Raw genomic sequence first — 144,179 nt, 5'->3', positions numbered from 1 at the left:
TACGAGACAAATGAAATGCTATTACCTACTTAGTTTTTAATTAAGGTTGACATTCCATCGAAACTAAGTGTACGTCCTAATGTACTTTTATATCGATAACCCAAGTTTTGATTTGCATCAATATTGAGACGACCGGTCTGGCCTGGTGGGTAGTGACCTTGCTAGTGAAGCCGATGGTCCTGGGTTCAAATCGCGAAAAGGGCATTTATTTGTGTGATAAACACAAATATTTGTTTCTGAGTCATGGGTGCTTTCTATGTATATAAAGTATGTATTTATCTATACAAGTATTATATCATCGCCTAGCACCCATGGCGCAAGCTTTGCTTGGTTTGGGGCTAGGTTGAGACAGATGTCTTAGATGTCCCCTAATATTTATTTATATTTGGAATGAAATGGGATAAAGGCAGTTATTTGGATATTTTTGAAGCGAATTAAAAAGTGGGAGTCATGTATCAAAACTTCAAAGAGTTTATGAATGTACATACTGATTCGAAAAAAAAAATACAGATTTCGTGCCTCACACGACTATCGAGCACATTGGAAATGAATCTACGGAATTCGAAAAAATATTGTGGCTGAGCGACGAGAAAGTCTGGATAAGGAAAAAGTTACAAAATAAAACTACAACTTTGAATGATAATTATTTTATTCTTAGATTAACACAAGTATCCTGGACATAACGCATGTGAACAAACATATTGTAAAATTTCCACACGCGTATCGAAGTTTGTACAATTGTCGCCGTGGCGCATAAGTGTACATATTTCATTTTTCGATTAATAAGCAGGATATATTAATGTTCAAAGTACAAGAAAATTATTACACGGCAAATCCGTAGTCAACTCGAGAAGTGGTAGCCACATCGCCGTTATCGTCATTCGAGTCTTGATCGGCAGCGGCCCATTTGCTGCAAGATATGAAATTTTCTTGACAGCAGTTTGACGTGACGAGAGATGACCATAACAGCGCGTGCCTATGTTGCACCAAACCTGAGTTCCGCTAGGTACAACCAGGGTTAAGCATCAGCTCTATCTTGGGTACTACTCTCCTAAGTGCTCATCAAGACGAGTCGGATGACCAAAACAGCGTGTGCCTATGTTGCAACAAACCTGAGTTCCTTTAGGTACAGCCAGGGTTCAGCATCAGCTCTATCTTGAGTACTACTCTCCTAAGTGCTCATCGAGACGAGTCCGATGACCAAAACAGCGAGTGCTTATGTTGTATTAAACCCGAGCTCCACTAGGTACTGCCAGGGTTCAGCATCAGCTATCTGCTAGCAACCGCCAGCAACATGCTGAGGTGAGACCATTTCGTGGCACTTTCTCTTCTTTATGTTTCTGTGTATAAGTTTTTATTTTGTGTTTGTGCTCACGAATAAAATTATTTCTATTTCGATTTCTATCTCAACTTCTACCTCTACCTCTACCTCTACCTCTACCTCTACCTCTACCTTTACCTCTACCTCTACCTCTACCTCTACCTCTACCTCTACCTCTACCTCTATCTCTATTTCTATTTCCACCAGCACAAGAATGCATAGATTGTCGAATAGTGAACACGTTATCTACGCCCGTCTCAAACAGGATAGATAGAGTTAGACCAAGAAAAATCTGCAGCGATTTTGATAGCCCACGCAGTGCAAGTGTTATTCTGCCGTCATAATCCCGATAATTCACAACAAACACCGATAACGAACTCTGCGAAACATGAAGTCATAAATGTCATGTGAAAAATGTCGTTCTGACTTTTTGACTATTTAAGGTTAGGCTACAGGGCAAACCCTTAACCCGATCGTCTTTGTTTTAGGCTCAAATTGTAGCTGACTAAATTGTAAAGCGTCGTTTTTCTCAAATTTTTGATATCATTCTTCGTTTCCAAATTATCGAGCACCAAAATCAAAAATTCGGAAAAAATTGAATTTTATTTTCACTATTTCGACCATAACTTTTTTCGTTTTTGACTTTCTCGAATAATTTTTTGTGCACCTTACAGCTCTTGTGATTATGCGTCTTTTGAGTCTTTTTTTTTTAATATCATATCTTCACAACTTTCCGAGATATATGGGGATCGCACTTTTTCGTGAAATCGAACCCTACACTGGAGCGAACGAAAAGACATTTCCAATGTCAAAACTGTTAAGTTTATAATAATACGTATTTTAATCACTGACACAAGTTGTGACTTCGCGTCAGTAAATGCGACACTATGAATTGAAAGAAAATATTGCTTGCTGATTTTTGTTTTCAAGGAAAAATAAGAGTCGATATGTTGGCCGATATGTGCCCCATGAGTCGAACCGGGGATCCGGCAGACCTTGTCGGCGATGGCGGGATAACTTAGACTCCTTCTTGAGAGACTGGACAGATGCAGCTCAAAATCGGGAAGAATGGAAGAACCTCTTCTTAAGGGGAGGCCTTTGCCCAGCAGTGGGACACAATAGGCTCGCAATAATAAATAATGTTGGTCCTATGAAGCTGTGTTTATTAGGGCTTAAACTATAACTACCCTAATTTTACGGTCATATCAAAAATACATGCTCATCCTTAATTTCTATCGAAGGCAGGTTTTAGGGCACGTCAGGACGCTGGGTATGGTACAACTGCACTCACACTTTTCGGTTTTTATCGTCTCTCCAGGAATACAACCAGTTGCACGGTCTGTAAAGTAAACAACAGCTTAACAAATTACTTTACATTTGAAGAACATTTTGAAAACTTATCCAACGACTTCTCACCTCATAGGATTGAAGTGAAAGAAATCGACTCCATTCTACTTGAATAGGTAAAATAAGTGTTCCGTGAACAAAGTTTTGTACGGAACACTAAAAATGCCCTCAGTTTGAACGGAAACTATTTTTAGGGAAAACGCTTTTCACTTAAATTACTTCACAGTACATCTGGTGCTCTATTACGACACCCTGTGCTATAATAAGCACATTACGTAACTGCGTCAAAAAAAATAAAAAGCCACATTTACTGTAAAACTTTGTACGAAACACGTACGAGTAGGTTACTCGTATTTGCAACGAGTAGCGAATTTTAAAACACGACCTAAGGGAGTGTTTTAAATCGACACGAGTTGCGAATTTAGGTACTTTTTTTGCAATTGCATCTTAAATAACTATTTTACGACGGAAAAAATAACGATACGTACCGCGTAATTTCTTGAATGCCAGCCTTTCGGCCGGATTGCTTAAGAATGGTACCACTAACGTTCCAGGGCACAGAACTCTGTACAACCGTGTAAATTTGGTCTGTAGCAATAGCAAATGTTGCAGCCGATCTTGACGTATGTTCCTTCTACACATGTTGGTCCCAAAACATCGCTCGGTACTGCACCTGGAAGCCACAATTTAGTAGTAGTAGTAGTAAAATACTTTATTGTACAAAAAGAAACATAAAACATGAAAGAACACACATCATTAGTACAAAGGCGAACTTATCCCTTTTTTTTTTAATTTAGTAATTTGAGCTACATTTTAATTTTTTTACTAAGCTATAATACTGTATCCCACTGCTGGGCAAAGTTTTATTCTTCTGACCAATTTCACATTACCATCATCATTCGTCCCATCAGCAGAGTCATTATCTTCATCATAATTTACGCCTTCAGCTTCAATTATATCTGCATTTACTGCGTCATTTGTCATCGCATCGTCATTTGCTAAATCTCCGCCAGCATCGTCTGCGACCCCTGCGTCATCATCGACTCCTTCATCAGCGTCATCATTGATTGCATCGTCATATTCGTCACTCCTTACAAAGTCTAATGAGAAGACCAGAACTAGTAGCTGAAATAAGTTTATTAAATTAGTGTTTTCCTATCGGTTATTATCGGCTTATACACGTCGATATATCTGGGGAGACCCTTACTTACGAAAATATCAAATTTTCCGAAATGCATGTTTATCAAAAACCTCAATTTACAACGGAAACCCTTGCAGCCTTATTAAATCAATTTAAATGGCATTAACGTCTTAATTCTAGCGAATCAATTAATTTTCCTTATAATTTCTTAATTAAAATCAGGTTTGCCTTTAGACTCGCACGTACGTGAAAAATTTGTTCAGCTGTAAGAGTTGCGATCATCGTCATTTGTCTGTCCGTAGTGAGCAATTGACTAGACTGTTTTCAGAAGCACTGGATCCAGGTTCATGTTAGAGCGCCTATCCGTCTAAATTGTAATTGTAATTTCATTTCCGTGAACAAACAAATGTCTCCGAAACAAATGCCGATGTCATGGGTTTTTTTAATTTCCTTGTCGTTCCGTGTCACGTTAGAAAGGAGAAGACACATTCAATTAAGTATTATATTAGTATACTCTGTGAAGCCCTTTCCGTCAGTAGAAAAGAGCGGAAATTTAATAAATGTAAGCGCGAAGTGTCATCGTCCCATGGAAAATTAGAATTACGCGAATTTATCTACTGACAACTTGTTTGTTACCTACCTATTGCTTTTATGTGAAATGTAAAAAAATATCTGCACAAGGTTGACGAAATACAAATGTTTTAACAGTTTTGAATAATTACGGTTATAGTTCCACTAGACTTATATTGACCGGGACATGAACCGTGATCACGGTTCATGTCCCGGTCAATATAAGTCTAGTGGAACTAACCTTGAATTATTCAAAACTGTTTACCTTTTGTATTGTTTTCGAGCTCCCGATATTTCGACGCAGTTACATGCATCTTGTTCACGGGTACCTAACTTAAGATATATCGGGAGCTCGAGAACAATAAAAAAGGTAATCACGGTTTATATCCCGGTCGATATGTCTTCAAAGATTTTAGTTCCATTGAAAAGATCCATCCTTTTAATTACCATTTACATACGTAACGTCTGTAACTTTGCCCAAATAAAATGCAAAATGCAAGGTCATTGGCCCCACAACGCAGCAATTTCGAAGCGACGTCTCGTGGCTTGACCGAGCAACTGAAGAATTCCCCAGGAGCTCGGAATTCGCTCATTCAGACCGAATTACACGAACACGAACAAGTAGGTAGGTACAACTTATTTTTGCAGTAAGGACACTATACCGTATAATATTTAAGAAAAAAAAACCGACTTCTATGGGGCCCGGTGAAAGATTTTATGGTAGATGGTGCACTATGTAGAAAAGGAGGTAAAACCAGTACTTTCTAGTAGCATTTCGTTTCCGTAAGGGTCGTAGTTCTAGCCTAACCTAACCCACTTCTCTGATAGCAGTTCGGTTCTGTGAGGATCGCAGTTCGAACCTAATCAAACCCACTTTTCTAGTAGCATTTCGTTTCTGTAAGACTCTCAGTTCTAACCAAACCTAACCCACTTTTGTTCGGTTCTGTGAGGATCGCAGTTCAAACCTAACCTAACCCACTTAACGGCGCATGTGGTGCAGTGTAAGGGAGTTTGAGCGGGAGGGGTTTGGCATCATCATACCCACATTTTATGGTAGGTAATCATAGTGGTTTATTTAGTTTAGATATCATAGTGGTTTTCCGGGTCAAGGTCCGGGTCTGAGTCCGGGTCCGAGTCCCGGTCCGAGTCCGGGTCCGGGTCCGAGTCCGAGTCCGGGTCCGGGTCCGAGTCCGGGTCCGAGTCCGGGTCCGAGTCCGGGTCCGGGTCCGAGTCCGGGTCCGAGTCCGAGTCCGAGTCCGGGTCCGAGTCCGGGTCCGAGTCCGAGTCCGAGTCCGGGTCCGAACCGGATCCGGGTATGAGTCCGGGTCCCAGTCCAAGTCAAAATCGAAATTCGAAATCACCAACATGTACTATGCGTCGTTGAAGAGTTCTGTTCTGATCATCATCAGCAGTTCCACTTCATCAAATGCGACAGTTTTTAATGTAAATGCTTGATTTTATGATGAAAATACAAAAAATTCTATACGTATGCCTTTAAGATTTGAGGAGTTCCCTCGATTCCTTATGGATCCCATTATCAGAACTCGAGCTTGACAGAAATGTGGCTTAAAAACTAAACTTGCTTAACAAATATAACGAAGAGGACAAATCGCCAAACGTGAACTATGCGTCGTTGAAGAGTTCCGTTCTGATCATCATCAGCAGTTCCACTTCATCAAATGTCACGTTTTTGAATGTATATGCTTGATTTGTTGATAAAAACACAAAAATCACTATATGTATGCCTTTAAGATTTGAGGAGTTCCGTCGATTCCTCATAGATCCCATCATCAGAACTGGATTTTGACAAAAACGGGACCAATCTGTATGCATATACATACAATCAAAAAAATAATTTTCAAAATCGGTCCAGTAATGACGGAGATATGGAGTAACAAACATAAAAAATAAAAAAAATAAAAATAAAAAACATACAACCGAATTGATAACCTCCTCCTTTGGGATTTGGAAGTCGGTTAAAAATGAAAAAGCTCAATTTATGTTTCATATTTTGTAAGAATACCAATAAAATACTTGCAAAAACTTTAACTGACGTAATAATTTTGAGTTCATTTTACGTAACAAAACTGCCCTCATCCTTCCTTCATTCCTCATTTAATTTTTCTTCTTTCATTTATCGACTTTATCGTGCAGTTGTTACGATAAACAAAACATCGGTTTTGTTATACAGTGAGTATTTTGATCATTAAAATATTATCTGTTGTGTCGAAGAAAAGCTCAACTGACGAGTTGACTGTTAATATTGATATGAGCCATAATTACTTATTACAACTTCTTTGCGAATGGTCTCAGTGGAACTATAATAATTCTACTTCATTATAACATTGTGTAACGTAGACATTTTCTTGGATTTTAAATTAATATTTTTGGGTTGAATTCTTTTTCTTCTTTCAACGTTTTTAACAATATCCCAAACTAACTCGATTGATTGCACTTCTTTGCATAATCTGTTGCATTCAGATGCACCGTTTGATGCTTATCTGTTGTCGGGGTTGTCATATAAGTAAAAATAATTAAAACTTGAGATATTTATGTTGTCACTCCAGGAAAACTTTATATGATTTAGGTATGACTTTTTTTTAGATAAAAAACAATATTTGATGTAAAACAAAACATAGAAATTACAGACTGACAAAGTGGCTCTGAAATGAAACATTATTAGATTTAATGATAAAATATATTTCTTAGGCTCAAGAGTGAGTTGTTAAGTTAATCAGTTCAGAAATTTCGAAGGATTTGTGTCTTCAGGGATTGGCACCCTACTTTTGTTTTTTTGCCTTTTGTTCTCAACATATGAGGAGGTCATTCTGAGGTGACATGCACTTTTGATGTGTGGACCCCTCCGGGGACGCACGCTCGCATGAGCCCTATTTTGTGATAAGACCACACATTCCACATGGTGGTCAAAATGGTGGAAGCAGTTCGAGTCCTTCGGTGTGTTCCACTGAGTAAGTATAAATGGAATTTAGTTGTGATCAATTCCAAAATGGCGCGAAACATTGTGGGTTTGTTCTTAACCAAGTTTTGGTTCTTTACAGAGTTGACTCCTGCTCGAGGGAAGGGAGCGCTCCGCCAGAAGTCCTAACAGCTTCCAGTGCGGTGAGCTAAATTTCCAATTGTTTCATTTCTTCTCTAGCGGCCATAAAGGGCATCGGCTAATATATCCTTTTCTCACTTTGCAGGAGCCGGGATGTTTCTAGATGTTTCTAGAAGCTTTTGATGTTTCTAGAAGTTTCAAGATGTTTCGAATTTGAAGTTTTAAAATGATGCTGTGGGATCTGTCCCACGTCATCTGCACTGGCCGGCTCCAACCAGGTTAGCAGTCAGCTTCCCGGGGATAGGCGAGGTCACTCCCCGCCGCTCCAGGTCCGGTAGCAGTTTTTGAGGTCGGTCCGATGCATCTTTAATTTTTAAATTGCGTCTGCGCTCGGCTACAAATTTAAAATGTGACTTAGAGCAATAGTTATTTTAATTTAAAGTTTTGAAAGTTCTGGTGCATAAAACTTAGGTATTTCGAAATTTAGTCTTTAGTAATTAATTAATTGGTGTAAACCTTATAACATGAACGTGTGAAGCGACCCAGCTATACCACTGAGCTTTTACATAATAATATTAGGTTAATAAAGTTTGTTAGATATCAATTTGTTTAATTGTTTCTCCTCCTAGCTTTCCTACAGCAAGGTTTCCATTTAGTTTATTTTATTTTATTTTGATTTCAATTTATTTTGTTAACATGGCTGTTTCCATTTTAGACAAGCCGGAGCTTTTCAATCATTTATTTTACCCCCTTTCAAAACACCCGTGTTAAAATGGCGCCCAAGAATTTTCAGGTTTCTAAATAATTACTTGCTGCAGGAAAAGTCTAGACTTATTTTCATGCACCAGAAAATAATTTTGTTTAACTCACCTTTTGTAGAGTATTTTGTTACATTTCAAAGATTTTTTGGGTATTGCATACCGTAATTTGGGCATTTGCTCACATTTATGCTGTTTTCTGCACATTTACATGTAATTATTTTCGAAAATCATAGAATTTTGTATGATACATTTAGAGGTTATGAAATTTTGCTGACTTGACAGATGTCAATAACACGTGTTGCATTTTTAGTAAATTTGGATACTATTTTGAAGTTTTGACACTAGAATTTCGTTTGGTTTCACTTTTAACATTTAAATTTCAATGAAAAAATAAGAATTTTGTATTTTGTAACATAAGATAGGAGAACACAATTTTGCCACTTGTGATCACTTGTAGTAATCTATATTTAGTCCAGAATTTCATATTTAGGAGGAAAATATGTGAATTTTAGTAGAATGTTGTTTTGTGATTTTTATAGATTTGATGGAACTGCACTTTCATAAATGTTTTATAGTGAATTATGTAAATTTTTATGTTTTAACAGTTAAGCCGGAAGGCATAATAATTTCACCACCTTTCAAGTTTGTTAAAGAAAACAATAGTTATCTTAACATTATTTTATTTTATTTTCTTACACTGCACAGTTTTTGTAAACATGAAGCACCAGAAATTTCAATGCAGTAGCATATTTAGTTTATTAAAGTTGAAACGCAACACTCAATTTCACAGCTTATGGATAGGTACATTTATTTAGGGTGGTCAAGCCAATCTGGAGATCATCCTAGGTCCAAGGAGCTGTGGAAGCGATGTCGGCATTTTGTTTTTCAGAAATCTCCGCATAGCCGCAGGGGAAACAGTTTAGTATGGAAGTCTGGTCTGGCAGTAGTGTCCGGCGAGATGCTTGTGGTGTTTCATGATCATTTAACTTCTTAAAGGAAGATATTCTTCTTCGGCGTGTTAGCGCTTATAGTTCCAGAAAAATGGACATGATTTCATTTTCAAATTTAGAAATTCCTGTGATCCGGCTGTCCAGTTGTAGAAATGGCTGGATGCTTTTATTTTTGTAGTGGTAATATCCAAATTCAGCACGGTTTTGATGTAATCTGTAACAAGTTCACTTCAATTTTGAGGTATGCAATACAAATTTTTGGTTAGTTTAGTTTATTTAACTTTGAAATGACATTTAGCGTTGATTTTGAAGGGAGAGGGATAATCGTGTGAAATAAGATGATTCCTGATCTCATGATTTAGTGTTTTACCTGTATTTTTGGTAGTTTTCAGTTAACTCTGTGTAGTTTTGAGTCGCTGATTTAGCGTATTTAATATTTACAGTAATTCGAGTTTTTAACGGTACTTCACACAACGTAAGTCTTGTGTTTCATATTAGATGGTAATTTTCCAAATTATAATGGTATTTGCAACCAAAGTTTTGTTCTTTGTAGTTTAAAGTGCAAAGTAAGGTTAAGCCATGAAATTGTTTTTTTTTGACACAGAGTAAGGGTGCGTTCGGAAACGCGTAAACTTTAGTAGTGTTTTCTTTAATTCGTAACGAGATCAGCGTTTATAAAAACGCTCGTTTTTGGAAAATCATTTTGTAATTTGTTTAAATATTGATATTTATTTAGTTAAATACAATATAGTATTTTTGGTTTAAACGTTACGAGATTTGGTTTTTTAGTACTCAAATTTAATGAGATATATTAATTTGAAGTAGTTTTTTTTATTTAGACCTTATTTCGCCAAGAATACAGTTTGTAATCTCGGTTTGAGAATTGGCGGGAATTTCGAATAAGGCTGGCATGTTTAGGATTTTGACACAAGTTTTGGTAGGTTTTCAAGAAGGTGGTATTTTCCAAGGCCTCGCCTACACGAGAACGTTTTGCTTCACGGTTGTCTCGTATGGAGTGTTGGGTATTATGGTAAAATATCCAATCACGACTTTATGCACGGTACGTGGTGAACAGCACTGACTGTATTCACTACTAATTTTGTTGCGGAGATGGAAGAACAGGATTTGTAATGCGTGAAGTATGGTAGGGGCGACAGATGAGATATGAACGGTATGGTGAAGTGCGTGATGTATAGATGGGGCGAAACAACTTGCTCACTTTTTAAGGTCAGAGCGAATCCTTAACATAGCCAAAGGTTTGGATTTCGGTAGTAGGTTTCGAGTGCTTACCACACTCGAGCACGGTTTTGTGCAATTTTGCGTATTTGTGGCTACGCATTTGGTCGGTATGGGGTTCATACCCAGCAGTTACCATTTTTGAGGGGCTGTTTTAAATTGGGTTCTTGCTTTTTTGGACATATCGACCGCGGTACCCCTTTTGGTTTGGTACCTTTTGTTTATCGTGTTGACGATCCAATGAGCCATTTTTGAAGGCATTGGAACGGCACTCGGTGTCTCCGCCATTTCTTTTTCATGCCTGCTACCGCGATGCAACTTAGCCAAATGGTTGAAATTTTTTCGATTTAGTATGGTTTTAGAGTTTAGGGTAGTTATCCTTGGACGCACGACCCCTCGTCTTGTACCAGTCGTCGTGCCGCCAAGGACGACAAACCACTCACCTGCTATATACCTCGTTTTTGTTTAGGTATACCATTTTTTTTGTTTTGGTTTTTGATTCCGGAGAGTTGGGGGGACAGGTGTGCCTCACCAACTCAAAGGGCCGTTTTGGATTTTTTGGGTTTAATTTGATGATTGTTGTCTACCTGAAGGGTTGGGACAGGCCTTAGTGTCCTCAACCGGTAGGGTTACAAAAAAAGGTTTTCGTTGAAGGCTTATAGTTAGGGGACTATTATGGGTCTCATTTTCGCCCGGTCTAGCTGAGTTTTATTTTAGGAATGCTGAACATCGGTCCTGGCGGTTGGTTTTTGGCTTTCTCAGCACAACAAGCTTTTGTCGCGTTGTACTGAGAAGGCCAACGGTTTGTTTACGGGTTGGAAGGATAGACTGAGGTTTTTTTTCTATGTGCAGCGCAGTTGGCCGCATAGTTTTTTTTCACCTTCCGTGGTACTGACGTGGGTTCGAGATTATTATTTAGATTTTTTTTTGTTCGGTCAGAACAGCAGTATTTTTAAATTGTTTAACGTTAGTATGATTTTACTTTTAGATTTTTTGGGGGTTAGTTAGAGCATTTTTGGTATGTTTTGAATCTCGAAGTTGCGTCAGAATTTTTGTTTAGATTCTAGGTTTTCTAGATCAGTTTGAATAGGTTAGTTTTCTTGCCTTCACTTTGTTTTAAATTTTGTTTTAGGATGAAAGTCGCTGAGGACAGCGAGCGGTTCACCTACGTTGAACCTTAAAATCGGGGAGGGGGGTATTGTAACGTAGACATTTTCTTGGATTTTAAATTAATATTTTTGGGTTGAATTCTTTTTCTTCTTTCAACGTTTTTAACAATATCCCAAACTAACTCGATTGATTGCACTTCTTTGCATAATCTGTTGCATTCAGATGCACCGTTTGATGCTTATCTGTTGTCGGGGTTGTCATATAAGTAAAAATAATTAAAACTTGAGATATTTATGTTGTCACTCCAGGAAAACTTTATATGATTTAGGTATGACTTTTTTTTAGATAAAAAACAATATTTGATGTAAAACAAAACATAGAAATTACAGACTGACAAAGTGGCTCTGAAATGAAACATTATTAGATTTAATGATAAAATATATTTCTTAGGCTCAAGAGTGAGTTGTTAAGTTAATCAGTTCAGAAATTTCGAAGGATTTGTGTCTTCAGGGATTGGCACCCTACTTTTGTTTTTTTGCCTTTTGTTCTCAACATATGAGGAGGTCATTCTGAGGTGACATGCACTTTTGATGTGTGGACCCCTCCGGGGACGCACGCTCGCATGAGCCCTATTTTGTGATAAGACCACACATTCCACATGGTGGTCAAAATGGTGGAAGCAGTTCGAGTCCTTCGGTGTGTTCCACTGAGTAAGTATAAATGGAATTTAGTTGTGATCAATTCCAAAATGGCGCGAAACATTGTGGGTTTGTTCTTAACCAAGTTTTGGTTCTTTACAGAGTTGACTCCTGCTCGAGGGAAGGGAGCGCTCCGCCAGAAGTCCTAACAGCTTCCAGTGCGGTGAGCTAAATTTCCAATTGTTTCATTTCTTCTCTAGCGGCCATAAAGGGCATCGGCTAATATATCCTTTTCTCACTTTGCAGGAGCCGGGATGTTTCTAGATGTTTCTAGAAGCTTTTGATGTTTCTAGAAGTTTCAAGATGTTTCGAATTTGAAGTTTTAAAATGATGCTGTGGGATCTGTCCCACGTCATCTGCACTGGCCGGCTCCAACCAGGTTAGCAGTCAGCTTCCCGGGGATAGGCGAGGTCACTCCCCGCCGCTCCAGGTCCGGTAGCAGTTTTTGAGGTCGGTCCGATGCATCTTTAATTTTTAAATTGCGTCTGCGCTCGGCTACAAATTTAAAATGTGACTTAGAGCAATAGTTATTTTAATTTAAAGTTTTGAAAGTTCTGGTGCATAAAACTTAGGTATTTCGAAATTTAGTCTTTAGTAATTAATTAATTGGTGTAAACCTTATAACATGAACCTGTGAAGCGACCCAGCTATACCACTGAGCTTTTACATAATAATATTAGGTTAATAAAGTTTGTTAGATATCAATTTGTTTAATTGTTTCTCCTCCTAGCTTTCCTACAGCAAGGTTTCCATTTAGTTTATTTTATTTTATTTTGATTTCAATTTATTTTGTTAACATGGCTGTTTCCATTTTAGACAAGCCGGAGCTTTTCAATCATTTATTTTACCCCCTTTCAAAACACCCGTGTTACAATTGTTACAATGTACATTTTTGTACGAGCATAGAGAAAAAAATACATAGAGTGCTCACTCCATACATCAGTTTTAGTACCAAAACGACTATTATTTTCGTAGTCGACCTCTGGCGTCGAGTAGCGGAATTATCTGTAAGTACCTACTGTTACTTGACAATAGATATTCCGATGACCGAAAAGTCTAACCATTTTAGCTAATATTATAACAGGATTCACCGGGACTTTATTATCAACTCCTTCTACTTTTAATTTTAGTTGTAGATTGTTGTCCGACACAATTTTCGTTGAGTCGCGACACTAGAGAATTTTAGTATCAAGTCCTCCTCCTCCTTAGTCGTACACTCTTGTCAGAGTGGTCGTGGTTATGGGTTGTCCTTTTCTATGTTTATTGTGGCTGTTGCGATCGACACATTTTATTCACGGAAATCCGTCCCTTTTCGAGTGAATGGCGTCAGTTTTCCCTCACCATTCGCGGAAGCCTGGTATCGTACATTCGAGAATGCAAAATCAGCCGGAATTTGGTAATGAATGGGGAACAGAACGCTTGCAAAGTGTATTCCTATTCCAATTTCGTACAAAACAATGTGTCGTCGAAGGCATAGCTAACGATTCAAGGTCAACCCGGGTAATGCGTATTTTGTGGTAAACGCGTCTTTTGAAGATATCTTCCAAACCAACATACAGGTTGTTTCCTGTAACAGGAGCAATAAATTAAACTAAAGGCTGTACTCCTCAAACTGACCAACATTTGTTCAGCAACTTTTAAAAATGATGGATCCTTTAGACTTCCTCTTTTTCATACAAAATATTGCCTTCCAATGTGGTGTACGGTGAGTAGGCACATGCCGTGGTGAGTATTAATTAGGGTCAACACGTCATGTGACATTTAAGGTGACATTTAATAAATAGAAAATATATTTAATAAAATAAACAATAATTCTAATTACATTTTCATAATGGTCACCTAAATGCCACTCACGTAGGCCACTAGTATATAAGCACCAATTTACTCAATAAAGATGTTCAGTATCCAGCAGACTTTCTAGTATTCATTACACCCGAACGCCCCACATTACAATGGGTCCTGACATCAGTGTGTTTGACGTTACTTGTCACGCTTTTAACATAACAAAATTTGCAATATAGTAGTATACCCTATAATGGACGTGGAACCAGTAATGGGACAAAAAAACATAATTCCTCTAAAATAAGTATCAAAAAGTAGTTTATAAAGACTGGCTGTATATTATCATAAATAAGAGTCTTAGAGCTGTTTCAGTTTGAAGTTTCATTAAATTTGGTTGTTTTTTAAGAAATTGGCGTCAAACCAAAAGTTGTCGTGTCACTGAAAAAAAATACCACTACGAATTCTTAACAACTTCGCTAAGAGAGGTGAGTTAATTTATTAAATTTTAATTAATTGATACCTGATGAAAACTAGAATGTGTTTTGTTAATTGCATTTACCATGAGATAAGATGTACAACACACTATGTTGCGACTCCACAGATGTAAAAAAATAGTGGTATTTGGCCCAATCCCATTATAGGAGCTGTAAAACTGCCTACCTCCTATGATGGGACAATTGACAGAATGATGCTTGCCATGCCAGAATTTCATGTTTAAACAATACAGAAGTAAAATGTAGTTACGAAATATGTCAATCAGGAGGTATTTTCGGACTTCGGATAAATTAATATCGTTTTTCCAAACTTTTATTTAACTTGCCCTGTTAGTTAGTGTGGGTCCAATCTTGGTAGCTGAATTTGAGCCACTTTTCGATTTCCGATTCAGTTGAAATTTTGTGTAAGTACTTTATTAAGTATGCAAATCGGATGATAATGCAATATTATGATAACATGGACCTGATCTGATGATGGAGACAGGAGGTGGCCATGGGAACTTTATCGCAATAAACCCTAACTAATTGTGTTTGGGTATATTAGAATTGTCTCGATGGATCTAATACAATAATAATTGGCTGTGGAAAGAAAAATACATTCAGCGATAAAAGCTTATACCAAAAATTTATTTTTTTGCCGTAACTTATTCCCCATTTCAATATTTTATACTGATAGAGCAATGTCCATTATAGGGGGCCCATTACTGGATCCACGTCCATTACCGGGGGCCCATTACTGGAGCGTTTGGTGTCCATGACTGGAGAAAAAAAGCATAGTTTTAATTTGTTAAATATGTGGAAACTATATAATTGCAGTATCTTTGATACAACACGCCTAAAACATGAAAGACGAATAGGACTTTAATCTTTTAACACGCTAAGCGGTATACCATTTACATGTATAAGGGAAATATCATAAATACTCCAAATTTCCTCTTAAATGTCCCATGACTGGTGCTGTTACTATACATTGCGTCTTAGAATAAACTTTAAAGTGTAATAAAAATCAAACCATGAGTTATTTTCAAAAGTTGCTGAACAAATGTTGGTCAGTTTGAGGAGTACAGCCTACAGTTTAATTTATTGCTCCTGTTACAGAAAACACACTGTAACTATTAATTTCATTTCATTCATTTCATTTCATTTATTCATAAACAATAATACAATTGTGTCTAAATGTTACATTATTATCTAAATAAGTCATGCCTATTTACAATTTACAAATATTCATTTACAATTTGAACTATTATTACTATTATATTATTTTATTATAACTATTATAGCCGTCTACACTAATGTGAAAGAAGGCTAACAAAGAGAGTGTGTAAGGGAGAAGTGGAAGTTGGAGTTGGATGGGGTAGACCTCGGCGGACTTTCTCTGATCAGATTGGGGAGATCCTGAAGAAAGGCCAAGTCAAGTCCACCCTAAACCGGCGGGCGTGTTGCCCTCGTAAGCCGAATAGCGGCATCTCAAAAACAAATGAAGTTGAAAATTCAATTTTCAGATAAAGAACGTAAGGTATATGTTTGTATTAAATTTTTATTTGAGATACCGCTAATTGGCTTAGCAGGGCAATAGTGAAGGAAGCGAAAGAGGTATGCCAGGATCGTAGCAGGTGGAAATCCGTGATCCCTGCCTACCCCTCCGGATAATAGGCGTGATTATATGTACCTATGTATGTATGTACACTAAAAGTTTAGTGACCACTCGAACAGGGAGGGTTGAAATAGTTCTAAAATGTTCTATTTAAAAGAAACGTTTAAAAAAAGACGCATTTATCCCGGTTTTCCCTAACAATTATTTGTCACGATTTTAATCTCATTTCTATACAACCTTGAATATCACTCACGCTGATTTGTGCATGCGAAATGAGAAAGTTATGTCCTATCCCCAAGACGATCAAAAGGTACGCGCCAAGAAACCCAATTTACCCAAAAGAAATCTCCAAATATGTAAATTTAACCGCACGTGGTGATTTATGAAAGAAATGTGGAGTTTCAACTGATATTTTATCGTAAGCGGCTTGAGATTATGAAAAAATCAAAAAAGTTTTGGCCCGTGTAGTTGTCAAGTTAAATAAAACTTTTCTGCCCCAGGCTTGCCTTCCTGTTTCCTTATTTGAATAGGTTACTGAAGAGTAAAACGTCGTACAGATTTCTGCGCTGGCCGCGTAGCCAAGATGCCGATCGCTTACGCTCCGTAGCGATCGAAACGCAACTGTCACTGTCGCACTAATATGGAAGTGTGATAGAGAGACATAATGGTTTTCGTTGTCGAAGCGATAGCGATTGTAACCTTGGCTAGGCCGGCTGTTTCTTATAAAATACAATAAGTAAAACTAAACCTAACTAAAAAATTAATCTTCAAAGACTAGGCCCCTCAGCAAGGTGCCCATCGTGCAGGCAGCATTCCCGCGCTGTATAGCGATGGCAATCCTTTGCGCGAGAAAGCTGCCTGCACGAGAGTCCCCTCTTGCCTCCCTTAACCGCTTACCAAGCTCCTTAAGGACCCCCGCGCTCCTCTACCCCACGGCCCGAGTGTGTCGACGCCAAAAGCTGAAGAGCATATACTTTTGGGTAACATAAAAAGTTGTTATGTAGTTGTGACGGAATAGGTTCCACAGCACGCTCAGGCACTGGTCCCACCGCGAGCTAGTAAGCTATGAGCTATCGGCTATAAACACGAACAAAAGATAAGCACTCCCGTGTAAATAAAAGAGACACGGCGATATTTATAGCTCACCGCTGGGCGAGTAACTGTAAATATCGCCGTGTCTCTTTTATTTACACGGGAGTGCTTATCTTTTGTTCGCGTTTATAGCCGATAGCTCATAGCTTACTAGCTCGCGGTGAGACCAGTGCCATAGGGACGCAGCTCTCACGGGACTGAACTGAACAGTTATGAACGCTGAAGAAAACCAAAATACCAAAAATAACTAAATTCGAAAATTGTCTACTTATCTGCGTGTCTGGCACTTGAATAGGTAATATAACTAATATATAAGTGATAAGATTGGACAATTAGAAATACATATTCCTCGCGCCAAGAACCTGGGGTCCGCTTGGCAACTAATCCCAAGGCTATCCAAAATTATTACCCTAGTGCGAGCTACTACGCGCTACGGCAATAAACTACCGACTGAAATTAATTTGTTATGATCCAGAAAATTATTCATCATTGTCATCATCATTATCAGCTAGAGGACATCCACTGCTCGACATAGGCCTCCCCCAAAGAGTGCCACAATGACCGGTCTTGCGCCACCCGCACCCGACCTTCGTCCTTTACCACGCCCTACTATGGCCATCGGTGCAATGTGCCCCGCCCACTGCCACTTAAGTTTAGCAATTCGGAGGGCTACATCGGATACTTTGATTCTGGTGCGGATGGCCTTATTTCTGATGCGATCACGCAGAGAGACTCCCAGCATAGCTCTCTCCATTGCCCTTTGGATGACTTTCGAGTCTTCTTATGAGGCACACAGTAAGGTAGAAAATTATTAAGCAAATTAAAATGGTGACGTTAGACCTACCTTATAGGTATGACACATGTTAGCTTATTTTACTCATTACAGAAACAAGTACATAGTTAAATTTTATCGGTATATTTCGCATTACATTGTTTCGGGAATAGATAGATAGTTGTTCCTTAAATATGGATTTACGTTTATATTCCTCCGTCCAAAATGTGAAATATTTACAGACATAATGTCCTACGTTTAGCACCAAAATAAAGACACTTCTGCAAAAAGGTAAATCGTGAAAAATTACGACATTGTACAAACCCGCTGAGACATTATGAAACGTAACTTACGCTTAGAACTTACGTAACCAAGAATACGAAATGTGCTGTCTAAAAAGCCAATTTCAATGCTAATTCTAGCATGTTATTTATTCATACAGTTGTGCCTTTTACCAAGATGATTATCCTTACATTGCGTAGGCAATTTATCTACTTTCAGGGCAATTACAGACTTGAGTGATACACGTGGACTTTGAATATATTAGGGCAAACATATTGATAATAGGCAATGATCTTCGCCCGTTTAAGCAACGTCTAGCGGTCTATCTTCTTCTACTTCTTTATATTTAAGAGCCGTGCTCTTGTCGGTGGAGCAATCTCCAACTCATCCGGTCCTCTGCCAACTCCTTAAGGTTCAGTTGTTCGGAACTGTCAAAATTTTGTTCTTACTGACAGGCCGATACCTTTCGACGGAATGTTAGTCAGTGGGTTCCTTTAACCTTCTGGTATGACACGAGTATGGTATGACATGCGTCCAAAGTTAAAACACCCGTTTTTGTTTTGAGTTCATAGATCGACGAATCCAGCAACATAAAAACTAGTTTGATGTAGTCGAAAAGTAGGGGAGACCGAGATGAGTTGTGACAGAGGAGAGTTGTGACGTAGTCGATCTTTTGGAATCTATTAACTAAAAACTAATAGGTCGCAATAGCGCGCGTTTGTTAGTTCAAGTTACGAGCTAGCAAACGCACACTGTTGCGAGCTTGCTAACAGTTATTAGATTCCAAAAAATCGACAATCTCACAACTCTCCTCTGTCACAAGTCACCTCGGTCTCTCCCACTTTAATACAAAATAAAGTCCGTAGCGGCCCCATTTTTCAAATACCTGTCGTTAAATTTAAAATAATCACGATTATTTAGCAGTGGCGCTAGTGTGCACGTTGATGGGCTCTTAAGTCCACTACCAGGTGGCTTGGGTTCGACGACGGTGCCACCCTTCCACACATCGATTGAAACCGCTTTTCTACCCTACGTAATAGTATGTATTATACTACCCCTTTGCCTATATATTATGATTTTTTATTACTATATTAAATGGTGTGATTTCTTCATTCAAAATGTTTTTAAAAGAAAATTCTACCAGTCGACATGAGTTAACTCAAAATTTGCATTAACTTAGTTTGCCACTCTTGTCGATTAAATTCAACTTTCCCGTCAGTTTTTGAAGAATAAAGAGAGCGTTTGCAATGAAAATAATGGAGATTCTGATGACAACACAACCATATTAATCAAGTTTAAATCCGCCCACGCCAAAGAAGCTTGTTTTTCGTAAATCTGCCATAACTCTTTTAAATTAAAAGAAATCACACCAAAAATCCTGTTTTTATGCGGAAGTTTAATACCGGATGATTGATGTAGGCAAGATTTTGGTCCGGATAATCGTGTTTTGTCATTTTTTATGTAAAATGACCCTTTTTAATTGGCGGTGTATTGTTTAAATTTTCTATTTGAAGCAGGACTAACCAATAGTTACTTGAGATAAGCAGATTTCGTACATTTTCCAGCATTTTTGGTGCAGCGGAGTGGTGTTAACGGAATTGGTATAGATAATTTCAACTGAAATGGTAAATTAAGGTTAATATTAACGTAATTGACGCTAATTAATCATTAGGATTGAAATTATTTATACAAATTCCGTTAACACCACTCCGCTGCACCAAAAATGCCGGAAAACGTACGATCATTGGTGATAAGTTAGTTATTCTGAAATTCTATTAACGAAGCGCAAAGTCCCACTTTCGAGTCCCGGTAAGGTTATTTATCACTATTACGTGTGAACAAGTACCTGCCCAAGTAACATTTTAGTCCTATAATTTTAGTTTTTATCGCTAAAAGCTTGTATAGACGTCGTATTAAGGTTTCAGAGGTGACCACCTGTCGTATAAAAGCGTTTGGCAACACCTTTTTGCTCTATAGGCTTATACAGCTAATATATTATATAAGCAATTGATGTAAAGGTTTACTTCACCATTTTATAGAGCCGTTATAGGCGTGTACTATAATAGCTTCAAATATAACCACTATAGAGCAATATTACTGTATAATAGTATTTGGAATCACTTTTATGCAAATAATTTGCGCTATTAAGGTTCTCTGCAAGCAACTATAGTTTTAGTGTTTTAACAGTGACAAAAACCCAACTATACAACGATTTTACGATATAGTGGCTTTAGATATCACTGCTATAGTACATAATACTTTAGTAGTTTGCGCTATTAAGGTTCCCTGGAAGCCGCTATAGTTTTGTGTTTTAACAGTGACAAAAACCCAACTATACAACGATTTTAGGATATAGAGGCTTTAGAGATCACTGCTATAGTACATAATACTTTAGTAGTTTGCGCTATTAAGGTTCTCTGGAAGCCGCTATAGTTTTGTGTTTTAACAGTGACAAAAACCCAATTATACAACGATTTTAGGATATAGTGGCTTTAGATATCACTGCTATAGTACATAATTCTTTAGTAGTTTACGCTATTGAGGTTCCCTGGAAGCCGCTATAGTTACGTGTCTTAACAGTGACAAAAACCCAAGTATACAACGATTTTACGATATAGTGGCTTTAGAGATCACTGCTATAGTACACAATACTTTAGTAGTTTGCGCTATTAAGGTTCCCTGAAAGCCGCTACCCAACAAACAAAAATTCCGCTTCTAGTGGCTTATATTGCCAAAAATAATATTCTTATATGAGCCATATTATCGCTAATAAGGGTGCATTTGGGCACAAATTATAAGGACAATTACCTTATATCCCCCTTGTATTTGCTTTATTGTGAGCTTTCTTATTCTTGTACGTGCTTTATTATGACACGCAACAAGAAAGTCAAACTTATAATGGCAAAGAAAGTGCTCTTAAAATGATAATATACTTATAAGAATCATATTGAAAACATTAATAAGGGCAATAGCCCTTATACACGTTTTGTTAACGTCAGATATAAGGGAGTAAAACTGATAACGGCTAAACAGAGGCTATTAAAAAGTCTTTGGGATTTATAACTGTGCGTTTATGACTCTGCAAAAAGTGTTTTTTCTTAGTGATTTACTTTTTTGTAACAGTTTGACAAAAAGTAAACATGTGTCCTCCATTTTACTGAAAAGAAAACGGTAAGTTATTGAATTTTTATGTATAGATTACTCGAATATTTGCTTTTACTATGAAAACTGTGTGGGAATTTAATTTCATGGTAAAATGTGGTATGCAGTGTGTTGTGTTATCAACGCGCCCTTGTATTTCAGCGGATTTGTGCTAAAAATGCGGATAATTATTGTGTCATGTTTTGAGCAAGGCCATTATAAGAGCAAAAGGAATTAGCACATCGTCTACAAATACTCTATGAGAGTTAACACTTTATAATAGCAACAGGTGTTGCTTATGATTCGCCATTTTACATATAGTTAGGGTTCCTTTCTCACAAGTGAAATCCCGTGCCTATCTATGTACTCATATAAATTTTGCTTGTCTGCAGATTATACAATGGAATTCGCGGATGTTGACAAATTTTTAAAATACAACGATCTCGATTTACATAACAAGAGATGGCCTTGGAACTGGACACATTTTATACTAAAAAATAAATGTTATAATTGTCGACATCCGACTCATCCAAATTTACCTTTACACTTTGTGATTGGTCGTGAATACATAAAAGTTTTGAAACAATTAACTTTCATTTTCTGCCAAAATTGTAAAGAGTATTTGATTTACGACCACTTTATTGGAGATGAATGCGAATATTGTAATCCATAATTAAAATAGTTACAATATTTCAAAATTAAAAACTATCAATAGGAAGAGTAGGTAAGTAAATTGAATATTTCTATAAGTTTACGTACTTGCCTAATAGGTTAAGTTTACATATTTAATTACACAAACGGGTCTACCGCGATATAATTTCATTGTTTTACCTTTAATTCCGACTCAACTCAGCAACTGCAACTCAGCAGCTGGTGCAACTCAGCTGAAACGTCGGAATTAAAGGTAAAAACAATGAAATTATATCGCGGTAGACCCGTTTGTGTAATTAAATATGTGTACAAAACGCGAGAGTTTAAAGTGTTAGGTTAAGTTTAGTAGCTTTGTACTATGCGCAAAAGCATGGTATAATAATATACTCCGCCTGGTACTCCATTCCCGTCTTTTCTAGGTCACCTAACTGACACGGGCCTACGTCATCACGCGACAGCGCTATATGATAATATGCGATAGCGCTATATATAGCGGCCATGTTGTTGTGACGTAGGCCCGTGTCACTCTGGGAATGGAAGACCATGTTTTATTAGACTATGCGCAAAAGCACTTGAGATATATCGGTCTCCCTCCCACAACTACGGTACGAAATCAGTCATTCCACGCTACGCTACTTGCGCCTGCGATATTATAAGTAGGTATTTATACGATGCCACGTTGACGTTGGCGGTTGTGGCGCGTGTTCAGTGTCGTTCGCGAGCTCGAGCCAGACGGGCGTACACGAATGCGTAAGTGTCTCTTCAACGTGAGCTAAACGGGTATTTTTTGCAGCAGCTTATTTATCTGATTATAGTTCGTTTTTTTAGCATGAGAAAGAACTTGAAAGAAGGTAAGCGATCTTGACATGTCTATTAATTGAAAAACGCTTTTTAGAAATCAGTAACTATTACTTATGAAAGCAGAAGAATATAAATGATCGTATTAGATTCATAATTGTTACATATTTGCCGTAACTTATTTTTAAAATGTGTTTTTCAATTAAAAGACACATAAAGATTGTTTACCTTATTTCTAATGCTAAAAAAAACGAACTATAGGAAGTACAACGAATATTGCCCAATAATAAATATAAGGTTATGGTACTTTAGGTACCTAAAGAAATTATATACTTAGTAGTTACTTTATTTTAAATTAAATTTTTTTAAGTTTTAATTTGTTTTTCTTTTCAGATTTATCAATAATGCCATACAAAATTGTAAAAACTTATGAAAAGGGGGTCACACAACTAACAGCCGTACCAAGTACTTGGGAAGAAGATGGCGTCCTACGATGGCCTAGATATAACGAAAATAAATTAAGAAGAATTGAAGGTTCGCTTCCTGATAACAGCTGGCGAAAAATAAATTGCCAAGTGAAGAGATCCAATCTAATTACTTTTCTTAAAGCGGAACAGGAAGTAGACAAAATGTGTAAATACTCTGAAACAGAAACAGACGCTGATGAGCAAGATTTAAATTATGTGACAGACAATAGAGATATAACGTTCGAGGAAATTGTTCGAGATTGCATTGAGGTAAGTAACCTTCAGTAAACCTTCCACTGAAAAACGTAGGTAGCTACAGTCGGCCGACTGTAGCTACCTATTATGAGGCCTAATAAGTAGCTGAACGCCTAAGTACCTTGGTAGTTTAATGGTTATCGCACACCAATCACCCGGCAAGGGATCAGCACCATTTCGCTTCACCACTCGCCGTCAGCATAGCTCTGGTGGAAAGACACCCTAAGTGTGCGTTGCAGTATGGAGTTTCATACAAATAATACTGAACGGCTCGAGGTGGCGGTGCGAGGGCGATTACTGGGGGCTGATTTCTGTTTGACATTTCATGTGGCAAGAGCCGGGCGCACGCATGTCACGACACGTTTTAAGCAGGCCACTGACGAGCCTTCCAAATGGACGCCGTTACAATGGATTCATCCAAATGGACGGCATCCTAATATTAAACATTGTACGTTTTTGACATTCACGGACCGATTTTGGATTGCAGCCACGCTATTTGGACTGTTGGAAGGCTCGTCAGTGGCCACCTTTACTATTTAAGTCAGTGACGCGCTAGGTGTTTGCCACACGAAATGTCAAACAGAAATCAGGCCCCTGTGCGACACAGTACAAAATTTCCTTGTGAGGCCAACCGTACATATCATATTAACCACGATCAGGTTTGCATTGTCTGCTGGCCCTGTCTCGCATAGGTACTTTTGTTATAAAAAAATAAATGAATCATTTATTCAGATGAACTTCTTCTGCCAAATTGCAGGGCAGTGTGTTGGCAGAAGGAACTCCCTTAAAACATAGATGGGTAGACTTAGCTAATTGCCTAATTAATTGTTGACTTAAGTACATCTTATTGCTTATGCTGGTAACTTTAACTTAATTCTTAATCATTCTTAATCAAAAGGTACCACGTTGTTGCTTATGGATTCCGAGATATCAATGATTTTGTAAATCAAGTCGAAATTGACGAAATATTGTTTTGTTCAGAAACAGTCTCTACCGCTATCTCCTTAACTTTGCACTAGAACTTTTTAGAATTATTTTTTCGTGTCTTTTAACCCCCAATGCGTGTCTTTACACCCCTTTGTTGTATCTAATCACCCCCTATGGCGTAACTGTTCACCCCATATGCGTGTCCACTGACCCCTTTATCACGTAAATTTGCTTGTTATTGGTTTATTGCAAAGAAATGCTTTATTATAGAGAAAATTTGTGATATTATTTATTATTTCGGTACTACAGATACTATATTATCAGGTTAGCTAACTTTTACTTAGTTAATGTCAAAACATTTACCGCTAGAACAAAGTTCAGACAGGCTTCATTTCTTACCTCGGCGAGACCTTACTTTAGAGTCAAAAAAAATCTAACTTTTAGGCAGTTTGATTAAGTTCTTTTGGTATCAATGTAGAGAATAAATAGTCTACTTTATACGCATTCCAAAAAATCTAATTTTAGAGATGTACGTTTTTAAATATAACAACTTAAAAGAAAAAGTTCAAAATTTCTCTATTCACCCCGCGATTTCTGTTCACCCCGTTTTACGGTACCTAAATAATAAATAATATCACTAATTTTCTCTATAAAGAAGCATTTTTTGCAAAAAACTAATAACTACCAATTTTACGTGATAAAGGGGTCAGTGGACACGCATTTCAAAAGTAGGTATTTACTGAAATGTAAATACCCATTTATTTTTACCGATCTTAATTATTAAATTTTCTCCCTCAACTTACACTTTATTATTGAATTTAATAATGTTTTCGAAGAGGTTTCATGGAAATCGGTTTACTACTTGGAACCAGATTCTGAGTTTTTTACGTCTAACAACTTGAATTTCGAAATAAACATGTACATAAATGGGTATCGATAACAGGATAAAATCTATTTATTTGTTCAGTAAATATACTGGAAGCGAAGACATTTTTGAAATGAAAACTTCTTTAGCGGCGCTGAGCACTTTTTGTGATGGGGAAAAAATGTTGAACTCGTAACAGGTGTCACGTGACCGTAAGACGTAACCCTCTCTTTCTACCGCGCGGCGAAAATGTATGCCTGAGCCTGCTGTTTCGTTTAGGCGGCGCAGGGGGCTTGCGTGACGTCACGTGTGACGGACACTGTTACAATGTCATTGTGTTTTTCTTTTTCGTTTAAATGCCATCTAGTGAGTTTCCCTCAAACTGGTATTAATATAACTCTAGTACACGCAGTGATGTGCTTAGGGGTTTCAAGTAATACGACGAAATAACGCTAGATGGCGTTAACCTCAATTATACATAGTGCTGCAGACATTTTGCACTAGATGGCGCTGTTATTAATATTTTGAGTTATAATGTCGTTGAGTTTTCACTTCTGACGGCACTCCTGGAGTGCAATCCGTTGTTTTTTTTATTATATGTATATGTACTATTGTTATATTTATGTCATTGCATAATTCAGACAGACGGACGGAAAGGTTGTTTTTTGTACCGATTTTGATAATTCCTTCACATATCTTATACCACAGTAGTATGCGGCGCTCCCAAATGATTTATCACAACCATGTGATTGCTTTCAATTGCAATTTTTAATACAATTTTTAATTCGTTTGTTTGTATTTTCCTTGCAGCGCGATAGTATTTCTCCAGGAGCATTGACTAACATAGTCGAAGCATCATCATCAGAGAGGCAAGAAAATGATGTACTATGTCAAATTGATGAAACAAGCCCTTTAGAAAACGCACCAATAGAAATTCATATTGATTCCAACGTTCAACAAAATGTGTCTCAGCCTGACAAAGCAAGAAACTTAGGAAACTCACTAATATTAATTCAACCTCAAGCTACCAATACTGATTCCAATGCTCAGCAGAATACGACTACCGAAGTACAAATTGATAACGCCTCTTTAACTTTGATGGTTCTGGGAAAGATAGAAACTTTGCAAGAAAATTACAAAACTCTCAACGAGAAAGTAACAGAAAATATCAAAGCCCAACAAGATGACAGAAAATTTATAAGTGAAAGCATACAGTCCATTATGGTCGCTATATCCAATATTAGCGTTCAGTTTGAACATGTAATGAAACAGTTTAGCAGTGCAGAAAATAAAAAGCAAAAAGTAACCATACAGAATATTGCAAGTGAAAACGATCTTAACAATTTTGAAAAAGAGTTGGAAAATCCGGATACAGAAGTAGAATGGAAGAAAAAGTTTTTGATTATTTGCGGGAAAGGAAAAGGTCGGGGGATAAATAACGCATATGCATTGTCTGATTCAATGTTCACTAGAAGCTTTTTAAACCAGTGCAGCTGGGCTGGAGGATCTCGAACGCCTGAACAAAAGATTTGCTTCAAAAGCCACACTAAAATCATAAATTTCTTTTTTGATATTGTTCATGAGTCAGATAGTTCATTTACCGTAATAGAATGCCACCAATTCTTCAAAACCATTCTGAAAAACTCACGCTCACGCAAAGAAAGCAAACAAGAAAGAACATCTAGAACAAAGAATCGACCAAAAATAAAAGCAAACCGCAAGAACTTGTGTAACCGAAAACAGACATATTTACCCATTACCGGAACATCTGCACAAGAGAATCGCTCAGAGGCCTCTTCACCAGTTGCTGGTACGTCTGCCTCTGGTCCAAAAAACTGCTCAGAGGTATCAGTTATTGGAAAGTCTGTCCTAGAAAACAACGACCAGATGTCATCTGCATCTGTCGCAAAAATACATACTGAGATTACTGAGTCACTTGAAACATCTGTTTAAAAAACTGTTTATTTCCGAGACAACACTCGTGGGCAATGTTAATGATGTTCGTTAGTTTTCATTAGTTTAACAATACAATTAAATTACTCTAGCAGCCGTATTCGAACAATGAAATACGTCAAATACTAGATATTGAGTCGATATGGATTGGATATGTCAGTGTCAAACAAGTGTCAAAATTGACTTTTCTTCAAACAAAAACGTCACTTTTGACACTTGTTTGATACTGACATTTCCAGTCCATATCGTTTCTATATCTAGTATTTGACGTATCTCATTGTTCAAATACGGCTGTAGGACTTTGTCACAAACAAAACCAAGCTGAAGAAAAACCTGTAAAATAATTATACGACAATCTTGCTGATTTGGTTTGGTTTAGAAATTTTCGTTATGTTTCACACAATTAGATAATATTTTGCTCCATTTTGGTGGATAAACACTGTCATTGTATCTGATTGTTTTGTTATAATGAATGTGAATAAAAGTCTTTAAAAGTCTAACCCAAAACTAGAATTAATAAAGACTTACGGTAAATTTGTTAATCTTCTTTGCTACTTACATAATTAATGAAGACCTTCACGTTATATTTTTGTTCAATATGTAGATTACTTTTATTTGTAATCCTAGGGATGGCTTTGTTTTGTTATATTTTGATTTTTATATGCTCATCGATAGTTACGGGTAATAAAGCCACGATCGCAAAGTAATCCTATTGATGGCTCTATTCAACCATCGACATATTTTAGCTTGAAATCAGGGATATAATTTTGTTTGTATGTTCGAATAGTTCTTCTTAGTTATTTAATATGACTGATTAATGATTATGGCTGTACTAAATAGGGGAAAACGGGTAGGTATGGTTGTCACAATGGCCTAAATAGAAAATCTACAGGATTAAAATGCGCTAAGTTGAAAAATGTGACAACCATACGCGGTCGCCCCTACTTAGAATCAAGAAGGATGTTACGTACATTTAATAGCTTGCTAAGATACTAGTTGTACTTAAAGAGATTTAAAGAGTGTTTGTCTTTGTAGATCAAGTCAAGGACCAGCTGCTGACGTTAACATTTCTCTGTCAACCCACCGCGTACGGTTTACAGGTGTAGGTAGTAGTTTGATCGCAACCTTTCATATCCTATGGGGAATTACCTATAGCAAGACTGATTATTCATAGAATGGTATCACTACAATAACTAAATAGATCATTGGTGACTTCAAAATCTACAGATATTGAAACCTGAAAATAGTTTATTTAATATCTTATAAACTTCCCAATAAGTCCAATCACCTCTTATACTGTGTGGAGTAACTAATATCGTAGACTGAGAGAGCACAAATCAGCAAAGGGCCTTCTACTTATGAACACAGAAGCTACCTTCCTTTTGTTTATGATGGTTGATTATGTTCCTATTAATATATAAGTAAGCCTATATTCGAATTAAGTACAATAGTATTAATTAGAATATCGGTCCGATTCGAACTTTAAGATACGTCAATTAATAGATCTAGAAACGATATGGATTTGATATGTCAGTGTCAAATGTGACGTTTCTTCAAACAAAAACGTCACTTTTGACACTGACACATCTAATCCATATCATTTCTAGATCTATTAATTGACGTATCTTAAACTTCGAATCGTCAGTATGTTGTTAAATATATCAACATGCGAAGTTACCACTGTTATATTATTAGATTGTCATTAAAAAGACTGATTGTGATGATAAAAAGATGGCTGTAATTAAAATACGTGATTTTCAAATAAGTTGTTTTATTTTACAAAGTATGTATTAATGGTATGAAATACAAAATTGAATTATATTCTACATTAACCAATTTACATTTAATGTCAGCACATGCAAACACATGTATATTTTTTGAAGTACTAGCAGTGTAATTTTCACATTTATAAATATTAATTAATGAAGATTTTAAGGGATAGTCAAAAGCGTCAATTAAATTATCTATGCGGTATCCTTCTAGTCTTATATCTTCATTAAAACGTATTGCTTTTATTTCAATAACTTTTTCGTCCGTCGTTAAAAACCATTTATCGTGTTTTTGGGATGATAAAATAAAAGATTCAAAATGTAGTATTAATATATGTCCATTTCTGCTGTTGCATTGTTTTGCAAAAGGATACTTCAATTCGTTATTAGTGTAAGTGGCCATTTCGACTTCATTTCTTTCATGCAACCTTCTAGCTACTTGTGTCAATGGCTTATTTCCCTGTCTCAACATATGTTTGATAATTTGGAGTTTATTCTCAAAAGGGTATGCATTAAAACTTTGTAAAGTGCCAAATTTTCGAACCTCATCAACGAGATGTGATAAATTATGCACATTACTTGTAATGTAATCTTTTCCATAAAATTGTGCAAATTTTTTCACAAATGAATTTAATAACGCCTGTGCTAGACGTAAAAACTTAAAATGATTTTCATTTGAACAAATTGTGATGGCACAGAATAAGCAAATGAAATGTTTGTATGCGTCAGAATCTAAAACATGCTTCAGTACTACTAAACTCAGGTATAATAAAAAAGTCCGGTATTCGGAACCTTTCCAATGCGATAAAACATCAATAGTCCGGACAGATCTGTGTATTTCTTTGGGTAACTTAATCGTTACCAAAAATTCATTTACTTTTTCAATATCGCGATGGCACCATTTAGTACGTTTGTTAATAAAATTTCCATCTCGCCATCCCATTAATAGACGCTTCATAACTCCGAGGTCTATGAGATGAAGTGAATCACCAACTGGAAAATTTTCAATCATATCGATTTTTAATTCAATTAGAGGTGAATCAACTTTATGATGTAGTCCATACTTCTTGTTGCGAAAGTCATCATCGTTTCTTTTTGGACAATCTATCTGCGGGAATATCACTGTATGTGACAAATGTGAATAATCACCAACCACAGTGCATTTTAAACATCCGTGCTTACTATTGAAATTAGAAACACCTGCAAAAATAAACATATTTTTTATCAATAAATAACTCATAATCATTACCTTAATTTATTATATGTATGTAAAATGTATTTAGGTAGGTATAAAAGACGCTGCAGCATCAACACTGCGTGGCGAACATAATGCCTTAAGGCATTATCTACCAGTTAGCCATTGGGTCAAAAAGAGAAATTTGATTGATTCCTTTATTCGGTTAAGGACAGATTCTGGTTTGGGCAGATTCTGGTAACGGCAGATTCTTTTTATGGCAGATTCGTGTTTGGGCAGAAATACAATCATCGAAAAAAGTGTCTAGAACCCTAACTTTTTACAGGACTGCCCAAAAAAAGGAGTGTATTGTTATTTCATGTGTATAGTGAGCTTACCATGAGTTGTATTCGATTATGACTCTGGCAATCGAAAGTATGCTCGTCTTGCTCCCACCAGTGTGCCAAAGTAGTGGTAGGAGCGAGACGGACATATTTTCGATTGCCAGAGTCGCAATCGAATACAAGTCATGGTAAGCACACATAGGTATAAATAAATCAGCGAGAGCTCGGAATCGAGATTTTTTTTTAATGGAAAAAAATTGTATGTTAAGACCTTATATTTACATATAACATATAACCGTTTACATACAATTGGTGCAACTTATGAATAAATCGTACGTCTACATAAATATAAGAAAGAAAATAACAACAGATCCTGGTTAGAGCATAAATGCTGTTCACTGGCGAAAGAGTGGACTGTAAAAAATGGGACGATAGGGGAATACTTTAGGGCCGGTTGAGCAAGAAAGTTGTTGTATGCCAAATTAACTTATGGAATTAAATTTAAGTGCGAGATAGTGTGAGACGAAGTTACCTTTGCAATCCGGTGGTTGTGGGTTGAACCGTTGGTTTCTGTTGTGGACTGCTGGTGGTGGTCCGGGCTGCCCTTGTCGCAAGCTAGAGGTAAGCTCAGAACCGTTACCTTCAGTCGGCCAACTTAGACCTAGGTTTTTCCACTGCACAGATGGGCACGGCGTCCTTCGGCTACACAGCACTGATTTTAAATAGTCTAGAGATTGGCAGTAGTGCTTTTAACAAAATTGCGAGAACATTAACGAGAATAGCGAGATGTGATGTGCACTGGTAGTAGTTCTATGACATACTGGCTCTGACAGCTCATGACAGAGCAAGATTTAAATTCGAACCGTGACTTTGGTGTTGCCACAGTATTTACAAAAAAATATTCCTAAAAATACAAAGCCAAAGCTGAACAAATGCAATACAGAAAAAAGAAAATACAACAGTTACTTTGTGTCACTCCTTCAGTAGCTTTATTTCATATGTACTTAGATAGGTACTTGTTTGTCTATTATTTATTTTTAAATATTTTTAAGGTTGAAAGTTTTTTTAAGCCTCTCAATGGTGTGATATCATTAGCTTCAACATTTGTTATTATTTCATTAATTAAAACGTTTTTTTCTATTAATTTCTTCAATCTTTTTTGACCGCAGCTCAATTTTGAAGTAAATTCAGTCTGTATTATTTTTTTATTCTGAATTGCATAATGTGATTGTTCTGATCGACTATTAAAGTTTTTGGTCGCGACTGCCCAATTTCTGCCCAAACACGAATCTGCCATAAAAAGAATCTGCCGTTACCAGAATCTGCCCAAACCAGAATCTGTCCTTAACCGAATAAAGGGATTGATTCAGGGCATAGTCTAATGAAAATGAATGGGACTGTACAAAACAAAACTATTATATTAAGAGATAAAAAAAATTCTTGTTCATTATTGTCAAAAAAAGTAACACGAAATAACTAATACTGACACACATATATGTATTTACCTATATATACAATATGGTAATTCTTTGTGAAATAACTCGTATGAGAATATATACTTATAATATAAATAATAGTGCACACCTAGTAAATAATACTACGAAACCGATTTTAAGGTAGGTACTATTCCACGTTATATACACTACAGCTATCGATACATCACCTTTTATAAAAGCCCTCGCAGGAGAATCGCATATAAATGCTCTTATACTAACTTCAATCGTCTTTAGCTCTCCTGTCAAAGTGGTAATTGTGAAGCCATTCTCAATTTGTTTCATTTCATTTACGAAAGGTTTTAAATATAAGTTTAAATCGGAAGGTTTTGATTTCCCTTCATATATTCCCACTACGATGGGTGATATGTGTTTTATTTCAGTTATGTTGCACAGTATTGGCCAGAGTTGATGATTCGAGCTTTTGTATATCGGTAAACCATCGATATTTAAATTCAAAGTTATTTTATTGGGCACTTCATGATTTTGTAAAGTTTTTTGTAATTGTGTAAGTAATCCATTATGCCAGTAATGACCAGTACCAATTTCTGTAATGCATATTACTACTTTATTTGTTTTGAGCAATGTACGCGCATCCAATGGCATATTATGAGGCATTACATTATGCATTATATTTAATAAGTTATTTAAAGCGATATGTGAAATATTATATTTCACTGCCCAGTCTCTGATATCACTACGAATATCAATCTTCTTCAATTCTTCATTTAAAGATATATCTGTATCACTGTCACTGCCGCTACAAATATAGTCGTCTACACTGCTTTCCTCATGTTCCATAAAAATTTCCTCTACGGAACCACTGGCTGATAATTTGGTATCAGATTGTTCATTTCGTAGCATTACAGAAGTAGAAGTAGTAGGTGTAATGCTTAAGACCATATTTTCGTAAACCTTTTTTACTTTTCTCCTATAACCACCACTCCTCTTGAACTTTTTCCAGTCTTTTGAATTCATTTTCACACTCACTTTAAAAACTTCGTAATAGATTCACATATGCTGCACTCTCAAAATGGCGAATCTAGTTATGTAAAACCTTTTAATACAACACTTTAGAGAATAATCCCTTTATAATTATTGTATAAGTGAATATCGAATGCTTTTATTCTTGTAAGTACCATATAAAATGCTATAATTTGTTTGTTGGATAGACATCTAATAACATGCTCCTATGAGTCAAAAAGCATCATAGTTATCTTGTGCATTACTTGTATAAAAATAATTGGCCACCATTTGGCCACATTAAAAGCCTTTACACTGCTTTGAAAATTATACAACTAAAACGCAATGTAACCAGCCTCTATAAGAATAAAACATTTTGAACCCTTATTGTAGCCATATTAACCTGATTTATTAACGTCTACATGGCCAAATTATAAGAATAAAGGTAATATTAGCCAACTCTTCTTATAATGAGCCCCTATAAGAACAAAACATTTTGAACCCTTATTGTAGTCATATAAATTGGATTTATTAACGTGTACAAGGCCAAATTATAAGAATAAAGGTAATATAAGCCAAATCTTCTTATAATGAGCCGTTAAAAGGTACCTTGACATAATGAATGCTATTTTAAAACAACTATGAGTGTTTAGCCCTTATAGATTTAATTTTATAAGGATATTTTGTTTGTTGGGTATAGTTTTGTGTTTTTACAGTGACAAAAACCCAACTATACAACGATTTTAGGATATAGTGGCTTTAGAGATTACTGCTATAGTACATAATACTTTAGTAGTTTGCGCTGTTAAGGTTCCCTGCTAGCCTCTATAGTTTTGTCTTTTAACAGTGACAAAACCCCAAATATACAACGATTTCAGGATATAGTGGCTTTAGAGATCACTGCTATGGTACATAATACTTTAGTAGTCCTATGAACACTATTATAGAACTGTTTTGCTCTATAGTAGCGTTTTTGGGACATATTTATAGCGTTAAAAAGCGCTTTAGTAGTTTTTAAATCCCTATTATATCTCATCGCTGTAAACGTCACAATGACTATTTTATATCACAAAACTGTTGTATAGTGGTTTTGTTTTTTTCTTTTAAAAGACAACAGCGTTATGGTTGAGTTTTTATGTCTTTTATAAACCGAGTTAGATTCATAAAGGTAGAAAACGACTACTTGTAAATGATAAATTTGATCTGTAATGGCTACTTATATCTTGCTTATATAAGTTCAGGCCTAAGCCACATAATGTGGTTCCGTACAAAATATTTTAATATTAATGAATTGATAAAAAAGACCCCAGTGATATTAGTGATTTTAGTTCAGATTTATCATCAATGATTTAATATAAGCATAAAATCGTGGCGGTTTAGATATTTATCGACATCCATTATTAGCACATTTTTTTTACCAATGACACTGAAAAAGAAAACAACAGTAATTAACTACATCTAAATTTAAAAAAATCATATGTCTTTCTAAAGAGTTTGTAGGTGTAACTGGGTCACAGCAAAATTCTTTTGGAACCCTAATTTTAATCATGATGGCGGTGAATGTTTCGTCGTAAGTTCTATAGTTAGGTTTAAAGATCTTTATTTCTCATAAGAATACATAATATTCACTTACACGAGAATTTCTTACTTTTTTTTTCATGCAAAATACATATTTTTCGGTGAGCGCACACTTAACTTATAACCACTTAATACTGTAGGTACTACATATTATGACTTAAAACAAAAATTTACAAATTAAACTAAATACACTTTTTTTTTTTGTCGGGTAAATCAATACTTATTAACAAAACATGCACTGGAATGCGAGCGCAGTTGCTACGGCCCGGACCGGCTGGCCCGTAGTAACAGAGATAAGACAAGGATACGTAGTCACTTACACAGATATAAAGAGCGTGGAGGTGACAAAGCGCTTCTTCTAGTTTAATGTAGTGTTGGTGTGTTTCGATAGATGTAATAATTTATTTATATTATATTTTTGGTTTTATTAAGTTATTAATTTAACAGAATAATTAAATGTAATAAGTATATGTATGTTATATTATATAGGTAGCTATAGTATTTGCAAATTAATATTAAAATTAATGAGGGGGCCTATTTATTAGTAATATAATGTTTCAGCAACCTTTTAAATGTGATAAAGGACTTGGCGTCTTTTATATCTTTTGGCAATTTATTATATAAATTAGCACCTTCATAGAGTATAGTTTTCCTGCCATAATTTGTACGTGGTGCACGAAGGATCAAATCATTAGCATTTCTTAGTTTTATTCTTTGTACTTCATGTTTTTTGGTAAAAGATATTTTTATATGTAGGTCTCTCTGTATAATTTTGCGTATTAGCATACAAGTATAATAAGTGTATGATTGGTGTATATTCATGATTTTAGTTTTTTTGTAAATTAAATCTGTCGGTGTTAAACGATCGAAATGAAATAATACTTTAATTAATTTGTTTTGTGCTCTTTGTATTGTATTTATTTGGGTTGCTACCGCTGTACCCCATATCTCGATTAGATAATCGATATGTGGCTTTACAATAGAATTATAAATCATGTAACGTGCTTGGTTTGGGAGACATTTCGCTATACCCCGCAGTGCTCCAGTAAGGGAGGTAATCTTAGTCTTAATAGTTAGCCTATAAAAGCGTCGGATTTACTTCTTGGCTCCATAGTAGTAACTATGGTGAATATCATAATATTTTATTAAATTATTTTATTAAAAACATAAATAAATCGAGGGGGCATTTAAAATTCCTCATTAACCTTATACTATTCTAACGGTAAAACTTCCGTCCCATATACTTTTTGCACTAAGGACCGAATTATTCGACATCTAAATGACGCATATTAATATAAGGTCCTTATTTATCACCATATAACTTAGTATCGTTTTTGTGAAGTAAACACACAACAAAATCACTAACAATAGTTAATGGAAAACTTGGTAGCAAATTGCGTTGTAAAGTAACTATGAATTCTGCAATAGTATAAAAAAGCACTATAACAGAATTTCAAATACTACTATAGTATAAAACAAGCACTATAATGGAATCTCTAATGCTACTATAGTATAAATTAACACTATAATGGCGTTACTGACAACAAATTAGCACAAGACTCATCATTACATCACTTTTATAGACCTAAAACGTCTCGACTGACACTGCTACAGGTCTACTATATCACTGAATGGCACATAAGATGCGCCATTTCGGCTTTATACAACCTTCTTAGGTCTTTTATAGGACCTTAGCTGGTATTTGGGAAACGTTCTATCGACCACTATAGGACCACAAATTGTTACTTGGGTGGCCAGTTATTGCCGGTTCCGTATGAATATAAAACCCTATTCAGTCAATCTAAAATTATAAAACTTTATACAAAAAAAAAACCGACTTCAAAAAGGATGAAATAAAATATTATCCTTTTTAAGTCTATGCGTTACCAACTGATATGTTTGAAGTCGGTGCCAAGCCAAGTAGTAACAATACCCGTCAAAAATGAGAGGAGGAGGCTCCTTCTATGAAATGGAAGTCGGTTAAAAATTATACACTTCACGACACGACACGGGTCCCTTTGTTTCACATAAAGTTTTAAGTCACATTGATCTATCTATGGACTTTTGTTGCTAGACACGCTTTTGTGAGACTTCGAGACACGCTTGCTAGTCTGATAGATATTTCTCTTTAACATTGCGGCAATTTTCCACTTAAATGCAAATAGCAAAATCTATTATAAGTTTGCTTATCGGCGTTCGACAGGCTTCGGAAGTTTTTCTTCGTAAGTAGGTAAATACTTAGTTGCAAGATTCCAGAAAACTTTTTTCAGCAAGAAAATTCGCTACGAAGTTATTTTAATCGATGTATAATATTTTTTGCATTTCAACTTGAATAACTGTCAATGGTATTTTAAAGGAATAATCATAATAATACAATATTAAAACTAAAATTACAATAAAACTAGAAATAAAATACAAATTCAAACTATAAAATATACTGTTGCGTTATATTAATATTATTGAATAAAAAAAAATACGACTCTTATTACGTGCTTATTCCTAACGTTTTTTCTTATTATATGGTTTTACAAAACTTTGCCCATTGCATATATTATATACCTGTAAGACTAGCGATTTTAAATAAAACGGTACATTATTATGGCGAGTAGTTGTTATAAGGAAGTGTTATTTATCCGTCATATTAAAAGAGTAAAAATAACATAATTATTTACTAAGCTCATACCTCAACTCAGGAGGTATCGAATTATGCCTACCTACCTTAATAATCCACTGTTAATAGGTTTTACAAGAGCCTTTAATGTTCTTAAAATATTAACGAGTATAACGTAATACGAGTAATATAACGAGTTATTCCGCGAATTATTTTTAACAAAGCGCTTTAATTAATGTAGGACAAACATCAAGATTCCAAATTAATGGAGACGGAAGAAGACGTGCTTCAATTAACTGGAAGCGGTATTCTAATTATTATTTTTAAAGGGCCCACAGATTACCAGAACCACTCCATGAATGGACAAGAAGGGCTACAGTACGGGAAGAATGGCGACGGATTGTGAGGCTTGCCACCGGTCCTGACATATTATGACGACCACAAACACTCTGACAAGAGTGGGAAGACAAAGAAGAAGATTACCAGTTCGCCGAACGATATCAGCCTGTCAGTTGTTCGGAGCTGTCAAATTTTGCGATTAACTAACAGGGGCCAAATTCGACATGTGCAACTGTCAGATTTCGCATCCACGTCAAATCAACAGATGATTTTATTCCATACTGAGTGTTGATTCCATCAACGATGGATAATATCATTTGGTACAACCAACCAATTTTGACATTGTACGTATTCGAGAACTTATGATTTTTCCCAGATCAACGGGATATCAACACGATACGTCAAACGTCGCTTGCCGAATAGGGGTCCTGGCTGATATCGCCAACTGGTAATCAGTGGGCCCCTTATGATTTTGATATTGATATGATATAATTGTATCAATCAAAATTTTCAAGTAGGTACCTACTTATTATATCCAATTATTTGTATATTATATCCAAATTATTTTCTTAAAAATATATACGGTATTAAAAACGTCAAGTTTCTTCTTTATGTAATTGGGAACGCTTAAAATTTGAAATATATCGACTAAAAATACTATCAAGTAAGATTTATTTAGATGGAAGAAAGGAAAATAAAAGATATTATTTATGATAAGAGGGATGTATTTAAACAGACATTTAGCACTAACACTTTTCAATACCTATCTCTTTAAGAACTAGATGTGTTTAAGTAATACAAGTTTAATGTATAATCACGAAATACCTATTCCAGCTGGTCAAGTAAAATGTTTTTAATTGTATGTTACAGTCATTATTTTAACCTAGGTAGCTCTAGGTACATATTTTTGGATCTGGCTTTTAGAAGGCAATTTTAGAACAAAACAATACAAAAATGAATGAATGAAGAACTACCCAAAAGATAAATATACCTAATAAAAGGCTAATCAATACCTGTTTTCTCATCAACCACGGGTTTATTGCAGTTATGATTTGTTTTGAAAGCTTTTTTTTGTCACCAGCTGAATATATTACGTCCATTGCCGCATTCACTTCAAATTTCTCACTTTACTCAAACTTATTTATTACTTTTAGGGGTATAAGGTCCAGCATTCGTTTCCATCAATTCTCCTATTAATAAATTCTGCATTTCATTCCTAATTATCAACTTCCTTAATGGATCTAAGCGTCTCAAGTATGGTACTAAAGATAACGCAAAATGCATGTCATCATCTACTTCTCGAGTTGATCTTGCAGTGTGAGAGCCTTCACTTTGCAACTGCCTTTGGTAATATGTCCTTATTCTCCTTTGGCATAATCTTTTCCTAGGAACTTCATTTGTCTCCGTCGTCACTAAATTTGAATCAGAAGTGTCTTCTTGGACTTCTAAGGCTAACAAAGGATCTAAGAAGCGATCCCCTTCAATATCTCTTTCAATATCTTCATCTAAATCTGGATCTCTTTTTATTATGATGCTGTAATCAGATTCTCTTTCTCCATTGAAATCATTCACATAACCGTCTTGGCTGTCTTCAAGTCTGTTATCATCGGAAGGATTCCAATAGATATTGTCTTTAAGGAATGTAAGTAACTCGTAATATGCCCACTTCCCGTTGTACTTATCTATTGTTGGGATTCCGTCTTCCCCTATCGGATTCTTTTTTACTTCTCTTGAGAATTGGTCTCGTAGGTTCCTCCATTTCATCTTTATTTGGTCCTCTGAAACAATAAGAAATGGTTATAAATAAGTTTTTGGCATACATTAGATTTTTGGTACAAGCTTTTATCGCTAACTGTACTTTTCTTTCCACAGGCAACTAATACTCATCGAGGCAATTCTAAAAACCCCAAACATAATTAGGTTTCGTTGTTTTATCACAGAGTTCCTATGGCCACCTCCGATCTCCATCATCAGATCAGCTCGATGACACCATAATATTGCATTGTCACCCGACTTACATATGTATGCAAAATTTCAGCTCAATCGGAAACCGGGAAGTGGATCAAATTTAGCTTGCAAGATTTGATTACAGACAATGGTCAGGTGAAACAGGGTGAAACTAAATAAAAGCTTGTAAAATACAAATAAACTTTGCACGTTTAGGTACTATCAGTATAAATCAGCAAACATCGGTATATTATGGGAAGTAAAGTATATGGGGAAAGCATCGATTAACTATTGCGTTTATTGATACACGAATTACCTATCTGTGATTTGTCTATTTATTTGTGTTCCTAATTATTTACACACAATTTTCTTGGTTATGGTAAATCCATTACTGTATGATGTATGATATCTGTGTTTGGCGCATTAATAATATTTTGTTCTGCGAAATCCATCTGATATTTATTTTGCATACAACGTGTGACTGAAATACTTTATACAGAATCTAGGGTGGACTTAGGTACACGGTTAGGTTAGACTAACCATACCTACACCATAAAATCTATATATATAAACGTGAAAGACCTGACTGACTGACTGACTGACTGACTTAAATCAACGCACAGCCCAAACCGCTGGGACTAGAAAGTCCAAATTTGGCAACTAGATTCCTTATAAGGTCTAGGGGTCCACTAAGAAAGTATTTTTCAAAATTCATCCCCTAAGGGGGTTAAAAAGGGGATGAAAGTTTGTATGGGGTTAAAGTTTTCTTTTAAGCTAGGAATTTGAATCTTCGTAAAAAGATATATTATTAAAATACAAGAAAACTAATTTCAGCGTTTTTGAAAATTCATCCCCTAAGGTGGTGAAAAAGGGGTTGAAAGTTTGTATGGATATCAAAATTTTTTTCGAGTGGTGGACTTGAATCTTTGTATTTAGGTATATTATTAGAAGACAGGAAAAGTAATTTCAGCGTTTTGTAAAATTCATCCCCTAACAGGGTTAAAAAGGGGTTGAAAATTTTAATCCATTACAAATGCTTTGAAACTTCTTAGAAAGGCATAATAGCCGATTACAAAAAAGTTATTGCAACGTTTTTGGAAATTCAACCCCTAAGGCGGTTAAAAAGGGGATGAAAGTTCGTCTGAGGGTGCAAATTTTATTTTAAGCTAGGAACTTGAAACTTTGTAAAACGGTTTCAAATTCAAATACAAGAAAACTTATTTCAGCGTTTTAGAAAATTCATCCCCCAAGGTGGTGAAAAAGGAGTTGAAAGTTTGTATGGATATCAAAAAAATTTTCGAGCGCGGAACTTGAATCTTTGTATTTGGAGATATTATTAGAAAACAATAAAAGTAATTTCAGTGTTTTGTAAAATTCATTCCCTAACAGGGTTAAAAAGGGGATGAAAGTTTGTATGGGGTTTAAGTTTTCTTTTGAGCTAGGAATTTGAAACTTTGTTAAAAGATATATCATTAAATCCAAGAAAATTAATTTCAGCGTTTTTGAAAATTCATCCTCTAAGGTGGTGAAAAAGGGGTTGAAAGTTTGTATGGATATCAGAATTTTTTTCGAGTGGTGGACTTGAATCTTTGTATTTAGGTATATTATTAGAAGACAGGAAAAGTAATTTCAGCGTTTTGTAAAATTCATCCCCTAACAGGGTTAAAAAGGGGTTGAAAATTTTAATCCATTACAAATGCTTTGAAACTTCTTAGAAAGGCATAATAGCCGATTACAAAAAAAGTTATTGCAACGTTTTTGGAAATTCAACCCCTAAGGCGGTTAAAAAGGGGATGAAAGTTCTTCTGAGGGTGCAAATTTTATTTTAAGCTAGGAACTTGAAACTTTGTAAAACGGTTTCAAATTCAAATACAAGAAAACTTATTTCAGCGTTTTAGAAAATTCATCCCCCAAGGTGGTGAAAAAGGAGTTGAAAGTTTGTATGGATATCAAAAAATTTTTCGAGCGCGAAACTTGAATCTTTGTATTTGGAGATATTATTAGAAAACAATAAAAGTAATTTCAGTGTTTTGTAAAATTCATTCCCTAACAGGGTTAAAAAGGGGATGAAAGTTTGTATGGGGTTTAAGTTTTCTTTTGAGCTAGGAATTTGAAACTTTGTTAAAAGATATATCATTAAATACAAGAAAATTAATTTCAGCGTTTTTGAAAATTCATCCTCTAAGGTGGTGAAAAAGGGGTTGAAAGTTTGTATGGATATCAAACATTTTTTCGAGTGTGGGACTTGAATCTTTGTATTTAGGGATATTATTAGAAGACAGGAAAAGTAATTTCAGCGTTTTGTAAAATTCATCCTCTAACAAGGTTAAAAAGGGGTTGAAAGTTTGATTCCAATACAAATGGTTTTGAAACTTCTTAGAAAGACATAATAGCCGATTACAAAAAAAAAATATTGCAACGTTTTTGGAAATTAAACCCCTAAGGGGGTTAAAAAGGGGATGAAAGTTCGTCTGAGGGTGGAAATTTTATTTTAAGCAAGGAACTTGAAATTTTGTAAAAACTTTTTAAATTAAAATACAAGAAAACTAATTTCAGCGTTTTTGAAAATTCATCCCCTAAGGTGGTGAAAAAGGCGTTGGAAGTTTGTATAGATATCAAACATTTTTTCGAGCGCGGGACTTGAATCTTTCTATTTGGGGATACTATTAAAAGACAATAAAAGTAATTTCAGCGTTTTGTAAAATTAATCCAACAGGGTTAAAATGGGTTTCAAAGTTTGAATCCATTACAAATGCTTTGAAACTTCTTAGAAAGACATAATAGCCGATTACATAAAAAAAGTAAATGCAACGTTTTTGGAAATTCAACCCTTAAGGGGCTTAAAAGGGGATGAAAGTTCGTCTTGGGGTGTAAATTTAATTTTAAGCTAGGAACTTGAACTATTTGCAAAAAAAGGTATTAAATTAAAAAACATAAAAAACTAATTCAAGCATTTTTGAAAATCATCCCCCAAGGTGGTGAGAAAGGGGTTGAAAGTTTGTATGAAGATCAGATATTTTGTGCGTGCGGAACTTGAATCATTGTATAAGGGCATAGGCACCTATTATGAGAATACAAGAAAAGTAATTTCAGCAACCAACATCAAAATTCACTTGACTTAAAACTTCATACAACTTGCTAAAAAAGAAAGTACTTAATTTCCACATTGCTTGGATATGAAAATTATAGTACTAAAGATGTAAAATGTTGAAGATAAGATTCCACGCGGACGAAGTCGCGGGCAACAGCTAGTGTTATATATATAGCATCTCTGAGAGTCTGTGAGCAAGAAAATAAGATTATAATTCCAATATATAATAGTACCTAATGGATAATATCGTTACATTTGACAAACACGATAATACACATTCACATTACTGTGACTAATATTATAACATTCGATAAATTGACGTGATTGGCTTCTAATGGCTTTCGGGGTGCCGATTACTAGATAATTATAATTGATTAATTTATGTAGATACTTAATGCCTCGTTAGGCTAAGTTATGCGCAAGGAATCCTTGATTACCTATAGGCACTAAGCATTAATAATTAAATTTATAAATGTGCCACAACATAGGAGACACATTACGTTGAGATAATATGTATTTATGGCTTCAGTATTTAACACTTCAATATTTTTATAAGTAGTAGTAGTAGTAGTAGTAGTTATACTCTGAATTTCAAATATTACCTATCGTTTTTGTCATTCTTGAACGAACGACCTAGAAAAGTATGTCATTCAACAGCGACGTCAGAAGTTTAAAGAGCAGTAAAAAAAACTGTCAATAAAGTTGCATAACAGCACATTCTGTCGTCACTCAGTATTCTTATGACACCAGTCACCGTAGAAACCGGCCAAGTGCGAGTCGGACTCCCGCACGAAGGGTTCCGTACCATTACGCATAAAATGGCAAAAAAAATCACGTTTGCTGTATGGGAGCCCCACTTAAATATTTATTATATTCTGGTTTTAGTATTTGTTGTTATAGCAGCAACAGAAATACATCATCAGTGAAAATTTCAACTGCCTAGCTATCATGGATCCTGAGGTACAGCCTGGTGACAGACAGACGGACAGACGGTCCCGTTTTTACTATTTAGGTAATACGGAACCCTAAAAGCTTAAATCGCGATGGGTACCTTATGATTTCATGCAAAAACTCTGACCCAATATCACCATCCAAAAAGGGCTAATTCCCCCAAGGGAATGAACTGTGTGCGTTTCAGGTTCATTCCATCCTAATTAAAATGTGTTCACGTCATCAGAAGAGTTACAACACCAATTACCAACAAAATAAAAACTTTCAGTTCGCCACTCGTATTTTTATACCGAATTTTGTCTTCCACTCTTTCACCATTACTGAAGATCTACCCAGAATAGACTGCCTACTTTATTTCGTGGTAAACAACATTTTATATTATTCACTAGGCAATAAATATCCCCAGGAAAACTAAACGTACAGTCGCCATCAGATATGTCGGAGCGGCCAAGGTGCTCACAAATATCTGATCACGCCTCTATTGTCAGGGCGTTAGAGCGCGTGTTCAGATATTGTGAACACCTTGGCCGCTCCGATATATCTGATGGCGACTGCATCTAGTACCTAATTAGGATGTCTGTAAACGAATTGATAGCTCCATTATAAGATCTAGTGTGTAAAGCTCACATTATAATGTGTTACTTAGCTACAAATTATTGTTAAGTATAAGTAAACATCAATAATTGCGGATAAATCAACGCTCCATAAGTATCCGCCATCCTGAAATTCTTTATTGGTATTTTTATTAAAGAATTGTACTTTTGACGTGTAGTCGGAACTCGGATTCGTTACTTATGGTGCAGACTGTACATAAATATATACATAGTATTTTTTCATTTGGATTTATTATGTAAAGTGTCGCTAAGTTAGTTTATGAGGCTAAAACAGTATGGATAGGCGAGTGTGTCTATGAATACAAATCAAGTTTCTATAGTGTGAACGTTTCCTAATCGAAAGTAACGTTCGTAAAATGTAAACACTGGTTTGATATCAATAATAGACGTTCTTTATTGTTAAAATATTACTTTTGGCGTTAGAAAATAAGAATTAAGACGAAATCATAATAAAAACACGACAACATCGCCGAAACAAAGCTAAATAAATGCGCCTACAAAAATATATTAGCAATACGTCAGAGTCAAGGAATGCTCATCACATTGCGTTGGCGTTGCTTATGCGTCACTTCATTTCATCGAATAATTTATTTTAATAACTCGTTGCACACAAAATTAACCGTCAGCATATTACATTTCTATAAACTAACAAACAATACGATGTTTTAAAGAATATTGAACGGTAAAAACGTAAAACAATTTCACTTAAACAGTGTTAACATGACTTGCGAACACATTCAAAATTCAACCTTACCGCATTGCATTAAGATATAAAATGTTACAGTTAATAAAATGAAATATAACCTTACTCACTGTTTTTGCCAATAACTGCAGCAACTTCATCCCAAACTCTGTCGATCACTGCTCGATTTTTGTGCAATTCATGTTTCTTATCCCACAGGATTGGCCGAGTTTTGACTTCCCGAATAAGCGAATCGACGACATGTTTTGCTTCCATCGCCATGACTGATAGGAGCGACAGGCGGGGCGCGACTAGCGACGCGACGTTGCGGCTTGCGGCGCGGCGCCAACGAGGGGCGACTGCGAGACTGCGACGTTGCCGTTGTGCTACAAGGTCGGTCGATAAGTCGCGTTGCTATGTCGGGTCGCGCGTCGCGCTTTCTTTTTGAGGTTGCGTGTTGCCATGGTAAGCAAAAAATGCTAAGCAGGTGAGGTGTTCAAAATGATGTAAGCGGAACTTTATAGTTCATTGAGTTGTTGTGATAGCCTTGGAATAGTAGTTTGTGTTACAAGGGATCAAAATGATATATTTCATTGAATGAAGCGATGGATTCTACAATATTCACTACGTTCGGGATTCTAAAGTAGAATCCTGAGCGTAATGAGGGATTCAAGAGTGTTAACGCTCAAGACGAAATAATTTTGATACCGTGTGACACGACTGCTTTTCACATCAACTATGAGGAAAATAAAAAATCTTAGTGTCGACACAACCTGATGAACAGATTATTTAAGCTAAAAAAATAATTTACAAAAAAATGTTAAAATAGTGTGCTTGAACAGAAAAGGTGTCACTTTGATCCCTCCTAGCAGGGAGGTAAAGTGCCACTTTGATCCCTCCTAGCAGGGAAGAAAAAGCTCTTTTCCGAATAGATGGTGTGAAAAATTAATACGGCGTTCGAGTAATGACCCAAAACCGCAACTAATGTGCCGCGTAATGGTAGAAATCAACCCTGATACCTTCAATCTCGTTACTAACACGGAATTCATCAACTAGGTACCCTATGTTAAGGGGTCATCCATTAATTACGTCACACGTTTAGGGGGAGGGAGGGGGTCAAGAAAATGTGACATATTGTGACATGGGGGAGGGGGGAGGCACAAACTTTGTGACGTCACTTTAACTTCATCACTAACCGAAATTTTTTTTAAATTATTTTATTCGCTGTACATTTAAATAACAAGTTTGTAAAACGATAATCGTTTTTATTCTTTTAATTTTCTTTCCTAAGCAGTTTTGGGTTATAAAATTACTAATATTTATATCGTCAAAAATATTTTGATAAAATATTAATAATACTTAGGTACTTACTTAATTCGATTTGGCGATTTCGTAGAAAAAATGTTACGTCACACTAGGGGGGAGGGGTTTGCCAAATGTGACCAAATGTGACAAAGGGAGGGGTCAAAAAACCTAGAAATTCGTGTGACGTAATTAATGGATGACCCCTAAGAGGGTTGAAGATTAAAGGGTATACTTTAGTGGTTTAACCTTAACACCGGGTTTAATCAATTAAACGTGCAACTGTTGTAAATGTTGTAATGTAAGGCCAAAGTTACTTTTAAGGGGCCCACAGTAATTACCAGTTCGCCGGCCGATAATAGCCCACAAAAGATGACGGTTCCGAACAAGTTGAACAGCATGCTGATATCGTCCGGAAAACTGATAATTAGTGGGTTTAGCCACAGAATAAATAATAGTACTAGGTACAGAAGACGCACTCTCTAACAAAACGCGTCTGTCACGATCAGCACAGATATGGCCGCTAGGTGGCGACAGCGCCACGCGCGGCTTATGGCAAAACCCCAAAATTGGGGTCGAACGGATGGACTTTTAGCTACCTGTAGCAAAGCGACGAAATCGCGGAGTGAGCCACGCCTGGTTTAGCGATTAAAACAATATTTGAACAAAATATTTAATATAACTGAACACATGTTTTTGTCAAATTGGTCCCAATGTGTATATACTTTACTGATAGGTAAATCACTAAAGACCAAGCCAAGAAAAAAAATATTTTCGTCGGTATCAAAACGCTAATATGTATTAATTTAACTATCCTAATAGTGCAAATTCAGTTAACTAACAGTCTAAACTTCAGCTCAAGCGTAAGGTAAGGTAAGCGTAAGCCTAAGGCTAGACCTAGAAACCCGAGGTAGTCTAGCTTTGGATATGTTAGAAATTCTACTTGCACACAATACGTCCCGTACTTACATGACATAATTAGGTTACACTACTTAGACATGAGCATTCAACATGTCCGAAACATAAGAGTGAGTATTTTAAACAAATTATTCAGGTTCGTTGTGTGATTTTGTCTGTTACCTTCCGTGATTTGTTTCACTTGATGGTCTTATCGGAAGATCAGCGCTGGAAGCCACCAGCAACATGCTGAGATGGGCCATTTCGTGGCACTTTAATCTTATTTTGTGTTTTCTTTTATATTATGTATTGTCTCATTTGCTTGTGCTTACGAGTAAACAAACTAGACCTTGTTTGTGTAACGCTCAACACGGTTTCAGACCGAATCGCTCAGTAAACACAAATCTTTTGAATTTGGTCAACACCATTTCGGAACATCTTGATAAAGGTATCCTGGTTGATGTATTTGCAATCTCCTAAAATCGAGATAAAGGCTTTCGATCGCGCAGATAAAGATGTTTTGCTAGAAAAATTAAGCTGCATTGGTATTTCTACTGGATTGTTGAAATTCTTTGCAAGTTATCTAAATTAGTGGAGCCAAAATTATAGAAGAATAGAAAAGGGAAATAAAAGAAAGATAATCGTATAAAAACCGGATATATTTTAAATGGTCTATTACACTCTATTTACAAAAAAATAATAATTAGGAACTTATTTAGTTGTTATTATTTAAATTTAATTACCTACAGAAATAAATGCCACAGTTTTTCTTAAAAATTAAGGGATTGTAGTTCTATTTATGGTCTTGATCTATACATTAATAAATATAGAGAGGAAATTATTTACAATAACTAATAATTAATCACAAAATACTTACATCAAAATGTATATTCTTATATGCTTTATTAAAATTATATTTATTCATATTATACATAGGTACCTCTACCTATAAGTATGGTTAGATCTTAAAGGCAGGCAAAATAATTTCATATTCAAGAGAATTAAAACGGTTTGTACTTATTTCATAAAAAAATCGTCTTATCAAAGTTCAAGCCTCATTTAGTTCTAACAGAGCAAGAAATATAATTTGCAAAAAAATATTAAATAGCTTCAATATTAAGTATGTATCTTCTACGATTTTTTCCAAGAATAGGGTGGAAGTAGTAAATTAAGTTCAATTTCAAATTAACCTTTTCGCCGCCACGTCAATCTAATCGATCTATCTAATACCTTTAAACGAGCAATTCTTTTATATTTAATTAATATAATTATATAAGTACTTACATATATATCGGGGATCTCGGAAACGGCTAACGATTTCGATGAAATTTGGTATTTGGGAGTTTTGGCTACCGATAAATCGATCTAGCTACGTCGTATCTCTGGTAAAACGCGCATTTTTGAGTTTTATATGTTTTCCCCAATATGGTAGTAATAAAGTGTCTTCAACGCTAAGCCACAAATAGCACTTAAACAACCCGCCGTATGACATAATAGGTCAAGTCGTATAGTTCGTTTTTTTTAGCATTAGAAAGAACTTGCAAGAAGGTAAGCGATCTTGACATGTATTGTCTTTTAATTGAAAAATGCTTTTTAAAAACCAAAAACTATTACTTATGAAAGCAGAAGAACACAAATGATCGTATTAAATTCATAATTGTTACATATTTGCCGTAACTTATTTTTAAAATGTGTTTTTCAATTAAAAGACACATCAAGATTGTTTACCTTTTTTCTAATGCTAAAAAAAACGAGGTATAGCGTGTGGGGCATGAAATGTGACATTATATCTAGTCAATGGCGGCGAAAAGGTTAATTAAAGTCTGTACGGATATGATGGTCTTTCTTGTCTACGTGACAGCGTGATAAAACGGTGTCCTTCACTTTCTATCCCACAGTGTTAAACAGTGACAGTTATTTTATCACGTGGATAAAGATGGATAAAGCTATCCATAATACGCTAGCTGGTCAAGCAAATTGTCAGTAGCAATGTACTACCTTGAACGATTTTTCAAATTTGCCGCCTTTTGCTACTGACAAGATTTGCTTGACCAAGTATATCTATGGTGTAAAGTTTATTATGCGCAAGAGTAGTCGATGTACAAAGTTTTGTATGGCACAGATATTCCTTTGCTTGAGGCTGTCACTTGTACGGCGTATTTTCTTCCAGTCTTCAGTCCGGTCACTTTCTGCTTTATCACTCGCGATCTGTAAAAAAGTATGATAGTAAATCATTATGTTTACTATTTTTCTCAAATTATATTTTCGCGTCTTCTCAAACCCACCCGCTCAAATTTTAAAAATATATTATGGAGTGGTGGGAATTTGAGGCAGGACGGTCCGAGTCCGGGCCAAGGCGTCCGGCATTTCGATTTCTATAGATTTTTCTATACATTTAGATTTCACGTGATCACAGAAAAGTGTCGGACGCTTCGTGTAGGACCCAAACCGTTCTATTTAGTACGTCATCCTCCATGGCTGGCATGAGTGATTTTTTTTTTCAGGTTTTTTCGCAGTTAAAAAAACTTACGGCGGCCGTTGCACGCGGTTAATACAAGTTTTCGAAGCTCGCTTTGATGCGCAAGAGTACAGGTCTCCGCTGCTTGTCTCTCGAGCAACTATGCAGTACCTGTGAACAATGCAAACGAGCATTTGAAGAATTTACTTAAGTAAGGTGGTCCCTAAGCGCCACTTGCACCATTCCACTAACCCGGGGTTAACCGGTTAAACCAGTGTGAAATTGTGCTGGTAACCAGGGTAACTCCAGGTTTAACCGGTTAACCCCGGGTCAAAGTGGCCCTAAGAAGACGATGTCGATCGGCGAGTTGGCCCCGTAGACAACATGCCAATCGCTAAGGCTACGTAGTGAACGAAACGCAATCTGTCACTGTCACACTAATATGGAAGAGTGATAGAGACACAGAGCGATTCGATGGCGAAGCGCAAGCAATTGTCACCTTGGCTAGGCCGGCGCTTCGGCCTCAGCTCTCGCACTGTCGTCCGACAATTCCGGTTCTATGGTGCCTAGGGAATGCAAATCGGTTATTTTTTGTACGGTAATAACCGCGGTTTCAGTTAATAACCGATTATTTCCATACAAAAAATAACCGAAAATAACCGATTTGCATTCTCTAATGGTGCCCCAGAGAGATATTGATTTGTTTTATGAGCAATTATGTTTAAATAAATATACAAATACCTGATGACGTCATTGGCGTAGTGCGTGGCCTCAGCTCTCGCACTGTTGCACTGTCGTCCGACAACTCCGGCTTAATGATGCCCAAGAGAGATGTTGATGTATTGATGTGCAATATAGTTTAAATAGATAAATACCTGATGACGTCATTCGCGTAGTGCGTGGCTGGCAAGAAGGCGATGTCGATGGACGAGCAGGTGTGCTTCGGCCTCAGCTCTCGCACTGTCGCACTGTCGTCCGACAATTCCGGCTCAATGATGCCCCAGTGGGATATTGATGTGTTGATGTCTTTGTGATGTGTAATAAAGTTTAAATAAATACCTGATGACGTCATTCGCGTAGTGCGTGGCAGGCAAGAAGGCGATGTCGATGGATGAGCAGGTGCGCTTCGGCCTCAGCTCTCGCACTGTCGCACTATCGTCCGACAATTCCGGCTCAATGATGCCCCAGCGGGATTTTGATGTGTTGATGTCTTTGTGATGTGTAATAAAGTTTAAATAAATACCTGATGAAGTCATTCGCGTAGTGCGTGGCAGGCAAGAAGGCTATGTCGATGGACGAGCAGGTGCGCTTCGGCCTCAGCTCTCGCACTGTCGCACTATCGTCCGACAATTCCGGCTCAATGATGCCCTAGCGGGATTTTGATGTGTTGATGTCTTTGTGATGTGCAATAAAGTCTAAATAAATACCTGATGACGTCATTTGCGTAGTGCGTGGCTGGCAAGAAGGCGATGTCGATGGACGAGCAGGTGCGCTTCGGCCTCAGCTCTCGCACTGTCGCACTATCGTCCGACAATTCCGGCTCAATGATGCCCCAGCGGGATATTGATGTATTGATGTCTTTATAATGTGCAATAAAGTTTAAATAAATACCTGATGACGTCATTGGCGTAGTGCGTAGCTGGCAAGAAGGCGATGTCGATGGACGAGCAGGTGCGCTTCGGCCTCAGCTCTCGCACTGTCGCACTATCGTCCGACAATTCCGGCTCAATGATGCCCCAGCGGGATGTAGATACTGTCAGCTAAAAGAAGTACAAAATAGATTATTTGGACATTTTAACTGCTGCTCTTTTTCACTGTTTTTTTTTATTCGTGACATTTTTGTTGAGTTGGCTTTCTTTTGCGAAAGAATTACTGTTATAACGTGTAATAATGCCATCTAAACTTTACCATATGATATGACTAATAGCGCCATGTGTCAACAAAAGCAAACATTGATTATTTTTATCACAGAGAGGAAGAAAGCGAGAGGTAGAGAGAGAGAGAGAGGTAGAGAGAGAGAGAGAGAGAGAGTTTACCTCAATCCCAACATCCTCTTGGTCCCACCGGCTAGGTAGGACCCTGACCACATATCGCATCTTAGCCTCTTCAGAACTTGAGTCAAACTGCACGGAACCTTCATCGCTGGTCTCCTGAATCGAAGTTGAAGCGTCCGCGGAGAATTTGAGGTAGCGATCTGAAAAAAAATTATTTGGGTCAAACACATTTTAGAAAAAACTGACTTTTGTAAACAATAGGTACAGAGTAAACGACTTTAGTATATACAAGTGTTATATTATGTCTCGTTTAGGAAACTATCCTATATTCGTGGCAATGTATATCTGCTTGCCTCTCACTAGGACCTCGACATCCACTGTACCGCCGCACGATGCCACGGAGACGGAGAGCCAGAGAGGAGAGCCCACTGACTCTTCGACTATATTCACATTAACAATTGAACTATAGAAACTAACCTATATTCCTGGCGATGTATATCTGCTTGCCTCTCACTAAGACCTCGACATCCACTGTACCGCCGCACGATGCCACGGAGAGCCAGAGAGGAGAGCCCACTGACTTCGAGGATATTCACATTAATAATTGAACTATAGGAACTAACCTATATTCCTGGCGATGTATATCTGCTTGCCTCTCACTAGTACCTCGACATCCACTGTACCGCCGCACGATGCCACGGAGAGCCAGAGAGGAGAGCCCACGGACTCTTCGACTATATTCACATTAACAGTTGAACTATAGAAACTAACCTATATTCCTGGCGACGTATATCTGCTTGCCTCTCACTAGGACCTCGACATCCACTGTACCGCCGCACGATGCCACGGAGAGCCAGAGAGGAGAGCCCACGGACTCTTCGACTATATTCACATTAACAGTTGAACTATAGAAACTAACCTATATTCCTGGCGACGTATATCTGCTTGCCTCTCACTAGGACCTCGACATCCACTGTACCGCCGCATGTTGCCACGGAGAGCCAGAGAGGAGAGCCCACGGATGACTGTGAATTTAAATTAAATAAATGTGACGTCCTACGGGTAAAGGGTACCTTATGGCAGTTGGCGCTTACGCTATTATTAACGTTGCTCCAATATTATTGCGGCGCTATGCGACGTAAGCGCCAGCCGCCATAAGGTACCTTTTGCCGTGGAACGTCACAAATAATCATTAAAAGTTAAGAATAATAAGTTTACAGAACTACTTGCCTATGAAATCTTTTACATTTACATTTATATTCACTTAGTCCAACAACCTTTTAATTCAATGATTCTTCTTTGTCTATTACTATTAAAGAAACGAGTATTAAAAGGCGCTTACGCAGCAAGTCTTAAGAACTTTAATAATAATAACTAGGCATATAAAAAGTTGGAGCATAAGTTATTAGAGCATCGTCATCGTCTTAATAACGAATCTTTTAAGTAAGCATTCTACTTGATATTCCAATATCCAATCGCGATCTTAAGCCGGATTTAGACGGTTGTAACGTGTAATGTAATCCGTCGCGTAATGTAACACGAATTCTACCTGTGGACGGCATTACGAGCATTACATTAATCCATCGCCTATCGGTTCTTAGCTTGCGTTCACACGTTCACGCTATATTAAACGTAATCTTACATTACGCGTTATATTACACCCGTCTGGATCCGGTTTTAAAGTGATAGTGGGGCAAAATATTATTAGCTACTTTAGTCCGGGTCCAGACGGCTGTAATGTAATCCATTGTGTAACACGAATTCTGCGTGTCGACGGCACTACGAGCATTACCTACATGTAATGTAGCGCTCTTGTCGAATCCATCGCCTGTCGGTTAATAGCGCGCGTCAAACGTTCACGCTATTTTACACGTAATCTTACATTACGCGTTACACCCGTCTGTATCCGACTTTATAGTGATAGTGGGGCAAAAAATTCATATCTACTTTAGCTTCGTTGGTAGTGTCTGTTAAAACTTGGCTGTTAACTTGAGTTCGACTCCCGTATTTATTATCTGTCTTATGTTGACGAGCATGAATATTTGTTTCAGAGTTATAAAGGTTTTATATTTAATTTTTGCGTAAGGACTGTCACCGTAGGTACCTAAGTTATGTTCAAGCAGATATCGTAAATTTTATAGCATTTTAGTTACAGCGGAGTGGTGTTAGCGGAATTGTTGTAAACAATTTCAACCCTGTTGATTAATTAGCGTTAATTGCGTTAATATTACGCTTAATTTACCATTTCAGTTGGAATTATCTATACCATTTCCGTTAACACCACTCCGTTGCACCACAATGCTATAAAATTTACGATGTCTGGTGAGAAGTATCATAGAGCAAGCAGTATAAGTGACAGTAGCTGACTTGCACTGTATTCAGTACACGATTGGACTAAATGGGCTGGATAGGTATATACTGCATTTTATCGCTGCCGATAAGTTCCGTGCAGCGACAAATTACCGTGCACCGGTAAGACACGTGACAGAGATAGAGCGTGACTAATGGTAGAGCTGTAGCGTGGCTAAAAGCTTCAGAGCTACTCCGCTACAAGCAGACTGGCGGCGCGATTCGGGAAATGAATTAGACATTAACTAGATACGATATAGTAAAGATATGTGACGTCCCACGGATAAAGGTACCTTAATGCGGTTGGCGCTTACGCTATTATTAACGCCGCTTAAATATTTGCAGCTATGCGACATAAGCACCAGCCGCCGTAAGGTACCTTTTGCCGTGGAACGTCACACATCTTCACTATATCGTATCTTGTTAATCTCGAATTCATTTCCCGAATCGAGCCGTAGATTTAGGTACCCCTGTACCTAATATAAGAATTAGTAGTATAGGTAAAAAAACTTAACGAAACCACTTATCTACTTAAGTACTTTTGTTTGTCTGAATATTTGAATAATTCACAAGTACTATTAAGATTCAGGATCACGACTCACGACCTCAAAATCACCCAGTATTTAAGCCCACTTGACGTACGGCTCGATTCGGGAAATGAATAAGAGATGCACTAGATATGAAATAGTAAAGATATGTGACGTTCCACGGCAAAAGGTACCTTATGGCGGCTGGCGCCGCGATTCGGGAAATTAATTAGAGATTCACTGGATATGAAATAGTAAAGCTATGTGATGTTCCACGACAAAAGGTACCTTATGGCGGCTGGCGCTTACGACGCATAGCGCCGCAATAATATTGGAGCGACGTTAATAAACGTAAGCGCCAACCGCCATAAGGTACCTTTATCCGTAGGACGTCACATATCTTTACTATATCGTATTCAGTTAATCTCTTATTCACTTTCCGAATCGCGCCGTTAGTCAACTATTAATGACTGCTGCTGATTGTTCGAGAACTAAAAATAATTAGAATTTTGATTTATCTGAAAGAAATGAAGTACCTACTATTTCCAACATGATGTGAAAATATTAATTAAAGAAAAGGAATTTTAAAATTCCACCTAAAACGTGAATATTTCTCGTGTTCAAGTCTTAAATCAGATTCAAGGAATCTTTATTTGATTTCGTATTGACATTATTAAATTGAGTCTTGCTCTTTGAAATTCTTTTTGTGTAATCAAGTTTTTAGGTAGGTATCAAACGGGCGTCAAAAGGTTTTACCTAGTAATAGAAGTTCCAATTATTATCAAATAAATATCGAATTTCTGGATTCTAATTATTTATTTGTAATTTGGTATACGTAACTTTATTACTATATACCTGTCTATATTTTACTTACCTACATATAAGTACCTAAGTGTATTTTAAAAAATAATTTGTGACGTACGATATCTTTGGAATTTATAACGTCCATAATATCCCACTTACTACCACTTTACCATTATCACGCTAACTTATGCTCCTATTAAAAGTTGAAATAATTCGAACGCCTGTTAATTAAAAATAGCAATTTCTCTCATCGTAACAATTGCAAACTCTATCATCAATCTCACAGGCGTTGCTTACCTTAAAATAGAAGACACTTTTGCCCCTAATGTCTGCTCTATAAGGTGTATTTTCCCGTAACCTCCTCGCTGTAGATGTCCTCGGGCGGACGCTGCCTGTAGCGAGCAGGGATCCTGCCCTGCGGTCGCGGGCGACGGCAAAAACACTCACAAAGTATGTCTGCAAATGAAAATCAATAGGTATTGTTATTAAGTTGAAACGGGTAATAATTGATTGGGGCTTAGAATTATGCAATCAATGCAATGATCTACCTGTACAATAGAATACCTCGTTGTATTCTATTGAGCGGTCAAACCCGATAAGTCGAGATATATTTTCATTCAAATTAGAACTATTTAATCATATATTCAGAGCATTGTCATGTACACATTCAATAACGTGTCACAATTTAAAAGGCCAGTTCATAACATAACTTACTGCAAGGGCACACAATAGTAGATATATACATACTTATTTACAGTTATAAACGATTTAGACAAGTCTATGGTGATGATGACGGCGGTGGTGGTTATGTGTAGGTATGATGATATAATAATCATTTAAACCTCGTTTAAACTTATCAATTAATTATTAAAATGTCAGCAAGTCACATAAATTAATTCAGGATAGAACCGTCAACAAATACATTGAAATAATAAATACATAGTTACTATCTGTAACGTGCGTGGATTTCTTATTTGAATAAGAAAATAATATATGTCGATATATCGGGTTTGACTGACTCTCACCTCTCGAAATCATAACATGGCAAAAGAATAGTGCAATTGTCACTAACTACACATGTTGTTATTGTAAATAAATACAAATAAACATGATGATGTATTATTTTGTTATCGCCCGACAACTTGAACAGAAGATTTACTACGATGAAGAATTTTCTCTGACATTTTTGTAGCGTACGGATTTAAAATTCCTTGAGAATTTAGAGATAGAGAGATAGAGATCTTTATTTGCATACCATAGTAAGTACAGATGTTTTATACATGGACCCTGGAAAGGGTGTAGCAAAAATTGGTGGTTAACAATTGACGGAGCAGCAAAATAATAACATATACCACAGAATAAGTAATAGTACTACATGAGTACTACCGTACAGAAGACTCACTCTCTAACAAAACGCGTCTGTCACGAATAGCACAGATATGACCGCTAGGTGGCGACAGCGCGATGTACTTTTAGCTACCTGTATAAAAGCGACGAAATCGCGGAGTGAGCCACGCCTGCATATACCAAGATGCGTAAAAAGTAAAAAATACTGCAGAAGACTTCGAATTGGCTAGTAAGACGATGTAACATTATGATTAGATAGGTACTTTGTTGAGTCTAATATTGAAAAGAAAGAAAATATATTTAAGTAAATGAAATACTAAAAAACCTAAAAAAATTAAATATAAAATTGGTATAAAATTGTAAGTCATGTCAATGCTAAAGTGTAGCCTCGAGCGTGCAATCCACTTTAAAATCAATTCACTACTTAGGGCCCGATTTGGATTTTGAAATAGACATCTATTAGATATCTTTTAGTCATCACCAAGATACGATAACGATATGTTTAAAATCTAACCTGTCAAATTTGACATTTGCGCGATTCTGGAGATACTCTTAAACGTTTTCCACAGGATATGACTTGGAGATTCAATTCACATCTAATAGATATCTTACTCTATTTGACGTAAAAGTGACATTAGTTGACCGAATTACGCTGCAAAAGAGAACTAGTTGATATCTAACTAAACTATAACGTATTTAGAATGGAGCTAGTACGTGTCGTCTCTTGTGAATATCTTGAAGTTCGAATACGGCAGTTATACCCAAAACAACGATCAGGATGACCACAGAGTCACTCATCTGAACAGAGTAGCGGGCTTGTACAATAAAGGATGACACGCTAGACCGGGCCGGACCGGGACCATTCAAACACGTCAATTTCTATGACGGCTGATCACGTGATGCTTTCCATAGAAAAAGAAGCGCCGGAAGCTCCGGCCCGGCCCTCTCTAGCGTGAGTCATACACAGACCATAGATTGTAATTTAAATTTTTTTAGATGTACCTACCTAAGTATAGTCAGACCGTAAAAAGTCTGCAGCGTTTTTGATAGCCCACGCAGTGCAAGTGTCATTTTAAACGTCAATCTTGGATGAAATTATGACGTTTACAAAACACTTACCTACACTGCGTGGGCTATCAAATCCGCTGCAGACTTTGTTTGGTACGACTATAGTATAGGTAATGCTAATTTTATTTCAATTCAAATTTAAACAAACTTTAAAATTAAGTACTTTCAATGTTTCAAGAATTACATTATTGAACCCCTTGGTGGTGGTTTTTATAATAACGTAATGTGGAATAATTGTAAAAGTAACACCATCACCAACCGATTCTAATTTTATCGAAATGAAAATTCTTGAAAAATATTTTAGTACATTCTGAGCGACGAGCATATAGTGTCTCTTATGGTAACATTCCATTTCTAACCGCAGCTGCACTACCGGTACTGAACGCGTCGCTGTCATTGTCAATTTCCATAGTAAAATGAACAGTAGTGCAGCTGTCGTTGGAAATGGACTGTCACATTTAGTAGGTAAAGGTAAGTAAGTACAGTTATACGAGTATGAAGATGTAACTGTGGATTGTTACGTCCTCTGTGGTTTTAACTAATGCAGTTACCCTTTCTCAACTGAATGTATTTTTAACCAAGATTTTTGAAGGGTGAAAAAATAATACTTTTAATATAGTTTTTCAACTTGTAAGGCACTGAAAAGTCGTATTTCGATTGGTTAGTTCTCAGTTTCTCTTATTTTGGAACATAAGCAAATTCTCGAACAGTAACTATGAGCTAATTAACATTAATATTAAGTATTAGTGGTTCACGTGGAAAACACAAAACTATAGCAAATATGCATATCAAACTCCGTATAAAATAAGTAAAGTCTAAGGAAAAAACGTGCCTCGGGAATCAAGAAAAAAATATGCTCGAATAGATAGCACCATATCTTTGGCCTATACTCATGTAGATGGCGTTGGTTACAAAATTTACTATGACAATACACTCTGTTCTCTTTGACTATAGCAAGTCTATATGTAATTATGTATTTGATATGTAAGAATTTGATATGTTTTCTGAAAGAGCTACGTATTTGTATAAAGTTATGTACTCACTGAGTATAATTGCATGAATTCTATAGTAATTTAAATTGTATTTTTCTTAATTACTCGTAATGCATGTTAATTATAAGATGTAATAATGTTTTGAAAAGATGTGTCCCGCCGAGTTTGTTGCCGGTCCCATATTGGGATACCCTCCTCCAATTGAGGGGGGATTTAAATCTTCTCGGGGCAGAGGTGTACGGTTGGAGCCGGTAAAGGTTTATTTGACGTTCATAAGTGCATTGTAATATGCCTACTTGAATAAACAATTTTTTATCTTTATCTTTTATTCTAGTCTTCCTATGTCCGTATGTATACCTAATCTTTCGTTCCACTTGCCCAAACCAATTGAGAAAATTGCCTTCAAAATGTAAACATTAAGAAAAGTGGCGGAGGTAATAGAGATTCGTCTCCTAATTTAAGATCTAATTAAAAAAGGTCGTCTCATTTCACTTCAATTCCGTACTCGCGTCTATTTTATTAGATTAACGTCACAGATCACTTAGGTAAGGGTACAGTGTAAAAAGTTACAGTGGACCGACGTCTTTGATGCTTGCGTAAATGACGACACCGCACAAGAACACAGTAGGGTTATCACAGACTTTTACACACCACCAAAAACATATCTTTTTTTTTATTATGAATGGGCTTACTCATGGCCACAGACTAGCCGAGGCGTAGACGTGGCCTACGATGGAGCGAGCTCGCCCAGAAGGTGCCTGTTCAGTCTTGATTTGAAGGTTGCCGGGTTATAAGAACACGGAAATATAGACGCCGGCAAGGAATCCCATTCCTTGGCAGTGCGCATAAGGAAAGTAGAAGCAAAGCGCTTCGTGCGAATTGGTGGAATATCTACCAAGTAAGGATGGAAACCGGCCGTGCGTCTAAAAGTCCGATGGTAGAATGGGGACGGTGGAATCAAATAATACACGCTAAGTTGTATTACTAACAATGCCAACAATGGCAATGTATGCCGCTAGGGTGCGCGCAATCGGCATGTTAGCATGGCATTTGCAATGACAAAGTCTGGCGCTGTCCTCATTAATTACGTCTAATAATACTAGCTCGCTTTGTTTTGATCAAGTCGGTAGAAAGTTAGCTTTTAAGCGCTCTACACACTAACAGCGGCCGCTCGGTGTTTTCCCGGTATAATTTGCCGAGAAAACGCTGGGCACAACTAGTCTGCACTCGCCTTTATCATCTAATAAAAAAAATTATGAAATAAATTGTGGTAAAATACGTACTGTACTAGGGTCCAGGTTCTCGATCAAATGATGCGTTCTGTCCCCAACGCAGGCCACCAATGGATCTTCATCCGACACCTTTGTACTGCGACCTGTGGTTAAACAACTTTTTTTAAATATACCTACCTATACATACTATTAGTAGTATTAGAACAAATTAAATTATTTTCAGTAAATATTTTAATTTGTTTTTATTTCAAGTAGAAACACAACTATATAAATTATAAACTGAAATAAATGTCATACACTAAGAAAAGGTGAGCAAGGCCTCCAGACCTGAGATGATCCAGTTAGAAGGTCGTACCATACTGTTCTACCTTAGGAACGGCCACTTGGCCAGGGGGCGCCATAGGCCTTCAGTAAGAAGTGCATATACTTGGAAAAATTATGTGGCCTGGTGGCCGAATGGCACAGGCGCCTGCTGCGATAGCAGAGGACATTGGTTCATTTTCAGCCTGGGGCACTGGAGGCCTTAGCCAAAAACCTCACCAGATATCACCAAGGGGGAGGGGGATCAAAAAGTAGCCGAAAACACTTCGCGTGATTTGGGCACATCCCTAAGTGTTAAAAGGAAATGGGACGAAACCTCAAAAGTCTCAAGTATGTTAGATTTGCCTCAGAAATAGAAAAATATATTCTCCATTTAATCAAAAAAAAAAACATTTGTTTTCTGTAATAAGGTGCGCAATAAAGAGTATTTGTATTGTACATATTGTATTAATCTGTCAGTTACACGGAAAAAAACATTAAAATGCAAGCGTGAAAACCGCGATGATATATTTTACAACCCATTTTATTTCAACTAATTCCCACTACTTCCGGCATATTAAAACGCTTTCAATTGCCGTCATAAAATATGAAATGAGTCTGCGTTTTTGCCATTATTATCTGCCTTTATTTATATGGTTTCCTTATTCTTTATTCAAACAAGTATAAGTTTACTTACAGCTAGGTACAGTCGCCATCAGATATATCGGAGCGGCCAAGGTGTTCACAATATCTGAACACGCACTCTAACGCCCTGACAATAGAGGCGTGTTCAGATATTTGTGAACACCTTGGCTGCTCCGATATATCTGATGTCGACTGTACCTACGCCAAGATGTCAAGGCACTTAATACCTGTTAACCGGATAATGTCTATTGCTGGACAGTGGCGTGAATAAAGGACGACTCATGCTAGACCGGGCCGTGCCCGGGCCGAGGCGTCCGACATGTCATTTTCTATGACGGCAGACCGGTGATCACGTGGTGCATAGAAAACGAAGCGCCGGAAGTAAAAAAAAATTACGAAAGACTGTTCAAGTGTACTTACTGAATTTCCGTCTTCTGTAAACGCTCTTGAAATTCCCTTCATAAATATTGTAGACATCTTCAATTCTGTTTCCTGCAGTTCTGTTTCTCTTGTTCGTCAGTCTACAATCCGTGCTAGGTTTAGAGTCGTACTGGGCTGCGCAGAGCGATGTGTAGTTCGTGCGATGTGATGCCACGATGCAATAGCTCGTGGTTTGTGGGTCTATCGGGCTGAAACAAATATATTTGTCAAACTTCCACCCCCTTATTCATAAAACTTTACGGGCCTGATTTTGTTAAATTATGTTTTGTCCCTTTCTTCATCATTCTAGCCTTCAGTCGCCCACTACTGAGCATAGGCCTCTCTTCGTGTACGCCACTTATCCCGGTCCTGGGCTAGTCTCATCCAAAAGTTTTCCGAATTTCCGAATGTCATCCACCCAATGACCCAACGGACGCCAGGCGCTTCTTTCATCCGAAAGCGGCCACCAATCCGTCAACATTTTGATCCACCTGCGATCACTCTGCCTAGAGCCTGCAACATGGCCCTTTCTTACAAATACATAAGTCAAAATGACAGATAAAGACGTAGGTACGATTATTAGCTTTATTATTAGCTTAATTGAGGCTTGTAGTGCGTTTATGAATAAGGGGGTTACTTTTTAAGATACGCTCTTCATACAATAGCTACGCTCTCATTTTAAAACGACACGCGATATTTCAACAACGTAACTCCAACGCCAAAGACGGATTAATCCGTCACAGACCACATAGCAACATAGGCCTACGTGCGTATGCATAAAGTTCAATTTCAGTTTTGACACTTCGGTGACGTGGCGTCAAAGTAACAGCTTTTGCGTTTGACACAGTGTCAAAAATATTAAATTAGGTACATGAAAGTTGGCGTGACTATATACGTGACATATATATCAATGTCTGTTACGTCGGTAAAAATTGTTATATAGGTACGTATAGAAAATAGGAAGAGGAAAACTAGGAAAAGTAATGTAAATGAACTCGCTTTAATTTTTTTGTTGAAATTTCTTCAAAATATTCGGCTCCTCTATGTGGCTCTGATACACAGGCGTTTGTTATAAATATCAACAACATGCCGCAGTAAATTATTTTGACAATGTATTTTTAGTCCACCCTGTAATTTCACTCTGTCAGATATAGTATAATACGAGTAGATATCTCACATTAGAATGTGTCCATATGGATGGGACACATTCGATAACCGCTTACAGCGAATACAATTTAATTTGAAGAGGAATTCCAGTGCATGCACAAACGTACAAACAGCAACACTCCTAACATCGGTGGACCTTATGCCTTTTGTAATAAGGTCCACCGATGTACAGTTAACAGTGTGAGCGATGGCACAATGCAACTTATCACAGCATATACGAGTAATTTATATAAACTAACTAACTAATATGGCTCAGCGACCCAAAGAGGGTCTTGGCCTCCGAAACGAGAGCACTTTTCCAGATCCTGCGCCATTTCCTGCCAATTATCGGCTTGAAGCTGACGCAGATCCGCTTCCACACTGTCTCCCCAGCGGTATCTGGGCCGACCTACCTTGTGTACCAGTCGGTCTTGGTACCTTGGCACCAGGTACGCGCTCTTGGCAGCCCGATCCTCTCCCATTCTTAATAGGTGATCGAACCAGCGAAGCAAATTTATATAAAGAAGAATCAAAATCATAAAAAGCCGGTTGCACCGCCAAAGACAGCGCCCAGCTATTTAACGCTACGGCCAGAAATGTTAATAGCGACGGCCGACACCTATAAGGTATCAATTAGACAGGGGAATGAATTGGCGGGGGCTAACGTTTAGATTTACGTTTATCCGACCGCCTTATTCTTCGGAGGGTTCTCTTTGGTTGATGACTTGAGTGATAGGAAAGTTTTCTTCTCTTCTTTGTTGTTATACTCTTCGCAGTGTGTGGTCAACTGCTGACATCAGGCACAGATGTTGCTTGCCGTACGATTTTTTGCGGTTGGGGGTAATTCTGGCAAATGCGTGGCAGTGTTGGCAGGAAAGTTTTGCTGCTTATAACATCTACTGACACAAAAATAACAAATACCGCAGAGCCTTTGAACCTACTGAAACTACCTATTGAAACTACTGTCCGACCGATGTTTCCGTTTCGGCAGATTTCGGGATAAAAATTATGTTTCAGCCGAAGGTTCAGTTTAAACCAAAAAATTTCCGAACCTTTCGGCCGCGATGAAACTGTATTTTCGGTAGCGTCCGAGCAATGTTTCGGCATAAAAAAATTGTATGAAAATAATTCAGCTAGATTAAACATACGTCTATTTGTTTTGCTTTCCTTTCGAAACCTTACTGCATAATTTTACAAAATCTTTTTATCATTATGGAACCCTAGAGCCTATTGAATAGCAGTATGGTATAGCATAGCCCGTAGTTTCCCAGATGCGTGAAAAAGTTGTTTACTTGGACACCGTCTGCATAATAATGCTATTCTTCGAAGAACGCTTTTTGCTAGCGGCACTACTTTAGTATATATTAATTAAGCTTCTTACATGTCATTTGACGTTAAAATTTACCGTATAAGGACTTTTAAGGCCGTCATTTCAGTGGAGATGGTATAGCGGTATTTTTGATTTATTTATCGTATGACATGAGTTATAGTTTACTAGATTTAAGTAGTGAGGTGAGCGGTCTTCACTCATATGCCTTTTTGAGGTTTTCAATCCGTCCCTAAATTTGATGAAAAGGCATTCGAACACAATATGTTCGACCGTATACTCAGGATCAATACACACACACAAACGGTACACACACGTAAAACAACCGGTGACGCACAGAGGGGAGTCATACAAGCCCCATTTATACCAATGGTAGACTTGGTAGTGTTTCCAACCCCTTTTCTAATACGGGCGCGGTTGGTCGAAGTCAACCTGACCCCTTGATACCTGAACCACAACCCCTTTTTTAAAATTGTCCTTAAGTTTGGCATTCTACAAGACTCAAAAACAAATAAATATAAAATAAAACATTACGTAAGCAATTATGAAATTGTTTAGGTTCAATAACCTAATCGCAAAATCAGATATAACAACGACGTTTCTCTACTAGGAAAATAATACAAATAAAGGATCTGCTATATTGGACCGCGAGCCACGAATAGATTTCCATGACCAATCGCCTCCCGGGTGATAACTCGTTTATTGGTTAACGGCTATGTATGATGATCCCTCATGTACGTCAGCTGGCGCTAAACTATCATCTGACAAAGTATCAAGCGGGAGCGATGACTGACGATATTTGCTCCTGGCCAGCGGTCTATATTATATGCATTGGTGGCGATGTCGTAGTCAGATCGTATAATCCGCCGTATTACATTACGGCTAGCTGTTTTCAAAAACAGGGGCGTTTTGAAATGCGGCGGTTCGACGATTAGCCGGATTGTCATTGCGATACGTTCTTCAATAAGGCGGCCCACGTTTAGCCGCATCGTACATTGTAGAGTGACTAGTTCTTTCGGTCGCCTTCGTAACCGGAGTTTGACAATGTTTGCAATTTAATTTATTTCTACCATGGTCCCACCGCACTACATGTGTTTCTTTTCCAAAACATTTCCGTCACAACTTAAATAGACGGAGCCCCGCAAGCGGGGCTCCTATTTCTGGGCGGTTTGCCCTTCGGGCATCTGAAGTTACCTAACGAACCTAACCTAATTACCTACCTACGCTTTTTTCCCCAAAGTGTAATGTTTTCACGGACGTCTCACTTAATCAATAGGTTAGGTTCGTTAGGTAGCTTCAGATGCCCGAAGGGCAAACCGCTCAGAAATAGGAGCCCCGCGAAGCGGGGCTCCGTCTAGTTAAGTTGCGAAGGAAATTTTTTTTTTGAAAAGAAACAGTCCGACAAACTCCAGATTTGATGGACACCCCAGCGTTTGTCAGGCAGCGCCACGAGTGTTAAAAATGGGAACTAAAAACTGTCAAAGCGGCGGCTAATGACTCGCTGTATTACATTACGGCTAGCCGTGTTGAAGAACGTATGGCGCCGAATACATTCCGGCGGATTCTCATTCAGCCGCATTCAATACGGCTAATCGTTAAACCGCCGCATTTCAAAACGCCCCTGTTTTTGAAAACGGCTAGCCGTAATGTAATACGGCGGATTATACAATCCGACTGCGACAGCGACACCATGTCTATTCCCAGTAAGACATCAGAAAAACTTGGAAAGAAACTTGAGATGCTCATACAACATTCCAACCGTCCCTGCATTTGAATCAAATTGCGCTCAATTTACAATAATCGAATAAAAAAAGAAAAAACTGAATTGAAAAAAAGAAATTGGCTTTAACAAATAAAATATTTATTAAATTCATAAACAATTAAAATGATTCTAAATATGTTTGCGCATAATAAAGTCACCAACAGTACTGTCTTACATACCGTAGAGTCCTACAAGAAAGCATAACACGTTTACACACGCGTAAACATAAAAGGATTCTTTATGCATAGCTGTGTGACAAAAACTCAAATTCTTTCGTAATCAAGAAAGGCGGTGTAGGCTGAGAGGTGACCACAAAATCATCGGTTGCTCAAAATCCAATCTTCTCAGATCAGATATTTAATGCTTAACTCAAAAACCAGTATTACTAGAAAGTCTGTATGTTAACGAATATTGTAAGTACTCCGCCATAATGTATAATTAGGTTATAAAATGATTTAATATAAGTAGCAACTCGATTAATTTCGGAACTGGCCCTGACAGGTGTTTCACTTAAAACGAACGTAATTTACGATTGCAGATGATTTATAATTACTCCCAACATTTTTTAATGTAGGTTTTAATAACTCAAATTAACATTTTTACGTCATCAATTCAAATAATTATTTTGTTAAAAATATTTATTTATTAGTGAATCAATATAAATAATTATTAATTTTTAGTAAGCGCTACTCGTAATTGTTGGATTTAATTTACTATGTAAACATAAACATAATTTTAAACATAATTTATTCAAAAAATGTAAAACAATGCTGCAACAGCCGTAATAATCCACAAAAATACAGTAGGTACATAATGAAATGAGCTTCCTAATAGCTTCTACGTCTGTTATGCGTAGTGGGGCAAAATAGCAGTCGGATTTTGTAGTTGTATAGCGAAATCGAAATAATTTGGTGACCCTACGGTTGGATCATTCCTAGACCAAAGAATTGGCATCGCCAAGCAGTGTAGGAATGTGACCAGCCTTATGGGCACTTGGGCACCCTCCGCAGGGGACAGATCTGGCCTTAAGGCCATAGGTAGGTACGATAAGTTTTATTTTATTACTTTGATTCATTTAGTTTATAGTAAATTTAATGTATTTTTTTTACAATTCAGTAATGATAAATCTATTCATGACATTGCATTACACCATCATTAGACCATAGACATAGTTATTCGTTCGTCTCTTGGTCTATTAAAAAAAGTGGCTGGAACAACCTTGCCTTTCATTGTTAGTAACTTGTACAAACATGTGTTGATCGAAAGGTAATTGATCCACAGGTTTTTTTTATCTTAGCTATGGATGCAAAGCCTAATACCAATAATGGAATAGTTGTTATGTTCAGTAACACCATAATTAACGATATACGCGTTGGTGTCATTTTAGATAGCACTAACGATCACGGAGCAAAGCTTCCGTCTGTCCAGACATACAGACAGACATGACTTGACTTACTACGAACCCCTAATAAAAACGAAGCTCTGTAACTGAAACCATCACTTTCGTGCCTCAAGTATATATTTGCTGCTGGATACGAACATTAGATACGTCAATTAATAGATCTAGAAACGATATGGATTAGATTTGTCAGTGTCAAAAGTGACGTATTTGTTTGAAGAAAGTCACATTTGACACTGACATATCTAATCCATATCGTTTCTATATCTATTAGTTGACGCATCTTAAAGTTAGAATCGGCCCGTTGGGCTATTTAATAACATTTTATAATGTTGGTGAAATTAAAAATAAAGTATTTTAGCTGAAAAAACAGGTATTTACACGGGTCGCGAAATATTCTCGTTACTCTGTTTCGCTGCTTATGAAATATCCGAAATTTTAGGACAGGCTTATTTCACAAATTTAGGTTTGCCATCCAGAAATGTAAATTTAATTTAGCTGAATTTTAGCTTCAAAAATAGCCTACAATTTATTTGCTCCGAACGCCGGACTTCCGGACACCTGTGACCTGAATTTCGGATCCTAAATTTACATAAATCTTTCGTGTAGGTATACTAATACCTACTAATATTTCTTACTAGCACCTATCTGCTTGCGATTTTGTGTGGAAAGATAATTAAATGGCGAATGATAAAAACTATCTAATGTCGAATTATAAACTGAAGTAAGTACTAAAGAAAACATACCGGTCAAAATCATAACCCTCCTTTTGCGTTGCGGGTAAAAACCGCCTAGACCAGCGGGTCTCAAACTTTTTTGATGACGGAACCCTTTCGGCAAGCGAAATATTTGACGGAACCCCAGATAAAAAAAATTCGTTCATCACTGTGGACCAGATATACCTATAGAAGAGCTGTTTTTTTTCTTATTATTACAAGTATATTTTCGCGGAACCCCAACAGAGGCTTTGCGGAACCCTAGGGTTCCGCGGAACACACTTTGAGAATGGCTGGCCTAGACTTTCAAAGATAGAATCAAGAAATATTTCATAAAAATAATTTGATTTGTTCCCTAGTCTAATGTCCATTTGTCCATCCCCGGGCTCAAACTATCTCCATACCAAAATTGCATCTAAATCGGTTTAGCGGTTGAAGAGTGAAGAGGTAACAGATAGATTTACTTTTGCATTTATAAAATTAAGGTCGGATTTTTACTCGATTCTACCTTCCATTGGTAGCTCCCACAAACTATTTAACACTAGCTTTTTCACACGACTTCATCTGCGATAAAATGTATCCCATGTCCTTCCCGGGACTCAAACTATCTCCATACCAAATTTCATCTAAATCAATTCAGAGGTTCAAACGTGAACATACAGTATTAATACGTACATACTAATATCACTGCTTCAATGCCGTGTCGTCGTTTTAACCGATTTCATTCTTAAAGAGATTTAGAAGAAATTATGAGCTGGAAAAGTGCAATAATGCCAGTCATTCATAATTTCCCTGAATCCCCAGGCATATTCGACAGCTTCTTGAAATGCTCGAATAATCACTTCACGATATAAAGACGAACAATATTTTTTTCTAAGTTATTCTGAGGGTCTTGAAAGGGTTGAAAAAACAAGTGTTCGCACAATTCCTCGGCCTTTTTCTGAAGAAAAATACAGCCAAAGTGGTACAAGGGTAAAAATTGGTTTGGTGCTTAAAAAGGCCAAATGTCAAGTCTACTTATAGGCAAAAGATGTGTCTGTATTCAACCGGTACAAATGATTTTCCGCTTTTTATGAAAGGACTCAAGTGACGTGAAAATATCTTATTTTGTTTTCACGCTTTTCGGTACTAAACTCAGTGCGTAGTGCAACATACACTTTTTTTTAACTCCTTGTTTTTACAGTTAAGTCTAGAACCTTAACAAAGTTTTAAAAACCGCGGTCCAAAGTAACGGTCAACCTTTTTCCAGAAAACCTGGTCATATCACGCACGGACCATATATGGCTTGGATTATAATTCATCTAATACATCACTCATACTGTTATTACTGCGATAACTAAGTGATCTTATTTCAAAGGCATATGAGCTACTTTACAATACATTTCCAAGTAGAACTTGTATTGAACAAGCCTCGAAGAAAATCTATTGAAAAATCAATCACAAAATGCCTCTCTTAAACACATGGTTCTAGTAAAGCATTCTATTATGTACGTTATCATAACAAGATAAGGTACATTTTGGGTTAATTCTTCTGTCTTAAGTTGCAAGTGGGTTAAGTCTATATGGTTCTAGATCTGTGAGTTAGGGCTGTCTAGTTCCTAGACTCGTAAGTGGCAATCGGACACACGTACCAGATTTATTGTCGGGTAGTATGGGTAACGGTGAAGGTTTTTATTGATTTCTGTGCGCAAGAGCATGATTTAAGGCTTTCGCGGTTTGTGAGATTGGCATTTAAGATGTATTTCAATCATAAAGTTGGTTGAAAGTTCAATGGGTTATACACATTAATTAGGTTCCCGTATCTCCTGTAGACATTCAGTTAAGGGCTATTTCATGTTCGTTCGGTAAATGGAAACACTTTTTTTAGTGAAAACGCGGCTTTATAGGATGCTTAGATAATTCACTACGCACACTGACCACCCAGCTCATTCCAATGAAATACACGACACATCTGGGAGCCTAGCCAATATGACAATCGTACAACAACAAACTTCAACCGAAAATAGAAAATGCATCGGGATGACAGATACTACGAAAAGCCACGCGACTATTTCTATACATTTTAGTTTCCCTGTCATGCCCTACCAATCCTATGGTCTCAGTTGGCAGAGATTTTTTAAAGCCACAAAGCGCGGCTCATCTCCTCATCTAAACACCTAAGGTCAGGCGTGGCTCACTCCGCGATTTCGTCGCTTTGCTACAGGTAGCTAAAAGTACATCCGTTCGACCCCAATTTAAGGGTTTGCCATAAGCCGCGCGTGGCGCTGTCGCTAGCTAGCGGCCATATCTGTGCTGATCGTGACAGACGCGTTTTGTTAGAGAGTGAGTCTTCTGTACGGTAGTCCTATTATTTACTGTCTGAATAAGATAAGCTTGAGACTGGGACAAGTGGCGTACTAGAAGAAATGCCTACGCTCAGCAGAGGCTGAATAAAAGGCTGATGTTATGATGAAAAATGTTACACACCTAGGGTCCCAGTTGGCAGAGAGCCTCCGTCTGGATCGCACGCGCAGTCTTAAGCGCACGGTGCGCGGCGCCTCGCCACGCACGCTCACCGCCGCCGCTCCTCCTGCTTCTGAAAATAACTGAAAACAATGGAATGTGTTACCCCTTTATTTATAAAACCGAAGAGAATTTAGTATCCGTGCGCGTTGGAGGGTCTGCCATCTTCTGGCCTGAATCGGAAACATATGTGCACATGTACATTGCTAAAACAAGTGCTACTATATCGTTCTCTCGGTACGTTTCCTTGTGCATAGTAGATTCTGCCATCTTGTGGGCTACATCGGAAGCATAAACGACGCATTTCCGCCTTGCGCCAAAAATCTTATGGCTCCTATGCTGCCCCTGCCCCCTATAGTTCATGCACGGGGCCTATATAGAGGCGGATTGTCAAATTATTTTTGTAGTCCAGTTTTACTTATAGAGTCAGACCAAGAAAAGTCTGCAGTGTACGTGTTATTTTAAACGTCAAACTTCTATGTTTTTTTTTTATAAAGCCTATAAGGTGTCCCACTGCTGGGCAAAGGCCTCCCCCCTAGACCTCCAATCCTCCCGATTAAGTGCAACATCTGTCCAGTTGCTGAGAAATGTGTCCATCAGGTCGTCCCGCCATCTCCTCTTAGGCCGACCTTGCCGGCGTTTACATTGTGGCACCCACTCCGTGGCTAGCATGCATGCATGCATGCGTCGTACATGGCCTGCCCAGTCCCACTTTAGCCTGGCGGTTTTTACCCCAACGTCGACGATGCCTGTTTTGGTGCGCAACGTAGTGTTCCGGATCCGATCCTTCTCACCCCAAGCATGTTGCGCTCCATCGCTCTTTGGCAAACCTTCAGTTTGGTCTTTTGTAACTCGGTAAGAGACCACGTTTGAGTACCGTAAGTGAGGATTGGCAAAATGCACATGTCGACGAGTCTACGCTTAAGAGCTAATGGAAGGTCTCCCTTCAGTAGCTCCTTAAGAGACCAATAGCTCTTCCAAGCGTTTTGGATCCGTCTTTCGACCTCTTTGTCCTGTCTTTGGTTGAAAGAGACTATCTGCCCCAAGTACGTATACTCGTCGACATCAATCCGTTGCAGACTTTTCATGATGCAACTCTATCTTTGCACAGATAAATTTAAACTTTTAGAACGCCAATGACTTTGATCCTTGTTCTTTCACCAAATGCGTTAACCTTTTAACCGCCAGCAATTTTTGATCGAGCGTGCTCGTGTCGCCACCGACAGTAATTGTACCACGCAGAGTAAGGTTGGCATAGTTACGGGAGTTATAAAGTGCTGTAAAAACCAAATCAGATCTTTGTCTTATTTATCAGACTGTGGCGAAATGAGCTGGATATGTAATGTCTTATATATCAGACTATGGCGGTTAAAGGGTTAAATATGTTAATGTCATAAAGTTTCGCCATCTACACGAGCACAGCGAGCAGGACGCCAAAGGTATGGCGCCATCTTTTCGAGCGTTGTTCTAAGTTCTTGAACAATTCCAAATGAAATTAAAACCCTATATTTCTGATGTAAAGTTCAGGCTATTTATAAATGTATGCACTCCATTAGAGGATATTTTCTATTCATTTTCAAAACGTTTATATGCGAGGCATGATCCTCAAGCCATTCAAAGTATTCAAACATGAAACTACACTCACAATAATATGTAAATCTCGTACGATCCCTTTTGACAATGTTCCAAAGGTTTTATATCAAGTGTGTCGATGCCACGAGGTTGATTCAGATTTTAAAAAATACGATTTTGGTTTCGATGTCTTAATTTGACGTTTAAAATAATACTTGCACTGCGCGTGGTATCAAAATCGCTGCAGACTTTTCTCGGTCTAACTTTAGTCATATTGACAATATGACAAGCATACATTGACTCTCTCCAATTTCATTTCATCTACTGCGACTCTATAACAATGTAACGTGGCATTCTTTATAATATTATGTACATACAGTAATAGCCATCCGACACGGAAATTTGAAAATTCATTTAGTTAATGACCGAACGAAAGCGACGATCGAATCGAAAAATATAGCAGTTCACAAATTAAAGCTGAATTTCTAATGGCTGTTACGGGCTTTTTGTGCGGTAGGTCAGAATATAATGGGCGACGAAACACGCTGAGATAGTTAAATTGGTATCCTATTTTTAAAATCCGAAAGTGATATTCGCAAGCTGCAGAGAGTTATTGGAAAATATAGAGTACAAAGGACGTGTATGGCCTAAAATGTCAACCGGTTTAAGGGTCCGTACCCAAAGAATGCTCAACTGTATAAAACAGCTTAATTACAATTTTACGTTTTCACGGTTAATATCAATGTTAAATTTCAAAAACACGAATTCATTTTTAAAAATAAATAAGTTTGCAAGAGTAAAAAACTTCGCAATGTTCACTAAACTTTTGTATTAGCCATTAGCAACAAACTTTCCTTCTTTTCCAAACATTTTGTCATTTAATTTTTTTGCTGTCCAATATTTAGATACATTCAACCACATTATATTCAGGGATTTCAGGGCACTTAGCAAGATGGTTTAGAATAATCATTAATATTTTCTTATATTAATTTTAAGATTTTTGTACAGTCACCTGCAATAACATGTTACTCTTCGAACGCCGCAAAAATATGTGACACGCTCTTATGGCTCTACAAATAAGATCGTGTCAGATATTTTTGCGGCCTTCAAAGCGTAACATGTTTTTGCAGGTGACTGTACTTACTTCTCGCCGAATATCATAATCACATAATTCAAGTTGAATAGGAAGTGAAGTACTTACCTATAGGTTTTAATATCCTTAATTACTTAGTATGTTTACTGACTCGGTAAAAAGGGTGATATTTTAGACGTCTTTTTTTTAACTTAGATTTTTTAATAGCTACAATTGATATTTTAATATTAAATTACGAACAAATAAACAAAGTTACAATCTTGGAGGATATAACCAACGGAGACGCCATGTCTAAAATTTTCGGTACAAAATAGTCTGCCGTTTTTTGCGGGGGAGGGGCACATCAAATGTATAGGTACGTCATGTCAGATAAACGTCAGTCCATACATATGGTTGACATGAGATTGACCATTGGCCGCCTATTTTCGACAGAGGGGAACGCCTGTTAATGGCGGCTCCATTGTTAATTACTCCGAGGTTACAATGGCTTACCTGTAACACGTATCTCTCGTTCTGCGATACGCTTATTGCTAGTGTCGTCATCTGTCGACCAATATATTCGTTCACAAATGTCAGTTGATCTGAAAAAAAAATACTGCTGTTATGGTACAGTCATCTTCAATAATGTTACTCGAAGGCCGCAAAAATATCTGATACGTACTTATTTGTAGAGCCATAAGAGAGTGTCACATATTTTTGCGGCCTTCGAAGGGTAACATATTATTGTTGGTGACTGCATGTATGTACTACACTGGCGTTCAAAAGTGCATGGATATGTGTCAGCCGTAATATTAAGAGCCCTTCAACGTGCACACTAGCGCCACTGCTAAATAATCGTGATTATTTAAATTTAACGACCGGTATTTAAAAATGGGGGCCGCTACGGACTGTATTGTGTATTTAAGTACCTTTTGAATATATCAAACTAGTTTTTATGTTGCTGGATTTGTCAATCTATGCGTCCAAAGTAAAAACGGCCGTTTTTGTTTTGAGTTCCTAGATCGACGAATCCAGCAAGATAAAAACTAGTTTGATATATTCAAAAGGTACTTAAATACACAATACAGTCCGTAGCGGCCCCCATTTTTAAATACCGGTCGTTAAATTTAAATAATCACGATTATTTAGCAGTGGCGCTAGTGTGCACGTTGAAGGGCTCTTAAGGCATTACGGTCGACTATCCATGCACTTTTGAACGCCACTGTACATGGTTGAATTATCATCAAAAGTAGAGAATGCGAGGATCCAATGCACCTCAGTCATAAACAGCGAGCCTACGGCGAACCACGTTCGACGTGTTGCCTCTCTGTCGCACTTGTAAATTCGTACGTAAGTGTGACAGGAAGGTAACACGTCCGTGGTAGGCCCTCAGTTTCCCCCTTATTCATAAACGCGCTACAAACCTCAATTACCGTTTGTCCCTATCTGCCATTTTGACTTATGTATTTGTAAGAAAGGGATAAAACATAATTTAACTAAATCAGACCTGTAAAGTTTTATAAATAAGGGGTTTTGTTTATTAGCCTACGTGTTGTACTGTTTTACTGTTTATTACCTACAACTAATCTACACGGCAAACTGAAGAGGCCCCATCAGGTTTTATGGCTCCTCTACACGATGGGCCAACGCCGGCCACTCCAAGGGACGCATTTATACGTTAGAGGGAGCAAGTGATATTGCTATCTCATTCTACCGCATGGCTGCGTCCCTTGGAGTGGCCGGCGCTGGCCCATCGTGTAGAGGAGCCATTATGGTCAAATTGTAAAAACAGACTTACCATCAATATTTCCGATGTGGCCCCTAAAAAGGGCCCAGCGTACGTCGGTGGTACACGGGCTCACTGTGACGTACACGGGGGCTGATATCGATGAGGTGTTTAACTCCAAACTGGAAAAGGAAAATGAATGATAAGATAAGATAAACGTCAAATTCGCCGCTATTCCGGTTCGAGCGATTCGATAGATTCGAACTTTAGACCTTTCGGAATAGGGTATACTAAGCAAATCAGTTTCTTTTCACTCATGTGAAACATGTGGCTTCATGTGCCACTTTGATCCCTCCTAGCAGGGAAGAAAAATCCATTTTCTGGTTAGGTCATCCTAACCAGAAAATGGATTTTTCTTCCCTGCTAGGAGGGATCAAAGTGGCACTTTTCTGTTCAACGACATTTCATTGCCAGTATAAAATATTAATATAAGTAACTATGAACATCGTATGTACTCGTACAGCGTGGTAAAAAGAGTAGAAATTAAAATGGCAACACTGTAGTGTCAACACTAAGATTTTTTTATTTTGCTCATAGTTGATGTGAAAAGCATATGTGTCACACGGTATCAAAATTATTTCGTCTTGGGCGTTAACATTTCAATCCCTCATTACGCTCAGGATTCAATGTACGCCCTTGACGGAAATATATCATTTTGATCCCTATTTTTCGAACTGTCAAAACGATTTTGCTACTATGGAATGTATATGAAACACCATGTGACGTCAGAATCTAATTACTTATTCTTTATAGTTTTATACGGGTTTTAAAATATAAATTGCGTCTAAAACTGACAGTTGTCTACGTTTCTAGATTAATCTTCTTATGCTTTATCCCATGCATGGTGCAAAATAATTTAAATACTTATATAATAATTTAAATCTAATCGATATCGTATCTTATCGTAATTTGACGTAGGTATCTTTAAGTTCGAATTGGGCCGTTTTGACCATGCCGAAATTCAATAGCAGGAACAGGAATTGGAACTTGAAATCAATACGGGTTTATTTATAGAGTTAGACCAAGAAAACTCTGCAGCGATTTTTATAGCCCACGCAGTGCAAGTGTTATTTTAAACGTCAAAATTATATGTAATTATGACGTGTAAATAACACTTGCACTGCGTGGGCTATAAGAATCGCTGCAGAGTTTTCTTGGTCTAACTCTACCAATCCATACGGATTATTAATGGATTGACTAAAAGCTGGAAATGAAGATGTTTACGATCCATTATCAGGAACAAAACAACTTTGCCACGAAAAATGCGTGGTCACACTTAAAAACCGGCCAAGGGCGAGTCGGACTCACGCACGAAGGGTTCTGTACCATTACGCAAAAAACGGCAAACAAATCACGTTTGTTGTATTGGAGCCTCATTTAAATTTTTATTTTATTTTACCTGCTCAAACTTGATTGGCGTTTCTTAATTTCTTCAGGGGTTTAAGAATGTTACTTCCTAAATTAGTTTCACTTTTTTTCTTTATAACGATTTACGATTGACTTTTCTTATTTTCCCTGTAATCAAAGGTTAACGACATAATTAATTTATTTTATAAGTTATGACATTTGCAATATTAATTTAGATTCTCGCTCTCTTTGACATTTGTATGCCAACCGGCAAAACATAGCGCTCAAAGGTACCTATATACCTACCTAAGACCCATGTATACCTATGTTTCACAAATAAAGCATTCTGATTCTGATAATTTTCGTAATTTATTCCAAAATTTAGATACAGACAATTAAGATTAGAACAATAACTAATCAGGCTGCAGATAACAACAACAGAGGCCTACCGCGAACCACATTCGACGTGTTGCCTGTCGCACTTGTAAATTTGTACGTAAGTGTGCCAGGGAGGCAACACGTCCAACGTTCGCGGTAGGCCCTTAGATGTCGGACATGGAATTGTGTAGGTACCCTTATCCAGAAAGGTCCAGACATGTGGCACCTCTGAATTTATAGTGCACATCAATTTCGCACTAAGCTCTCGCCTAGGCGATTAAATCTTTATAGCTATAGGTACTATAGCATAATTTTATTTGAACATTAATAAGGCTTAAGACATTCCGATGGTTATTTTACTTTATTGACTAGGAGTTCAACGATTCTGATTCTACTATTATTCCGTTAAATTTTAAGATTTTAGATTTTTTTAATTTTTTTCTGATTTTGTTTAGAAGACTGGTAAATACAGTTTAAGTAGATATGGCTCATAATTTCAAATTTATTATTATTTCTGCAGTTATTAGGTATGTATGTTAACATTATGTACCTACTCATTAATGAACCTCCAGGTCTGTTTCTTAAGTATGTTAAGTACACTACATTGTACTAAAAATCCATTTGTATTATGTGACTGTTTGTGTTCTAAATAAATCAAAAGAAAAAAAAATCTTAGTACATTTACATGTAATGTACCTATGTAAAATGTTCAATTATTGGTGCAATAAAGAATATTTACTTACTTATATCAGCTAAATTATGCAGAGATAACTATTTTGTATTTAAACTATATCAGCTAAATTATGCAGAGATAACTATTTTGTATTTAAACTTTAACTACTTAACCTAAACCGTCATACAAAAAGAATTATTCTTAGTCAAAGGTTATCCTTTTTAAGTGCCTTAAAATACTATGCATAAAGGTTCAAATCCTTCTTCGAATAAGCTTAATTCGTCACGCGCTTAGATAATCATTAATCATCTGACATTCTGACTTGGAAGATATTCTAAAAATATTTCTTTCTTACCTTCGTCATTCACCAAAGTGTAGGTATACAGTTTGGTTAGGAATCCTCTAGACCGAGTTTAGAGCAATTATTTCATGCAATCGATGATGCCAAAAATGCGGGGGTGCACGGGACGAGGTGAGCGAAGTCCCGTGCCGTGATTGGTCCGTTCAAAGACACGGACGTCACACAAAGACACTTTCGACTCGAACATGGAGTAAAATACCGTATGCGTGGCAGAGGGGGTAGCGCAACTATTCTAATCCTGGAGGATGTTTTGTCTGTGTCTGAAGGGGAGCCACAATAGGTACACTTAGGGCCCCCCCACATCTAGCGTCTGGTCAGCGCTATCGAAAATGACGTCGCTGCGCAGTTGCGTCGACGTTGCGTCGAGCGCGGCCATACAGTTGTAGACGCCGACGCTCGAAAGACGCTAGATGTGGAGGGGCCCTTACTAGTACAGGAGTCACTACCGTGGGTGATGCCATCCCTATACCTCTGTATACTAGCAGTAAGATTTTTCTGCGCTATTTACGAGTATGGGTAACAGCTAAGGTATTCTCTGTTAGCCTTGTAATTCCTCCGCAGGTAATGTACGTACCTTACCTATACACAATTTGGTTATCTGTGGGCCACTCTGCACTTGCAGGCCGCGTCATTACCATGAGTCAGGCCAAGTCCGCGCTTCTGGCGTGAAATAATAATAGGATTTGTCTGGGCATTATTATTTTTTTATTCACTAACAATATACATTGTGTTTGAATGTCATTCTATATAACTATCTTAATTAACATTAATATAACAATAATATTTACAGTATAACAATATATTACACCTCCATAAGACAGAACTAATAATCTCGTAGAAATTTAGGTATTATTAATAGTTACATAATACGAGAATGACTAAATTTTCTCTTACCTTTGAAGTTCTCCCGGAGGTAACGTAGGTATATATATGTGGGCAGCCACTGTGCACTCGAAGGCCGGATCACTACCGTGGTTGAGAACAGCCCGCGTCCCTCGTGTGCAATACTAATAGGATTTGTGGGCATAATACGAGATTGACTAAATTCTCTCTTACCTTTGATGTTCTCCCGGAGGTAACGTATAGACAGTTTGGTTATCTGTGGGCAGCCACTGTGCACTTGAAGGCCGGGTCACTACTGTGGGTGAGACCAGCCCGCGTCCCCCGTGTGCAATACTAATAGGATTTGTCTGGGCATAATACGAGAATGACTAAATTATCTCTTACCTTTGAAGTTCTCCCGGAGGTAACGTATAGACAGTTTGGTTGTCTGTGGGTAGCCACTGTGCACTTGCAGGCCGGGTCACTACCGTGGGTGAGGCCAGCCCTGCGCCGCCCGCGTGCAATACCAGTAGGGTTGCCAACCGCGCTGTGAATACACTGAAGTTTCTGCAACAAATTAATTTAATTTTTTAATTTGCTTGGTACTGAAAAGTGAGAATCGAATATATTTGTCTTAAATATCGAATACCTTTAAACAATCAATTCTTGTAAATTCATATTCATATACATAAGTTCTTACATAAAATAAGTATTTGTAGCCATTAAGAGCGTGTCACATATTTTTGCGGCCTCCGAAGAGTCACATATTATTGCAGGTGATTTGAGGTGTACGTATAGTCAGACCGTAAAAACTCTGCAGCGATTTTGATAGCCGCAGTGCAAGTGTCATTTTAAACGTCAAACTTCTATGAAATTATGACGTATACATAACACTTACACTGCGTGGGCTATCAAATCCGCTGCAGACTTTGTTTGGTGCGTCTCTAACTACATAGGTACCTGCTAAGAATTACTTGTAACAAGTTAACAACCTGTTAAAGTCAAACCGCTTTTAAAGCTTCCTAACATAGTTTTCGCCATTGAAACCAGACGACTATATTTTCTCCTGTCAATCATATTGATTTCACAAGTGCGATATCTTACATACATTATTTATGAAACAACGAAGCGGTAGATAACGTCAATACATTCTGTCGACGGAAAAAAATCAACGTTAGGCTGGGTACATACAGAAGGATAGAAAAATTATATGGAATGATAAAGAAATGGACCTTAACCTGGGAGAGCAAGCTTTGCTCGGAAAACAAATAAAAGCTCAAAAATGCGCGTTTTCAGAATTCAGACCTAGCTAGATCAATTTATCGCCCCTTAAAACCCCCATATATAGCAAATTTCATCGAAATCGTTAGAACCGTTTCCGAGATCCCCGACATATATAAATAAACAAGAATTGCTCGTTTAAAGAAAGGTATTATATATAGAAAAAAGATACCGCACTTTTTTTTTAATTATTGTTAAAAAAAAGAAAAAAGTGCAAGTTGTGGAATAAAAGATTTGTGTCGTTTAGTCATAGAATGATAAAAAAGGTCAAAATTATAAAATATTTTTTTGCTGTTCTTAAACTTCTTAGTATTTAAGACAAGTTGTGGAAAAAAGTTTTTGAATTACTTCCTGGTATCGCATCCATATATTTATAGAGAAAAAAAAAGTTTATGTGTACCTAGCTTAAAACGAAACAAATGCTAGGCATAAAATCAATCTACATACAAAATTGAAACAAATTTTAACTAAGTTTCATTTCGCCACATTCGCGCGAGGCAGAAAAGACCCGGATCGTGTTTTAGGGACGTGACGAATTTCCTGCAGAATACAGAACAAAAGGCTTTCTTTTGTGCCGGCTTTAATTGCAAATTAGGAAGCCTTCTGGGATGGGTGAATAAAATATGATGGAAACATAGACTACGTCTTACATACTCCTCATTATGGTGAATAATTATGTTTACTTAATCACATACAGTCAATATTGATACCTAGGCAATATTTATTTTACTTAATTATTATTCAGAGCCCACTGTTTCCAACTGCTGGGCATGGGCAAGCTCAATACAAAAAACCGGGCAAGTGCGAGTCGGACTCGCGCACGAAGGGTTCCGTACCATAATGCAAAAAAAAACAAAAAAAAGAAAAAAAAAACGGTCACCCATCCAAGTACTTGCTGAACTTTGGTCAAAAATCACGTTTGTTGTATGGGAGCCCCATTTAAATCTTTATTTTATTCTGTTTTTAGTATTTGTTGTTATAGCGGCAACAGAAATACATCATCTGTGAAAATTTCAACTGTCTAGCTATCACGGTTCGTGAGATACAGCCTGGTGACAGACGGACGGACGGACGGACGGACAGCGAAGTCTTAGTAATAGGGTCCCGTTTTACCCTTTGGGTACGGAACCCTAAAAAGATTACCCTCCCATATAAAATGGACCAGCTAAAATGTATGAAACAGCCAATTTTTTTTTCGCGTTAACGGGGTTGGTCCTATAGTAAAAATTGCTCATTGGGATTACCCAAAACCCTGGCAACGGGAATGCAGTTATTTTTTAGCCATCCTGTATGTGTATATGGTGACGGCGAGGCATCGCGTTTGCCTCGTCTAGTTTTTATAAAATCTGTGTGAATGATTATAAAGCGGCGTGTTCTTTTTATGTGTCCCCAATGAAGAAGATTTTATTTGCGAGAAAGTAATATAAATAAATAATATATGAGATTATAAGGCCTGAAAAGTGTATAATAAAGGATGACTCATGGTAGACCGGCCCGGGCCGAGGCGTCCGACATGTTATTTTCTATGACGGCTGATCGGTGATCACGTGGTGCTTTCCATAGAAAACGAAGCGCCGGAGCTCATTAGTATAGGACCGCCACACGCTACCTTTACCATGGAACGCCACATAATATGATATGACCACACGCGACTTTAATCCTTCAACAAATGATGCCGTGCGACGTTCGTCATTCGCCACGCGTCGCGTTCGACCCTCGTCAAGGTTAGCCTGCTTATATCGCTTGATCCCGTAATCCTGCTTTTGTTGAGATTTTATTTAGCACGATAGATGGTGTCTGCTGTGACTGCCAAAGGCCTGTGCACACCGGATGCATGTGCGTAGACGTGCGCGTTGTAATATACAGATCTTTGTGAGAGACGGCACACCGCTTGCGTGATGACGTGTGTGCACGGTTCCAACATTTTAGCACATGCGCACTTGCACTCTTCTGACCTTAAGTATGGTTAACTACGTATTTCCCAATGCCAATGGAATCAAGAAATGCCATTTCAATCAAAAACGTCACTTTTGGCACTGAAAGATCTGTATCATATCGGAAACAGATCTATGTTTACTCTGTATCTTTACGTATTTAAATAAAAGTAAACAAATACTACCCTCAAATGGCTCCTTAAGCCAGTGAAGGCAATGAAAACATTACATGATCAAATAATGTAGGTTAAAGTCAGGTCGTTCAGCGACTGATCCAGGCGGTTGTGTATTTGGTTGGTTAACCAATAAATGTTATAACTACCCGAGAATGTACAGATTGTGTGTTTACTTTTATTTAAATACCTAAAGATACATATAGTAACTAAAACTTAAATTGGCCCGTGGGAATTCTCAAGGATTTGGATTCATACAGCAGCTGCATAGTACACTCGCTCTGTGGAATATATTTAATATTTTGGTAAACTAAGTATGTGCATTCAAATAACAAGAAGGTAAAATGCACGGAAAGGAATTTATGCTATCTCACTGCGAATATTTCAGTAGGAATCCACTTGGTTGTTTCTTAAACCATTCTTCTGTTAATAATTTTTAGCAATATTTTTTTTAATGATATGTAGTAGGCAAACGAGCAGACGAATCGTCTGATGGTAAGCAATTGCCGTCGCACATGGACACTTGCAACACCAGAGAGATACGCTCCTTCCTTGAAGGTTTGGAGGTCGTATCGGTCCGAAAATACCTCGTCAATTAATCAATTATTATCGATATTTTTCTAAACATCGATAATATTTTATACAGATTTTTATAAAATCTCTAAATTGATTATATATATATATATTTTTAATTTATTGAACAAAAAGCTAAATAACGTACATTATTATTACAAGACCCATCGTGGGCAAAACCTTGAGGAGGTTTGTATGCCGATGGGGAGTTCGAGAAAATAACATGACAATATACATATCTATCTTATACTAATTAAAATTCTTAATATATGTAACTAAAGTCGTTAGATTGTAACAAGTGCGTCTTAATTACTTTTTTTCTATTTTTCCCGTTTACATATTTTAATCTAGTATCTTCTGGCAAATCATTTAATATTTTAGGCAATATATATGTGTATTGGAACTTCCAATTTCTTTTTTTTCGACATCGCCTTATTCAACTGCAGTATAAAAAGGCATTATTCCACAAATTATGTCAGTTAACCCTTTAGTCCGTAACGGCAACATACTTGCCATCATACTTAAAACAAAAACGCATCTCTACTATAAGAATTACGGTTCAAAATCGAATGACTAGAAAGGACTGTCAAATGGTTAAAGGCTAACAGTTAATGAGGAAAACGGCTTTATCAGAAAAGAACCATGAAAACTTAACGAGAAAAAACATTCATATAAATAGCTCCCCGTCGCTTCTGTAGTACGAGATCCATGCAGATAAATTACATATTCGTTATTTAACACAATTTCCCTAATAATTCTAATGCAAGGTCCTTTATCTTAGGGACCTTTTTTTGTATGATCTTAAGGTAAGATAAGATGCTTCCCTTTATTAACTTTATGTTTAACTACCTAACAAAATGCTATAGAAATAAACGCTGTAGAGAAAAAAGAACGTTTTTTACGTCAATCGATTTGTCTTAATTGTTTGCGTATCACCATAGACATACTCGTAACAATAAAAAATATGGTTACAATTAAGTAGATATGTGTCATATTGTAAAAAGTAAAACAAAATATATTAAATCGAATTACTATGTCGAGTGGGCTATTACTTTAGACTCTTTAGAGGGGTCAAATAGTACATTTCGATGCTAGTGCGGAAGGTATGTCATTACTGCAGGCGAGTGGCAAGACTCGGGACGAGTGAAGAATGACATTTCCGCACGTGTATCGAACGACGTTTTTTAATACAGTTAAGAAAAACATTGTTAATCGTACACTAAACAAAAGTGGTAACAGTGACAGCTCGGTTAGACGTCGTCTTTAAGTATATTATATCTATGGGCGTTTGGCGCTATTCCGTTCCATTCAGTCAACTTATTAAGAACGGAATTTTCAATATTGAATATTAAAAAATAAACGTGTTATAATGATGAAGAGGTAAGTAATTAAATATGAAATATGTAATATTTTTCGTATTCTTACATTAACGGTAGGTTTTTATGCTGATTACGACGTTTAAAGGAAACTAATATAAACACTCATCAATAAGTAGTCGTGAATTGGAACAAGTATAAATTTAAAAAAATTGGAAAAGTAAAAAGCACTAGTTCGAGATAACCAACTTTCCGCACGCTAAACAGCTACGTAAAGTAGCACTTTTTGAGCAACTGTATTAAAAAATAATTTTTAGGTTTATACAATACAATACAATACAATACAATACAATACTCTTTATTGCACACCTCACATACACGTAGTTTACAATAAATGGACAATAACATAAACAAAGACAATAGAGGTAACAACAGGCGGTCTTATCGCTTAAGAGCGATCTCTTCCAGACAACCTTTGGGTATCGGAGACATAAGAATTAGAATATACGGTAGGTTTATTTGATATGTCCTCAGTTTAAAGGACCATTTAGGATCGATAACAATTTAAACTTGGTCAGCAACCATTTCTCACTTGAATAAAGATGTATTTATAAAGCTGTCCGGTATTGTTTGATATACTTTGTTTAATTTAATACCGAAGGGGTTCTTAATATAAGTTTCCAATATTTAATTTTGCAATAACACACGATCCTCTACATTGCACGTTCGCATTATTAGATGATCTCTTCCTGCATCTAGTTAGCTCCTGGACTATAACTAATAGTAAGGTGGTCTGATTAAAGTAAACACTTAAGCAGTTCCTTTGACGGTATTTTTATGGTATTAAGGGTTACTTAAAGTGAAGCTATAAAACGATATTGCTAATTTTACAAGTACTATAAGCGTACAAAATTAATGATGATATGTAATGACGAGCTTTATATATAAGTATGTCTCAACATTAATGAAATTTCATTAAAGGGTAGCTACGGATCATAAGACGTATTTTTAATTAGATATAAATATTATTTTACATCACACTTGCTTGAAAAAGACCTTATTTCATTAAACGACAATGGCCCATATTGTTCCCGCGGGAGATGGATTGTAAAAAAAAAGCTATAACTCCCTAGGGAGTTACGCACTCCGGGGGTAAGAAAATTGCAAACTCGGGATTTTAATTCCCTCCAGCTTAGCTAACTAAACTTAACTTGTGTTAAGTGTTGTGTTAAACTTCATTTGTTTGTTAATTATACTGGGTGTGGCCTGTAACACGAGTAAATAATTAAAACATAGATTGTACTCCTCAAACGGTGACACTTTTGTTCAACATCTTTTAAAAATTATGAAGTATTTAGACTCCCTATTTTTCATACAAAATAAATATTATCCTTAATGGACGCCATTGCCACGCCATATTCATTGTGATTGACGTTGCTTGTCACGCCTTAAACATAACAAAATTCGCAATACATTGCGTCTTAGAATAAAGTTTAAAGTGTATTAAAAATCAAACCGCAAGTTATTTTTAAAAGTCGCTGAACAAATGTTGGTCAGTATGAGGAGTAGGTACAGCCTACAGTTTATTTTTTTGCTCATATTATAGGCCACACCCGATATATATATTTCAAGACATAAGAGCGAATTTGCAATATTTCGAGCGATTAAAGTATAAGGTCGAATACAGCGCCAAATACGTAAACTTGTTAATATGATTACTGAAAACAACTCTCGAACGTTTGAAAGGCCTAAGGAGTAAATCTTTTAAATTTATTATTATTGCGGCATAAAAACGTGATTTATGGGATTATGGGCTCGGTAACACGAGACCGTGTTGAGTTCAGTCTTTAGGTTTAACTCGTGCTAAACGCCAATTAAGGCCAGGTTTATTCCTAAATCCCTTTAATCAGGAGAGGAAATTGATCCTTTCGCCACGCCACGAAAATTCGCCACATCACACATTCGGCACATCGTAAAATACTTGCATATTGATGGTTTTTACTGAGTGAAACGTGTAAACGTCACAAAAAACGGGCTATGTACGAGTCGGACTCGCGTACGAAGGGTTCCGTACCATTACGCAAAAAACGGCAAAAAATGGGAGCCCCACTTAAATATTTATTTTATTATGTTTTTTAGTATTTGCTGTTATAGCGGCAACAGAAATATTTACATCATCTGTGAAAATTTCAACTGTCTAGTCGAAATTTCAACGGATCATGAGATACAGCCTGGTGACAGACAGACAGATGAACGGACAGACAGACAGGCCGAAGGACAGACGGACAGTGGAGTCTTAGTAATAGGGACCCTTTTTTACCCTTTGGGTACGGAACCGTAAGAAACAATCTTGAACGTAAAATAATTAAGTTCTTGAGAAGAGATATGCATTTCTTATGAACTGTTTTGTTATAGATTAGGCTTTATTCATTTATAAGGTTTTATTCATTCAGAAATAATATTATAGTTACATATTTTTAATTAGGTGAATGGTTTTCATTGGCTGAAACTTTGGACTACGATATGGATCGGATATTTCGGTGTCAATAGTGACGTTACTTCAAACAAAAAGGTCTAGCATAATATTTGACGTATCTTAAATTTCGAATCAGATCGTTTGTGTGAATTAAATTTCACGTAAGTACCTAATCGAAAAACTTGGCCTTAACGAGGAAATAATGTTACTTACGTCCTTTATACGTAAACATACGGTCATTTAGTAATAATGCGAGCTTATTGATCCTTCGAACCTTGGAACAAAGGATACTAAAAAGAAAACACAAATTGAACTCTCAATTAATCATAATTACCATAATTTACTGTCGAACGTGTTTGTGTGTGTGAAGTTACGTGATTGGAAACATTGTGTTTTCTTGGGTACCATATTATTTCAGTACTTTTAGTTATTTTAAAAAATCTATAAATTGTAAATACAGATGTCAAACACAATGAAAAAATCAACGATGGTCAACTCTGGCCAGCCTGGGACTCGAACCCACATACTTGGATTGCTGGTCCAAAGCGTAACCAATTCCGCTAGCTGACCATCCGTCAACCAACGCAAATTTAGTCATTGCAACTGTGACGACGTCACTAGCGACATCTCCATTTTAAGATTTACAACCTTAAGGACTAAACACTAACTAATACTATTTAAAGTTTTTAAGAAATTAAAAACTTTAAATAGTTTTCCCAGGGATAAGGCCAAACTAGATCGATTTTACGCCCCCGAAAACCCCCAGCATATAGAAAATTTCATCAAGATCGTTATCAGAGCTGTTTCCGAGATCCCCGAAATACATAATTGAACAAGAATTGGTCGTTTAAAGGTAAATACATATTAGATTAAACCAAGGAACATTAGAAACAATTGTACCCAACGGCATTACCTGATACAATAGGACAAAGTGCCTACCTTACCTACCTAGGTACCCCATATACACATTATGGTACAGTCGCCATCAGATATATCGGAGCGGCCAAGGTGTTCACAAAATCTGAACACGCACTCTAACGCTTTGACAATAGAGGCGTGTTCAGGTATTTGTGAGCGCCTTGGCTGCTCCGATATATCTGATGGCGACTGTACATTGCCACTACTGCTCCTTTAATTCAGGTAGAATTTCTCAGGGTGAATAATTGAACAATCTTCGTTGATAATCACAATTTCAGGAAGTTAGCGTTGAAATCCGAGTTTCCTTATTTGACTTTAATTTGATTCAAAACTTTGCCAATTACTAGATTAATCATGGGAAAAGGGTTGGCAGGTCGATTATAATTTTCATGGTGGTATAAATTAACCCGCCGAACGACTGTTATACAACGAATTGATACAAAGCAATTTGACCCATATTGATCTGTATTTTTTAGGGTTCCGTACCCAAAGGGTAAAACGGGACCCTATTACTAAGACTTCGCTGTCCGTCCGTCCGTCCGTCTGTCACCAGGCTGTATCTCACGAACCGTGATAGCTAGACAGTTGATATTTTCACAGATGATGTATTTCTGTTGCCGCTATAACAACAAATACTAAAAACAGAATAAAATAAATATTTAAATGGGGCTCCCATACAACAAACGTGATTTTTGACCAAAGTTAAGCAACGTCGGGAGTGGTCAGTACTTGGATGGGTGACCGTTTTTTTGCTTTTTTTTGTTTTTTTTTTTTTGCTTTTTGGAACGGAACCCTTCGTGCGCGAGTCCGACTCGCACTTGCCCGGTTTTTAAAGTGGTTACACAGTTTGGTCGACACAGTGACCAGCGACTGCTTTTGGTGTGAAGATATTGAACCACCAAGGATGAAAGGGAAAGCAAATTTACAGATTAAGGATAGCAAAGAATAGAGAAGAGAAATAGGATAGAGAAAAGCAAAGAATGATGATGATGATATCCTGTTATCCCTCATCAGGGACATAGGGCTCTCAGAGGGGATTTCCATTCTTCGCGGTCCAGCGCGGCCTCTTCCAGCTCCGCCCAGCCGAGGCCAACTGATGCCGCCTCTTTTTCCACTGTGCGCCTCCAGGTGGTACGTGGGCGACCTTGTCCTCTTTTTCCGGGAATTTTCCAGGTCAGCCCTTGCTTGGAAAAGCAAAGAATAGAAAAGAGAAATAGGATAGAGGAAAGCAAAGAATAGAGATGAGAAGTTAACTCGTAGCAACAATAACGCTATTACAGAATGTTATGAGATAATATTGATCTGTAGTAACACACGACTGATACTGAGTCGCTTCGACCAAATTGAGTTAGTATCACGTGTGCTACTAGGGCGCTCCACGTGTTAAAGAGTAGGGTAAAGGCACCAGTGCTCAGCCATGCACCAGTAGTCAGCCTTTCTTGCCTATTTTTGGCTGTAAATAATAAAGCTTTCCTAATTTTCACGTGAAAACTAGGTAATATTATAGATTGATAAGCTATTCATTGAAAAATACCTTAATTTTTAAATGAATACTCTACGATGATCCACAAAAAAAATTCAAAGTGGTGGTGTCTTTTGACATGAAAGGTTAAGAGATGTGCGCCATTTTTTTTGGAATGTCACATGGTATTTTGATAAGACGATAGCAACCGAATTGTGATTTATTTTTAAAAGAATATGGACTGCTTCACCTAATTAATACCTAAACTATCTGAAAAACGTAAAAGATTAATATTAATCCACATGGAAGTAACATTTTTATGGCGGCTGACTATTGGAAACTACTTTTTTGTACAAAATCCAATGGTCAGCCTCCCCTGGCTGACTACTGGGTTTGAAGCAGTAATTTTAAAAAGGTCGTAAACCCAGAAGTCAGCCGGGAGAGGCTGACCATAGGATTTAGGATTTGTTATTATTTTAAAATAAAGTGTAAGTGGTTAAATGAAGCCCCTTTAAAAAATTACGTTATTATGAATTTATTTGATTGAAATACATTAAATACCCAGTAGTCAGCCTGTGGCTGACCACTGGACAATAAGCTCACTCTATTCGAACCCACTTATCAGCCATTAGAATAGGATGGCTGGGCACTGGGTACCTAAAGGCTGTGTATTGGTATACAGGGGGCTGATTACTGGCAAAAATGCCCTTTTATTATATTTAATTTAATATTTCCAAAAGTTGAATTCAATTAAGTTTTATTCTTTACAAAAATTAAACTTTATTAAATTCTTGAACAGAAAAAACATTGATAATACCTATTGGTCCATAAGTGTGCAAATTATACGATCTTGAACATAGAAATTTCGTTATAAGGCTGACTACTGGTGCTTTTACCCTAGTAGAGTCTGTGCGGAAAGACAAGAGTCATGGAATGTATTGGGCCCCATACATTCCACGACTCTTCTCTTTCCGAACAAACTCTATGTAAAAGCGGGCGGAGTGGCGGCGGAAAGCGCCGAAATTTTAACCGTAATTAATATATGTCTCGGTAGAGTATCATTATGTACCATTTGGAGTTGAAACTCTAGGTCCAGCTCGCAAAAGTTTTTTGCAGAAATCGCGAGGCGTCTGGTTGACGTAACTGGTGACCGAAGAGCTGGCGGCTTCCTCGCGCAACGTATCGATCAGTATTGCGATACAGCAAGGAAATGCCGTCAGCATCCTTATAGCACAATGCCTCAAGAGCCTATTTTAGATTTAAGCTAGGTAGGTATTAATTAATTTTAGTATGTGCATTGTACAGTCGCCATCAGATATATCGGAGCGGCCAAGGTGTTCACAATATCTGAACACGCACTATAACGCCCTGACAATAGAGGCGTGTTCAGATATTTGTGAGCGCCTTGGCTGCTCCGATATATCTGATGGCGACTGTACAAACAGCAACAACACTCCTAGTACATCGGTGGACCTTATTACAAAAGGTATAACGTCCACCGATGTACAGTTAACAGTGTGTACATCAAGAAGAAATCATTTTTCCATCATCCCTCCCCCGCTTCTGTAAACTTTGTGGTTTTGAAAAACCAAGAAAATTTCGGTTTATCTTAACTTATATTTTTAAAAAGAATACCATGTTTATTCATAAGCGAACACAAACAAATATGTGTGTAGTTTTTAGAAACAGTATAACTAAAGCTTTCATTATCTAGTCAATAGCAGGTAGCTGCAAATACTTATACAGTGAAGCAGAGAAAATAAGTTGATGACGTCAATGGTAAGCAGGTGCCATCGATAATGACCTAGGAACTAGAATAAATACCTAAACGAATACCTGAACTTTAAGACATTGACACTTTGTGAACTTTGATTTCCATGTTTATAGTCAGTTACAAAAAGATTTAGTTACATAAGTAGAATAAGTGTATAATTATGATATAATAGAATATATAAATTTGGAACATAATAGCCTATAAGTTAATACTAACAACTATGGACTGTAATTGTCTGAACATATATTTTTTTTAATTTAATAAACAGAAATAAAATAGGTCATTCTACTCACATTCCCCTGGCCATCCCATTCGCAAATTCGTAAGAGATCCCGTTTAGCTGATTTGGTTAAATAGATGGACCTTGGCACTAGTTAGTCAGTCGCCAAAAATAACATTGTAATATAGCGGAATTATATTATTTACTGGGTATTTGCGGTAAGATATGGCAATACAATGTACCTATTTGGGTAATTATACAAAAAGCTCATTCCCCTGGCCTTACTACTAAGTGTGTGAAAAATATGATTTGGAGAGATCATAAATCATAACGCAAGTTGCCAGTTTGTAACTAAACTTCTTCATTATCCTTTTATTTGTGCAAGCCGACGTAATCGGACTTAAAAACTCTACCTCCACTTTTAATATCGGACTTGGATATTTTTTTACGTAATTTCTTATCCAAATTTTGATCTTTTTCATTCTAGGTTAATGAAACATTATTTTCTATTTTTTTTACCGACATTCAAAATGCATAGCATATGGGAACCTTGTCAATATGGAAAAAAGCTTTGACTTTTTTTCGGAAAGCATTTTTGGACCCGACCTCGTGATCCTGAGTTGAAATAATATTAAAATTTACAGCACAAAAAAAATGCTTTTTTTTAATGTAATGACAATTTGTATTTGACAGCAGCGCGTCGCGAATCGTACAGTGAGTACTGTCTTTAAGGCGGGACAAATATCTAATAATAAACAAGTCTACCAGCCCGTCTGGATGTTTTGTTTCCGTCTGACGTGTTTCACTTTATTCGCGTATTCGTATATTAATAAACCAAGGTCCGTTAGAGGGAATTATTATGTCTGGACGTCTATCACTTGTTTCAATAAGATTTAAGACGCAATTTGTGAATGAAGAAATCTCCACGGCAGTTCAACAAGAAATTGAACTAATAATGGAACTAAAAGCGAATCACAATGGCAACATGTACCTAGGTATAATTATAATTTAGACACACAACATAACAAAGTATTAGCGATCATTATTACTATTTACTATAATAATTTAATTCATATTATTTTCAGTTCTTTTTGCATAATATTTGTGCAATACGGTTCTACATTACTTTCTGTAGTACAACCCTCCTTATATTTACTAAAAACATAGAATTTTGTGCGTATTTTATATGGTAATATTTAGAAAGGAGTTCGAGAATCGACAAGCAACCCAGACAAAAATGAATCGTTTTTTTAATGCAAAGATAACGGGACAACAGCCTGCCTTATGTTTTACACTCCCAAAATGAAGAACAACTTTCCAAATCACTATTTTCGAATTCGAAACAATGGGATTTAAAGCAATAAAAACAAAATAAAATCTTCTTCCGTATGTATTTATACGGACCTGTAAGTTTGTTCCACCAGTTTTGGGTTAAAAACTCTTTTGGATTCGCCGGGCCATGTATTATTAATTTATTTTTTAAGTCAACACAGGGGAAATGTTTTCTTAAACTGTTACCATGCTGTGGTCTTGTCGGTTTGATGTTTTGAGAGCGCTGTTTGGGTACATGTTTGTTTTATTTATTGTTTAAAAACCTATGTTCTGCAGACGCTACCCGAGGTTTTCATCGATTTTTGACTAGTTTTGAATCGTATCTCCTACTTTTGCACTACAGATAGTATTTTATGACAAACGGCTATCGGTTCTTCAATCTTATATCTTAATTTTTGTCTACCGGATTTTGTTTTTATTTTATGATTTTCAAAATTGATTCCATATATCTCGAAGACAATGAACTTTGATGTAAATATGGTATACTATACTGCTAAAGCCGTGGTAGTCGTGGTAAGGCAGCAGGTGACGCAGCAAAAAACTGCTGTCACCAGTTATAAAAGTGACGTTTTTTTCAAACAAAAACGTCACTTCTGACCCTAACATATCCGATCCATATCTTTTGCAATATTATAGCGGCAACAGAAATACATCATCTGTGAAAATTTCAACTGTCTAGCTATATATCACGGTTCGTGAGATACAGCCTGGTGACAGACGGACGGACGGACGGACGGACAGCGGAGTCTTAGTAATAGAGTCCCGTTTTTACCCTTTGGGTACGGAACCCTAATGGCGTAAAGTATCCGCTTGAATGGACTCAGAAACTTCAGATTACTCATTCGTTACATTGTTTCAGGATATAATTACACATCCATACAATCATACATTAGTCCAGCTTCGTAAACAGGACGTTGTAATCCCGCTAATCCTTTAAACATGTTTATGTTTGAACCCCATACAAAACGCTTTCACCCATGTTAGTCGGTGGTACTTCGAAATAAACTTTACTATGTATTAAATAAAGTCCATATTGCTATGAAAAGCGTTGGTGTGATAGGCTTCTTGGAGGTAAATATGCCAATAATAGTAAGTTTAGTTTAGAAATTGTTTAGAGAGCAGGTTAATTTAGAGGGAATTGTTTTGTATTGTTTCGTAAGTAGTAAAACATTGGCATTATGAGAGAATTGTTATAAAACCAGTTAAGTGCGAGTCTATCTCGCGTCCTGAGTGCTTTTTTTCGCAATTTCGGGGTTGGTCCCATAGAAAAAGTTGCTCAGTATAATCCTAAAAGCTCCATGACAACGGAAATGTAATAATTTTTTAGCCACCGTGTATATATGTACGTATGTATACATATCGTCGCCTAGTACCCATAGTACAAGCTTTGCTTAGTTTGGCGCTAGTTCGATCTGTGTAAATTGTCCCCAAATATTTATTTATTTAAATATCTCTAATACAGTTTTTGGACAAAAGTGTCTGTAACCGTGTTTTTAGTCTACATGCATTATTAGATAATGGTAGTTACTTTTAACGCGTAGTCTGATCCGTTATTAACCGCTAATCTGTTTAGCCTACTCAATGTATAAAAAAACATTTTGACAACGTAAGTTCCATATAACATCAACCCGCGACTTCGCTCCAACGTGTTATATTACACGCAAAGGATGGCTTCGTCTCATCAAGTTACCGAGGGCCAAGTGCAAAACGCTTTGTAAAAGGGGACTAACCTACTCATACCTAAGTACCTAAACAGCTTAGGGTCACCCTACACTAGCGTCTTTTCAGCGTTGTCGTCTACTGAAAGTTATCCCTTCTAAGCTTCTCCCCGCCCGCAGAATACACCATTTCCCGCTTTAAAAAAAGTTGTGAGTGGTCAATAAAAGTTTTGATTAGCTAAAATGCAGTTGTAAAATGGCAAAACTCTTGCGTGACTTTACAATATTTGACGTTGTCAACAAGCGCACAGTACAGTTGAGTCAAAATTTTTTGGTCGATTCTCGCACGTATATCTCGGTGCCTACTATATAAGATGGACCAATCATCTGCTCTGGATCGAAGGAAACTAACTAAACCCCTAAACAACTACCACAAGTTTTGACATTGACAGATAGGGGAGAGCGGGATTAAACGTGCCGATTTTCATAAAATACAAATTTGATCTATGAAAACAGTGTGAATAAGGTATGTGGGTTGCGCTATATTAAATAATGATTATTTGCGTTTCTGAGTAGCGATATTATTTTGTGCATCGTTAGTTTTTTGACCAGAATTTTTTTTATGAGATAGGTCGGAAGGGAACAACTAACCCCGCTATGGGGCGGGTTGTTCCGTTGCTAAAATTTATAACTTATCCGACAAATATTTAAATCTCAGTTCACACACGCTTAAAGAGTATTTTGCAGTTCGTCGAAATATATGATAATTTGTTGTGTACTATCAACAGATAGTAAAAAAAATCCAAAGCAAAAATGTGACTATCCGTGGGGTTCGTTGTGCCCTCGTTTTTGATTTATTTTCCATAACTACTATTCTACTATAATGGAAGCAACGAAAACGGCTCCTGCAACCGCATAGTGGTCTGACTTTTCGCGACAAACATCATACGAATCGCTCCATGGTTTACTTCCGTTCCTATTCCCATCGGATCAACTTACCTCCGGCACGTTTAACCCCGCTCTCCCCTACGCTCGCGTCTAAGTAACTTACTTTCTATGCATCTCGCTCCTACTCGCATATTAGCGCAAGTGAGATGTATAGAAAGTAATTTACGTAGACGCGAGCGTATCTGTCAATGTCAAAACTGGTGGTAGCCGTAGGTACTAGAGCAAATTTCATTCGATAGCGTGACGAGCGTTTGCGTTTGAGTCTATTTTTGTATGGGATTTAAACAGCACGCCAAGTGGGACATTTTGGATACTCTAAATCCCATACAATATGACACTTAACGCAAACACATACATCACGCTATATCATCATCATGCTATAGAATGAAATTTACACTGACTGACTCAGTACGATTACTCATCCTTGTTTTGTTTACATCGGCCGCTCATTAGATTCATCTTTCAACACATTGATTGAGGTGTAATCTTGCCTTTCATTGTTTACATTCATTATTGTTGCTTGATAAATTGCATCATATGTGTTTTAGCTGACGCGTTGCTGAAAAAAGCCATGCTACGAAAAACTTGCCTGCGAGTATTTTTGCTTCCCGTATTCAGTAGGTAAGAACCACTAACACCAGTTTTGACATTGACAGATACGCTCGCGTCTAAGTAACTTACTTTCTATGCATCTCGCTCGTACTCGCATATTAGTGCAAGCGAGATGTATAGAAAGTAATTTACGTAGACGCGAGCGTATCTGTCAATGTCAAAACTGGTGGTAGCCGTAATGGTGGTGGTACTATTGCTTGACATGCCCATAGATGATACCCTGCTGTCACCTCTATTGACAATGACTTAAGTTTCAAGAGTTACTCGGAGTGCAAGTTGCACTCCCGGAGTGCAACCCGTTGTTTTTTTTTTAACTCAAATATCAAATATCAACATTTATTCAGCAAATAGGCCACAAGGGCACTTTTACACGTCAACATTGAATTTACATAAAAGCAAAAATAATAACATCAACAATTTTATAAATTAAAACTAACAATTCAATCTAACGTATTACAATTACTAAGAGATGTATATGGTCTCTTAATGTCGAATTACATACAAAATACAGATAAAAAAACACACACAAAAAAATCTATAATATTTAGAGGTGTAAATGTCTCTAGGTGTCAGAACTATAAGATTATATAGTTTATCAAGTTATCCTTAGAGATGTATAGGGTCTCCAAGAGTCAATATCCTGTATAATTAATACATTCATTAAAAGAAAAGAAACATACGAGAACAGAATGAGGCGTCTCACTGTAATTAATTAATAAAAGTTACTAAGTATAATAGCTCGTGTTAGCTTAACAGACCAGTCTCCACAAACAGCACCCGTTCACGAGTATGACGCGTATCTCAGCCATCGCCTCCCTCAACCTTCATTCGGGAAAGTGGCGACCCGATCAACAACGCCACCGTAAGCAAAGACTTTTAAGCGAGCATGACATGTTCAAGCTACCGGCCTATATTAATATTAAAATAGTAATAACATGTAGCTGTAAGACACGGCATTTTGTGCTCATATGTTACATAAAAAGACAGTAATATAGCTTCACATAATTACTAGCCTAAGTTGACTTAGAGATGTAAAGGTCTCTAAGTGTCAGAAACATTAAAAATATAGGTAAGTATGTACAATCAAAAATAAAAATCAAATAAATAAATATGTACTTAGAGATGTATAAGGTCTCCAAGTGTCCAAAACTAAAATTAAATTAAACAATATAATCAAGCGAGAACATCATTGTCTCATGTGTCAATTCTACTGGACACTAGCATATTTAATTCAGTGTAAAAAAAAAAAACAATATTTATTTAATTCTTCATCACCTTACGCCTTCAAATAAATTATTGTTAAAACTCGCAAGACAATTTAAAACGGAGCGTGATTATCAATTTTTGTGGACGAGGGACTGTAAAATATTTTTACGTAAAAACGAAAAATGCAAAGTTATCCATATTGCCAACGAGTCTGTTCTAAAGAACCTTACCTGACTCATTCTCCTTTTTTTCATCGGTGTTACAATAAACAATGGTATACTTATATATACTTATCCACCCTTGTACTCTCTAATTACCACGCAAATGTTATATTACCGCTGCATACAACTTAAATTACTGTTTTTGTTTACTGTCGTCTTTATAATACCTAACTTAATTATCCTGATTTATTGTTACATACAATATAAATACTCTCACTCGCGTTGCTATGTAAGTAATAATGTTATTTCCACACCTGTGCCACCGCCTGCATTTCAATTGTGTTGTTTACATCTCGCTTTAAGTACCTACCAATTACACTTATTGTTGTACATTATAAACGCTCGCTTGCTCCCGTCTTTGCAAAAAAATGTTGTTATAGACATTAAAAAACTTAAGGACTGTGTCGGTGGGTCCCTCTGTATAGAACTTTTCATACAGGGTGGCCCATTTTCATTGCCCTTGAGTGTATTATACTTCAATTGTTTAAAGTGAATAGAATATTATTTTCAGGTTATTATCAAAATGTTAGGGGCTTAAGAACAAAGTCTCATGATTTTTTCTCACAAGTTACTAAATCTGACTATGACTTTATTTGCTTAACGGAGACGTGGCTGACGGCTGACTTTTACGACTTAGAGTACTTTGATAATAGGTATAGCGTTTTTCGTTGTGATCGGTCAGCAGAGGCGAGTGGTGCATCGCGGGGCGGAGGGGTCGCGGTTGCTGTGCGCTCAGAGTACCAGCCACTGCGCCGCGACTGGCCTGTTCCATCGCTCGCCCATTGTGAATGTTTATGGGTTTCACTTCCCATAGCACGTAATAAACACGACATGACATCTTCGTTCCCTTATCATAATGAAAAACAATCTTATCTTAACATAGCCTGTATTTATATTCCTAATGGACCCAATTACCGAGATGCACTGACCACATTCGTTGACCTTGCTAGTCAAATAATTGTCGATCGGCCGGATGACCTGTTTTTAATTTCTGGTGATTTCAATATACCTGAGGCGAACTGGGCTATGAATTCAACATCTGGGATGGATCTGACGGTGTGTTGTGGTTTTGGTACTCAATTAATATATGAATTTTTATCATATACGGGAACTAAACAGTATAACTCCGTAACTAATATCAATGGCCGAATATTAGATTTAATTTTTTCTAACACTGACTGCCGCTTATCAGCTTGCGATTCACCACTCACGCCGGAAGATGCACACCACAGAGCTATTTGTTTAGACTTAAAATTTAATACTTCATCTCACTTAAAGCCGGCGCCTCACTTCGTTTATAACTTTCATGCTGGTAATTTTGAAATAATTAATGCTGAACTTTCGGTTATTAATTGGTTTAATTTCTTTAATAACATGAATATAGATGACTGTCTAACTAAATTTAATAACTTGATTAAAACTTTAATTTCCAAGTATATTCCACAACGAATTGTTCGTCAGCCTACTTGTTCCGCCCCTGTTTGGCATAGCTCACCCCTACGTAAGATATTAAGAGAAAAACGAAAATATCATAAACGTTGGAAATTATACGGCAACCCCTTAGACTATCAGACTTTTAGTACTCTGCGCAAACGAGCCAACAAATTAGAGCTGGAATGTTATAATAATTATATATCTTATTCAGAAAGTAAAATCAAAAGTCATCCTAATTTTTTCTGGTCTTACGTAAAGTCTATATTCTCTAAAAATAAACCACCTCAATCAATGCACTATAAAGGCATAACTAGTTCTGACGGCGAACAGATATGTAATTTTTTCAATTGTCATTTTCAATCAGTTTTTGAAAAACCTATTAATCTAGACCTGGGTGACATAATAAATAGTCCAGCGCCTGATTCTATTATCGATCTAGGTACCATAGAGATAAATTACAACACAGTTTTACAATATTTAAAAACAGTTAATGTCCATAAAGGTGCTGGACCCGATGGCATTCATCCGCTTCTAATCAAATCTTGCAGTTCTACCCTTGCAACTCCTATCACCTTACTATATACTAAGTCAATTAAAGACGGCGTTGTGCCCAAAACTTGGAAACAAGCATGGGTCACTCCTATTCCCAAGGGTTCAGTAACTAGTGATGTTGTAAATTACCGTCCCATTTCTAAATTATGTATTCTTGGTAAGTTACTTGAAAAAATTGTTACTGACCAATTATTTAATGTTGTACGTCGCCATATAGTTCCAAATCAGCATGGTTTTTATAAGGGTAGATCTGTTGACAGTAATTTACTAACCTTTACTGATGAAATTTATAGTGCAATGGATGATGGTTATAGTGTGGACGCTATTTATACTGATTTTTCCAAGGCATTCGACAAAATTTGTCACTATACGCTATTGTCTAAGCTTTGGAGGCTTGGTATACATGGCGACCTCTTTCGCTGGATCAAATCCTACGTTGAAAACAGGAGTCAGGCGGTTGTCTTGTTGGGCTATCAATCTCAATGGATGTCTGTCAGTTCTGGAGTGCCTCAGGGCTCTCACTTAGGTCCTTTGCTTTTTACTCTTTATGTGAATGACATGACTAATCACATCCAGAACTCTAAAGTATTACTTTACGCAGATGACACAAAGATTTTTAGGATAGTTAAAAATATTAGCGATTGCGAAAAATTGCAAGATGATTTAAACAACTTAGTTAGCTACTGTGAAATAAATAACCTGTTTCTTAACTTAGATAAATGCAATGTCATCACTTTCTCAAAAAAGAAAAATGTAATTAATTATTCCTACACTCTATCCGGTAAAACCTTAAACAGAGTAACCGAAATCAGAGATCTCGGTGTGATTATGGATAGCAAACTCACTTTTATCCCACACATTGACAAAATGCTAGCAAAATCATACAAACAGTTAGGATTCATTATGCGTGTTGGCAAACCATTTAAAAGCCGCCTAACATATAAAATTCTTTACAATAGTTTTGTTCGAAGTCACCTTGAATTTTGTAGCTCAGTATGGAAACCTTTTTATAAAGTACACATTGACAGAATTGAGCGACTCCAGAAAAGATTTATTAAATCACTGGCCTTCAGGACTGGACTAACCTATACCGCTGACTATACTGATACTTGTAAACGTCTAAATATACAAACTCTTAGTGACCGTCGTGATGCTAATGATTCCGTTTTGCTCTTCAAAATTTTCCGTTCACAATTAGATGCCCCTATTCTTTTACATAAAATCTGTTTTAGAGTTCCGCGAAGACGAGAGCGCCGTTGTCGTAAAAGAAACTTATTTTCTATACCATTCTGCAGGACTGGCTACGGTAGAAACGTATTCATTAAACGCGCATGTAAACTATTTAATGAAAACCTTAAACTTAATGATGTAGACTTCTTTCACTGTACACTAACACAACTTAAGAATGCATTTAAATATTGAATTTAACTAAATTTATAACTTGCTTAACGCACTTAAAATGTATTTTTTGACAAAGTATCAAATCATAGATTTACAAATTTCTAGTATATAGTAATTGCAATAATACAAATTAAGTCTTTCTCTTATATAGTTAATAGCCACGGACCTATTTATATGTTTTTCTGTTATGAAACTATAGGTCTATTCTTATTGTCTTTAAAATATGTTCATAATCCATGTATGACTGTTTGTTTCTGAATAAATAATAAAAAAAAAAAAAAATTCTTATTATACTAATGAAACCAATCAAGCTACCGGCTTAAAAGTATCTCTATCGTTTATAAAATCATTTACAGTGTAGTACGCCTTACATAACAAGGAGTGCTTAATGTGCGACTTAAATTTGTGAAGTGGTAAATTCACTACATCAGTGGGGACTTTGTTATAAAAACGTGTACAGTTCCCGACGAAAGACGTACTAACCTTACGGAGGCGGTGGGCGGGCACGGCAAGTTTATGTTTGTTTCTAGTGTTATAGTTATGGATATCACTGTTAACCTTGAATTCGTGGATGTTTTTCCGAACATACATAATATTCTCTAGTATGTATTGAGATGCAACGGTAAGAATGTTAACTTCTTTGAATTTCTCTCTTAGGGATACTCGAGCGCCCAGTCCATAGATGGAACGTACAGCTCGTTTTTGCAGCACAAATATTGTCTGAATATCTGCCGCTTTTCCCCACAACAGAATTCCATAAGACATAACACTATGGAAGTAACTATAGTATACCAGCCTGGCCGTCTCTACGTTTGTCAGCTGTTTGATTCTCCTCACTGCATAGGCTGCTGAACTAAGTTTTCCGGCTAGAGTGCCTATATGTGCATGCCATTGCAGTTTGGAGTCTAAAGTGACTCCCAGGAAAACAGTTCGGTCCTCAAATTCCAGCGTATCACCTTTTATTTTAATCTTGCCGTTATTTACCTGCTTGACGTTAGGTAGCGTAAACTTGATGCATTTGGTTTTCTTGGCGTTCAAAAGCAAATTGTTTGCCGTAAACCAGTTTACAATGGTAGATAGCGCGTCATTAATGCTCTCGAAGCTATTTTCCTTTCTGTCCACTTTAAATATAAGGGAAGTGTCATCTGCAAATAACACTATATCATGTCTATCTTGCACAACTTTTGGTAAGTCATTAATGTATACCAAAAACAGGAAGGGACCAAGAATTGAACCTTGAGGCACTCCGAGGGCTACCGGGGACCCCGCCGATTGAGTTCCATTAATAACTACTCGCTGAGTTCTATCCGAAAGGTACGATGAGACCAGGTCAAGGGCACTAGCTTTTATCCCATAGCGGCTTAATTTTCTCTTTAAATTTTCGTGATCAACGCAATCAAATGCCTTTGACAGATCACAGAAAATTCCAACAGCATCTTGAGCTTTTTCCCAAGCATCAAAGATGTGTTTTAGAAGTACCGCACCGGCGTCAGTAGTTGATCGACCTTTGGTGAAACCAAATTGATTGCTATCAAGCAGTTTGTTTCTGTTGAAATGTGACAATAGTTGATTCAGAATAAGTTTCTCGAACACTTTGCTTAATGCCGGTAGTATTGAAATCGGTCTAAAGTTCGTGGGATCTGTTCTCGTTCCTGATTTAAACAGAGGGATAATTTTGCTATGTTTCATAATATCTGGAAAAATTCCAGCATCAATGCATCTGTTGAAAATCTCAGCTAAGTATGGTGTAATTGACTCAATGATGGAATCTAATACTTTGACAGACAGGCCCCAAAGATCTTCTGTTTTCTTTAAATTTAAAGACCTAAAAGTCTTAAGAACTATATTCGATGAGACATACGAAAATTTGAAGATTTCTGTACATTCTGCCACATTTGTCTTCAAAATTTCTTCAGCGACGTCTGGCGATGAATTAAGGGATCTTGTTGTTTCTACCGGGATATTCGAGAAAAACCGCTCAAAATGATCTGCTACTTCACGGTCGGAACTTACTAAAGTGTCAGCAATTCGTAGGTTGTAGTGCGGATCCTTCAGTTTACGTTTTCCAGTTTCATTACTGATAACTTGCCATACAGTTTTGACTTTATCGCTGGAATTTAGGATCTTTTTCGACAAATAATCGGCTTTAGCGGCGACACACAACATTTTAAAAGATTTAGAATAATTTTTGACGTACTCTAGAAATTCCGGGCTTTTATCAGTTGCCTTTAAATCATATAAGTCGTAGAGCCGGCGTCTTTTCTCGTGAATATCCGGTGTAGCCCAGTCGCTAAATTTAGTCTTAGCCTTGCCTTGCACCTTTTTCTGAATGAAACAGGCATCAAATTCCTTTTTAATACAACTCTACGAGTACCTATGTAGATTAGTATAGTTTCAGGCTTTTTTTTTAATCTCTAAGCAGTGGCTTTTTTTAAGCGGTGGTGGCCGAGTGGATATGACGTGTGACTTTCAATCCGGAGGTCGCGGGTTCAAATCCTGGCTCGTACCAATGAGTTTTTCGGAACTTATGTACGAAATATCATTTGATATTTACCACTAGCTTTTCGGTGAAGGAAAACATCGTGAGGAAACCTGCATACATCTGCGAAGAAATTCAAAGGTGTATGTGAAGTCCCCAATCCGCATTGGGCTAGCGTGGGGACTATAGCCCAAGCCCTCTCGCGCATGAGAGGAGGCCTGTGCTCAGCAGTGGGATGTATATAGGCTGAAATGATGATGATGATGATGTAGAGTTAAATAAAGATCCTAGAGACAGTTATGTTATGACTATATGTATTAAGAGTATAAGTGTTTTGGCATATCTAGAGCTGTAAACTTATACTTAAATTTATTTAAAGAATAAAAAATAATAAGGAATCACTCAAACGGGATCAGCAAGATGACATGTACTGGGACCGCGTCGAGCACCGTAACACCACCTTACCCCTATACGACTACCATCAGTTTGGCATTGACAAACGCTATCGTGAACGTAATTTACTTTCTATATATCTGTTTCACACTAATATGTCAGTACGAGCAGGCCTATGGAACTCCCCGCGCGAGCTCGGATTAATACCTACGAATGTGCTCCCGTTCACGGTAGAAAAGCAAGCCAGTTGGTTGCCACACGCGCTCACGTACGCACGTCACCGCGCGCCACACTGTCAATTTTTACGATAGTTAAAAGCTACGTACTCGTAGTAGGTACCTACCTACTATTGAATTTCTTTAATTAAACCCGTAATGTTTATCATGTATGACAAATGTATAGTTTTAGATATCTATCTATTTGAAATAGGTAGCAAATTTCTAATTTATTTTGGTAAATGTTTATTTTAACGACAGTAGGTAAGTTACCTTTACACCGGAAAGTGCCTACTCATTTTTGCTCTGGTTAACTTTTATAATTAATTACCTGTATTCATGGGGTTTCTATTATTTTTCTTTATTGTGTAACATTAATCTGTATCTGGTTTTAAATTAGGTACATGAAGAAACTAATTCTTGCTGGGATTATTGCGCGGTTTATAAAACGGTGTAAACACTGCGGTTACTGCAGGGACATATGACCTTTTAAAATGACTATTTCGCAAACACGCATAGTCGGAATATTAGGTATAATTTAAGATTTAGTCATTTGCTCATTGAGAACTGTTCTGGCACTGCCGCTGAACTATTTTACGCTAAATTGAAAAAATGTATCGACAGTAATGTTCCCCTCAAAAAACCTGCACGTGAAAATCGATATTGTTATCCTATCTGGTTTACTGCGGATATAATTAAAAACATCAAGTTTAAGCATTTCCACCTAAAAAGGTATAGAGAGAAAGGAGAGCTTTTTAATCTGGAAATGTTTAGATACTATAGGACACATGTAAAGACTCTGATTGATAGTGCGTTCCGACATTATATACGCAGTATTGAGAGAGACATTACGGACGATCCTAGTAAATTTTGGAAATTTGTTGACAGTAAAAGGAAGGATAGACGGTGTGACACCGAGTTTGTGTACAAAGGGAAGACTGTGACGGGGCAAGAAGCGACGGACTCTTTTGCTGAGTACTTCGCCTCAGTATTTCACGGGGAGGTCCCACTCTTGAATGCTGAGTTGGCGGCGCAAAGTTGTGCTGGCCTTCCAGTTAGTAATGCGCGCGTGGCAGTGGAAAATATAGATGCTGCAGACCTTCGTAAAGCAGCAAAACATTTAAAAGCTCGAGCATCTGCTGGACCTGATGACATACCATCTTTTCTTGTAAAAGACTGTATTTCAGTACTTGAGACTGCACTTTTACACATTTTTAACTTAAGTCTGAAAAGTGGGCAGTATCCAGCCTGTTGGAAAGTCTCGAGGGTGACTCCTGTTCCTAAGAGCGGCACGGGTCGTGATGTGTCCAATTTCAGACCTATAGCTGTTCTGCCAGGTTTCGCCAAGTTATTTGAGCCCATAATAGAAAGTCGCATCAGCCAGCAGATACAATGTTGGTTAAGTGACAGTCAGCACGGATTTCGTCGTGCTCGGTCTACTGTCACTAATCATGTAAACTTTGTAGACCACGTCAGAGACGAGCTAGATGCAGGTCGGCAGGTGGATGCGGCTTATTTTGACTTCAAAAAGGCATTTGACCTGATAGATAACGACATCCTGCTTCAAAAATGTAGTGCCCTGGGTTTTACGCCGCACCTACTGAACTTTCTATCTAATTACCTTCGTGACAGAAACCAGTACGTTGAGTGGGGTGGATATAGTTCTAGACCTTTTTTCACCCGGTCCGGCGTGAGTCAGGGCAGCACTCTCGGCCCAACATTATTTACGATAATGATAAATGACTTGCCGAGCGTGGTACACACTGCTGGCTGTTTGTTGTTCGCTGATGACTTGAAGTTGTTTCTGGGAGCAGGAGACAAGTCTGATCTGGAGGACCTCCAAATGGACATAGATGCGGTGACCGAGTGGAGTGAGGACAATAAACTGCATTTTAACACATCTAAATGTAAAGTTATTACGTTCTCTAGAATTCGGTCACCTCACATCAAACAATACCACATTAAAGACGCATTCATGGATCGCGTTGATGAGGTAACTGACCTGGGACTGACCTTGGACTCGAGACTTGACTTTAGGACGCACGTTACCAAGATCTGTAAGCAGGCGAACAAGGTCCTGGGGTTTATCATGAGGGTATCGAGCCAGTTTTGTGACACTCGTGTTTTGCTGTTGTTATACAACGCCTATGTTCGCAGCAAACTTGAATTTGGTGCTTGTATCTGGGATCCGCACGAAAACAAATATACCCTCATGATCGAAAGAATCCAGAGGAAATTTGCTCGATTTCTATATAGGAAAAAGTTAGGATATTATCCTTATACTTATGTATCCATCATTGTTTGTCAGTGGTATGGTCGGGATGGATACATTAGAGTTGCGGCGGAAGTTGTTACTGATGGTGCATTATTATAAGCTCCTGTGCAACCAAGTCTGGAATCCATCTACACTGTCAAGAATAGGTCTTTCTGTTCCGCCCCCTCGCCGTTGCCCCGCGGCGGGGGAGGGTGGGGCGGTCGTTTCGCGACGGCGCCGGCGCCTGTTCGCATGCCCGGTGAGGCGCACGCGCTGGGCGGCAAACGCTCCCTCTGCAAGAGCTATCGCTCTGTTAAATGATATGTCTCTGCGGTTACCTGACGTTGACATTTTTTATCATGCATCTTACCACGTTATTAAAGGCATGTATGAATTTTTGAATTTAATTGATTAATTAATATTTATTAGCTTTATTGACATATTATTTTGATACTTAATTGATAATTGAATTTGTTTCTGTTTTTGTACCGTTGACATGTAATTTTATAGTGTAAGTGTAACATAGCATGTATAATATTAAACATTACTTATAAGCGCCTTGGTTCATTAGACTGTAAGCTTATTCGTGAATAAATCAAATTAAATTAAATTAGCTTTCGTTTTATTTCACTCCGCTGTTTAAGTAGGTATTTATTTATCATTTCTAAGCATCAGCAACCCTAGCGTTGTGCCGGTGCGCGCGGTGCGGGGAGCGGCGCGTTGAAGGTCACTCCATTGTATTTTTGTGTAGGTATCAAAACGATAGGTATTTACGTTTTGTTTGAGAGATAAGTATCTGTTCGTAAGAACTATTATATAATCTGTGGTACGAGCGAGGTACATAGAAAGTAGATTACGTTCACGATAGCGTTTATGTCAATGCCAAACTGTACGGCTACCATCAGTTTGGCATTGACATAAACGCTATCGTGAACGTAATTGACTTTCTATATATCTCTTTCGCAATAATATGTCAGTACGATCGAGATGCACAGAAAGTAGATTACGTTCACGATAGCGTTTAGGTATGTCAATGCCAAACTGTACGGCTACCATCAGTTTGGCATTGACATAAACGCTATCGTGAACGTAATTTACTTTCTATATATCTCTTTCGCACTAATATGTCAGTACGATCGAGATGCATAAAAAGTAAATTACGTTCACGGTAGCGTTTATGTCAATGCTAAACTGGTGGTAGCTGTACTAGTGTAAATTTAATTCGATAGCGTGACGTGACGTACGCGTTTGCAGCAGACTGCAGGAGTGCAGGATCTTGGCATGCGGAGGCTGAGGAGTTTTCGTGGGAATCGGGTCGGCGACTAAGAGTTGGGATCCTCGCTTCGGATCGTACCGTCCAACAGACCTCCTTGGCAATCCAACGGAGCAGGGCATCGCTTTCAGTCAACGTTTGGAACGCGTCATGGCTCCTCTACACGCTGGGCCAACGCCGGCCACTCCAAGGGACGCATTTATGCGTTAGAGGGAGCAAGTGATATTGCTATCTCATTCTACCGCATGGCTGCGTCCCTTGGAGTGGCCTGCGTTGGCCCATCGTGTAGAGGAACCATCATAGGGATGTTTGGATCAGCTACGGGCCGGGGGCCGCTTAGGCGATCTAGACACGCGGTAGCGTGTCAAGCCAAGTTCAAGCAAAGGAACTGGCTAGCCAGCGCCAAGTGTAATATTACACGAACCACTTGGTGCCACTTTTGACCCTTCTATAACTCAAAACATCTTTAACGTAAACACATAAAACTACGTGTGTTTAATTATATCCATAAGGACATCTAGAAGCCCAAATTTCATGAAGCTAGCTCAAACGGTTATAAAGATATGAAGGTCAAAAAGTCGTAAATTTTAAGACTGACTGACAGACTTATAGTACCTAAACCTAACCTACTTCCAGATGACCTAGAAGGATGAAATTTGGAATCCAGCTCAGTTATTGTGTGAAAGCGTAGGAAAAAATCTAAAAATAAAAAAAAGTTATAAAATAGGGGGGGTCCCCATACAAAAAAACAATTTTTTATTGTGACTGACATATAAGTACCTAAACCTAACCTACTTCCAGATGACCTAGAAGGATAAAATTTGTAATCCAGCTCGGTTATTGTGTGTAAGCGTCGGAAAAAATCTAAAAACAAAAAAAAGTTAATAAATAGGGGGTGTCCCCATACAAATTTCTTTTTTATTGTGACTGACATATAGTACCTAAACCTAACCTACTTCCAGATGACCTAGAAGGATGAAATTTGGAATCCAGCTCGGTAATTGTGTGTAAGCGTAGGAAAAAATCTAAAAAGCAAAAAAAGTTAAAAAATAGGGGGGTCCCCATACAAAAAACCTGTAATACGCGCTAAACAACCGGCCAACGGTGTGTCGTTGGCGGCGCGCGGCACCACATAATTAATACAAAGAACAGAAGTAAAAAACATGCAGCGGAAACACAAGAAAAAACATTAAATCTCAATATCTGCCTAGTTTTCTTTACAAAAAGTATTGATATCCCATCAAAAACATAAATGTAAAAAAGGAGAGCCAAGTTCAATACAAAAATTATGCTTGGCTGTGGGGTCCGCCGCAAAAAGAATGGATATCTAAATGAGTGCCAAGTTCTATGCAAAATCCAAATATGTATTTATAGGAACAAAATAACATTATAAACAAGTATTAAACTCTATTTCTTTACTTTATTGGATACCTATAACAATTGCTGTTATTTAAAAAAAATGTGAGATCTTAAAGTAGGTTATATTTGGCTTGGCCAGTTTTTATCAGAATTACAAAATATATATGTTGAATAACTTTATAAAATGACTGATGTAATGAAAACTGGCCAAGTCAAATCTAACCTGCTTTAAGATCTCGCATTTTTTTTAAATAACAGCAATTGTTATAGGTATCCAATAAAGCAAAGAAATAGAGTTTAATACTTGTTTATAATGTTATTTTGTTCCTATAAGTACATATTTGGATTTTGCATAGAACTTGGCACTCATTTAGATCTCCATTCTTTTTGCGGCGGACCCCACAGCCAAGCATAATTTTTGTATTGAACTTGGCTCTCCTTTTTTACATTTATGTTTTTGATGGGATTAAGAAAGCCTGCGTTGCTGATCATAAACTATAGATAAGATTGTTGAAGTGAAAACTTCTTTAGCGGCGCTGAGCACTTTTTGAGGTGGGGAAAAAATTATAAACTCGATTCAGCATAACGCGTAACGTAACGCTGACGTCATGTGTCACGGACAATGTTATTCACCAAAGAACTTTAGTCATAACGTATCATAGTCAGGTCAATTATTTAAAACTGGACTTTTACATTAAGCAATAAAGCTCAATGTTCTAATATTGTACGGGCTGAAATACGAGGATCTCACAGTTACATTCTAATATAATTCAATAAAGCTACATCTTGATGAAATCGCTAATAAAAGTGAACTCTAGTACTGGTGAACAAAACTCAAAATATCATGACACAATATATATAGATGAGAGGTCTGCAAGGTAACTTTACAATTCCTATTCGAATTTTAAACAATTAACGCTACAAATTTAAGCTCACTGGCTAGCAATTTCGGAACTAAAGTTTTTCAATAGAAAGGAGGATGGGTCAATTATACATAGTGCTGCAGACATTTTGGACTAGTCATTGAGTTTTCACTTCTGTCGGCACTCCCGGAGTGCAACCCGTTGTTTTTTTTCTTCTTATATTTTTATGAAATATATAAATACAGATATGTAAAATGTCAGTTAAAAATAACTAAACTTCCTTCAATCCGTCATTCTTCGTCAATCATCACCCGTCAGTAGAACGGTGCCGATTGACAGTAACCGTGGACACAAACTAAACTAACTAAACAATCATAAGCCTTATTATAACGACATAAGATCTACCAATGATCAGATAAGCGGATGTAGTACTAGAACTAATTATAATTAGGAACTTAGAGAATTTCAAGTATGCTTTTCATGTGTGCCCTTTGATAAGGTAATTGTGATTCGTTTTCTTCGACACAAATTAATTTTATTTTTACTTTCAGGAAAACATTATAGATAAGTACTTAACTTAGGTAGCGCCTTAATATTAATTGTTAACTTTGCCCATCTTTATTTAAATTTATTGAGTCAGGCATTAACTTGCGGATACCATATAAATTCAAAGAATAATATTGCTTTGCTAATCCGCGATGTAATAACACCCTATTCAATATTACACGCGTATTCGGGAAACGAGATAATCACAAGATCTAGAAACGATATAGAGATCAACTAGATTTACATTAGATATTGACTAGATGTGACTTGGATATCTAAGTCATAACTTGTCGAAATCGTTCAAGAGGGCCTCCAGAATCGCGGAAACGTCAAATTTGACATATCTATCTTACAAATATCTTTAAATTATCCATATCGTAACTTGTTGAGGTCTAGTAGAGATCTAATACATTTTCAGAATCGAGCCGTTAGACGTTTTGATTGTTCCATGCAGGTTTAGATTGGTTTAGTTGGTAAACTAGGTATCTACCTAAAACATAACAAGTATATCTTCTATTGCATAAAGTTTCGTAACTTTTAACATGTACTGTATGGGGGTCTCTATTATTTCCCAAAAAGTTTTAAGTCACAATGTATTATTTGCCCTCATTTTCGTTAGTCATAATTTATTTGGTTCAGAAACGCGTCACTTTTTAGGAAAACAAACCTAACCTATCCTCCTATCTATAGGATAACCTTACGAAAATCCTGAAAAGTTAACGATTTCAGTTTTATGACTAATGATAATATGAAAAACAATACATTATGAGTTATGACTTAAAACTTTATAGGAAAGAAGGGACCCCACTTTATGGTCAAGATTCTTTCAGCGAAGCATGGCATAGTTTTACGGTATTATAAACCTTAAAGCATAATATTTGACCTCGTTATTTAAGAGGACAAAGTACCTAGTAAAAATAGTTATTTGTTTAAAAAAGGGCAAAGTTGTTGTTTAACTTCTCGTGCTAATATTGATACCCGAGCAAGCGAAAGATTCCAACATTTAACCACGAGCGTAGCAAGTGCAGTAAGCAATGGAATCTGGAGTGTTGAGAGTAAAACATTATGACTTAAAACAAACAAACAAACAAACTTATGTCTTAACTTATTCTATTTTTTACATCTTTGCCCTCATATATTAGGGTTAAACAAATTTTGCCACCAACTGAAACACAACATTTTTTACCACACCAATGCAATGAAAATAAACTATAACTGTAAAATACCAAACTAAATTAAAGCAAATCGATTCTACATTATTGTTCTTAAATATTTATCAATCAAAAACATTATTTAAAAATCAATTCTACCAGCAAACGTAAGAAAACCACTCAAAATTGGTATTTGATTACTTTGCCTCACATATGAATGAAATGCAACTTTCTTACCAGTTTTTGAACAATCAAGAGAGCCTTTTCCAGCTGGTGTGGTGAAAATGAATTTATCTATTATAATAAATTATTGTATTTTTTATATGTAGATAAAGGATTGAACTTGCTGGTAAAGTTAGTTAGGTATTTTTTTCGTAAGGTAAAATGAGCCGACGGTATGAAAATTTCTTGCAATATTTGAGCGTATATTTTTAGCAGAAAATATTTTCTGTTAAATATTGTGTGACATAAAGTACTTGCATTTTTTTTTGTTAAAAATTAACCCTAGTCTTTTTTTATGTTCGCGATAAACTAAAAACGGCTGAACGGATTTTCGTGCGATTTTCACTTATCAATAGAGTGATTCTTGCTTAAAGAAGGTTTAGGTGCAGGTATAATTTGTCGTGCGAAGGTCGCTAGTATCTTTATAAACCTCAGTTTGATCATAAAAATAATTACTTAGAGTTATGTTTTATCTTAAAAAAAAAAAGGAAAATAGTACTAATAATTTTACCTCATTTTTCGGCTCCAGGTTCCTTTTCCAAAGCACTAAACCACTTCCACAAGCTTTCGTTTCAAAATAGTCCACAAAACAACATAGCCCCCGCTTATAAAGACATATTTGAAATTCAATGTGATAGTGAAAAATGACCCGTATTTGTTACCGAATCAAGAGGACTCGTGTAGAACAAAATTATGCACCGCAAGTGGATACAAGGCCTTATTAAAATGAAAAACACATTTTATATTCCTCTAGGAATCATTGTGCATTTGATCGATCGTTATTCAAATCACTTCGAACAAAAAATATAACCGTTCAACGTAAAAAAAAACCGATCGGTCTTAGAACGTCATGTCAAGTTCCAAACTTAACAAAGCTTAGTTTGACAATGGCTATTCAAATAAGTTGAACTGCACTGGAAAACAAATACAAAAACTTCAAAAAAAGTCTAAATAGAACAACCGTTGAATCAACGCAAATTAGTATTTTAAACTTATTAAGCTTAGTTTTGAATCTAATTCCCAAACACGCAAAAAAAAAATCCAAACCACAATTTTTTTTTATGTCACACTCGAATCAAACTATGACACTTTCAAATTTGGAACTTTTCGTCGTTAAGGCGGTTTCACACTCGTTTAATCGATGTAATCGCGGTGCAGTCGAGTGCGTGTCGCACGCGCCGACCGACTGGTTCATGCGTGCGACTAGCGATGCATCGACTATCAAATAAACAAAAACTGCAAAGGGGTGCTCAACTGCTCAACTCGACTGCAATTTTATTGAGATTTCACGAAACTGATAGTCGATTTTTTAATGCGCTTTTGCGATTGCGATTTTAATTGTTTTCGTAACGGTAATATTATTATGCTTATTAGTTTAAGAATGAGAGCTATTGAGACAAATAATTAAAATAATTTACAGTGCAGCATTAAAATGTTTGTAGGGATGCTTAATTTACCAGTGGATAATGTTATTGCGATTTCAAGAAATTTATAGCTGTTTTAATTGCAATTGCAATTTTAATTGCTTTCGTAGTGGTAGTTAATGTACCTACTGGTACCTATACGCTTATTAGTTTAATGTTGCGAGCTTTGTTTTAAAATAAGTTAAATATATTATCTACTTCAACTTCTTTATGATTTTTAAACTATCTAAGAGATATCACAGATGTGATAAAGCGTTATTTCAAACATAAGTGTTACTAATTAAAAATAATAAATTGTGTGCCTTTAGTAACATTTTCAGTTATTACGCATAAACGTTTGCTAACTCATTTAGTTTGTATTGTTTGTTTTGTAACTATGTAGTACAAATTTAAATATTTGCACAAAACTTTCATTGCAACAGACCCACACATTGAGACAGTCCTTTTTTTATTTTTTTAAAGTTATTTATTTTATTTTAAACTGCCTATGAAAATAGTATGGAACGTTCATTTGTTTATTACATAAAAAAGCATGGTATGTAATTAAAACAACGGACTACTTATTCACCGGTTTTAACCTACAGGTGACCAAAATTGCCGGGTTCATTTTGAAGAATTGTTTGTAATAAAAATTACAAACAATTCAACCCGGTTTATGAAATCCGTGAATATATATATATTTTATTAGGTAAATTAAAATTACCAAAGTCCGTAGAAAGTTGGCCAAGTAAAATTGAGTTTGTAAATGGAATACGACGGTTTAAACGTTGGGCGCACGCGCAGAATGCACGGAATGCGTTCAGTTTTATATATAGCCGGTGACAATGGACAGTCCGTCACCGGGCTAAATCAAGGATAGCTCTTATATGACCATTAAGCTGTATAGCCGCGTATAACACTAGGTAGAGGACATGATTTTTAAAACTCGCTGGTAAGTTTTAACCTCAGCCTATTATGGACATTTGAAAAAGGTATGAGTTCAGTTTTCTATATAGCCGGTGACAATGGACAGTCCGTCACCGGGCTAAATCAAGGATAGCTCTTATACGACCATTAAGCTGTATAGCGGCTTATTACACTAGTGTCCTCTACCTCTACCTAGGTACCTCTACCTAGGTAGAGGACATGGGTATCGGCTTGGGTCGTCCCATTCATTTTTCGTCAAGTTCTTAAATTAGTCCTTTTCTGCTTTCGTCACTCATTCTACTTTGAAAGCCACCGACGATTGTGACGAATGTAGACTGGTTGACGAAAGCAGAATAGGACTAAGTACCTCTTGGGTAGTAGGGGGTAGATACCGAGGACATTTGTTTTAAATCCCACTGGTAAGTTTTAACCTCAGCCTATTATGGACATTTGAAGAAGGTATGCGTTCAGTTCAGTCAAACTAAGCAAATAAGCTTGTACTATGGGAACTAGACGACGATATAAATACGTATATAGGGGTGCGTATCGATGGCTATAAACATTTTTATTATAATATCAGTTGCAATAACGCTTATTTAGTATAATTATTAAATGATATAACAACACTTAATATATTTTCATATGATATAAATTATCATTTTATATAAAGATTAATTGATCTAATAACATTTAGCATAACATTCTTCAAGTATAATGCATATTTTCTATACTGAATTTATGATATAAAGTTATTTCATCTAAAGTAGAATTGTTGATATAATGTACATATTAGATATAATTATAATTCCACATTTACTATTACACACTACAAAAAACGACTATTTTTACATATAACGAACTGCTATTTATAACTAGGTAGGTAAGGTTAAGAACTGCGACCCCTACACAAAACCAACCGCTACCAGAATACTAGGTTAGGTTAGGTTAAGAACTGCGACCCCTACACAAAACCAACCGCTACCAGAATACTAGGTTAGGCTAGGTTAAGAACTGCGACCCCTACACAAATACTAGGTTAGGTTAAGAACTGCGACCCCTACATAAAACCAACCGCTACCAGAAAAGTAGGTTAGGTTAGGTTAGAATTGCGTCCATTACACAAAACATACCACTACCTAATCTGCGTTAAGCATTTACATATGTCGTCATAAAAATACCTTTACTATAATACATATTATACCGAATAATGCTTATATAATAATACTTGTATAATAAATGAGCATTATATCACATGATCGTTATAATAAATGAGTGTTATATCAAAATATAGTTATACAAAATGATATGAAAGATTTTAATAATATACCAAATGTATATTATACAAAGTGAGTTATTATATTTTCTGAAATTATATCAAATGTTGTTATATCTACAGAAAATATATTAATTATTTTTATATCGATCATTACACACCCCGTATATAGATAAATACATACTTATATACCTACATAGAAAACAGCCACGACTCAGGAACAAATATCTATGGTCATCACACAAATAAATGGCCTTACCGGGATTCGAACCCGGGACCATCGGCTTCATAGGCAGGGTCACTACCCACTATCGTCAAAGTTTTAAAATATAGCCGGTGATAATGGACAGTCCGTTACAGGGTTAAATCAAGGATAGCTCTTATTCGACCATTAAACTGTATAGCGGCTTATTCCACTAGGTATGGACACGTTTAAAAAAACCTGCTGGTTTTTTTTTTTCTTTTTAGCAACTTAACTTAAGTTTCTTGTATGTAACTAATAAAAATAAATAAACTGGGCAAATAAACGACGGGTAAAGTCACCGATGAAAGGCTTTGTATGAAAACTTAAGATGTGTAAGTAGTTGTTAAAATACATTATGCCGGATCACATAATATTAGAAAATAATTCCTCATTTAAAACTAAATTATCAAAATGGCTACTAGACAAATGTTTTTACATCGTTAAAGAGTACTTGACATGTGAAATTTAGATAGATAAATAGTAAAATTGTAATTGTTAGTAATTTAGATTTTTATTATTAATTTTATTTCCTTTATTCAATTAGGGTCTTAGGTTAGGATTTTACAATGTGAGTCATCATCTCAGCCATAAGACGTCCACTGCTGAACATAGCCCTCCCCCTTTTTTGGGGGGTGAATGCCATAATCGCCACGCTTGGCAGGCGGGTTGGCGATCGCAGTCGAGTACACCGAATTTGAGGGACGCGCTGCTGCCCGTCCACCGGTGGTCTTGGACGTGGTTTAAGGACATACCCGGGACAATGCGAGTAAAAGTAAAATATTTTTAGTATTATTATTTTAATCCATTATTTCGTATGTAGTTGTTTGACATTAATATTATATTTTTAGTTTAGAATGTGTAATTGCATATTAAACAATAATAAAACTGGAAGTAATTTGCACGCCTGTATGCAGGTTGAACATGCATGGACAACCTTACCTTGTTACCATATTCTAGCAAATAAAGATATTTCGATTTTTATTATGCAGAGGCAAATATTTGCCTTGTTCCTAAATATGCCAAGTGAGTCACAGACATTTTGATATGAAAAATTGAGTACCTTTATAACACCTGATAGTTTTAAAGCTCTGACAGATAGAGTCAGACCAAGAATAGTCTGCAGCGGATTTGATAGCCCACGCAGTGAAAGTGTTATTTTAAACGTCAAACTTCTATGAAATTATGACGTAGAAATGACACTTGCACTGCGTGAGCTATCAAATCCGCTGCAGACTTTTTTTGGTCCGACTCTAGATGGATTGGAATGGGCTATCCATGATCACCCTTCAATTACAGAACCTTTAAAGTATGTCTTTACTATCCCACATTAATCCGTATAACCGTAAAATTAATTACTTACTGTATAAAAACAACCCAAGATACATGCCGGCTAGCTCATAAAAGTGCTGTAAGTCATCAATACCTTTTAAATAGTTCCAATCGCAGACGTACGGGACTCGATTTCTAGGGTTCCGTGTATTATCTCCAATTAATTTTTTTATGGAATCTGAGATATACCGGGTGTTGTCTTCTCTTCTTTATACACGGTGTAACATGAGGAAACCGAATAACTTTAACCACGCATTTCTGAGGTCAAAAGAAGGAAAAAATGTAATATGAGTTTAGGTCAATTTCGCCAAGAAAAAATTTTTTTTTTGTTTTGTTTTTTCAATTTTTTGAATGTATTTGTACATAAACAGAAAATGGTATTGGTAAACTTGTTACTTAAAATTGATTTTTACATTTTTTTCTCGTAAAACCTCCTTTTTGCAAAGTGTTGCTTGACACTTTTTGACATCTATCAATAAGGATATTTAGACTACGTCCCATAGCAGCAACATTACCACCAAAAAGGCCTTTTACATTATGTAACAACAAAAACTTGTTTATTTTTAAATTAATATTATCTCTGAAACTAGGCGTTTTTAAAAAAAAGTTTATAGGACATTTTTGTCTCTAAATATGATCAGGAATACGCTGTTAAAATTATTCGGTTTACTCATGTTACACCGTGTATTTAAGAGCTGTGCTCTTATCGGTGGAGCAATCTCCAACTCGTCCGATCCTCTGCCAACTCCTTGACCTTCTGATATGACACGACCTGGACCTTTTCTTTTATTTGGTTAATGTAATTGATTCTTGGTCTTCCTCTTCCTCTCTTTCCCTCTATTTTTCCTTCTATGATGTTCTTTAGGAACATGTCGTTCCCACACCGGGTGTTGTAACACGAGCAAATAATAAAAAACATAGACTGTACCCCTCAAACCATGACGCTATTGTTCAGTAACTTATAAAAATTATAAACTCTATAGACTTCTTATTTATCATACAAATTAAATATTACCTTCAATGGACAATATCATCATTGTAATTGACGTTCCGTGTCACGCTTTCAACATGAAATTCGCAACAGATTTCGTCTTAGAAATAAGCTTTAATGTACTAAAATCAAAACAAATTAGTTTTAAAAGTTGTTGAACAAATGTTGATCAGTTTGAAGAGTTCAGCCAGTAAAATTTAATTTATTGCTCCTGTTACAGACCCCACTCTTAGGAATTCATGATAAATTGTCTGAGTTCGATCATGATTAAACATAATTGTAATATGTTTGACTTTGTTTTGATACGATCTTGACAATAGCATATACAGGGTGTTTGGTACATCGTTTGCCAAATTAAAACGGCAGATAGGTTGAGTCATTTGCTATCTTCTCATGCCTAGAAAAACCAAATTGTTCATGGTTTTTTTTACGCAAGTTTACGAAAAACTGGCATAGAAGTGAAAAAAAAAGTGCGCCATATTAAATATTTCTAGGCCTGAGAAGATAGCAAATGAAAACCTATCTGCCGTTTTAAATATGGCAAAAGATGTACCAAACACCCTGTATATAATAGCAACGCTTACCATTCCAAAAACCAAGGCATCTCGGGTCCTTTTGCTACATTTAAAGTGCTTCTAGTTTAGTAGGTACCTAGGTATTTGCCATTTTCAATATTAACCCGCTTTCGAAGTTTCCATTCACCTTATAAACAGAAAACTCTATAAAACAAGTGAACAAGTTTTATACACAGGCATTTTTAGGTCATACGGAACCATTTGAGCTAGTTATCAATCGCCTTTTTTGTACCACCGAGGTGGCTCTTACAATGTTGCTAATTCTTCGACAACATTACGACAACTTAATGAAGTAACCACCTAGTAATAAAACTCTTAATCGACCATCGGTGGGCCTTATATCTCGGATATAAGGTTTAAGATGGCAAGATGACAAGCTTTATATTATTATTAATGGTATTAGTCGATAAAGTTTGTTTTGAGGATCATTCTCTGTATTATTATTGTCGGATGGGCGATAATCTTCTTAAGATATTTCAAATTTTTCTATAGGTACTCTTTTTTAGGGTTCCGTACCCAAAGGGTAAAAACGGAACCCTATTATTAAAACCGCAGCGCTGTCCGAGGATCTGTCTGTCCGTCTATCTGTCTGGCTGTCCGTCTGTCTGTCTGGCTATCCGTCTGTCTGTCTGTCGCCAGGCTGTATCTCATGAACTGTGTCATTTTGTACGGATTTTGAGTTAAAATCCCATACAAAAAGACACTTAACGAAAACGCGTACGTCACGTCACTTGTCAAAAGTGACGTTTTTGTTTGAAAAAACGTCACATTTGACACTGACATATCTAATCCATATCGTTTCTAGATCTATTGATAGACGTATCTTAAAGTTCGAATCAGGCCATATGTGGCTTTGGAGAGCAAAAATCTAGATCTTGCTTGGGTAATAAAACCGATGCGATTGAGAGAGAAAGAGAATACACATAAACACTTATTAAAATCTACAAAAAGTAAGCACTAAAGAGCAAAGGGCTAAATATTTAGTTGGTTTCAAAAGTATTTTTTAAACACGAACATTAGTTTATGTTTTTATTATGAATATATAGATACCGGCAACTGTAGAAACAGTTAATAAAATAATATTCCTGCAATCCCCCACCCCAACGTCTCAAGTCTCGCCGCCCCGCATGCGTTGCGGCCCAAACACTGTCTCAATTTGAGGTCAATCAGTGCTGGAAGGATGTGTGGAACACACTAACTGCTGGCACCGTCCTGCAAGCCATAGATCCTACAGCCAAACCTGACGGTTTCAGTCTCCCACGAAAACTCTGGTGCCGCCTCAACAGACTTAGGACAGGCCATGGACGCTGCTATTACTTTCGACACAAGTGGGGATGGCGAGACTCTGCTCTCTGTGACTGCGGTCAGGAAGCTCAGACTATAGAGCACATCATTCGGCGTTGCCCTCTACACTCTTTCTCTGGCTCTCCCGAAGATCTGTTCAAGTTAACATCCGACGCAATCTCGTGGATCGGGTCCCTGAATGTGCACTTATAATTATAGTTATGTAGCTATCTATTGTAAAATTGTTTATGTATATGCGCCATACGATTAAATAAATAAATAAATAAAATAATAAATTATTGATTTATAGATCTAATTCTTAATTTGTGCATTTTTCTTCGTAATATCAGAGTAGAGTTATATACAGTAGTTTATCTTCAAACAACTGCATGCACAGGCCGCAAAAAAGAAAACAACAGGGTCGATATACCGACCTAGTACATCATCATCATCATCATCTCAGCCATAAGACATCCACTGCTGAGCATAGGCCTCCCCCTTTTGGGGGGTGAATGCCATTATCGCCACGGTCGGTTGCCAGGCGGGTTGGCGATCGCAGTCGAGTACACCGAATTTGAAGGACGCTGCTGCCCGTCCACCGGTGGTCTTGGACGTAGTTTGAGGACATACCCGGGTCCATTACCCGACCTAGTAGATTACTCGTATATTTCTATACTTCACATTAAAACATTTAATAATGTGCCCTCTAATCGCTTGAATAACAGCTGAGTAAACGTTTACTCAGACTTTTACAGCCTTTACTAAACGTTTGACGGACAGTTATTACTTACCAAATATTACATACAATGTTATACTCCTCGAAAAATCATGAACAACCCTGGAAAAACTCGAGTAGAGAAGATCATCATCAGTCAGTCATTTCATCCACGATATTTAAAAAAAATCGGTGATAGTTTACTGGCTTTATTTTTTTACTGTGGTAAATCGAATCATGCAAATTTATGACTAGGGAAAAACGTATAGAAATATCTTCACTGTTTAAAAGTTGTTTGATTATCATTTAATCGAATTCCTATAAAGATATATTAAATATGAATTTGACTAAATTATTAGGGTTCCGTACCCAAAGGGTAAAACGGGACCCTATTGCTAAGACTTCGCTGTCCGTCCGTCCGTCCGTCCGTCTGTCACCAGGCTGTATCTAACGAACCGTGATAGCTAGACAGTTGAAATTTTCACAGATGATGTATTTCTGTTGCCGCTATAACAACAAATACTAAAAATAGAATAAAATAAAGATTTAAGTGGGGCTCCCATACAACAAACGTGATTTTTGACCGAAGTTAAGCAACGTCGGGCGGAGTCAGTACTTGGATGGGTGACCGTTTTTTTGCCGTTTTTTGCATTATGGTTCGGAACCCTTCGTGCGCGAGTCCGTCTTGCACTTGCCCGGTTTATTTATTAAACCAGTAAGGATTCAGCTGGGAAACATAACTAAAACCTACCTTACCTTCGCAGCGAATGAAATACCTACAGTGTGATTTGTTATGTTTGACCAACCTTAATATACAACTTTTACTGTGTGCCAAGGTTCAGCCAACCCTGAAAAACCGAAAAATATATTTTGGCGAATCATATTATGTCATCATATTTTTTTTATTACCCTATTTGTGTGTCCCACTGCTGGGCAAAGGCCTCCCCTCTCCCTTTCGAGTCCTCCCTGTGCTGAGCAAGATCCCGCCAATCCCGCTGGAATGCATCCAGATCGTCCCGCCATCTCTTTCATCTTTAATTTTTTCATATTATATTATCTAATGAAAAATATATTTTGGCGAATCGTATTATGTGGGTTTTTTTAGATGAGCAGATTTTTTTTCGCGATTTCGGGGCTGGTTCCGTAATAAAAGTTGTTCAGTATGACCTACATTCATCCATCAGAGTATGATCAGACATGACATAATCATTCTGTATAATTGTCGTGCTTTTTTTTTACATAAAATAGTGACCAAAAAGCACATTTTCAGTAAAACTTTACACTTTAATAAAAGTGGAACTTAACAACACGTTTAAATGAACTTCCTAAGATCAAAACAAAAGAGAGTCATATTTCATTCACAACTTCAAAACCTAAAGTTATAACCGAAAACAAGAAGCTCAGAACGGTTTAACAATAGGTACTTTAACACTTATACCAATTACTCTTATATCGATATTATTTTACATTGAAAAATTAACTTTAATGTAAACACATTTAAGTTCATATTCCAGTTTCAACACAACATGAATATGCGATTCTCAAAAAGAGTCGATTTCGATCGCTTATTACAAACAGGATAACTAATGTTTTGGAATGTAGACCCTATTTTGTTCGTAATAAAGTTGCTTTTATGGTTGAATAATGTGTAAAATGCGAGTTTGAAGAAGTGAGTAATCGATTGGCACGCGAAGACACCTTCAAGGCAACCATGACAGTAATATTGTATTCAGTATTTTAACTTCTTTGATGTAAAATGCATTACCTTCCAAATCCCAAAGGAGGAGGTTATCAATTCGGTTGTATGTTTTTTTTTTAAATGTTTGTTACTCCATATCTCCATCATTACTGGACCGATAACCGATAGTATAACAATATCGCGTATCTTATATATCAATTTTTAGTTATACAGTCCATTTTTTACTTTGGAAATTTGTATGTTATTTCTACTCAGAATCTCGAGTTTTTTTTTCTATCATCTTAAAAGGAGAAAAAAGTTTCTCAAAATGACCATACATTTTTCGTTATTTCCGTTTCGTTAAAGTTAAAAATGGGAACGGAGTGGAATAAAAAATTTAGAGTAATTTTTTTATCCTATCAGAATCAAAGGAGCTCGTAATTTTAAGTACAAATAATATAAGAATACCTAAATAATTGTGACCACTGCATTATTTATTCTGTGCCACTGTGTAATAAGTATATGACATCTTTTTCGGTTTATAACTTATTTAACTTAAATGAAATATGAATAACAATATAATCATTTTAGTTTGCGGCATTCAAAAACTAAAATGATTATATTGTTATTAATAAATAGGCTCATATTTAAATATATGTATCCAATAACAAAATTTGGAAAATTGGAAAGTTGAGATGGACCTTGCCTTGCCTTGGATGGCCTTGTTAAGGCCGCCGAAAGACGCTGGATGCGGGTCGCTTCCAACCGGTACGAATGGAGGTCCAAGGGGGAGGCCTATGTTCAGCAGTGGACGTCTTATGGCTGAGATGATGAATAACAAAATTTGATTTGGTCCCTAAGTTGCAGGTAGGTACCTAGTTACTGTACTCCTCCAAGTCTAACTGTGTAACTAAACGATCAATTATTTTTAAGAGCGACCCATTTCACGCATCCAATTTAAAATTTGACGTCTTAAACAGTGTTAAATTATATGTGAAATTATTTTATTAGCGCCGGCCGAACCCTTTTTAATCGTTGGTCAGCGCATGCGCGCTTTTGTTATGATCAGAATTTTCGTGGCATAAATGAGTGTTCGAGACGAGAGAAAGAGAAACATCGATAATTCTGTAATCGATATGTCAGTCATAGATTAATAAATAAAAGATGTAACTTTTACTCGTTATGTAAACATAAATTACCGAGAAGATTCTAGAATGCAAATTAATTTACAAAACGGTACCTACATATTTTTCTTATTACATAAACGACCTTGCACCAACTTGCACCACCAAACACCAGGAGTCCATCGGCGATTGGAATTTGCTTAAGAGCCAACAGGAGTGGTCATTTCTCCATACAAACGTACTCGACTGTTTCCTCCGTGGGTTTTGATGCTAGCTAGAGCAATGATTTTTTCAACACTGATTAATATTGTCAATATCTGTGTCGGACCGTTTTGCTTTTTTGATGTTTTTGTTTTTTAAGGCGCTTCAAAAAAGGCCAAAATAGCCTCATTATGCCGCAATGAGAGGCGTAGTATTCAAAACTGATATCAATTAGCCAAAAAAGCAAAACGGTCCGATACAGATAATTTCATAGTCATTTAGATTTCCTAATTTGGTTACGATCGGTTAAGTTTTGGAGGAGGAAACAGTTGAGTACGAAACGCAGGATTTTTCGCCTTGTCCTTATCGCACTAGTTTTAGGAGCCGCTTCCATTAGCGAGACGGGTATATTTACCTAAAATATTTAAAACTCAGCTCCTGTTTCGTCTTAACATCGGGCGATTCGTCTGTTCGTTTGCCTTTTATATCTGTGGCCGCACATTCGCTGCAAAGATTGGCTACTACGCCAGTGACCTGAGACAGGCGTGGCTCACTCGGCGTTCTCGTCGCTTTGCTACAGGTAGCTAAAAGTACATCCGTTCGACCCCAATTTTGGGGTTTGCCATAAGCCGCGCGTGGCGCTGTCGCCATCTAGCGGCCATATCTGTGCTGATCGTGACAGACGCGTTTTGTTAGAGAGTGAGTCTTCTGTACGTAGTACTATTATTTATTCTGTGCCTGAGAGCGCACCAGGGACACTAAGCGGTAGAAAGCAGTCGCTGTGGTCAAAAACGGCTACCTCATGAAGGTAATATGTTAAAAAAACTATTACATGGTTTTACGACAAGTTTTTTTGTTTGCCTACTTTAGTGTCCCACTGCTGGGCAAATACCTCCCCTCCTTTCCTCCACTCAACCCTATCTTTTGTACTTTCCCGCCAATCTGGATAATATGCATCCAAGTTGTCCCGCCATCTCATTTTCGGTCTGCCTGAACCCCGGCCTGCACCATCGATGGTGATCCGTGGGTCCCACTCGGTAACCGTTTTGGCCCTCCTTTCAGGGTGTATGCGGCAGACATGTCCAGACCAGTCCTACTTTAAGCTTAGCGGTCTTGACACCTATCTACAACTTGGCCTGACCATTTGCGACATAAAAATCTCTTTTTTCTACTCCCGTACTTTTATTTGTCATTTAAAGGGTTGTGCACATACCTTTAAACCCCTATCTTATAGTTGTCAAGACAAGTTTTTAGTCTATTCCCAAAAAAAGTATTTGTGTATACGCGCCGTATCTTTTTGGCACTTTTACGATACTTCGTGTAATCACCACTTAAAAAATATTGTATGAAATACATTGTTGCCAACCTAATTTTAATTGTCATCTTTGACAGATGAATGAACCATAGACATGTTTTTTTTTTAATTTCATTCATTCTTTTCCCGCCCGTACCCTTCATTCTTTGCTATTTCTTGAATGAAAAGTATTCGTAAAATTTATAATTTTATTTAAAAAAAGTGATTTGTCGTAGAAAAAGTATTGTATGCAACGTTGTTTAACTGAGTCTGACTGAGAGACTGTCTTCATTAACAATTCACATTGCTTCGCCTCACATTGTTACTCACGCCACTCGCCTTTTTTGATTGCATAAAATACTATTCTGAGCTAACTGGCTTACTGCTTTACAACCATTATTAACACTCAGATAAACTCACAAAATCGCACAGTAAAATGTAAATACGCCTTAACCGCATAACACTTTGAATGTTTAATTTCTACACCCATACAATTTCAACTAAGCGATAAAACACACGAAGATCGGCACAAGTAGTCATTTCAACTTTACAACTACCTCGTTATAATTTGCCAAGTTATAAAGCAATCTACGTGGATCATATGTCAAGGGGATATAGTTCAAAGTTGGATGTAACAGTGTTTGTTTAAGTTGGTTAGTAATAACTGGCGGTACGCGCAAAAGGCAGCAAATTGAAGGCGCCTGCGCTTCTTTACACGCGGGGTGAATCGCGCGCAGATAAACGCGTTCGAACTTTACGGGTCAGGGCTATAACCGCGAAAATCGAAGTTTCCAAATTGCGGGGATTTTTCTCTGTCACTCTAATTACGCCTTCGTTGGAGTAAAAGAGAAAGATCCCCGCAATTTGCGAATTTCGGTTTTCGCGGTAGCCGCTCTGATTCCAAATTCCGAATCCGAATGAATTTCCGATGCCAATATGTTTGTAGTAAATCAAAAATATCTTTAGACAAGCTTAAGGCTGCGTTTCGACTAAAATGCGTTGCGAGGGATGTGTTTGTTAAGAACCAATAGAATCACTTCATTAGTTTTTGTAGAACCCATAACCGTTGGGGTAGACGAGTTCTCGAGTGGATACCGCTCATCGGCAAACGCAGCGTAGGACGCCCTCAGACTAGATGGAGCGATGATTTCCGCAAGGCTACACTGTCACTGTTAGACATAGTGAGTTCTTTCTGTGTATCGCTACAAGTGTTAGGTGACCCAAGCCCAAACACACCACTATGCCCGTGCCCGCCTACAATAACAGCGGAAGACCTCCCCCAACCTGTTTTCTCGGCTCGCACGCAGCGTGCGACGCGGCGAGCCGCAGTACGCGATACACGGCTGTCGTGAACGCTGCTCGCAGAAGAGAAAGGAGACCTAGGCTCTCCGAAACATGTCGCGCGAGTAACTAAAAACAAGTGAGTCTAAACCGTAAAATTATTCAATGTTAGTATGTCTCACAACAGTTTAAATTCGATGCCTATATATTTGGAGTAATACAAAAAAATCTTTATAAAATATGCAACTCTTTATAAATATGCAAGCTTATTCTAGTAAATCTGATGTGTTGAACATGCTTGGGACCAAATTTATATACCTACTTAAGTAAATAGGTTTTTGACAAAAATTTGACTACTTTTCTTCCCACAGGCAACTAATACTCATCGAGACAATTCTAATAACCCCAAACACAATAAGGTTTCGTTGTTTTATCACAGAGTTCCTATGGCCACCTCCGGTCTCCATCATCAGATCAGCTCAATGACACCATAATATTGCATTTTCACCCGACTTATGTATGTATGCAAAATTTCAGCTCAGGCAGACAACGGTCAGGTGAAAGTAAATAAAAGCTTGTAATAATAAAATTGGAACCAATTTTCAAATGTAAGTAGGTACCCAAATATGAGGACTGCGATACGTTTACCAAATCGACTATGGAGCGTAAATTGTCTGAATAATAAGCCCACCGTATAATATAAAAAAAAAGAAAAGTCCATACTCGACGACGGCCAATTTTAATAAAAAAGACGCTGATTAATATGTTATAAAGTACCTTTTTTCGCTTATTATATGGCAACCCAATCAAGCCAGGCAGCTGACAAGCAAATTGGTCCATTAATTATAATCATATTACCGTTAAATCTTACACCTTCCGTAACTTAAGGTCTATTATATTATAATACAAGTTGCAATAACGATAAAAATATACATCCGCTGTTTCGCCTTAAATATTAAGTTAAAGCGTTTAAAATAATTACAGGATAATTTAGTTAGGGTCTGGTTCCATTGCTGCGACTCCAGTGAAACACATCTGAGGGGCTACCGTGAAAACCGAAATTCGCAAATTGCGGGGATCTTTCTCCTTCACTCCAATGAAGGCGTGATTAAAGTGACAGAGAAAAATTCCCGCAATTTGCGAACTTCGATTTTCGCGGTTATAGCCCTGGTCAGTGAAGCAAACTCTATCTTATTTGTTTCCTTAGCCTTTTTCTTGACAGCCTGATAAGAGTGATAAGACATGACGCTCACTATCTACCTACTCCTTCTCTAGCCATCTAAGGGTGCACCAGAGAGTGGACCAGCTACACTCTATTAACGCAAATTAAATATTGCCTTCTCCAGACCAGAGCACACAGTCGCTGTGGCCGAAATCGGTCAGGAGCATCATCATTATCAATTTCAATTTCAATTTATTTTTACTTCCTTTGAATACAATTTTAAGATTACAGCATGTTGTTCGTGAGAGTAGGAAACGATTCCTCCGTACTAGTAAAAACTGTATGACGGCAGGAAGCACCACCTCTCCCGGATCACTTTTAATCTATCTAAGTCTAGACGCAGTATACATAGCATTTATGCTTTACTAGATATATAAATATATGTATCATTATAAAAGAGAAAAAAACAAGACCGAAGTGATCCCATAAGTGTTCCGTAAACAAAGTTTTGTACGAAACACTAAAAAACATAACAAAATGGTAAGGGAAACAAGTGTTTATGTGTATGAGTGCTTATATCATTAATGCTTCACTTGATTCATGGAACATGAATTTATCAAAACCATCATAGGTGGGGAAAGTCGAAGAAAACAGGAAGAGGGAAACCAAGAGAGGCACTGGATTCCCTCTTCCTTTCTTCGACTTTCCCTTCCTATGATGATTTTGATAAATTCATTTTCCGTTCATCCATTCACCGTTCATATGTTCTTTCTTATATTTGTGATGGTTTTTATAAGTCACTGTTTTTCAGTGGAACTGCTGCCACGTGTATTTATTTTCTTTTGAGCATTGGACTTTCTCTTTACTATACTTCACTAACTCTTTAGTATTAAGGTGTTGTCGTTTATCAAATAAGGTATGTACCTACGCTAAAAGAAGAAGACTGAAAAAAATGACGCGCTTTTAGAATGTACCTGCAGAATAATTTTGACTATAGAATAGAATAGAATAGAATAAATGTTTATTGTATAACTGTGTACATACAAAGGTGGTAATTTACAAAGTATAATAAGTATCAACAGTTGCCTGCTAGGGCGTACAATTATGGTAGGCAACCTACCTATCTTAAAACTAAGGATGATATATGGTGTATGGGTGATTATATAAAGCAATATCTGTATGATTATAGGTTCCCCTTACTTAAAGGTTTCAAAATGCTGTATACTGGACTCTTATGAAATTTATCTAAATTTGATTTCATACTCATATGATATACCTAAATATTAAAATTCCAATATTACTTATACAGGGTGAAATTTAAATCACTGGCCAAATTGAAACACCCGAAAGAACTCGAAAAAATATTAAACACGTGTTTTTTCTTTTAATACCGCTCAGTACATTTTTTTCGAAATAACTCATCATCAAGTTGTCCTAAAAACCTCGTACGTTATGGTGAACCGACAACTACCCACTACACCCGCTTCTCTCTTATCAGTTAAGGTCATTGACACCCCGCCCCTCCCGCTGTTTGCAATCGCGTCACCAATTATGAACCCTATTGCAGCGAGATAAGACGCTTACCTACATAAGTTGCTAATTTTTCCTTCATACTCGGGCTTAGAACCGTCAAAATGCAAAGGCAACCCATTTTTAATCTAAAATGTTATTTCTGACTAATGATTATTCACAAAACGTCCGTGGCTTAAAAACAATGAGTAAAAACTAGGTCAGGGATCTTTGCATTCAGGCGTATTTAAAAAATTGAATCAACTTATGTACTTACATTTGATTAAAAGTTGACGCAATTAACGAAAGTCCCACGAGATGGTACTCTTGGATTCAATCCTTGTCTGCGAAGGCGTGGAACTGATTCCATTTCGTATAATCTTTGTGCACCACGTAAACACTCACCACTTAATAAATAACACCGTACCATTTCGTAATATTCCCGGTTCGAAATCATTTTTTTAAACCTTAGTACGCGCGCGATTATTATTTTAAGGTTGGCGAGTGACGAGTGACTAATCATTTATGCTTACCGTTATGTTTACCGCTAGCACGGAATGGTTTAGACTACCCTCGAAATTGATAAACCTACCTACCATCGCCAACACTAACTGGATGGACCCTATTGCAACGATTATAAGGTTTAGTGTAGGTCAGATAAGGGTTTTGCTGATGTTGTTGTTAAAACCTACTATTAGGTTTGTTTACATTTGTGGTAATAGGGTGACCACGACTCGTGGAAAATATTTAAAAATCGAAAAATAAAAATTTAAAAAAAATGTACTCTTTTTTTTCGCTAAATAGATTCCTTAAGTGTAACCTATTGCCGGGAATGAATATGGCCAGTGATTTAAATTTCACCCTGTATATGTCCCTGTGGATAAAATTAGCAATAGTCATCATAATGGAGAAATACTTTTTCGTAGTAGCCGTCCAGGTGGCCTAAGTATCAGTCTGGCGACTAAATAGCCTCACGACAATCGCCCTATCGGAAACCCTCCCTAAAACTTATATAGCGTCGAAGGCGCGGATCGCAAAAATTGCGTTTCGTTCGCGTCGCGAGCGATCGGAGTGTCATTAAGTTTTATGAGCATGAGACGCTTAGGGCGTGGGGTCTCTAACTCGATTAGGGTCCACGAGTTTACGTTTTGTATCTGTTTATTTTTGACTGAATGAAAATAAGCAGAATCCAAAGATTAAGGGGTGTAGGGCTAGATAAAAAACCGGCCAAGAGTATTTCGTGTCAACGATCCAAACCATAGGGTCGAAGTGAAAAAAAAAATCATCCCCACTTTACGTGTAGGGGAGATACCCTACATGGAAGTCCGCTCTTTGGTAGCTGAGTTTTGGGGTAATTTTTACTTATTTAACATAATACAAATCAGCTTTTTTAACCAGCGCTAACCATAACAACTTCTTAAGCCCTGTCCAAAAGGGACAATTTTTCGCCAATCTGACTAAATTGTTCGATTAAATCAGGCATTTCGACCGCCGATTAGGACCGATATTACCTATAAAATATGGAGGTGCGGACGCAAGAATACCAATTTTTGACGCTAGCATTTTCATTTGAGGGCATTATTTAACTTCAAGTCAGAGTGTTAAAAAATCACCATAAATCTAAAATTGGTGATTACTTTGGAGATTGACGCCAAAATCGGTCGATTTGGTCATCCCGTCTGGGCTCTACCTTACTCACCTCTCCACGCATGTCAAAACAAACAACCGTATTCGAACAATGAGATACGTCAAATACTAGATATTGAAAAGATATGGAATAGATATGACAGTGTCAAACAAGTGTCAAAAGTGACGTTTTTGTTTGAAGAAATGTCAATTTTGACACTTGCTCCATATCGTTTCAATATCTAGTATTTGACGTATCTCATTGTTCGAATGCTGTAAGTGAACGCACTGGAGTCTGGACAAAAACGCACATTTACCTAAGACGCCTGCGCTATTATCTGCTCCGGAATTTATTTAATATTGGCTATAGCCTCCGACATCTGATAGCCATTCGAAATACCATTAAATCGTCTCACGCAAGGCTAGTGCTGGCCGCCTGTGTTACCCATTGCCGGCAATGCCAGCGACAATATTGCCGATGTGGTAAACAAGTAATGGCTCCTCTACACGATGGGCCAACGCCGGCCACTCCAAGGGACGCATTTATGCGCTAGAGGGAGCAAGTGATGTCGCTATCTCATTCTACCGCATGACTGCGTTTCTTGGAGTGGCCGGCGTTGGCCCATCGTGTAGAAGAGCCATACAATATACTTTATTGCACCACAAAAGAAAACAAATTCTACAATAGATTTAGTACAATGTAAATAAAGGTAGCAACAGGTGGTCTTATAGAGCTGTAAGCAATCTCTTCCAGACAAACTTAGGGTAGCAGGATATAAAGAACAAAAGCTTTAGAAACTGGTAGTGCACGAATAAATTACAGATGTGGTAAGCATTTAACTAAGTACAGGTGAAATTTCCGAAATATGTCCATACCTTGAATGCGCGTTGTCCTATATTAATAAACCTACACCTACATATAATCAAACCCCGTTATCAATGTTGCAGTTTTGGCAAAAATACGTACCCTGTATTCGTTTTCAGTAGGTAGGTATATAACTTCGCCTTAACAAGGATTCTCTTTAACACATTCATTGCCACTAAGTGTTACGGGTTACGCCCGTAGCGCGTAGCCACGTTTTCGCCGTATGTAGCGCGTAGTCGCTACGAACAGTGTACCCGACTGTCGGGTTCTTGGCCCTGAATGTGTTAATTACCTACTTACACTATAACTTGTATCAGGCTAGGAATTTAGGAATAATTTTTATAATAAAAAACCTATGCCCGAAATTGGAGACGGGTTGCGAAGTTAGGTTATTTTAGATAATTTTATTTTTAAAGTTTATAAGTTAAATTCATAAAAAAATAATGTAGGTATGTAAAAAAATAAAACCTTTTTTACTGCCAACAATATTACCTGGCAATATTCCCACTCTCTGAATGTCCCATCACTAACCGTGTTGTTTTATTGCGCCCGCGCATTAAGATAAATATTAGCATCGGCCATCTTTGCATCCCGACATAAAGAGTTCTTATAAAATTAAATCTCTTTACGTGTTTGTATGCCTACGATTGTCTTTTTTATCGCCACTTTTACTGCGTTCTCGCTTACACTTATACAGTCAATACGTCAGTTAATACATGTTTTATCTTTGCCGATAAGCAAATGGCGAATAAATATATAAGATTTAACTTTTTTAATGTACTAAAATAGCTAAAAAAAGCAAAAGTGATAAAACTTTACCTTTTCAAAATGAGGTTTTAAAATGTCTTTTATAGAAGACGCATTTGCCTTGAAATTTTACAACTGTAAATCCCAATGCTATAGTAGACAGGAGGTCGCTTTTGAGTCATTTAGTTTATATTGTGGGCATTAAAAGTTAATTTAAGAGTGGGTAGAGGAGAGTGGGGTAAAATGGATCACTATTTGTAAGTGCTGCCATTGCCACTTCAAATTGGATGGTCACCGACGTCATGAGCGCTTACCAGCATACACATAAAACGAGCAAAATTATTGCCGTAGTCTAATAAAACATGGTCTTCTCTTCCCAGAGTGACACAAACCTACGTCACAATAACATGGCCGCTATATATAGCGCTGTCGCATGATGACGTAGGCTTGTGTCAGTCACGTGACCACGAAAAGACGGGAAGAGAGTACCGGGCGGAGTATATTATTATACCATAGTTATTGCAAAAGATCCACTGTGGCCCATGATCCATAGTAGCCCACTCTCCCCTACAGGCAAAGCAATTCATTCTACATCATTACACTCAATTTAAATTAATGTAAATGTGTCGCAACTTTGTTGCAACTATATTTAAAACGTCGTTTACTCCAGTTGAGAAAACAAAATAATGATCATTGAAATAATCATCTGTAGCTGTATCATTGAGGTCGGCAAGATCATCATTAATTAAGACTTAAGCTAAACTATCATTAGGTCAGTTGAAAAATTGAAATAATTTTGTAAATAGGTAGTCCAGGTACATAAGAATAATGGCCGTCGTTAAAATATAATAGTATGTATAAATAGTAATAAACATGGGAATATAGGGGAGACCGAGGTGAGTTGTGAGAGAGGAGAGTTGTAACATTGTCGATTTTTTGGAATCTATTAACTAAAAACTAGGTCGCAATAGCGCGCGTTTGTTAGTTCAAGTTGCGAGCTAACAAACGCACACTGTTGCGAGCTCACTAACAGCTATTATCCAAAAAATCGACAATGTTACAACTCTCCTCTGTCACAACATACCTCGGTCTCCCCTACATGCGAGGAAAGCCTGGCCAGCAATGGCGGATTTAGATAGGGCGGCCAGAAATTAGGGGCTGCAAATTGTGACAAAGGATTCACTGGTGAAAACAAGAACTAAGTTAAAATGTAGTCAATATTATGGGTACTGCGAAAGGGGCGGCTATAGGGCCTGGGGCCTAGGGCGGCAGAGTGCAAATCCGCCACTGCTGACCAGGGCGCTGTTATTCTCATGTATAGGGTGACATGTATGTATGATATGTATGTATGTGGTGGGGTGTATGTATTTTATAGGTTGACAGTTCAGAATAGTATGAAAAAAATTTGTTCCATGCCATGTTCATAGCCCGTTATAGTATCCCACAGCTGGGCAAAGGCCTCTCCCCTTGATCTCCACAACTCCCGGTGTTGTGCTATTTCCGGCCAGTTACTGATGAAGGTGTCTAAGTCGTCCCGCCATCTCCGGGGCCAGGCTAGCCACGTGAGTAGCTAGATCAGTGCCCCAAACGCGTTAAGGTGACAGTCCATTTCCAACGACAGCTGCATTACTGTTCATTTTACTATGGAAATTGACAATGACAGCGATGCGTTCAGTACCGGTAGTGCAGCTGCGGTTAGAAATGGAATGTTACCATTAGTTCTGCGTAGCATTATTCCCGATCGCATTTTCCCCACTTGCGTTATTTCCGCGTAGCATTATTCCCGGTCGCATTTTTCCCCACTTTTCATGGACGTCACACTAAATTAATAGGTTAAGTAGGTTAGGTTCGTTAGGTACCTAAGTAGCTTCAGATGCCCGAAGGGCAAACCGCCCAGAAATAGGAGCCGCGAAGCGAGGCTCCGTCCAGCTAAGTTGTGATCTAACGCTGCACGGAACGCGGAACTGACGCTAGTGGTGAAAAATACGACCGGGAATAATGCTACCCGGAACTAACGCGAGTGGGGAAAAATGTGATCGGGAATAATGCTACGCGGAACTAACACGTTTGGGGCACTGATCTAGCTACTCAGCCACGTTCGCGCTTCTTTTGCGGCATCCACTTGGTGGCTATACTAGCCTACCTATCCGGATGCATTCGGCAAACGTAACCCGCCCAGTCCCACTTGAGAATTAAAAACAAAGCAAAGGAGTTTTTTTTCATTGTTTGAATCATTATTTATATCGTAGTTAAAAAGTAGTATTTTTTACTAAAAGGGAGCTACATAAAATTGCTTATATTTCACTCCTTTTTAGTAAAAATTACTACTTTTTTACTTTACTGTACAAGGCTTGTTTACGCATTTACCTTAATTTTGTAAAAGTCTTTGGTTCCGTACAATTATTATCACAGTTTAGTGTTCTTTACAGTATTTAAAGAGCCATAATTTAATGTAAAACTTTGTACGATACATGTGCGAATAGGTAATTTGCAACTCGTCTCAATCATTACTTTGACATAACTCCAATTTTGACGGAAATTATTAAAATAAACTTCATTACTTGCCGTCATTCCTTCATGACACTCCCTACACTATCACTAAAAACGTCATTCCGTCAAAGTAATGTCAGTATCCATGATAGTGTCGGGGCCGTATCAGATAAGTAAAACACGACCGAAGGGAGCCACTACTTGCGTATTTCCTATTTTTCGTAATGTACTAAAGTAAATATGGTGCTACTTTACCGCACTAGTGCGCGTGCGGTATTTAGGGCCACTTTCACCAATACTAACCCGGGGTTAACCGGTTAATTCTGGAGTTACCATGGTTACCAGTACAATTTGACACTGGGTTAATGGTTTAGCCAGTTAACCCCGGGTTAGTTGGTTGGTGCAAGTGGCGCTTATAGTGCGACATAAAATAGTAGAAATTAAATAAAATGGAACTAAAAAATCGCCATACCAAATTGTTGCCATGTTTAAGCACTTTACATAAAAAATGTGACAGTTACGTAAGAAGTTGGGGCCGTCATTTATTTTCTACAATTTCTTGTCGGTCGAAAATTCATAGGATTCTTTTTCAGCCGGCCTAGCCAAGGTTACAATCGCTATCGCTTCGACAGCGAAAAGCTTTGTGTCTCTCTATCACTCTTCCATGTTAGTGCGACAGTGACAGTTGCGTTTTGATCGCTACGGAGCGTAAGCGATTGGCATCTTGGCTACGCGGGCAGTTTATGATTTCGCAGCGATTTAAACGAAACTAACGCCTTCTGGAGCACTAGAAATAGGTTTCCACGTTCACCGAAAATTTAATGTGATTGACCGAAATTTACTTCAATGTGATTTATCATCATCATCATCTCAGCCATAAGACGTCCACTGCTGAACATAGGCCTCCCCCTTATGGGGGGTGAATGCCATAATCGCCACGCTTGGCAGGCGGGTTGGCGATCGCAGTCGAGTACACCGAATTTGAGGGACGCTGCTGCCCGTCAACCGGTGGTCTTGGACGTAGTTTAAGGACATGCCCGGGTCCAATGTGATTGCCCTATTCGAATATTAAGATACTTACGTCGAATATTACGGCTAGATACGATGTGGATTAGATATATATGTCAATGTCAAAAGTGACGATTCTTCAAACAAAAACATTACTGTTGACATTGACACTGACATATCTAATCCATATCGTATCTAGCCGTAATATTCGACGTATCTTAAAGTTCGTGTCAAAAGTGATGTTTTTGTTTCAAGAAACGTCACTTTTAACACTGACATATCTAATCGATATTAAACTTTTGTGAGATATATTTTAAATTGTTTATACGACAACGGTTTCACTCACTTGAATTTTTAGTCGCTATTGGCGACATGTTTCGGGCCCGTCGGTCGAGCCTGAGGAAGGACCCCCGACGGGCCCGAAACATGTCGCCAATAGCGACTAAAAATTCAAGTGAGTGAAACCGTTGTCGTATAAACAATCTGACATATCTAATCCATATCATATCTTATATTTGACGTATCTTAAAGTTCGAATCGGGCCGTAAGAAGGTTCTGCCTGCCTCGTGGGTCCCGCGACCCCTAAAATCAGGTCCCCCAATTGCCCGGTCCATTTTTTGCAAACACCGTTGCCAACAGCGCTATTTGAAATTTTAATTCCATTTCGGCTGTTCCAGAATCGAGGATGGTTATCCGTCTGTGTTATAAATTTACCAACTTGAAAAACACACTTTTAAAAACACATTTGTGTCGTATTTTCTACGAGATAAGGATGGTAATTCGATGGTCTTTGGTTTTCAAACGGTAAAGATATGCGTGTAATATCGTTGTCCCGATTTGTACGTTAAAATGAGCATTTCTTCGGAATCGAATTCATGACGAAGAAACATTATTGGCAGGTGGATCCCGCATAATAGGCACACATTTTAAAACATCAATCGTTTTGGATATCGTGGTAGATTTGACTTTATTAAATTATAGTTCGTGATATGACGAACGGATCTAACATAATATTCCACTTTTTTTTTGTCAAAAATGCATTTTAGAAACAACGTGTGACAAAATTATGATTTCTACATTCCTACGTATTTTCATACAATATTCTTTATTTAACAAGCTCATTCTATAAAATATTTATTTAACAAAAAATACTATTAGAAGTACATATTAGGACAAATTAAATTATTTTCATATATTGTTTATACGACAACGGTTTCACTCACTTGAATTTTTTGTCGCTATTGGCGACATGTTTCGGGCCCGTCAGGGGTCCTTCCTCAGGCTCGAGTGCTCGCGGCGGCTGCAACTCGTGCACTCACGAAAGTTTAATATCGATTATTTTCATATAATTCAGTTATCAATCACTCGCGCCATTCGCGTTAAGGATGGCTCACGTTAGACCAGGCCGTGTCCGGGCCGGAGCTTCCGGCGCATTGTTTCTATGGAAAGCATCACGTGATCGCCTGTAATATCATAGAAAAGTAAGCGCCGGAAGCACCGGCCCGGACACGGCATGGTCTAACGTGAGTCATCCTTTACCCGGTATGTCTGCGATGTTACGATCTGTGCAACAACAAAGTCGAATTTGGCCCCAACGTCGTTGATATTTATGTAAGAGGTGACCGGAAAGAAAATGGCGGAATGACGCAAATTTTTGATCAGGCTCGATGATGTGATGTATTTTGATACTGTTTTCAAATAGATTTGGGGTCATCCATTAATTACATCACATGAATTTGAAGATTTTTTGACCATCCATGTCACACCTGGTCACATTTGGCTAACCGCTCCCCCCTTGTGTGAAGTCACTATTTGGAAATTTTGTTTTCAACAATTTCAATTACTTTTTATTATTTTTACGAAAAAAAAATAATACATTTTAGACTAAAGCATTGTTAGAAATTTAAAATAACACGAAGCCGATTGGAAATAGAAATACATCCATAAAACGATTATCATTGCAAAAACTAGATACTTATTTTAACAGTTAACAGTGAATAAAAAAATCAAATTTTGTGACTCCCCTCCTCATGTCACAATATGTCACATTTTCGTGACCCTCTCCCACCCCCTAAACGTGTGACGTAATTAATGGACGAGCCCTTTGATAATTACACATTGCTGCATTTTTCACTTTTTTAAAAAACGAAAAAATAATCGAAGTTTATTTTAATTAACTTTTTTATCTTGACCATAATAAGTAAGTAGGGTACATCGCCAATTACTAGCCACCCCCCAATTACTGGCCACTTAATTTGATTTCTATTTATAGGTGAACAAAGTTCATTTTAGTATATAAGGTACGAAAATCCAATTATTAGCCAGTTTTCAATTACTGGTCATCTATTCCAAAAATGAATTCTATTTACAGATAAATAAAACTCATTTTCAGTATAAGGAAAATGGCCAGTAACTGAAATTTATCCACAACCCACTCGTTCAATAACTGGCCGCCTCTTACAAAAATGAGTTCTATTCACCTATACACAGAATTCATTTTAGTATAGGTGGCCAGTAATTGAAAACTGGCTAATAATTGGCGATGTACCCTATACCAAAATTTGTTTCACCAAAAACTTGAATGAGTTGGTAATTTTCTTGTGTTTTTAATAGTTTCCGAATTCCCCGTAAGCTATCCCAGGTAAGACACACTGTATAATACCATAGGTAAGTAGGCTTAGTAGCATACTTATGGTATTATACAACTTAGAATAGTGATAAAATATCAATACATATTATATGAAAACACACACGTACAAATACGTGACAAGACTGAACATGATTACATAGCTATACATAAAATATAGTCAGTACTTAGACTTAATGTAAACCGTGCTTGTTTTGATTTGCTTGCTTTGTTTGGCAAAAATCATACACAGCTAGCAATGCACGCACGAGAACTTTCCAAAGTTGCGAAACTTTCCACATGAGAAATTCTCGGTAACTTCTGAGAATGTTCTCGAGAACGAGAATTTATTTCTTTATCGTAGTTTTTACCATGAATATTCACGATAGTTTAGGTGTAGTCCTTACCCCCAGAAAATTCCGACTTTTGGTCGTCCGCTTCCGGTCAAAAAAATGTATGACGGCCCGGCCAAACGGTCAGACTTAGGTGGGGGGTGCTCGACCAAATGTCACAGAGGGACCCTGGCAGTTTTTGACGCTGCCATTTTTTTTCAATATGGCCGACTTTTTTTTTAAACTTTTTTAATTTTGTCCTAGCGCGCTGAAATTTTGGTCACGGAATCTCGGGGTCCCCTAGATACTTATGAAAAAATTTTTTTTTGGAAAAATGCTACAATTGCGGGAAAACTGGCCACTTTTATTTTGTATGGCAACTTTTAAACGGTGCGTGATAGGTGGGGGGTGCTCGACCAAATGTCATAGAGGGCCCCGAGACAAAATAATCTGCATTAAAAAAAAATCAAAATGGCCGACGTTTTTTTTAATTTTTTTCAAGTTGTTCCGAGCGCGCTGAGATTTGGCATGGCGGGAGATAGAGGCCTCTAGATTCTAATGAAACAAAAAAAAAATTTGGAAAATATTGTCGAAAGTCGAAATGTTCTCTGATATACAGTGAGAATTTAAGCAACTTATTGGTAAATTTATCACATCAACAAAATAGCTAACTGTAATAGACAATAATATATGCATAATAACATTTAGTTTTAAGTTATGCCTATTTAAACTTTATTTCAAGTATATTCTCTTGTTCAAACAATAATTTCCATGTTGCAGGAATGTTCTGAGAACATTCTCGAGAACGTTTCCGCTTTTTGGGAATGTTCTGCAATTTGTACATTGCTATACACAGCCTTTAATTATGAATACTTCATACTAACCAATCGTATAACAGTGTCCCATAACGGCTATAATTGTAGTTATGCAAATCGATATTGATTTAACTTTTGCACAATGTTAAATTAGTACTTTTGTGAATTTTGTAAATATGTGTTATGTATCTATTAAACATTTTAAGTACCTATGTATCTATAAAACAACGCAGTGCACTGTTTTTACCAAGCCAGTAATAAAATTGATTCACGGTACTGACGTTGTAATAATATTGGACGCACAGTGACGGTACTTACGTTGTAATGTAATAATATTGTATGTACAGTGACTATTCCGCTATAAGATAGGATGGATGGACGCTGGGTGCGTAGCCAATAGCATGGACGCTGGGTGCGTAGCCAATAGCCGACGTGCAATTATTAACGCACCATAGCGAACGAAATGCAACTGTCACTGTCGCGCTAGTGTGGAATGGAAATAGAGAGAGATGACTACGAGACGCCTGGGCACGTGCAAACGCAACTGTCACTGTCGTACTAGTATGGAAGAGTAGGTAATAGAGAGAGATGACTACGAGCGTCTTTTTCAAGTCAGTGTACTGTTTACAATAATTGTGCTGCGGAAACGATGTGTTACACTGCCACGGCTAAGGGCGAGGAATTGGGACAATGTCGGATGCACTCTGCGTGACTATTCCGCTGTGCTCTTTGACCTATGCATTTGTGGTTTTGAGGATAATGGCTATGATATCCGTAGGACAGCGGCTAAAAATACTTAAACTAATTAACAATCCGCGGGATGGTATCGGCCTGTCATCATCTCAGCCATAAGACGTCCACTGCTGAACATAGGCCTCCCCCTTATGGGGGGTGAATGCCATAATCGCCACGCTTGGCAGGCGGGTTGGCGATCGCAGTCGAGTATACCGAATTTGAGAGACGCTGCTGCCCGTCCACCGGTGGTCTTGGACGTAGTTTAAGGACATACCCGGGTCCATCGGCCTGTCAGTTGTTCGGAACTGTCACAATTTTATTCTAACTGACAGGCAGGTACCGTCCGGCGGACTGTTAATCAGTGGGCCCCTTAAAGGGCTTAAGATTATTGAAACTGACTATCAGGCCAATTCGTGTTTTATTTATTCGATCTGTTTTCGATATGATATATATCTGTCTGTGTCAAATGTGACATTTCTTCGACCAATATCGTCACTTTTGACAATGACAGACCAGTATCATATCGGAAAGAGTTGGAATAACTAAAACTCGATGGGGCCTAGGCTATAACCGCGAAAATCGAAGTTCGCAAATTGCGGGCATCTTTCTCTGTCACTCGTATTACGCCTTCATTGGAGTAAAAGAGAAAGATCCCCGCAATTTGCGAATTTCGGGTTTCGCGGTAGCCCCTCTATACTGATGCACAGTTTGGGAACCTTTGAAATATAATGATACTTAATACGTTATAACTTGACGTGCAGTAATATTATAGAAAACAGACTAAGGGTCGATAAGTACCCGGGTAAATGTGCCTATAGTAATTGGAATAAATTTTAATTATTAGTACATCCATTTGGCTACCATTAGCATTTTTGCACCTGTTACTTTCACAAGTCATTAGCCTATTAAGCCTATTAAGGCCCCGTATGCACTGATTTGCTAGACCACGGTAAGCCTGAAAGTCATCAAATCGATGCCTTCACATCTTCGTGATCGTGACCTCATGTCTGAGGGACGTCACTCCTATGGGTTATTCTTCCTACCAGCAGTAGTAGGAAGAGTAGGCCAGGCCTCTCGATCTTCCGCATCGTTGCCTGGAGCGAAGTCTGGGTAGTATTTTGTACCACACACCTTTGGGACCTTCACATATCTTATTATCATTATCTTATCTCAGCCGTGACTTATGTAAATAAAGTAATAAAGTAAAGTAGCACCATTACTTATTGCGACATACCTCTTTGACAGTGACATCCACATTACCCTATCTACCCATACATTAACCTTCGCTTGAGGAAAGTATTAAAAATAAATACGGAAACTATAAACATTTACAGGTAAAAGGCATTATGTAGCTCTAATCTAGGTGTACTTAAGGCTTTGTTTAAAAAATAATAATGTTAAAGGCTATTGGTCTAGACTCTAGACCTTCATAATGACCTTTGTTTTCGATATCGCGAATACGAATGCTATTTTTGGAGGCGTTTTTATTTTACCGGGTTCGATAAGGTTGAGTCATCAAGGTTCAGGAGCATTTTCACAAGTGTTATCTCGTCGGGTGACAAGCAAAAGTCACTAACTAACACCATTGAAATTTTTGGACAGTAAACCATGTTACAAGTGTAATAAAGTGCATTTTTACTTTAATTTTTTGATAGTACTTAGTGATTTTTGCTTGTCACCCGACAATTCTGTAAAATAATAAGTGTGAAGAGTGCCATCCTTTTCAATTAAATAACTGTACAAATAATATGATGTTTTGTTGCAGAAACGATATTTTAAAAATATGTATAAATGCGCGTTACATAAGATAAGGTAAGGTATATCTGGGTAAGACCGGACTATTTTTCGGCGGGTTGGAAGGACGTCCCAAAAAAAAATATAAGTAACAAGTAATATATCTCACAAACTTTTTGCTCTGAATGTTTATTCGTCACACATTGTATTGCTAGTGATGTAAAATAACTACTATTTTGGAAGCAATTGCAATCATACGATCATACCCTCCATCCGATCTTATCCGGGTATACCTTAATGTTTAAATAAATAGTAGGACAATATTTTTTGACTTTGAACTAATCTAGCTAATAGTTAAAAAATTGACCCTAAGACTGATAAATCTTGACTCAAAGATTGAAAAGTAGGTACCTACCACTGCTGTCAGCCACTTTCATATAATTAGGGAATATTTTCTTTTGTCTAATGTTATCCCCTCTGTCCCTAGTAATACCACCTGACGGCACCGGCAAGAACCGATGTTACCCCTCCTGTCTTCAGTTATCGTACCTGACGGTACCGGCAAAAATCATAACCCTCCTTTTGTTTTGCCGTAGTCGGATAAAAAGACGAAAGATGTTACTTATAGTAACAGTAAGAGACGACCTTAACGAAAGCCACGTGTTAGGCACAAGAACATCAAAGGCCACACGGCCACGTGGTTAATGGAATGCTACTGTCTATACAAGGCTTAACATTACACCAACAAGCAAAAACACCGTAAGTGCAGCTCGAACTTAGTTCAAACATGTACCTTATTGCAACAACACAAGGTGTGTAATCGAATGGGTTTTGAGATGAACATAAGTTTGTTTCTCGTCTCATTTTATTGTTATCAAAATGATAATAATGTAGGGCAAGTTTAATTGTGTATTAGATTAGTCCATATTAGAGGGAAAGGTGTCTTTGATTTTCTAGATGTAATGGGTCCGATAATTACTCGAGCCTCAGTAACCTAGTCACCCAGTCGTATCTAGCCTACATTATAATTTAAGGGCCACCCCACATCTAGCGTCCCTCGAGCGTCGGCGTGTGGTCAGCGCTATGGAAAATGACGTCGCTGCGCAGTTGCGTCGACGTTTCGTCGAGCAGCGGCCAAAGAATTGTAGACGCCGACGCTCGAAAGACGCGAAATGTGGGGTGGCCCTAAGCCTTTAAGGCCCTATTTGAACAATGCTTATAAGATGTCACACCGATACGATACCGATCTGTCATTATCAAAAGTGATGTTTTTGGTTGAAAAATGTCACTTTTGATACTGACAGTACAGTATCGTGTCGGTGTGAAATCTTATTAGCATTGTTCGAATTGGGCCGTTACTTATTAATATTACGAGTAGTGTGATTCGAATAAAATGTATAATGCCCTAGAAACGTTCTAGAAAAGTTAGCAAATCCAGCAGATTTTTTAAAGAAAGATTATTATGTGGCTCTTTCAAAGTAGCTACGCGAAAATGATCCTTAGGATCAGGTAAGTTTCCACAACTTTTCAATTTATGACTTCCGGTCCGGTATATCTGTAGATATATAAAAAAAAAAAATTATTTGTGGATTTCCTAATTTAAACCAAACTTGGTCGATAAGAGGCTTTAAATCCGTAATTTAATTATTTTCTCTGGCTACTATTTCTTTGGATGCTATTTTTCATACAGAAAAGATTTCATGAGATAATTTTTGCATAGCGGCACCAGCTGGCTTGTTTAAACCATAGGTATTTACTTATTCCTTGTTACACGAGTACTATCGTAAAACGGGGTGAGTAGGTTTCGCGGGGAGAGTTGCGGAGAGAAGGTTTGAGAGGGGAGTGAGAAGGGATTTTAAGGCTACTGCTACAAAAATAATGTATTCCAATTTAAACTGGGGCTATAGTAATACGCATAATAAAAAAAATCGATCCACAATCTTCCAAAATCACCTTTGTATGAAAAACCCTCTCACCCCAAATACGGAGCACTACGGGGTGAGGTGGGTTTTCCTCTTTATCGTCAAAGTTATGAAATGGAACTACCCAAAATAAAATACAAACTAAGATACAAACGTCCGAACCACTTATTATACACCTTTCAGTTATCACATGTAAAAATAAAATTTTATCGAGGTTTGAAAGTCAAATTTCACCCAACTCACCCCATTTTACGGTACCTAAACAAAAAAGCTGGAATCTATAAATAAATGCACAAAGGCCATGTCTGTTTGTCGGCCAAGTGCATCGCAAGTAGGGCAAGTGCATGCACGATGCACTGACTTAGTATTCTGCATTTCAAAAAAGGCCACAAGTGCTATACATACGCCCACGGAGCCAAAAATGTGATTTATTTCTTTAAGTATTAGACTCATTTTTAAATGAATTCCAAACATGCAGATGAGTCGTTTTTAATGTACCTATGCTGTATTATCGGATAATTGTACTTGATAACGATGGGATGGCCTTTGATCTACCTTCCGACAATTAGATTTTTTTAATTCATACCTTCGTATTAAACTAAGGTTATATACAGTCAGCGTCATTAGTAAAGGACGAAACCATCTGATAGAATCTGTCACCTTGAAATTGATTTTCAAATAGAGGAGAATCACTAAAGTTCGCATTCTAATTCAAATTCAAAAGCATAATATTGTATCTGTATCTCATGAACCGTGATAGACAGTTGAAATTTTCTATTGCTGCTATAACAACAAATACTAAACAGTACGGAACCCTCGGTGGGCTACTCCGACTCGCACTTGTCCGGTTTTTTGAAGCCACAAGAACTTACACAAATTTTCAGCTGATTATGTACTTAATTGAAATAAAGGCAATCATAGCTCTCGGGATTTTGAGCTAGCAGCCTGCGGCGGCAACTTTGATGAATTATACTTTTCAAAAGTCATTTGAACTTTTACTAAGTGATCTCATTATACCATCATTCGCAGAGCGTTTTGAGTCATATCATAATCAAAAGGGGCTTAGCCAAGATTACAATCATTGATACTTAAGTCGCTTAACTTCAAACTCGGGTAAATCCATAGTGTCAGATTATGCGATTTTGGTATTAATAAAAGGTATATATTCATAATAGGGTAGATATTTGCTGAGACGGTGGATGGATTTACCCGAGTTTGAAGTTAAGCGACACGCTTTTGGATGAGACTAGTCCAGGACCGGGGTAACACCTCTTTTCTACCACCTCTGTTTTTACCATGGTGCAAGGTATTCCTTTACCCCATACCTAACACCATGTCTTTAATTAAAACTCCAACTTTATGAAGTGCCTAGGTAGATATGGAATTATGGATATCCCACATTAGTCAGATGCATGCATGGCATTGCATGGGTCTATTTATATATGTATGACACTTAGTTCCGCGAGGCGTTATCACGAGGTTACAGCGAACCTGACAATGAATTTGTTTTAGTGATGCGGGTCGATGTCGATAGTTATTTATCGATATACTATGCAATTTAATGGCTATGATTCTTCTTCTTTTATTTATGAATTCTTCTTCATTTCCTCATGACTGAGGGCCGCGATCACATGAGGTGGTTATTTTGTGCACCAAGCTGCCAAGGCTCTCCATTCTGCACGATTACCGCCTTACTGATAATAGGCGCCTGTGTAGATCCCTGGCAGGCCTTCTTTACAGTGTCCATCCAGCGGGCTAGAATACAGAATACAGAATACAGATCTTTATTGGTAAAAGTAGATTTTACAGGTCACATTTTATACATATTTACAAAAAATATATGCTAGTAGGTAGGTACATACATATTTTCTTTAATTAAATTAATTATTTCATAACATTTTTTAAACAAAAACATTATTCTTATTACGTTGTTATTGTTAACATTAATACAATTAATTATGGTGCAGTAGTCAATGACCTCATCGAATATTTATAAATTCGTCAATGCTGTAGAATGCTTT

General features: G+C 37.2%; 3 protein-coding genes across 3 annotated transcripts; 1 reads left to right on the top strand and 2 right to left on the bottom strand.

The window, feature by feature from the left end:
- Positions 1-23,166: 23,166 nt before the first annotated feature.
- LOC134672895 (uncharacterized) lies at positions 23,167-27,469 on the top strand. Its single transcript, XM_063530844.1, has 2 exons — positions 23,167-23,538; positions 26,126-27,469. The coding sequence occupies exons 1-2, from the start codon at positions 23,206-23,208 to the stop codon at positions 27,266-27,268; spliced, it is 1,476 nt and encodes a 491-aa protein (XP_063386914.1). The 5' UTR covers positions 23,167-23,205; the 3' UTR covers positions 27,269-27,469.
- A 10,780-nt stretch (positions 27,470-38,249) lies between these two features.
- Positions 38,250-45,150, bottom strand: LOC134672748 (transcription factor Adf-1-like). Its single transcript, XM_063530691.1, has 2 exons — positions 44,956-45,150; positions 38,250-39,317 (listed from the first exon to the last, which is right to left on the bottom strand). Exons 1-2 carry the CDS (start codon positions 45,104-45,106, stop codon positions 38,677-38,679), a joined length of 792 nt encoding a protein of 263 aa, XP_063386761.1. The 5' UTR covers positions 45,107-45,150; the 3' UTR covers positions 38,250-38,676.
- A 3,951-nt stretch (positions 45,151-49,101) lies between these two features.
- LOC134672894 (protein NDNF-like) lies at positions 49,102-111,083 on the bottom strand. Its single transcript, XM_063530843.1, has 15 exons — positions 110,780-111,083; positions 78,428-78,589; positions 74,454-74,563; positions 73,169-73,257; positions 69,976-70,094; positions 61,160-61,368; positions 59,846-59,937; positions 55,453-55,611; positions 52,395-52,500; positions 51,518-51,675; positions 51,093-51,241; positions 50,830-50,849; positions 50,357-50,507; positions 49,554-49,652; positions 49,102-49,231 (listed from the first exon to the last, which is right to left on the bottom strand). Exons 1-15 carry the CDS (start codon positions 110,782-110,784, stop codon positions 49,102-49,104), a joined length of 1,758 nt encoding a protein of 585 aa, XP_063386913.1. The 5' UTR covers positions 110,785-111,083.
- Positions 111,084-144,179: the final 33,096 nt, after the last annotated feature.

This window comes from Cydia fagiglandana, chromosome 17, assembly GCF_963556715.1.
Source record: "Cydia fagiglandana chromosome 17, ilCydFagi1.1, whole genome shotgun sequence".
NCBI lineage: Eukaryota > Metazoa > Arthropoda > Insecta > Lepidoptera > Tortricidae > Cydia > Cydia fagiglandana.
The sequence above is the reverse complement of the archived record's forward strand: the minus strand, read 5'-3'. Positions and strand labels throughout refer to the sequence as shown.

Excerpts from the sequence above, each read along its gene's own strand:
- LOC134672895 (XM_063530844.1), top strand. The coding sequence starts at position 23,206 with ATGCCATACAAAATTGTAAAAACTTATGAAAAGGGGGTCACACAACTA. Across the intron at positions 23,539-26,125 it reads TTGTTCGAGATTGCATTGAG|CGCGATAGTATTTCTCCAGG; the intron begins GTAAGTAACCTT and ends TTTTCCTTGCAG.
- LOC134672748 (XM_063530691.1), bottom strand. The coding sequence starts at position 45,106 with ATGGCGATGGAAGCAAAACATGTCGTCGATTCGCTTATTCGGGAAGTC. Across the intron at positions 39,318-44,955 it reads TGCAGTTATTGGCAAAAACA|AGGACCAAATAAAGATGAAA; the intron begins GTGAGTAAGGTT and ends TTATTGTTTCAG.
- LOC134672894 (XM_063530843.1), bottom strand. Across the intron at positions 74,564-78,427 it reads CCTCCGGGAGAACTTCAAAG|TTTGGAGTTAAACACCTCAT; the intron begins GTAAGAGATAAT and ends TTCCTTTTCCAG. Across the intron at positions 49,653-50,356 it reads TACGCGAATGACGTCATCAG|GTACTGCATAGTTGCTCGAG; the intron begins GTATTTATCTAT and ends CATTGTTCACAG.